Raw genomic sequence first — 144,179 nt, 5'->3', positions numbered from 1 at the left:
TTTGAGATCATTTTAAATTCGCGGAAACTTTTCAGACAAACTGTGTGTAGATCTTTAAAAGAATATATTAAAAATAAAACATAAAAGTGGTACATAACGTTGCAATCAGAGATTAAAATACGCTTTCTTTCGGATGCACCCGTCGGATTTTGAATCCAATCATCTCTTAAAAGACTTGGACATGGTTTTTCTGCGATTTTTTAAGTTTTTGTCAGTGGTTGGCGGCCACTTGGCAGCCACAGGCCCCTTGTTCCCTTTTTAAATGTGTATGAAAGCTCTCCGGGCTATTCGTGCTGCGAGGACTATCCATCGAAGAGAGACGTGTCCATACGCGAGGAGGGAATGAACAGTCTTCCGTGATGTAGTTATCTACCACAAACCACCAAAGTTGCCCGATTATCGCTTCCTCTTTGAATATTGAATATTCGCCCAAACATGTGAGTTCTCAGTACCAGAAAAATTCGCGCAATCCAAAAAGATAAGAAAGGGGGCATTCGCGCAATCCTATCGCAGCCGCATTAAGATTAGATTTACTTAAAATAATTAATATCTCAATTTTTTCAAAAACTGCACTTATGCGCCTTGTCTTTCAAGCCCCTCGTACGTTAATATGGCTTAGGTCAGAAAATGCGCACCTCTTCATTGCGACGTTGCAAACCACTTCTGTCGTTTTATTGTTCCATATTTTTGTTTTGCTTTTAAAGAAAATTAGTTGCGATTTAATGGACCACTAGACATGGTACGAAGGTAAGCATTCTGATACATGTTTCTTAACCAAAATTCAACGTAGAACACGACTCATGCAACAAAAATTACATAAATTGATTCCTAACCAAGATATTGATGTTTCTTGGCGCGTGAATTCAAACCTCCCGCTCATGAAAACACAATGGTCTACGTGCGTCAGATTGCAAACTGAACGTTACCGTGGCAGCCCCTGCAATTCGAAAATATGGCAACCTCAATCTTGACGCTTTGGCTCAGCTACAGCAAATTGTTTATACTTTGAACAATGAAGGGTGGGAAACGAACAATCTTTGATCGAGGAGCCTGCCAAAACCGTTGCAGCGCGCGATTTGACTCAAGTGGAGAATTGTGCTCCTCGTGACTGGGCAATTCAAATTTCCCAAAATCAATGTAAAATTAAAACGTTAATATCTTAGTCAGGAGTAGGTTTCAGCAATTTTTGATGCGAGAATCGTGTTGTACGCGGAAGTCTGGTTTAGAAACATGTATCAGAATGCTTAACTTCGTACCTTGTATAGTGGCCCATTTAAATTTTCTGTGAATCTTTTTGGCGTAGTTGACCAATGACCCATTGTTTTGAAATTGCAGGAGCCTAGCCCAATTCGCAGCTGAACAGCAAGGCGGCGTGCCGGCCGAAGAACCAGCCCAACCCCAGCCACCAACGACAACCCTCTCGCCGGAGACTCAAGAGAATATCCGGGCACAGCAGGAGTACAAGGACCGGCACATCAAGGAGCAAGAGCGGCTGGCCCTCGGGGTGCGCCGCCCGGCGCCGGGCCCCGCGCCCGGAGGCCAGGCCCCGGCGGGGCCCTTCGACGACGGGCCCAACCCGACGATCCAGTTCGTCTCGGCCGGTGGGGCGCCCCTCATCCAGCCCCAGCAGCAGTTCGCCCAATACGACTACGCTCAGGACGCCACCGGGAGCGACGCCCAGTACTACCCGGCCCCCGCCCCCGCTCCGGGCCCTGGAAGGCCGCTTTTCACCAGTGCTGAGAATTCCGGCAAGTCGACTTTTACCAAGAGGTTAGGCTAATTCCAACTGACGATCGACCTTCGACCGCCACCATGCACCGTAATGTCGGCGGCGCCTGTGGGCCAAATTGGGGGAGGCTTTTGATGTGAGTAGACCAGAAGGCAAGGGACGAGCAATCTGATACATGAGTCTCAACCAAAATGTCAACGATAATTCCTGAAATTTACTCTTAACCAAGATAAAGATCTTTTCCTATCCATAAATTCAAACTTCCCGCTCATGGAAAAATGGCTCACTTTTTGGAGCTGAGGAAATCCCTCTTAAAAGCGGAAGATACGTCCTAAAATTCTCTCGAGGATTCTAGTGCGATATCTAGTGCAAGGATTTCATTGGCTGACTGTCATTTTTCAGATGCACGTTCTAGACCAAAACTGCATGAAAAGGTAGATGCCCGCTCTAAAGGCCCCATACATGCGCCGCCTATATGATCGCACTTGCACACCTAGAAATGAGATATTATTCGGTCCGAGAGTATTAAACTTCCATCGCAAAAGCTCTATAGTTTCTACGTATAAAGCAACGAGTAGGTAGGGAAGTAAGGAAAAATAGGGTACTACATCATTATTTATTTATTCTTGTTCACATTTGGATATTCGACAATAAACAATTCACGAACACGACAATTATTAATCCAATTAACCGTAGAGATTGAGAGGCATGCACTTCTTATTCGTAGTTTTTATCCATAGTAAAAATATTTTATTTTGTTAAACTCCAATAGTGCATTAATCAAACCTGCTGGTAGTGATAGTGGACAAATGTATTTAAATTTTCTACTTATTGTTAATCCTCCTGAACTAAACCTAAACAAACGAAGTAGATTTGCATGTAATAGTAGAAACTAACTGATGTGGCGTTGTGGCGAGGAATGTTCATGATACATGATGAAAGTATACAAACTCTGAAGTAACTTTAGGTTAATGCTAAGCAGCAAAAGTATAATCCATCTCATTAATTTTGGAAAAACAGCTCAAATAAGTGTAATCGATTGTAAACTCTGCAAAAAGTGACGCGATTTTTTCCCCAGTTGATGCCGTTTCACTTGTAATAGGCATAAATAGTTTTACTAACATTCTTAGTTGTTTAACTTACCCCCAAAAGTATACACTAAAATTCGCATCATTAACCAAGATTTTACTATACGAATACGGAATAGAACGGTGGTTTATTTTCATTTTTAAAATTTTCAGCAAAAACTTCGAGGAGCATCCTTAAATAATTTAAAAATCCGATTACTTTTTATAAAAATATGAATTAAAATCTGTAACAAATTTATTTGCGCGACCAACTCAATTCGTTTTAGCCTCTGTAAAGCTTTTTTGGTCGTCCATCTGTACAAAAATGAACCACAAAGATCGCTTCAAAACGTCCCAACAGACTTACGTCCTTCTGTAATAGTCGACTTCATTTTAAAAGTATGCGTGCAGTGTGAAACAGATGAAATGTGAAGAAAGGGACACAGAGCACTGCGACGATCATAGTGGCGCCTGGATGCAACTATTCGAACTTCTCGGATGTGCGTGTTGCTTACTGATAATTGAAGGCGTTTTATTTTTTTGAGCCATCAGCGACTAGCATAGCGTTTCAGTGTGCTGTTATTGAGGCGGACGATGAACAAAATCTCTAAGAGTGAGGCATGTCCAATTTTGTATGTTACTATGGGGTAAGCCCCCAGACAGCTTTGCAGTCCAACCCCCGCAAGCGCTTTGCGCATCAGGCATTATGCGTCACGCGTTGCTCTTATGATTTTATATTATAGAATATGATATTCAAAATTTTCACATAATCTAATCTATAATACTCTAATCTAATCTATATAATCTAAAACCTTTGGTCAGGGATGTATCTTAAAAACGCGGTAAAATCAGCGTTCCCTGATGCAATTGCCCCGCAAGAGGAGGAGCTGCAGTGTAGCAAACAATATTTGGCTGAATCGGAAAAAAATAAAGAAACTGAAAATTGACATTTTTGGGAAAGAGCATCGTCATCCAAAATATATTGAGTCTTAATCATGCCCAAAAATTGAAACTGTGGATTTTACATTTATCTTGTTAAATGGACAGAGATGGACTTCTGGCGTAGATCCGCTGGTATTTCCAGAAAGGATCGCGTCAGGAATGAGACGGTACGGGATATCATGGATGCCAAGCAGACCATCGTGCATGATATTATGACAAAACAACTCATCTGGTATGGTCATGTCCAGAGAATGGCAGGAGACAGGTCGCCGAAGAAGGTCCTTGACTGGGTTCCTCCTGGGAGAAGACGCAGAGGGCGCCCAATGAAAGGTTGGAGGGAAGGGATTGAAGCAGAAATGTTAAGGTGCTCAATCCCCGAAGATTTGTGGTTTGAAAGAGAGCAGTGGAGGTTAGGAGTCGTAGAGCGCGAGGGAGTGCTGTAAAGCGACTTGTATGTATGTATTTTAATTTGAGGATGCTTCTCGATGTGAGCGCCGCCGGTCGCATCACAAAAACTATTACTAGCTGTACGGAAAAAAATGGATTACTGATTTAACGATTAAATTGTCAAAAAATATGTCCGAAATTTTTCAGATGTACATTTCACCATAGAGGGAGGCTAATTTAACGACGAGGGTGGTTAAATTAGCATTTTTCTATTGTAAAATCTGCATTGAAATATGCCGGACCCTTTTTTTAACTAAAAAATTGTCGAATCGGCAATTTTATTTTTTTCCGTATGACAAGCTTCCTCCTGTATGCATAGATTTACTAACCCAATGTACGTTAACTCACTCCAGTAGATCATGGGTTATCGGTTTGAAAATTTCATTCTCAGATTCGCTAATCCCATTTTTGTTTTGCCAAAAGGTTAGTGCCGAAGAACTTCCAGCCGGGCAAGTCACTGCTCGACCCGACGCAGAGCTTCTCGTACACGCAGCTCCAGTTCGGCGACAACTCGCCCAACGAGAAATACTACTCGAAACTGCACGACCTCAGGCAGAAACTAGTCCCTCAAGCAGAGCAGCACGTAGCACAGCGCTCCGCTCCCAAACAGCGCCCGAAGTACGAGCCAACCTACGTCTACGACACCGCCGCCTACCAGATCGAATCCTCCACCCCTAACTCGCTCCCGCACTACGTAGCCTCCACCCCGAAGGCCCACTACGTCAGCCAGTACTACCACCCCACGGCGACGGCACGGCCCAGCCTCGTCTACACCCAGTCCTCTGGCGACAGCGGGCTCGTTCACCCTAAAGCCGAATCCTCGACCGCCAAACCCGTCCTCAGACCACAATACATAGCCACCACCCCCGATTACTACTACGAATCCACCCCCGCCCCTCAATACGAGACCCCTAAACACCAGAAAAAGCTCCAGAAACTAATTGCGCCTGATTTTGTAACAGCCGCGGGCGAGCAGCAATTACGGCAGCTGCAGCGGTTACAACAGCTCCAACAAGCCCAACAACAACAGAATTACGAGGCGCAAGGGATCGAATTCGACCAGGACCTCCAGCTCTACTCGCAGCCGACGAAAGGCTTCTACGCCAATATCAAGAAAGCGGCTGTTCATACACCCAGCCCGAGCCCTGCTTACGCGACGGCGAGTCCCGCCTACGCCACCGCTCCCAGCAAGTCAGCCTACTTCGTTTCAACAGCCGCACCCCACACGGTCCGCGAGAGCAACCAGGAGGACTATGGAAACAACGAGTTGAGTGAACTCTCCGTCCAAACACCGGACGGTCGAAAGCCGCTCACCCCGGCTGAAATCAAAGCCCTCGTCAGCGCCGGTTTCCACATCCCCGAACTGAAACACCAAGACCCGAGCGTGGCAGTTCAACCGGTTCGCCGGCCGGTCTACAGCTACCAACCGGTTCAGGGGCACCCTACGCGCGCCCCTGTCACCGAAACCCCCGACTACGTCACGCGGGTGAGCCCCACCTACACGCCGACGTATACACCGGTGTATTCGACGGCCTCACCCTACGACGAGGTGGATTCCAACCAGAGGGCCACCGAACAGAGGTACCGCTCGACGGTGTCCCACCTGACCGGGAGGAAGAGGGTGACCGTGGCGGCGACGCCAGCGCCCCTATCGGCCGAGGAGGAGAAACTCGGGCTGCCACGAGATGGAGTCCGGCACTATTATAGGGTAGACGCCAGTGACAGCGGGACTGCGCCTCAAGCTTACGTCCTCGTAGGGGGACACGTTCGGGCTCCCGTCCAAGGTCCAGCGAGAGGATTGGGTCAGTATTCGAGCCTCCTGGTGTCCAGGAGTGCTGATCAAGGCAAGAAAACAGAGAAAGCGCGCTGAAATATTGTGATTAATCCATTGATGGAATCATCGATTTGATTATTTTGCAAGCCTATGATGTTGCTGAGTAGAGCTCAAACTCGGTGGGTTCCCACGATGACTCACGTACCGCGTCGATAGATCCCTCATTGGGTGGGCACTTCCTACCTTCAGGGATAGTTGGAGTGCATTTTGCAATTTGGAGCTATAAATTCTGGCTCATCTGAAAAAACACTTATGTGCATAGGTAAACAAATGGCACATACGTTGTTTTAAACCGGGCTAGAATTTTTAGTTCCAAATTGCAAAATGCAGTCCAGTTATCGGGTGAGAACAACGAGGCTGCAAATTTGATAAAATACCAAAGTACAAAATTTCATTAAAAATGTTCCTCGGAGAAATACTGATTGCAGAAGTGTATTTTCATACGCTGATGTATATTTTTCTGTTGAATTAGGAAGGAGGAGAAAACCATACCAGTGCGATCAAAATTAGGTTCTTAGAACTACAGAGTAACGTTCGTAATGATCTTCAACTTAAATGCTTTTATGTTAAGAATTGTAAATAATGTATTTAAATTAGTTTCAAGGCATTTGTGATTATTTTTCAGGGGCCAAAGAAGAACAATTTAAAAGGACCACGAGCGTAGGATGGAACTACAGTAATAAAAATTTAAAATTTCGCTCACGTTAATGGTTTAATTTAAGTTAATGATCACGGAAAAAATTAAATTGCCGATTTAACAATTCAATTGCTAAAAAAAGTGACTGCAATATTTCAACGTAGATTTCACAACACAAAAATGCTACTCTGAACCACCCCCGTGGTTGAATTAGCTTACAATAGTGGTTAAAGTAGCATTTTTGTGTTATGAAATCTACCTTGGAATATTGCAGTCACTTTTTTTAGCAATTGAATTGTCAAATCAGCAATTTAATTTTTTCCGTGAGCTCATTATACTTTTCAATAATGTATGCCAAAACAAGATTTAATCACTGAATTGAATTATCAATTTTGGGTTGAGTCCCTCGTCTGGGATTGCCATTTTTCATCTTCATGCGTTAAGAGAATGATACATGCGAGCCTGGTTCGAGTGTCTTGTTATGTTGTTATGGGTGTAGAGGAGGAAAATAAAATATCCTGTCAGGGATGCCGCGCAAATCTGTAAAAATCTGGGTTCATTGTATCTACGATTATGAACAATATATTATGATGAAATAGCAGGGCTTGCAAAGAATGGCCTCTCTGAGAGCACGATTATTTCGTGCCAAGAGAACGTAATATACAATTCGTGTGACGTAGGTGCCTACAATATGAAATACCCACATTGTTTCCAACTTCAAGGGCTTGTTTCATTGTTTCAAAAATGCAATACAAGCCAGTATACGACGTGGAAGATGATGCCGTGAAAATTGGAAGATAAACTGTCCCTTAAAGCCATTTAAGCAGAAAAAACACACTTAGGAGGAAAACTTATAAATTTTGAATGAATTATTTTGACAAGAAGATGCGAATTTTCTCGTTCCAATGTACGTAAAAAGTCTGCCCTCTCTGTCGTGCCTTAAGATTTCCCCAAGATTTGAATTGAAGAAAAAATAAAAAACGCACCGAGTTAAAGTTGAAATCGATTTTTCTAACACTGCTTAAAAAAAGGAGAAGGTCTGGTCTAAGATTTACTTTTAAAGTCTAATAAACACATTTTGGTGACAGAAGAAAAAAATATGTATCTCCGACTGTCGCATTGTAAATCTTCGCTCGTCTTTTATTTTCAAAAAGAAATTTAACCAAAATTAATCTTGACATTTTTCGTAAAATTCCTTTATTTACCGAAAATATTCGGAAAAAAATACAAGGGCATGTTCGGGGTAGTTCTTCCTCTTCCTTAAAAAAATGAAAAAAGAAAGAAAGAGAGAGAAAAATTATTTTAATCTCGCAACTTGAAGAAATCATTACACAGCTCGGCATCATTCGTTCACAACAAGAACCGAGCCAGTTTCGGGAAGTACAATCGTTCGATTCATTAGCCGCAATATCATAATTCGTGTGAATCTATTTGACTGTTGGCCAATTTTTCACGGTACGACAATGGAATTATGAGTTGGTGTGTTTAACCGAGAGTCCATTGACAAAGCTCGATTTGAAACAGGGCCGTAAATTACCTTCACTTTCATTCAAAACAAGGAATAGAGGGGTTTCCTCATGATTTTCGCACGAAAGCATGAGAGTATTGGCCCTCACTCCCACGCCCCCCCTTCACCTGGTGCCCCGCGATCTTATACGCGCTCGGTTGCATAATCCAGCGCACATGCGCGCACTGACAAGCATCCTTGTCAGATCTATCCTAAAAATAATGTGCGCTTCATGCGATATTATTGTAATATTATCAAGATAAAACTGAGAAACTTTGATAATTTGAAGTATCGACCCATGAATGGTTTCGATGGTGAGACAAATAAATTTTCTTTAAAAAAATAAGAACATATCAATTTAAAAATACGATATAAATATTAATTAAAATAAAAAATAAACTACGAATAAATTATTAACTCTAGAAAATGGTCCAAAAATATGTTTTTAAATTAAAACAAAATTCGCTTTGACCTGAGGACTTTTTTTAGTATTTAAAAAAAAGAGTGAGATATTTGTTTTTCCAATTCAAAGAAATGAGACTTCGTCATAGATGACAAAATTTATTTTCTTCAAATTAGAATTTAAAAAAAAAAAATATTTATCCACCAAAACAAAGTCTCTCTCTCTCAAAAAAAAAAAAAAAAATTCTTTACCTCAAACGAATTTTCTTGATATCAAGGAAAATTTTGTTCAAATTTCTTTGACTGTTTTTTTCCAGTAAAAATAAAACGTCCTCAGAGAAGTAAACTGATTTTCATACTGACGAGGACGCGATGTTTATAATAAGCGGAGCATTTTCGGTTGAGATCCGGCATTGTATGTGAGCAACAATCGAGGACCATTACTCATGTGTTTTAAGAGTATAAAGGGAAACACAACAAGAGAGCGGCGACCGTAGGTTTCTGCATGATTTTGTTTTGTCCTCTGACCTAGTAGTCTTAGCCCAGAAAATTATTCAGATGAGACTGTCATCACGGTCTGACGGCTCACGGCTTTATTCGGCGTTGAAAAAATGACGCTTTAAATTCGCTTGGAAAGGAACAGGAACAAACCTTGAGTATAAAACATGTCGCTCTCCTTTCGATTTTAAGAAGAAGTGTTAAGTGTTCCTCAGGTCTGTAGATAGATGATAACAATTAATTTTAAGCCGCTGATCCCGTAAATAACCTCATTTTTTTTTATCGTTTTCCACAATTCCAGAAAATCTATCCTTTTTTGGAATAGCTTCGTGCGCTATTTTTTGAAGATTGTGAAAAGTCACTCTAGAAAAAATTTATTTTTTTGAGGAACTGGAAGCTGATGAAGATAATTTGAGGTTATTGTCGCATTCAGTGCTTTGAATTACGCTGGAATTATCTATCTGAAGACCTGGGAAAGTCTTGACACTTTCCCTTGGAAAGCGGCAAGAGAGTTTTCCCCGACATTTTCCCGGAAAAAATGGATGTTCTAGAGACCTGGGGGATGATGGGAAAAACGGATTTCATTTTTGTGCTCAAGATCACAATGTACCAGTAATACACACAGCCACGATTCAACGATATATTTTACTTGTTTCTTGTTGCATTGTGTTCTCAAAGAGGTATTACATACTTGATACTTGCAGTGGAAACGGCCATAAATTCCTTAAGAATCACATTGCATTATCTGACTGCGAGTTAGGGGGGAAAAATAAATACATAAACAAACTGCCAAAACTTGCCATGATAGGTTAAGGCTGTATCAAGTAATATACTTAATTTTAATTCAGAGGCATGTTCTACGTGTTAAACTACAATTAATTATAAAATTGCACCACACCAGACAAAGTATCACCCATTTGCAATTCTGAATCACTGTTGCCACCGTGTTGCTCTGGAAACATAATATTAGAGGTTAATTTTAGTAAATTCATGTTACCTACTTACTACCAAATTTTAATATAGTTACCATTGTGTAATGTAAATAAATAATTGTAAATAAATAATACTTTTTTAAGCGTAAGCATGTGCGTTCTTATTGCTCTTGAAAATTTATCCTCAGGGTTACTCCCTTGCGAATAGATAAGCATCAATGATTGGTGATGTCATTTTAAAATTGAACGAAACAGTTACAAGGCGACCGTTAACAGTATTGGCTTTCCTCCGTGACACAATTATTATAATGGATCCATCTAAATGTTTATCAAGTTTTATGCAAAACACTATGAATTTATTTAAACATAATTGTTGTTATAGGTATCTAATTTATTGAAGTAAAAGATAGTAATTGTCGCCTTGATACCTTAATATCAGTTTATTTCAACACAGCACTTCGCACAGCATGAATTGTAATACACTCATATTGAGGTATCAAGGCTACAATTACTATCCTTTACTTCTCTTATGAATTTAACTCAACAATTTTACTTAAATCACTCCTTCGAAAAATCGTCGCAGGTTGCTCATTTTGGGGACACGAAGCTTAAATAGACAGACTCTGCCACCTCACGACGAAATATAATTCGTGGGCGGGTCCCGAAGTCAGTGGCGATTCTGCAAGTTGGCAATACTGTTTTCCTCCATTTAAAGCCACTATTAAAATCGATTTTAAGCGAAAAAAGCTGCCTCACCAAGAATAAATTATTTTAAATCCATTTAAATGGAGGAAAAATTGTGTTGCCAATTTTCAAAAATCGCCACTGCCCGAAGTTCAGGCCATATGAATGTCTGAAGTTTTCAGATCGTTAATCCGGAAACGTGAGGAGCAGCTGCCGAAGTTCAGCTCACATATTTGAAGTAATTAGGTACTTCGGTTGACTCTATAGAGGTACGTCACATGCGTCACCGAAACTTCGGCAGCTGGCGCCCTCAAGTTTTCGTATGAACGATCCAAACACTTGACAGATCCATTTAACTTGAACTTTGGGTCTCGCATGCACGAGATTTTTTTCTCCTTGTATGCCACCTCACCTCAGACCTCCAATTAAATTACAAAGAAAAGATGGATACTCATTTTTTAGGTGAATATAAAAACTTTTCTGCCAGGAAATTATGCCAAAAATGCACCTTTTTCTGGCTAAGAGCTTTCCAAGTTCAGAGGGAAAATTGTTGATCTATAATAGGAATTATCATAGGGTAATTTTTTTCCAGTATAAAATTAGAATTCAGAATTTTTATGTATGTCAACAGGTTTTTATAAATAGGAACAAAACTTATTTTCCCAGGAACGAGCCGATTGGAGATTTTTGGAATCCCTCATCAAATCAGAAATCAATTTCAAATGTTGGATATGCAGTATATTTTGACAAATTGGTTCATTGGAAAAAAATTAGTGTTTAATGAGTAACTTTCAGATATAGCCCAGATTATAAACACATATTCAATGAAAGAAAAACAAAAATGGTTTCCTAATTCATGATTTTTTTTTCTTTTTTTCTTTATGGCCACTATGTTTAGTTCTCTATCTTAGTGAGTATTTCGACCAAATATTCTAGAGGCCCTTAAAGGTTCAAATACAGATTTAGAAAAGCCTGGAAAAGGCTGGAATTTTAGGTGCCATGGAGCCCTAAAGTAAATTTTTAGGATTTTTGGCTTCTTATGAATGGTGGAATTTGAGAGCCCGATACTGAAATTTCGCTGGAGAAAAACCGCTTGGGACGGACTGCCATGGGTGGAAATAGGGGTGGTGTGGGGGGGGGGGGGCTCGGCTTTCCATAGAAATCTTTATACACGATATATCTTTTATGCTGAAAATTGGATCAATTTTTGCGTTGGAAGAATAGCTTGAAATTGTTCCTGAGAAGACTCCATTTTTCAAAATTTTCCGGAAACGGTCCACCGGACCCCCCTCTAAAGCTAGAGGAATTCCTCAAACCTTCCTTTGGAGCGAAAAGGGTACTGTAGATCCCCCTTGATACTGAAGACCCTCTTGCCCCTCCCCCGAAAAGTTCCTACTTCCGCCCATGAAAACTGTTCACACAAAGGTACAAAAAATCATGGATCGAGTTGCTGTTTCTTGGGAAAAATTCTAAAGTCTGCCAATCATTCTTTCGGCATGTAGTTAAATTTCATAGTATGACGATTACTATGTGTGACATCCCTAATTTTAGGGCTACTTTAATATTTAACTGCCCTTGAATAAAAAGACCGTGGAGGCTGGAACGGTGGGGAAGTCGTAGCCTTAAATGAACAATGCGTTTTTTGAGAAACGTGAAATGCCTTCAAATTAGAGAGTATGCAATCCGCAAATGTGCGGGCCCCTGAGCCTGAGCGCTGATCCGGCCCTGCGAGTTGATGTCTTTACTGATCTTACAATCAGTTTCATGTAAAGGTACACAATGTCAATGTCACAAGTCACATCCGCGACTGGTCAGTGGGTCAGGAAAAAACCCGCGGCGTGTCCTGATTTTGGACGGCGCATTTCCATCGACAAGTCATAAACAGAGATAAGTTAGAGGAGAATCATCCTTTTTGACATGCGGGGGGAATCAAGCAGTGTGCCATCGCATCAGGACAATATCTTCGTACTCAAAGCAGATGAGGAAGGACGTAGAGTACCGTAGAGACCGTCCGCACGGAGAGGGAAATCACTATATTGATGTAGAGTCACTTTCTATTTAAAAAATTAAGTGTAACAGGATGGAATGATTCCACAAAACGATAATTCACTGTTGATTTTTTTCTCTTCTTCTATTTGCAATAGACACGAAGAGACAGCATTCCGAACAGCCTGTAGTGTAAGATAAGGAGGACAAGTCAACGCTTTTACCTTGAAGCTATCATACCTCAAAGTGCCTTCAATGCGTTGGCACACAATTTAGCTTACACGTCCGTAATTAATTCTGATTCTCGGCAGGAACTAATTTGATATTACAAAATACAAATTCAAACAGCTCTCTTTGTTTTCTCAGCCAAAGCGTATGTGAACTGGGCAGAGAATCCAAATTCGAGTCCATTGTCTGTGATTTTGGAAAGAAAAAAAAAAAAAAAAAAAAAAAAAATGAAATTACCTTCACATGTAATTGTGGCAGCAGGATAAAAACAATTGTATCCTATGTATACCTATCTATACCTCTAATAAGTTGATAAAGTTCCTCCAGAAGATGCACCCAGGGATTGTATACATAGGATAATGTAAGTATATAACTCGCAATTGTAGAGCGACGTTTAATTTATTTTTTTTTTTTTTGGTAATTCTTCCATTTAATCCATATCTAACAAGACAGCTGTGATTGTTATCAGCGGCTCCTTATTTGCAACTACTGGAAAATGGGGCAGTGGCGTTGATGGTCTAAAATTGGTTTTTATTTAATGAATTTGGGATTCATGTTTGAGTGAGCTGATAGCGAATACAGTTTACGTTTGGTCAACGGTGGACATGTATTGAAATATTAGACTTGTAACGTTGCCATGAAATATTACTTTTCAGTAGGATGCTGCGTGTGAGTTAAATCACAAGTAAATTCATCATGTAAAGCAATATTTTTAGACTAACTAACCGCTTTTAACTAACTTTACTTCCTAACCGTTTCACACGTTCATTTGTAATTCTAGGGAGAGTTCGAGGTACTCTTTTTCTCAACAAACGTAGCACTCGAATATTCAACTAAAAACTATGATCTTTAAGAACCTTAAAACTGCCTTACTTAGATAATATTTCAAACGAATGATGACCGGACCTCGTCTCACAAAACAGAATGACCTCTGTTTGCTGAGATGTTCAGCACTTATGTCATTCAACCACAAAAGGCCTTCAAATCTCTTAAACTAGAATGAGGAAATATGAAACGATGATGAGGATGAGCATATGCATCTGGATCCAAAATTATGGGTAGAATGCTTTTAAAAGACACATAATCAAGTCTTGAAGTAATGAAGAGTCTCTCTAAGTCACTGTAACACAACGGAAGATTGCATCCATGCGGAGAAACATCAAATTAGACAGATTAAGTGTGCCAGCTGTTAAACTCAACTTATTCCCGTGATGGCTTACAATCATGAGCTGCATAATCCGCGGCGTATGCGTTCCAAAGAATAATGTAAGCCAATGATCTCGGATGGGCCGTGTTGCATAATCCTGTAGCGGATTCCGTGCATGACATCTCTTTCGCGCCACGGTCGCGTCGTTTCAACTGAACATATTTCTGCCAAACGGAGCTATGTGCATTATAACGTGAGCCCTGTTATGCACATATTCTTATGGGTCTCAGGGCTCATGTTATAATGCACATAGTTCTGTTTGACAGAAATACGTTCAACTCAGTGACCGAATGACTCTCTTCCTTCAGCCGCACGCTGAAAAGCCGGACATGCACTCGTGCGTTATGACGCGTATCTGAGGATGACATGCGTTAAATCGTCGCTCCTCCGGCGTAAGGGCGTATCGAGATTTCTGCATGAGCCCTAGAAAGCATGGATTTATTCGTAAAACAGGGCTCACGTGAAAATTGGGATACCATATGCATATACCATATACCATGCATGAGCCCTAGAGAGCATGGATTTATACGTCAATGCATACCATATACCATGCATGAGCCTTAAAAAGCATGGACTCATACGTAAAACAGGGCTCACGAAGAAATTGAGATACCATATACCATGCATGAACTCCAAAAAGTATGGATTCATACGTAAAACAGGGCTCAAGTGGAAATTAAGATATCACATGCATACCATATACCATGCATGAGCAATAGAAAGCATGGATTTATACGTACAACAGGGCTCACGTGAAAACTGGGAGACCAAATACCATGCATGAGCCCTAGAAAGCATGGATTTATATGTAAATCAGGGCTCACGTGAAAATTGGGATACCATATGCATACCATATACCATGCACGAGCAATAGAAAGCATGGATTCATACGTAAAACAAGGCTCACAAGAAAATTGGGATACCAGATGCATACCATATACCACATGCATGAGCCCCAAAAAACATGGATTCATACGTAAAACAGGGCTCACATGAAAATTGAGATACGCCCTTACATCCGAGGGGCGACGATATGCGAGGGGCATTCAACTTTCATAGAGAATAACGTCGTATGAACATTCGGGCGTTGTCAGGTTTCCTCTGATAAAATATATGAATTTTCTGAGAGAAATTTGTAACTTTATTTCAGAGGCAGCGTATTTTTTCTACCTTGCAATCAGACCTCTGCCATATGAGGCAATATAAACGAAGAGGCAAAAGTCGACTTCGGAGGTCAACGGCTTGATGATGATTAATGAGTGACTTTTTGAGCATAAAATCAGATAAAATTTGCCGAATGATGACTGATGAAAATCTGGGCGAGCATTTTCTTAGGCGAGTTTTTGCAAATTAGGCTAGGGTCGCTGAACCAATCGATTAACTCTTTGGTCTCAGTCATCATTGGGCGAATCTAAGTGTTGACTTCCGAAAGTTACTTTTGAGCTCTCGGCAAACGATCAAATTCCTGGACCAGCCCCCATTCACGTGTCGGGCGTTATCAGTTTTGAAATAGTTACATTTGAGTTTTCAAATGAAAACAAGGCAGATATGATCCGTTCAGTAAAAAATGATGTATGGTGGCACTCCAATTAAAACAAAAAAGAATGTTGCATAGTGACCAACAGTCATTAAATGGTCTATTTTGATCAAAATTGGATCGGAGTTTGATCTCAATCTTCTCAATCGGCCTTTATTCTATAGGAAATATAGCGGAATATATTTTCTCTATTGTGTTTCTTCAAAATTCCAAGGAATTTTATTCGTTTTTTGATCTACAGTTTACTTGAACTACTTCAGAGAAAGCACTAAGAGTTCTCAAAATTCAATATTTTATCATTGGATCTTTGATAAAATTTGAGGTTGATATTTTTCCATTCGAAAGCTGGGGCAAAAAATCAATTACTGAGGTGTTCTTTCCGAAATCCCTAATAATGTTCAAGTAGCAGATAAATCGATTTACCGCACACCACGATGGAGGATGTAGATTCGATCGACATGCACCGATCGAAAAATAAAAACGTTAATCGATTAACACCGATTCCATCGACAAATGATTTAAAACCGGTGTCGATTCGATCGAAGAACCCGCGAATCGATCGACAAAATCTGTGAATTGGTGGAATTTTGTCGATTGAATAACGTTTATGTTTTTCGATCGAACCATACTCTACGCTCGATACACCATCGATCTACTTGAGGATCCGACTGCAGTTATGCGGTCTGAACGAGGCAGTACTTCTGCCGTACCGTAAGGAAGAACGTCGTATGAGCAATTAGGGGTTGCCAAATTTCCTTCGACAAAACTTAAATTTCCACGAGAATTTCTGAAGATTTCTCTTCCGATTTTTCAGAGGATTTACTCCATAATTCGATTTAAAAAGTCTGAAAGTTTCAAGGAAAAAATTCACAACTTTTTCTCAAAATTTTATATTTCCTCAGAGGAAATTTGGCAACATTCGATTGATTCTACGCCTTTTCTACTTAGAACAGCAGACTTCCTGGATGTGCTCAACGTAGCGCGCGCGCGCCACGCCGTACAGTGGATCGAGTCAATAGGAAAGGTACACTGAAAAAAAAGTGGAAGTGGGATTGACCATAATGGTATAGTAAAAAAAAATATGGTGATAAAAAGCCAAATAATGGTCGATTTAAGCATCTAGATGAAAGTGAGAATCATACTCGATATAAAAATTACCATACCCGGATTGTAAATATCAGTTAGGTGTGTCTGTCCATCGTTTAGGTATTTCTCACCATCAGCTGGGTATTTTTTACCATACGATGAGTTAAAAGTATGGAATAACATGGTAACACTTGCGTTTGATATCTGTAGGCATCTGTATGCGACTGGTCATGGTGTTGGTAGGTTAAATTTACCATACTGGTATAGTCAGCGTGGTGAGAGCTCCCGCTTGACTGCGCTGCGGTCTGTGGTCCGCCATTTTTCGTTTGTCTGTTTGTCAGTTATAAATTTATCACGTTGAGGGTCGGAGTCCGTGGCTGTGTTTTATTGATCCATATTAATCCATGTGAATCCACGCGTAATTTGCCCAAATTTGTGTTCGAATTGTCCCTAAAGCTACCGTCTTCTCTTCGAATCTATCTATATTGATCTGCCACATACATTTTCTGAGATTTTTTCGTTATTCGTATCGACCAATTTCTGGAGGTTAGGAGTTGCTACAATGAATCTGGCTTGCAAAGTGAAGGAATCCTGAAAATTTGAAAACCTTCGCAAAGTTGTTCTGCAATCCAGTGAATATCGGTTCTGTGTAAAGTCATTTCGAAAACATAAAAGTGCGGAAGTAATTTGAAAATAATCGACTAGAAGTGATTTTTGAATACTTCGTTCGTAGGTATATCTATATTCTTGTTAAAATTTTCGAAGCTCAACATACTCAGATGAAGAGACAAATGTGCGTGGGATTGATGTTTAACTGTAACTTTAAGCAAAATTTGGCAGCTTCTGCCCCCACCGTGAACCGTGCGATTGGATTTTCATGTAGTGTCTTTTGTGGGTATATTTTGAACTATCTATTTATTATATGCAATTAAATTTTCCGTGGATCTGATTTAGTCTGTAAATGATACCTTAACGCGAATAACAAGTATGGTTTTGGTATCATTTACTTGAAATCAGTGAAGCAATTATCTGCTATTTCTCGTTGAAACTGTCTTTAACTGCCATTGATTGTGTATGTAACGGAATTTCTAAAAGTAAGATGTAAGTAAAATATCCACGACTTTCATCAAAAGCATTTAATATATAAGATGAGTGGATTTTAGAATCTACAAGGTTTGTCGCAGCATCTGGATGCTTGAAATTACCATACTAGTCAGTCGGGAACGCCACACTGGCACTGTGTCGCATAGTGTCAGCCGTATCGTGTTATTTACCATACCGGTATATTGGTAACTATGCTGCAGCTTCACTGTGTAAAAAATCAAGTAGACAGTATGGTAAATAACACCCAAACTCTGGTAAATCCCACCGATTATTTTTTTCAGTGTAGGACAAAATTTGGGGGCTGTAAAAGCTTATAACTCCATTTATACACAATTTTGAGGTTCTAAAAGTGGTTCCATTGGTTTCATCGTAAAATTTTCTACTCAAAACACTCCTTGAAAGATAAAATATGACAAACTAGACATCGAAAATTTGCAGTTTATAAGTCAAACATTGTATTTGTTGATTTTACCTTTGTTTCCCGATCACTTGGCTTCAGATTTTAGGTCTTGCTAGGCGATAGCTATTTCGATGCTACGATCATCATCAGGCCCCTTGGTTTGGTAAACACATGTACGTAAAACACTATAAGTCACACGGTATTATTAAAATTTACTAAAACTTTATTCCTAACGCGTCCTTATCACCGGTTTTCCGGCCGTTTTCCTGCGAGTGTTTTTAATGAGTGTTTTAATAAATTTCTAGTAAAATTTAACAATAGTATACCATGTGACTTACAGTGATTTACGTATATGTGTTTACCAAACCAAGTGGCCTGATGATGATCGTAGCATCGAAATAGCTATCGCCTAGCAAGACCTAAAATCTGAAGCCAAGTGATCGGGAAACAAATGTAAAATCAACAAATACAATTTTTGACTTAAACTGCAAATTTTTGATGTCTAGTTTGTCATATTTTATCTTTCAAGGGGTGTTTTGAGTAGAAAATTTCACGATGAAACCAATGAAACCACTTTTAGAACCTCAAAATTGTGTAAAAATGGAGTTGTAAGCTTTTAAAGTCCCCAAATTGTGTCCTACCTTTCCTATTGGATATTTCCTATATTTAACAAATAAAAATCATCCCGATAAAAAGAATTTCAACTTTAAATCAAAAATTTTAAGTCCGACCTCTCTGATTGACTCGACCCATTGTGCGCCGCCGCACCGGGGGAGCTATCCTGGGACGCGGGAACCCTGGCGCGTCGCGATGCCCGTCGACGTCCAGTGAATCCAGTTACAGCCGATCGCGACTCTAGCGGTGGATCAGTGAAAGTTATTAGCTCGTGCTTGGGTTTGCGGTTGGCGCTGACCACCGTAAGGGGCCCCCGGTGCCCCGCGGTTGCCGCGAAGGGTCAGAGAATCCTAGTCACCTCGGCTTCAAAATCGTAGTTTCTCGTGGTGGGATGGCAAGCCATAGAGCCGGGGCCCACGGAGAAACGGTCCGCGGTAACCTTGAGGTAAAAGTGTAAACGGTCGGCTCCTCTTCAGTTGCGGCTATTGTTTGGCCCTGTGTTCGTGAATTTGTGCCGTTTCATGACGGGTGAGTTCCACCTGCACTAATTACCTACTTGTGTGGATTACATGATACGGTCAGGTCCTTGCTGCGCAGGTTAGTGCTTCTGAGGTATATGGATCACTACGCAGAATTAGACTTCCTCAAGAGGTGTCCTCGTAGAAAAATGTCAAGCAAAAAACGTTAAGCATATCAAAAACACCATTTTTTTTTATATACTTGGAAAAAAATGTATTTGAGTACAACGCAACTACACCACTGGAAAAAAATACATTGGATCTAGAGTCCAGATTCTTGAAAGCATTGATAAGAAAAAATGCTCTTGATTCAATCAGATTTTTGCTTAGATCAAAAGGAAATCCGCTCAAATTAAGAGGCTTGGTTCTTGATTTAAGCTTAAATCTGATTTAATCAAGAGTGTTTTTTCTAGTCCATGTTTTTAAGAGTCTGGACTCTAGATCCAATGTGTTTTTTTCCTATGCACAAGTATTTTATTGTATCTATGCACATGATATAAAACTAAACCAATTGCATTAAATTTACAGAGTAACGTAAAATCTGTTACACATATCTCTCTAAAAGTACAAACATTTTGCTTCTTTTATAATGAAGAACATTTAATTTGACTCCGTGAGAAACATAACAGCAAATGCTATTTTAATTACTCATTAAATGATCAACTAATTATACAAAATGTTGCTCAAAAATGATCTGTGTTACTTCTCAAGGAGTAAAATCAACACATTTCTCATTAATTTTAGTTTTTGAATGATTTTAATGCCACAAAATACATTGCGCCAACATTTGGTGGTGTAATTTCAAAATAGGGCAAGTTGTCTGTTCACGAATTGATATGATATGACAGGCTCCAGGACATTTCGTCGACGATTTTTTGTCCGAGCACCTGTTTTGTCCAGAGGCGGACTGGTAGTCGAAAAGTTAGGAGGCGACCTAAATGTGGGGGCCCTTCCTGTCGTTCGGGGGCCCCTTTAAGAAGGTCCGGGGGCCCTCCCCTTTTTTGGGGAAATTTTTGAAAATTTCACACTTTTAAACGCAATTTTAAGCATTATTGGAGTTAAAGTCTACAGTTCTTGAACTTCAAAATAACCCATTCTCAGGATTCTTCGGGGGCCCCTTTCATCACGTAGCTCTAGGCGACCTCTCATGTCTCTTAGAGACAAATTTTCAAGGATTTTGGGGCCTATTAGTGACCGAAAAGGATAGGAAAATTACAACATTACGGGGGAAAAAAACAATGACTCGAAAAAAATTCGCCGTGGGGGCCCCTTCGGGACCCCCGCGGCAAATTGTTAGGGGGCGATCGCCTCCCCGCCCCCATGGCCAGTCCGCCCCTGGTTTTGTCCAGTAGTTTACGTCCACGCGTAAAATAAGCAACTGTGACTTAGTCCAAGCATTATATTTTAGTCCGTATGAAAATCATATTATTACGAGACTATCGAAATGAGAAAAATTGAGAGAGAAGGAGGTGTTGTTATGGTGACTAATTTTGTAAATGAAATGTTACTTTTTCCTTTTGATTCATCTTTTCAAATTGTCATTGGTGAATATTTGGTTTTATTTCTACCCTTAATATTTTTAATATGAAGTATACCTTGTATACACCTTTTTTAATGAAAATATTACTTCATTTTAAAAACATTCACATTTTTAAAACGTGGCAAGCATCCTTTCTAAGAGATGGGATCGATATTAATATCATTTAGCCGCAGTGATGTTGAAAGAAACTGTTGAGGAAAAAAACCAAGAAGCTCGCAATCATTGGTATTTTTACTTCGTCCTTTTAGAGTCAAATGCGTCCAATTTTAAGCGTTTGGTTACAAGTGCACCACGCTGCAGCACAGTAAAAGCACAAAATATAAAAGAAAAAATTAAAGTCCTTTGTAAGTCATTTGACACGGAACCACCTGAATATTCACAAAACACACATTATATTTTCCTTTACATATATTTTCCATCGATTTAAATGAGAATAATCCACGCAGAGTGTGCAAACATTTCAAAATTACGAGTTGAAAAATGCTGACTCCGCGAGTTTAAATATTAGAGCCGAACACAGAGCGAAGCTGCCTACAAACCTAAGTGGATACTTCACGCATTACGCAATGCTTGAAGTATCCACTTAGGTTTGTAGGCGTCAATGCACGGTGTGCGTTGACCGCCCTCCCGCCGCGCCGAGTCGCAGTTGGCCACGGCGCCTAAAGCAACTATTTCACAACAGAGGTGTTGCACAGTATCATACGAAATTGAAGGCGCTCCGACAAATTAAGGATGACAGGCACCCTTTAAGAGTACGGAGTTTCCCTCGCAAAATAAATCAAGATACTCCGGCACAAAAAGAGGGCGATAGTCCAAAAACTCAATAAGTATTTAATGACGTTTAGCATAATTGTTGAATGTCATTAGAGAAAAAAGTGACTCGATTTAGGCAGAAATATTCTTCAGTATGCAGTCAAGAAGATTTTATTTTAAATCAAGAAGAAAGTAGCTGAATGAAAGCGGGTTTCTGTTTGATGTAAGTGACTTTTCTTTTTCTGTAAGCATCTTTTCTTCTTTAAACAAGCATTGTTTTCTTTATTGATTCATGAGGAAATTCTCTCGGCGGTAAATTCGAGCTTATTTCTGCTTAAATCAAGTCACTTTTTCCTGTAATGAAAATCAAAAATCATGCTAAACGTTATCGAATACAGATACTAGGACTTGCATGTATTATTATATGAACTTATTAACTTTGGGTCTCAATTGGTAAGTGGACCAAAACTCGTAAACTGCTAGAAAAACAGGTGCGTGGACAAAAAATTGTTGCCGAAATGTCCTATAACCTATTCCCTATTCTCCTTTACTTCACATGTAAGAGGCAAGGCAATTATAACGTTTTTTTACCAACAGTTTCTCAACTTTCAGTGGGTATTTAGATCAAGTTATTATAAAATTTCTTTACTGAAATACGCCCTTAAGTTAAAGATCAATTATTGGAAACAACTACATGAAAATGGGACAATAAGTTTTCCGGAGCAGAAAGACTTGTTATAATTCATTCAACTATATTTGATAAAATCACAATTCTTTGAATTAACTGCCTAAAAATGTTCATTTTTCATTGTAAAATTTACCGCGAGATGCTCCGCATGTCATCAAAAATTATCTAGGGATCGGTATCTTGAGGCGCAACTTAAAGCACCTTCGAGAGTTCTTAGTGTGCATTGAAATTCCTCGAGACACTTTAAATGAGCTATCGTTTCTGGGAAGTTCGGAAAGAAATTAAAATGTCGGCCTAAATGTCCGTGTAATATACGGTTTTTAACGAAGCGTCGCGCCGTTTCGTATGCGGCGTGTCTCCATCTCCATCCGTATTCTGCCAAAACGCCTTCAATAATTTATACATGCAACATGGACATCCACAGAGCACGAGTAGTTGTATCCAAACGTCTGCACCACCATCCTCGCGTTCCGTCGTACAGTGGATCGCGTCAATAGAAGAGGTCGGACCAAATCTGGAAACTTTATAAACGCTTATGAACTTAGTTCATAAAAAATTTGGGGGTTCTAAAAGTAGATCTATTGGTTTCCTCGTGCAATTTTTTCATCTTTTCATCTGTCTTCAAAAGACAATTCATTCCAAATATCCGAAGTTCTCCAGGTCATGGAAATTGAACGGTTGATAAATCAAACATTTCGGTTTAACCGATATTTCTGGTGAAGAATATGATACTTAATACCAGAACGGCTCCGTAAATTGTAGTTTACTACAGACAAAGGTGTCCTGTATAAACATGTTCTAAGCCTCTTGTACAATCTCAGCTTTCTTGGAAGGTGGCACAATTTCAAATGACACATAAAACGTTGTGAACCTCTGGTAAAACTTCGATCGTAATGAACGCATATAAACCGATGAAGTTTAAATGTCTCGGCCTTCGGTGCAGAGATCAAATGCTCGAATCTCGTGTCTAATACGCCAAAGCTGCTATTACAGGTGACATTAATAGATCATTACATAAAGTTACCCGAAAGCTCTTTGAAACGTTGAAAAGCTTCGATGAGATAGGGCTGCACCAGAGCAACGGGACCGCGAGAATGTGGTTAGCGGTGCGGTTTGGCCCGACACGCGCAAAAAATGGTTACAATGGCACATGCCGCCGCGCTAAGGAAAAACGCCGTATGAACATTCGAGAGTTGCCAAATTTCTCCGCATAAAACATGTATTTCTTAGGAAGTTATGCATATTTTTCCGTGGAATTTTCAGACGTTTGCAACGTCTGCAAATTGCAAACAAAATAGAGATGTTGCAAGTGTGAGGGATTTGCGATTTGACCATTGATTCTTATGTAAAAATTCGCGAAAAACACGATGGAGCCACTGGTTTTCCCTAAAATCATCTGCCAAGCTCAAAGAAAGCTCTCGAAGTGAGGCCAAAATGGAGGGGATATCCCACCCCACCCTAAGAGTCCACCTCTACATCAAAACAAACTCTCCATGCATAGATAGGGAGCAAATACATTAGCAGGGTTGCCACTTCATTTGGAGACTCCAAAACTGAAAACACGGCAACCCTGCTAATGTATTTGCTCCCTATCTTTGCATGGAGAGTTTGTTTTGATGTAGAGGTGGACTCTCAGGATAGCGTGGGATATCCCCTCCTTTTTGGCCTCACTTTGAGAGCTTTTTTTGAGCTTGGCAGATGATTTCAGAGAAAACCAGTGGCACCATCGTGTTTCTCGAGAACTTTTACATAAGAAACAATGGTCAAATAGCAAATCCCTCACACGCATGCAACATCTCCATTATCTGAAAAAATTGACGAAAAATATTAGCAATTTTTTCAGTAAAGGGTTTTATTGAAGGAAATCTGGCAACGTCTAAAGGCTCATACGACGTTTTTCCTTAGGACGGCAGAATGGCACATGGTAATGAGCAGGCAGCGGATCAAATCTCCGCGACGGACGCGCGCGGCCACGCGTCTCGATCTTGAGGGCGCGCGATTTCAGGCCACGGTTCAAGGAGAAATAAACCACGCTACGGAAAAACGCCGTATCAACTCTCAGCCACTGCCAAATTTGTCGCGATAAAATACGAATTTCCCAGGAAACTTACGAATTTTCCCCTGTGAATTTTTTCAAGAATTTCATTCGGTGTTTTCTCTGTTATAACTGAGAATGCTCAGGATTGATATTTATCGCATCGTCTTGAGGACTTATTTTTCGGCAGGAAATTTGGCAAAATTTTAATGCTATTAAGGTGTTTTCGTTAGCTTTGCAGAAATGTGCCGTGCACCAGACATCTGACACCTGTCTCTGAGGCTTGTTTGGGTCAATAAATGCGGGACGCACTTCAATTATACGTATATTTCTGCCAAATGGAACTATATGCATTATGGCGTGAGCCCTGTTATGCATATAGTCTTATGAGTCTCAGGGCTCATGTCTTAATGCACATATTTCCGTTTGGTAGAAATACGTCCAATTATTCTCATAGACAGTTATACTGTTGACGTAAGCTAGCAGGGAGCCAGAATGACTTAAAACAACGAGACATCACGCTGCAAAAACTTGGTTAAAAATATTTTTTTCTATATAAAAAAAATCCAATTAAAATAAATATTTTTGCTTAATAAAATATTTATCTTATTTTATCAAAGAAACGCTTATTCTACCAGCAGTAAAATAATCCGAGATCCAGAGTGACAAGATCTTCAAGCATTTTGTGTGTGTGTTGTGTAACTTTCAAGCCTTTTCAGTGTTTAAGCAGAATTTCTTTTTGCAAAACTGGGAGATGCGAACATCAAAACTACTCTACGACACGCGCGACTGACCTATCATACGAATGACTTTTATCGCAAAATCTGGGAGTGCTCTATCAGAGCAAGGTTGCCAAATCAGACCAATTAACATAAGTCTCATAAGTAAATAACTTATTTTCGTCCACATATGTTATAACTGATCAATCCAGTGTGATAAAAATCCGGATATACGGCTACTGATGGGTGTATTTATCACATTTTGAACTTGCTATAATATGGAAATGAGTAGAAATTGTCATACTCTAGTGGCCGACATTGCCGTCCCTTCCCTCTCTTTAATCCAAAATCGGAGTGAAGGGATGGTGTAAAGGGAGGAAAGAAAGTAAAAGTAGCATACGTGAATGTTAACGACAACGGTTTTAAGCTCTTACTAAGCTGCTGCAGTCTTCTAGTTTGCTATTTTTGTCTTACGTCCTTCACCCTAACGGCAAATTAGTGTAACTAATAAAGAAAAATCCCGATCAAGAAGATAAAATTCGGGAATATTGAAAACTTGACTATTTTGCAAATATCAAGCTAAAATTGGATTTTTTTTTTACTAGGAAAGGTTTATCTTTAAAGAATTGCAAGAGACATGATACATCATGATTGATGACATCTTTTGAAAGCAAGAAGCTCCCTCGTAAATAATTAAATGGAGTGACGAAGACAAAAAGTGAGCGGTAGTAGAAGAACTTACTAAGTCCTAGTATCTGTATTCAATAACGTTTAGCATGATTTTTGAACTTCATCAGAGGAAAAAGTGACTTGATCAATCAGAAATATGCTCCACTTTACCGCCGAGAAGATTTCCTTATGAATCAATAAAGAAGGTAATGCTTGTTTAAATGAATTATGCCTATATGAAAAGAAAAGCCACTTACTTCAAGCAAAAACCCGCTTTCATTCAGCTATTTTATTCTCAAATTAAAAAAACTTCTTAAGGCATACTCAAGAATGTTTTTTCCTATATCATGTAAATTTTTTCTTTAATGAAATTCGAAAGTTATGCTAAACTTATTAAATACGGTGCTAGGACTTAGTGAGTTTTTGGACTACCGCTCTCTTTTTTGCCGTAGTATCTTGATTTATTTTCCGAGGAAAACTCCGTACTCTTAAAGGATACCTGTCATTTTTGATACGTTGGAGAGCTTTCAATTCCGTGTGGTACTGTGCAACACCTCTGTTGCGATCTAGTTGCTTGAAGCGCTGCGGCGCGGCGCGGCGGGCTAGGGTGACCAGCGCGACACGCGCACTGGCGCCTTCAAACCTAACTGGGATACTTCACGCATTGCGCAATGCGTGAAGTATCCCTGTTAGGTTTGTAGGCGCTACTGCGCGAGTCGCGCTGGCAGCACGCCGCCTCGCGCTGCTTCGCTCTGTGTTTGGCTCTGATATTTGAACTCGCGGAGTCAGCATTTTTCAACTAATAATTTCGAAATGTTTGCACACTCTGCATGGATTATTCTCATTTAAATTGATGGGGAAAACATACATACATACATATGAGTCGCTTTTATAGCGCTCTTTGGCGCTTTACGACGCCTAATCGCCACAAAGCTTGGTCCTCCCCCAGGTCATCAGGGAGTTGACACTCCCTCATCTCACTCAACACCCCCTGTCGCCAACCTCTCACTGGGCGTCCCCTTCGTCTCCTCCCAGGAGGAACCCAATCAAGCATCTTTTTTGGCAGCCTCTCTTCCGTCATCCTATTGACATGACCATACCAAACAAGTTGTTTGGTCATGACGTCGAACACGATTTATTAAATAAAAATATAATGTGTGTTTTGTGAATATTGAGGTGGCTTCGTGTCAAAATTCCCGTCAAGGCTTGAACCAAGTCACTGTTGCTTATTTCACGCGTGGACGTAAGCTACAGGAGAATAGGTGCGCGGACACCGAATCATTGACGGAATGACCTGAAACCTCACTACCACTTAAACTAACTTAACGATGACTTAAATATGGAAAAAAGAACTATTTGGAAAGATACGGCAACCTGGCCGTGTAACATAGTTTGGGTTCTCTTTGAAGATTTGCAGGAGAGGCCTCCGTATACCCCCTATTTTCTAAGGGTGCCCCCTAGATCCCCACCAGTGGCGTGGCGTGAATGATCGATAATTGATATTTTCCCATTTGAATCCGTGGTAAAGAATCGATTATTCAGGTGTTCGCTGCGAACACCCTGTTTATCGATCCTTCTCCACAGGTTTAAATGACAGGTTAATCGATATATCGCAAAGCACGCCACGCCACTGCTACTGCTCCCCACTCCACATCACCAAATTCTCCCTCTTTGAGCTGTCCTTGGATCCGTCGCTACCACACGTTGATTTAAATCTGAAAAAAAGAAACGTTTTGGAGAGATGCGGCAACCTGGCCGCGTAACATGGTTTGGGTTCATGCGTGCTGATTACATCACAGCAAGTGGGTAGCGCATAATAGCGGCGTAACTGGATGCGTCTCGTTTCCGTCGTTTGGAAGTCAGACCACGTCACTGGGGCAGCGCCACGGTCGCCGGGAGACGGAGAAAGCACCGGTAGCTTTCACCACGAGGAGACTCGCCTGGAGTACAATGTAAACAAATGTCCGCAAATTGGCCCCTGCTGCCCTTCAGGGCCACTGGAGAGGCGGCAAGGCGGCACAGGCACTCCAAAGAGCTAAGTGCCATCCTGGAGCAGATCATCCACCCCCTGAGTAAATCTCACCCGACTGACTATTACTACCAGCCCCCTTCCCCTTAAATTATTGACTTGTGCCCCCTTAAATTTACTTCATATCCCATTAAATGGAAAATTTGCATGCACATTTTTTATTGCTTCATCTGAAATTGCTTGAAGAGCTGATTTAAAAAAAAAATCAATATTTTCTGATAAAAATAATTTTTCAAATTTTCCCGTCATTTCCTGAAAAAATTGGAGGGGATGGTAGTCATACATGATTTAATAGGGATGACAAAAGGTTATTGTATGGATGCTGTGCAAGGGAGGAGGGGGTTAACAAGTCGACCGAAATGCATTACGTTACACCTGAACTGCAGGTCTGTAGATGAGCTAATCGCCTTTAAACCAGCACGTTATGGCTAAGATTTTCAACCTCTCATATCGCGCAAGAGCTTGAACTCATGTTTTGTTCCATCAGCGTAAAATTTTCATTTGATTTTTATCAAATTTCAATCAACTTTTATCTGACTTCCATCCGGTTTTAATAATATGTAAAACGTTCCGAACGACAGAGGCGGACCCAGCAATTCGGCATCACCGGATTCCCTCCATTTAAACCTATGTTAAAAAATCGATTCTTGTCGGAGCACCTGGCCTCTCCAAGAATCGATACATTTCCACAGGTTTAAATGCAGAAAAACATTGTTGCCAATTCACTGGATTCGCCGACGCCGAACGACAAGTTCGCCTCCTCTTCAAAAGTTCTTCCTCTCGAAAAAACCCTAGACTTAACATCGATTGAGTTGGCCTGTCGTGATGTTCCGAGGGACAAGGGAAGGTGCAAGCATGGAGGCAGAGAGGTGGGATCTTTTAGGTCGGGGTCGGTGACGTCACTTCGGTGACGTCACTTTGTGTCTTCTTGTCAAGAGCTTACAATACTAGCGTCAACGTGCAAGGTCAACTGAGGTCAGTTTCATATCGTTTGTTTTCATTCCATCATATTTCGTAGTATGAATGTCAGATTATTCGAAGAGGTATTGCTTAGAGTACCTTTATACTGAGAGTCAAAGACAATTTGAATCCATTTCTGTTTGGTTCCCGTATTTTAGGCCTCCACAGTGTCACAAACGGGAATAAAGATTACATTTTCACCAATTGCAAAGATTATAATCTGGAATGGACCAGGGAATTACGGGTTCGGCCAGGAACAAACGGAATGAGAGGAGGAACGGAGAAAGGCATTTGAGAATGGGCCGATCAAAGATTACGAAAAACGTTCAATTTCTGTAATCTTTATTCCCGTTTGTGACATCCATGAGCCGAATTGTCTTGACTCTCAGTATAAAGGGACTCTAGTATTGCTTTGAGGGGCCCTGTGGGCCGATTGTTGGTACCGAATGTATTCCTTCGTATGTCGGCGAGATCAGACAAGATATCTTTATCTATGCATGGAATACAGGGTGTCGCAGGGTTGGTGGACATTACTTAATGGTTCAATTTTTTGGGTTTTAATGATATTTTCTTTTCGCATAATTTTATTTTTCAGAAATACCTCTCCTCGGAGCTACGGCCCACAATGGATCGAGTCGATGGGAGTGGTTGGAAAAAATTTGGAAACTTTAAAAGTTTATAAGTAAAACTCTGAGGTTTTAAAAGTGGTTCTAATGGTTACCTCGTGAAATTATCTTCTAGAGGCGCCCCTTAAAATTTATCATGTGACGGAATTAACAGTAAAATTTGCAGTTTTGGTTAAAAATTGCACGTCCGAACTCTCTGATTGATTCGATTCACTGTGCGGTCCTCCAATTTTTTTATGAAATCGCTTCTTTAATCTTAAACTCTGCAAATATTCTGTATTTTTTTTAAACATAAAAAGTTGATCTGAAATATTTTTTTTTCGTAAAGTATCATTTTTTGGATTAAAATTAAGATCGTTACCCTTGAAAAAGACTTTAGGGCCGTTTTGTCGATATTGTTCACTTTTTTGGACTTTTCCGAAACATTTCATCTAAAAATTCTGTACAAGAATTTAGACTTTCATTGGTAAAGTGATTCATTTTTCCACACATCTTTAAATTTTACCTCTATGTTGAGATTGTATTGACACATCTCAGTCTTATATTTTACACACATGTGAACGTGACTATTGCCGAGGGCTTACTTTTCAACATTGAGGCAATATTGTCATGAAGTTTGCGGCAGCGTTGAGGATAAAAAGACAGATTCGTCCTCTCATTACATTGGTTTGTCAAACTTCATGAGGCGATATCAATATGCGTTTTTCGAATAGATAACTATTCGCGCTCCCCGGTATGTTTCTTGCCTATACGGAAAAATTGAAGACGAACTTCAGACGATGATATGATTGGCATCTATGATCTTTCACATCACTCCATTCCGGACGTGATTTCTTCCTGCAATACCAGATGATCCATGCCAGAAAATTTACATCTGTTTTCTCTAAAACCTCCCGGGTTCGCTGATTCATCGGCCATACTTCGTGCCCTCTTGTAGCCTGCAAATTCTTGGTGAAATGCTTTCTAAATGGGTCAGTTGCGCTGGTCACAGAATCGTGTTTTGATGCTTGATTGTTGTGGATTAGATAAAAATAATAAGATCCGTCCAAACAGCAACTTCCTACGTTCAACATTGACCCAATTATTATGCCCTTTGAAAAGTCGGGTTTTTGACGTCATCCACCGCGGCAGTAACACTATTGGTTTCTTCCACCTTGCTTTCATCCGAGTTTCACGTTGAATAACCAGCGTAAATGTGCGTCACACCGACTGATGAAAGCAAGGTGGACGAAACCAAGGGTGTCACTACCGCGGTGGATAACGTCAAAAACCCGACTTTTCAAAGGGCGATACCTTAGCTAATATTGAACGGAGAAAGTTGTTGTGTGAACAGATCGTATTATTTTAAGCTAATTTAAGCATTGGATTGCATTTTGCAAAAAGGAACTACTAGCATTGCAATGATACTAAGATTCTTAACAACATTCTTAAGAAAACTTCTTTTGTCTTTGAGGAAAAACCCGATTATCCATTAATAGTTTCTATTTTACTCGCTAAAAACTGTGAATTTAAGACAAAAATCACCATCTAAATTTCATAGTTTTTCACGATTTCCGCAATTTCATTGCAAAGGATGAAGTTGCACAATCTTAGCATCATTGCAATGCTAGTGGTTCCTTTTTGCAAAATGCAATCCACGTATCAATCACCAAGACACAATTCTGTGACCATTGCAACTGACCCATTGCACTCTTAGATTTTTAACAGGACGTCGAAGAAAAATTGACAAGGTAAAAAAAAAACCGCTGGCGCCTGGCGTGGGGCGTCGTACGTGACAGTGCTGGGGGGAGGGGGGGGTGACAAGCGCGGTGACGCGTGCGGGCGGGCGGGCGGGCGTGTGAGCGAGTTTCCGCGCGTTTCATTGTCATGATCAGTGTTATAATTGTTACACACGCCGCCCGTGATTCTTGCTCTTCATCCTGATTCCGGTCGGACCAGCGTCGGCGTCGTCGGCGTCGGTATGCTATGTCACCATTGTCACCATCGCGGCGACCCCCAGAGTTCCTTGAGCTTGGATCCGACATGTCGTCGCTTCAACCGTCGCCCCGTTAATCGCTTCATTGTTTCCATCCTCGATCATGGAAGCAGGACATTTGAGCAAGGTGGCGCATGGTAGAGTCCCTTTATACCCAGAGTGAAGACAACTCACTTTTGGTTGGGCTGAAAGTGGCCTAAAAAAAAATCCAATTCTGATTGGTTCTCGCTCATGGAGGCCGAAACGAGTGCACCAAGATGGCGGTACCTCGAATGTGAACAAGAATAATGAAAATATTACCTAATCGTGGTTTATCAAGAGTAAATTGTTATTTCCATCGGTCCAAAATGAAAATAGATTAAGAAATTATTCACAAATCAATCTCATTTTCTTTTTAATTGATCACTTTGTTGATGTTGTTGTTTTTGTGTGACAGACATCGCAGGATTCCTGATCCTTATCCCTCAATATCGTTCGTTTGGGTGCACTCGTTTCGGCTTCCATGGCCAGCCAAGGCCGGCTGCCAGTCAGCTGATAATCGAGTTGTCTTAACTCTGGGTATAAAGGGACTCTAGCGCATGGCTTGGGGTCGGGACAATTGCACGAGGTATGAGGGATCATTCAAGCGGAGAAATAACAAGATTTTTGGAGAAATACTAACATCAACATGTTTGGTGACCCGGAATTCAGATCATCCAACCATTGTGTTCGATTGTGATCCAGTGTTACGACCAGTCGTTCGTAAAGCACGAATTTGCCCTAGTTTTTGCATAAACTTACTCATTTTTGCGGATGAATGCGCTTATTTATGAACATTCTTGGCCATCTTTGTTTGATAGTGGAATCCGAAAATTGGAAATCATGATCCAGACATTTTTTTTGTGTTAGAAGCTAGGTTGGCCCCTCTTTAGGGCCCTAAGAGCTCCATATTTCGACATGTCCGTGCTCTCCCTACATACTGCGTGCTAAGGAAGAACGCCGTATGAACATTCGAGAGTTGCCAAATTGCCCGGATTAAACACGTATTTTTGAGGAAAATTATGCCTTTTTTCCCTTAAAATTTCAGACGTTTTGGATAAAATTTTGGACAACATTTTCTGAAAAAATTGAAGGAGAATATTCAAAATTTTCTCAGTGAATTAGGTATTTATTGAAGGAAATGTGGCAACGTCTGAGAGCTCATACGGCGTTCTTCCTTTAGCTCGGCGGCATAGGTCCTCTAGACAAATCCAACCCTGAATTGAATAGAGTAGTTGTATACGGGAGAGAATTGTCATTTCTATGCCGCTCTCTGATTGGTTCATCAGTTTTAGGTTATCATGGAGCTCCAAAGTTAGACCAATGTAATCAAACCCGACTCAGCGGAATACGTATTATCGGCTAAGAAATGAATGATAATCACACTCAAAGGTTAATTTTCGGCAAAAATATCCATTAAAGGTCGATCCGAACTCAATTCAGGTGTTGATCATAGAAAAAATTCTATCGCATCCAAAATCACGTCTAGCTTTGTAAAACTTTGTCGCCATCTTGTTTGTTTACATTGGGCCAAACTAGGAACGGAGGGGCTGGGGTTTGTTTACATTGGTTAAACTTTGGGGCTCCATGATAGCCGTCCAATCAGAGAGCGGCACACTTATTCTGTAGTGAAAGGGATTGAGATGGCAATACTCTTCAGTATATAGGTACTCAAAATTGAAGAGCTCCATTTTGATGGGATTTTGAGTGGGTATTCGGGTGATTTGGCAACTTGGGGAGCGGGAGCCTTGGCGCGCGGGGATTCCGCGGCCGGGCCGCGTCCGTCGAGGGCAGCGGGTAGCTATTCCCGCCTTCACCGGGCGCCCGGGCGCGGCGCGGGGCCGACGACGCGCGACCCGGAGTCCTCTCACAATCAGTAGTTGCTCAATTTCCATCTCCGACGGATCTTGCCCAGTTAACGTGACGTTCAGCGTGGTGTCCAGTGGACCCGGACCCGACGCCCCACGCCCCAGTGATTCCGTGTCCGACCCGGCGCCCCCCCCCACCCCCGCCCCTCGCGCGCCTCCAGGAAGCTTCATCCCAGGTACGATTAGAGGGAAATTATCCCAAGTTCCCCAAGCACGACCCGATACCGAACGAACCGAAAAATCGTCCACGCCGCACAAAAAAATATTTGGTGCTGATAACAGAACACTATGTGCATAAGGCCCCAAAACTTTTTTTTTACTATGTTTATTGTTTACAGAATGTTTCTGTCGTGAGAATAGAACTTCGGTAGTGAGCATTAAGTACTCTGTCCTTAGCTTACTGTATAGGGTGATCCGTTTGAGGCCTGGCGTCTGGGGGGGGGGTGTTGGGCCGCGAGGTGGTTTGTGAACTTAACTTGAAGTTTCCTGATAACAGAACTTCCTGTAGCCGAAACAAATAAAGTTTAGGAGCCCAGTGAGCAGAGTGCCCTGTGCACAGCACTAACTACGTTTGTACTGTGATCCTAAATAGGTTCCTTGAGGTAGGAGCCTCAAAGCTCTCGGACTAAGTAATCGAGATTTTTAGTGCTGGTGACCAAAGCTTGCTGCCAAACTTCTGTCTAGATATCCAGGACTTTTATAAATTATACAGATCTTACAGTGTGGCATGTGGGTATAACGAGAACTTTGGTTACCTGAGTCGAAGCTCGATTCCTATGACCAAAAACTTCGGTCACTTGGACCGACACATTTAATATCTCTTGTAAACTGAAGCCGTTTCTCCGTGGAAAGTATTATCTTGATGTCAGGGGCGGACTGGCCATGGGGGCGGGGAGGCGATCGCCTCCTAACAATTTGCCACGGAGGTCCCGAAGGGGCCCCCGCGACGAATTTTTTTCGAGTTATGGTTTTACCCCTGTAATGTTGTAATTTTTTTATCCTATTCAGTCACTAAAAGGTCCCAAAATCCTTGAAAATTTTTCTCTAAGTGACACGAGAGGTCGTCTAAAGCTTTTGTGATGAAGGGGCCCCCGAAGAATCCTGAGAATGGGTTATTTTGAAGTTCAAATACTGTAGAATTTGACTCCAATAATGCATAAAATTGCGTTTAAAAAGTGTGTAATTTTCCACATTTTCCGGGGGAGGGCCCCCGGATCTCCTTAGAGGGGCCCCCGAACGACAGGAGGGGCCCCCAAAATCTAGGTCGCCCCCTAACTTTTCGACTTCCAGTCCGCCCCTGTGATGTGTGTGGTTTTGGGACGAGGAAAACAGGATTTAAAAGAGTTCTTGATATGAATTTTTCAAAGAGCAATTTACTGCGTCCGATATTAACTGATACATTGCCCTTTCAAAACCACATTGAATGATGTGCGATCCACTACGGTTGCTCATGTGTCCTGTTTCTCTCTTGGGGGTCTCATCATTAATGTTCGTGTATCGATCCCTTAAGATATATGCACACTTTTCAACGAGACCGAGTTAAAGGAAGTCGAAGTATGCATCCTGCGAAAAAATAAATAGGATTAAATAATTATCGCTTTCCTTCTCTTCGAGATTAACCATGTATAACTTTTTGCAAATCAGCAGGAAGGAACAAATGGGACAATATAGTTGTCATCGTTAAAATAAATTATTAATTATTTAATTCATTTTATTTTACGCAAAGGGCAAAATAGAATTTTAAATCACCGGTATCCTAAAGTTTTAATCATCTTTGAGTTATTTTTCTCCTCTAACGAATGATCCAACCATTTCTCTATTTTCCAGAAGTAATGGCTCCACTCCTGGTGCTACTGCTGAGCATTGCTGGTTGCGTCTCGGCGCAGCTAGGCGTCGGGCAGGGCGGTCTCTCGTTCGCGATCCAGCCGCCGCCACCGGTGCAGCAGCAAGTGCCGGCCGCGGTGTTCCCGCGCAACAACTTCGCAGCGCCTGTTGAGATAGGCAACCGGCGCTACGCCCACCGCGCGGTGCTCGTCAACTCGGAGAACGAGGCGCTCCTGCCCTCGGAGCTCCGCAACCCGTTCTACAAGAACCCTCGCGTGGCCGAGGCCCTCGCCAAGAACAGCTGGTTCACCCCCGGCGAGCAACACGTCGTCGACCGGGAGGCTGAGAAGATCCCCAGGCATAAGATTTACATGCTCCTCAAGGATGCCGGCTTGGTTAATAAGAGGCGGAGGAGGTCCACTTTCCGCTACTGATGTGAAATCGTGTTGGTGAGTTCATGAAATCCGTCCTGTACACGGAAAAAAAGAGGTGGGGGTTAAGTCCCAATTGTTGGATGATATGGCCATTCCCACTTAATGGAGATGTTGCATGTGTGAGGGATTTGCGATTTGACCATTGATTCTTATGTAAAAGTTCGCGAGGAACACGATGGTGCCACTGGTTTTCTCTGAAATCAACTCCCAAGCTCAAAAAAAGCTCTCAAAGTGAGGCCAACATGGAGGGGATATCCCACCCTACCCCGAGAGTCCACCTCTACATCAAGACAAACTCTCCATGCAAAGATAGGGAGCAAATACATTGGCAGGGTTGCCACTTTATTTGGGGACTCCAAAACTGAAAACACGGCATCACTGCTAATGTATTTGCTCCCTGTCTTTGCATGGAGAGTTTGTTTTGATGTAGAGGTGAACTCTCAGGGTAGGGTGGGATATCCCCTCCGTTTTGACCTTAACTTAAGAGCTTTTTTTTAGTTTGGGAGTTGATTTCAGAGAAAACCAGTAGCACCATCGTGTTTCTCGCGAACTTTTACATAAGAATCAGCGGTCAAATCGCAAATCCCTCACACATGCAACATCTCCATTGTGGTAATACCCCGATTAATCGTGGTAGTATCTCGATAAATTAGTAACTAACCCAAATGTTGCGGTACTACCCCAACTTGAGTTGCGGTGCTACCAAAATTAATTGGAAATGTCCATTTCATCCAACTTTGGGTAGTAGAACAATTTTGGGGGATAACCCCTGACACTTTTTCCTCCGTGTATTTTCCTTTAAAACCAGAGACAGATAAACATGTCAATTGCATCAGGACGTGCGAAAACCGCTAAAGTCCATTTTTCCAGTCTTCAGATTTTGTAAGTTGATAATACTTTTAAAGAGTCGATACAACCATTGAAGTGATGAAAGGACTCGTTTTGGGATTGAAGTAACCAGAAGACGAGTATTATAACACCACTTTTGTGATTGCACACAACTCTAAAAAGTATTATCATCTCAAAAAAACTGAAGACTGGGAAAATGGACATTAGCGGTTTTCGCACGTTCCGATCAAATTGCGCTGGTCGAATAATTGTATTTTAATGCCTAGGCTAAAAATAGGAAGATCTGTCCAAACAGCAACTTTCTACGTTTAAAATTAAGCGAGATATCGCGCTTTGAAACATTTGGTTTATGACGTCATCCACCGCGTAGTGACAGCCTTGGTTTCTTCCACCTTGCTTTTATCCAAATCTCACGTGGGCAAGTGTATGTCTCCCGCAGACTGAAGAAACCAAGGGTGTCATTACCGCGGTGGATGATGTCATTAACAGCATTTTTCAAAGCGCGATATCTCGGTTAATATTGAACCTAGAAAGTTTCTGCTTGGACGGATCTCAGTATATTCTTAGCTAATCTACGGGAATCAATGATTAAAACACGATTTTGAGACCAGCGAAACTGACCCATCGAACGGCAAAGCTGAATTCGTTTTGCTTCGAAAGCGGGGTGAAAACCAAATTACGGTAACTTTTGCCTGTATGTGTGAGACAAGGGCAGACAGAGCCACCCCCACCCGACACACACGAGAATGAGGAATACTTGGTTTTGAGCCGGATTTAGGATTTTTGGAAATAAGAGTGGAGGGTGTGTAATGCGGGCTCTCTGGACGTAAGAACTGCTGTTTGCTTGTTTGGTAGGTATGATTTATTTTAGCCAGCTTGAAGAAGAGCCTTTCTTAAGGCACAATTTGCCTGATGCCGTCGCATAATTAATCAGAAGATACTAAAGTCACGGAACAAAATCCTGAGTTTCGATAATTGATCGAATTTTGATAGACTAGCAATACTTCAGTCACTTAATGGGCGTCTAGACAAAATATGAATTAAAGTATTTTGTAGTAAAATGTGTGTTTACTTTTCAAAATTTTACGAGGAAAGCGAGTCACATGACGAGAAGTCTGAAAATCAACTCCTGAGCAGGATACAAGTGTTCAGAATTGACATTGGTCAAATGGCAAAAATACAAATGACGACTTTTGTATAATCCAATTTCCACTTGATCTGTGTCAAAAGCACTTGTTAATACCTCGTTCAGGATTTGATGTACAAACTTCCGTCGTGCAAATCGGTTTTTACAAAATATTTTGAACAGGGAACATGTGACGTTTTCTTCTAGCTTAGACTCAGTCTAGTGGCCCAGTGTGAGGCGTCTTCGCAAAGAGTATATAACACGCAACAATTTTAAGAAAACTACGCTTTCGGCTCTTTCTTTTAAGTTCCTCTCAATTTTTGCAGATGTCACTTTCATGGAACAGTTGTTACCAGCACATCCAAAGATGTTACAATGATACTTGTGGAGAGAATTTGTGACCCCATTTATCCTGTGATGGAAGAAGGAGTCTCAAACGGCACCCCCTCTTGTCAGAGATACTGCCGACATAGCTTTGCGCTACTTAAGGTGTGAATTTACGCGATCTGTTAAGTATGTTTGTTTCGGCTCGCCCTACGGATTTCAAATGTGAAAAAGAACAAATAGATTTCAGGAGGAGTCATCAAAAACTACGAGATGTTTTTTTATTGCAATTTTTCTGTTGCTTTAAAGAATTTAATCAAAATCTAACGATGGATCTCACGTATCAAAAATAAGTGTAAGTGAGTATAAAAGAACCCTCCAAGTTTTGATTGTAATTGTATGGTGTGGAAATTTAGATCGTAAAAGCTCTCATTACGATGAGAGGAAAATACGACCTCCTTTTAGACTTTAGAAAGGTAATGAGAAAAAAATCAATTTTTCAGAGAAAGACTTTCTTGTTGCCATATATTTGAATGTATGTGAAATAAATTATTTTAAGTACGAATTAAATAGAACCAAAATACATTGATATCAATCCAGTTACATTCTTAGTTTGACATCATTTCTTGTTGTAAATCAAAACTAAATGGATAATACTGTACCTTATCTGACCATGGTATTTATTTGCTTTACTGAAATGAATTTCCGATGACCAGTTGGTGATGATTATAAATTTAGAAAATATAATACATCCAAATCATTCGGAAATTAAAAATTAAAAAAAGCAATGTTCGTTCGTAATTGATTTCATCAAAATATTAATATTATACCTCTTATCAATATTATCAAATAATACAATGATTCCACTTGATTTATAATTTTGCATGTAGTACCACTTACCGCTATAAAAAATCAAACCTCAAACTGAATAAATAAAGCTAAAAATCCAGTTCAGGAAGTCCTCCTTTTGTTTTTATACATTTTGTTAACCTCTGTGTCAACAATGAATGAAATGATGACATTCAAGCTTTACAATGAATGAAATGATGGCATTCAAGTCTCTACAGTCAATGAAATGATGACATTCAAGTCTTTACAATGAATGAGTCTCAGGAGAATATCGATGGTGAAACTCTCAGGCCACGTATCTCGATTTTGGACGTTGCAGACTTCCTGACATAATACATATTTTATTTGGAAAACTATTCAACGTCAATTCTTGAAAATTTCCGTGATATTTTTGCTCTATGCGAGGAAAATTCCGTGAAAATTGGATGGAATGACGTTGATTTGTTCCCTTTAAAAAAAATAAATTGGAAGCGGAGATTTTAAAACATGGCAAACGAGATCGTTATTTGGGCGTTTCACCGTAGATTTTACAAGAAGACATTCTGTATCTTCATCCTACATACTTGAAAAAGTGTCCCGCAAACAAATTCTTCACCCTGAAAAAAACCACCGCTTTGAAAGCCATAGTTCCACTCTGTAGAAATACTGTCCGTCCCGGGCTCACTGGTCGAAAGTTTCCGGTGTAGCGGCTGTGAGCAGTAAAAGCTAAGGCTTGAGCAAGCGGAACTTGCGGTGAGCCCGGAGCGTACGGTAAGTCTACGTGGCCCGTAATTACGAGAGTTTTACGGTAGGAGATTTTTTTACAGTAGGTATATGTCAACGGTGAACCTCATAAACTACTTATATCGTTTGTCGTTTTTAAAAATCTCTGCTTCAAGTATATTTTTTTGAAAGAGCAAATTAACACAATTTCTTGAAGTTTTTTCAAAATTTCCCACATAGCACGGAGAAGAAAAATCACGGAGATTTTTAAAAATTAACGTTAAGCAGTTTTTCCATTAAAAAAAAAAGTATTACAGGAAGTCTGCACGTCGCAAGCCAGAATACGTGTTTGTGAGTCTTACGTCGATATGTTTATTCGAACAAGCTAGAGCATTACATATTTGATGCTGTTGAACTCAGAAAATCATTGAAATATGCAAGGAGTCGGTGCCATTGTGAACTTGCGCAAGATGCAATTTTCTTCGATACGGTACGACCTTGCGGATGGATGTCATATTAATCTAAAAAAATAGTATCCAATTATGCGCGTCCATACTTGCCTAATTTGGCTGAATGATTTAGTGACTGTACCATTCAATGTATCAATATTAAAGTGCGCCTTCCTCGCAAAACGTGGCAAAGGCTCGGCATCGAAGCAGTCCATTTCCTCTGGGTGAAAGCATTGATTTTTTCGATTATACACTATTGTGATCAATAAATCAGTCTGGGGTTGTGAGAAAAAATTTCAATGTTCTTTTGAAAGCAGACAATGGTGTTTTAATTCGAATGACATCAATGCTGAATAGTCTATGACTAACGCATGCAGGTCACTCAACTTGAATGAATGCTGGACAGATTGTGATCTTTATAAATCTCCGTATTTTTTGAGCATAATTAGAAAAAAAAACAGAAACTCACTGGAGACTTAAGTTAAGGAGTTCATAAATGAAGCTCATTAATGTTCTTTCCTCAATTCAATAACCCCCTCCTTAACCGTCTACCTTACATGATTTATTCTTCACCTACTTGCCTTCCATGCTCTTTAGGATATTAGATCCATTCTAATAAATAAAGAATTCCACATTGTTGGAAAAATACGTACTAAAATGCCCATGACTTATGAAAAACTCAATGCTCTTGACTTCTTGAGTAGAAGCAGGATGGTTAAACGTTGTTAGTTAACTCTCAGATGCCCAAGCTTGGTCTACCCAAGGCTTGCTAGAAACACATACCCCGTGGGTTTAATGGGACCGGTGCATAAGACGTTGGTCTGTAAATACATCGTAAGAAAAGAATCGGACATCAATTTGAAATAAAGTAAAAATCGAGTGTCACGTAGGGAATTTTTTTTTACAACTACCCCTAGAAATCTCATGCTGGGTCAAATTGACCTGACTATCTCTTCTGAAGGAGTTATGGGACCAGTACATACAAGCTTTAGATATAGGTGTACAAATACATCTTAAAAAACTATTCAGACGACAATTGAAAAAAAGGGGGAAAAAAATCTAGTATCATCACAGTCCAAGATAGGAGAGACTTATTTTGGCCTCTCTTTAAAACTTTTCTCCCGAAATTGAAGCAATGTTTCATTGGCAGCGTGGAGCGGAGCATTGCTAGTTCACACCTCGCGCCTTCAATTTGGAAGATGCAACGCGGACATTCTCTCAGCGCGAATACTCGTATCTTCGCGCTGTCATCAGTGCGAGTTGAGGAGTTTATCATTTTTGAAATTTTAAAAAGTCAAGATTAAGATTACTAATAATGTGTTCCAATTAATAACCATTTTGAAAAAAAAAAAAAAAAAAAAAAAAAAAAAAAAGTTGTTGATTGCAGTTGCGTTAGCGTGACGTTCTTTGCTGAAATTGGTATTTTATTTTATTTTCAAAAATTCAAGATTTTTAGTAAACTATCAGAAGAAAACCACATATTTATACATATAATTAATTATGGAAACACTTGTAAAATAATATTATGATACAGTGCTACTTATGACACCAGTGACAATATAATTGAGAGAGAAAAAATTGGCAGGAAAAGTTACAATAATAAACTTTCAAATCTTTACCGCCTTAACGCTTAGTGGTCTAAAAGCAAAACAAACAAAAAAACAAAACAAAAATGCGACAAAAATGTACCCAAAAACTGTTTGCAGGGGTGAGTCTATGGTACGTGTGGACTTAAAATCGCGGAAAATCAAACTTTTGGCTGATCATACTTTCGAGATACCGCAATTTGAAATTTTCAAAGTAAATGTTGGTTTTCTACGGATTTTGATCAGCAATTTTATATATTTGTCCATTGAATCTATGTGTTGATCGATTCACGTTTTCACTCTTTGTTCGATTCCTTTCGATCGAATACATACCCTTTCGTTACACGCAGACTTCTTATCATACTCTTTTTTTTTTAACTGAACAATTCGCCTTCTGCTGCGTCTGCAGCAATTGTTGTTACGAATATGTTGTGCGTGCTGATTATAGCTGATTACATGCTCTACTCTCTGAAGGCGTTTTTTGTGTTAAAGGAGCGCAGTCTATCGGAGAACAAACGAAGTAGAATAAATTCCTTCAATCTCACTTCTGTTGTTCTCCAACAGGGTGCTCTACTTTCGCACATTAAACGCCTTCGAAGAGTCAAGTATGTAATCAGCCGAGATCAGCACGCACAACATATTCAAAACAACAATTGCTGCGGACGCAGTTGAAGGCGAATTGGAAACAACATCGAAACAACAAATTTATAGAATGACTTTTTAGGACTGAAAATTTGTATCGCGGTATATTTTATTTTGCATTTAAACTTTGTTTCTGTTTTAGTTTATACATTAATAAAAGAAATTACACATCGAGTAACAAGGATAATTGTCACGTAAATAGCACCAAAACGTTTTGGCTGAAAAGTCAGCCTTCCTCCGTTGGATAAAACAGTAACAAATTGTACAAATCTAAAAACGCTGTACTTGGCTGTATCTTTGAAAGCAAAAAGTCCGTTGTTATGCGATCTGAGAGGTAACTATTCTCTCCGAAGTGACTTTTCTCCAGAGAGAATATTTAAACAGAGGCCCGATGATTTTCTAGAAAACTATTCTCTCCGAAGTGACAAGTATTTTCTCCAGAGAAAATATTCTCTCGGGAGGGACAATTATTATTCCCTCCAGAGTGATAACTATCCTGCCCGGAGACTTATCTCTCTTCAGTAAATTCGTTATTAGTTCGAAATTAGTTTTCTCTGAGAGAATAGTTGTCTCTCTAGAGAAAATACTTTTCTCTCTTGAGGAAATAGTTTTCTCTCCCGAGAGGATACTTTTCTCTCCCGAGAGAAAATTGCATAACAGTGTTGTGTTCGCTTTGAAAGGTACAACCAAGTATTACTTTTTTAGATTTTTATAACTTGTTATTGTTTTTCCAACTGAGGAATGCTGACTTTTCAGCCGAAACGTTTTGGTGATATTTACGTGAAAATTAGCCTTGTTATCCGCTGTGTAATTTGTTTAATTATTGTATAACTTGTCACGGTCTGCGGATAATCAATCATAACTCATGTTTTAGTTAATGTTGAAATTGTTTTCCAGAATCCCTCATGAAATAACCATAAAATACAATTCTCTATTGGTATTAATATCAATTAAAGAGATAAATGGTTTTCAACGTGTTTTAAGCGGCTATTTTCAATGCGCCTTCAGCTCCGTCTACAGCAATTGTTGTTACGAATATATTATGCGTGCTAATCTCGGCTGATTACATACTTAACTCTTCGAAGGCGTTTAATGTGCGAAAGTAGAGCACCCTGTTGGAGGACAACAGAAGTGAGATTGAGGGAATTTATTAATCCCTACTTCGTGTGTTCTCCGACAGATCGCGCTCCTTGTGCACAAAAACGCCTTCAGAGAGTCGAGTATGTAATCAGCTATAATCAGCGCGCACAACATATTCGTAACAACAATTGCTGCAGACGCAGCAGAAGGCGAATTGTTCAGTTAAAAAAAAAGAGTATGATAAGAATGTCTGCGTGTAACGAAAGGGTATGTATTCGATCGAAAGGAATCGAACAAAGAGTGAAAACGTGAATCGATCAACACATAGATTCAATGGACAAATATATAAAATTGCTGATCAAAATCCGTAGAAAACCAACATTTACTTTGAAAATTTCAAATTGCGGTATCTCGAAAGTATGACCAGCCAAAAGTTTGATTTTCCGCGATTTTAAGTCCACACGTGCCATAGACTCACCCCCTGCAAACCGTTGTTGGGTACATTTTTGTCGCATTTTTTTTTTTTTTTTTGCTTCAAGACCACTGTGATCGATGCATGTCCGTGAACCGATAGACACTAATTATTGAAAAACCGACGTCGATTCGATAGATTTCCCAGTTTTTCAATCAGTTCACGTTTTTACTTTTTGATCGATATATTTCGATCGAATCCATGACCTCCACTTTGTCTAATCCATTACCTATGGTTCGAAAGGGTTCATTGATCAAATGGTCCTCGTTTTGAAATTAGGAACCACAATGTCTGATTTCGTTTAGGAACAACGAATGTATCGTTATTTTCCTTATGCACACAAGAGTTTCTACGTCTGATCAGAAATTGAAGTTCCGAAAAGCAAAATGTAGTTCCAATAATCACGTCATTACATTGCTGATTAACGAAGGAGCACATGGATTTTTCATCATGACAATACGCAGCCCCCACACGGCCCAGTTCACCCGGGAATTCATGGAAAAACACAACACGTCTCATTCGATCATTTGAAATATTTGAAATAACAGTAATTCCAACAAACTTTACAAAAACATTATTATAAGTTGTAAACCGCTGATGCCGCAAGTTTGAATAATCACTTCAAACACAGTGCGGCCGGCCGCGCAGGGCTGGTGCGCACGGCGCGAAAAACATAGTAGCGCCTTACAAGACCGCAAGATACTTCATGCATTACCCAAACAGCACGGTGCGCGCCACGCATATTACAGCGCCTTACGAGTCTGCAGGATACTTCATGCATTGCGCGTATACCACGGTACATGCTCAAGTCGTTGAAAAAGTCGTATTTTCTTGGTGTCGAACCTACCCCGGTGCACACAATTTCCGAACAGTGCACACCGCGAGCTTGCAATCCTCGGATCACAGGATTGTAGAGATTTTGCAATCTTGTATGTTTTCCGGTCAAAATATAATTTTCCCCGGCCGCTTCGAGGAGCCAGTCCGCCTCTAATCTTAATTGCAAGGATTCAGAAATTCGGACGAAGTTTAATTTTTTGTTGATGAAAATGATACAGACATTAGAATGAACGAAAATATCGGGTCGAAATTGTCTTTGATTATTTTTTTTAAAAAAAAAAAAAATTAGTTAGGCGTTTCTAATCTTTGCCTGGTTTTTACGATTGATTAAAGGGAAAATATGTATCGCTATTGCAACGATTCAGAAATTCGAACACGAAAAATTTATTTAGCTGCATTAATAAAAGAAAGAACGAACGGAAATATCGCGTCGAAATATTTGATGACTTTATTTGAGATCATTCCTAAAAATCCCCGAAAACTCTTCAGAAAAACTGTAAGTATATTCTTGAAAAACCCTGAAATAAAATAAAACATGAAAATAGACGTGTAACAGTGCAATCGAAGATAAATACGCTTTATTTTCTCGTGCACCAGTATGTATTTGAATTCATTCATGTCTAAAATAATTTTTACATTGTTGCTCTACTGTTTTTATGTTATGTGTACTTTTCTTCCAGTGGTTAGCGAGTGTCAGGTAGGGATTTTTTTTTTTTTTTTTTTTTTTTTTTTTTTTTTTTTTTGATGATTACCCCTAGAAATCCCAAGGTAGATGAAACTGACCCGACTTTTTCTTTCGAGAGAGGTACATATGTAATATAAGGAGGGGGATAAGAAAGCGCCAGTAAGTTACAAAAAGGTATTGCAATTTTAAAAAAGGGGAAAACAACTGTGAGTCTACTTGAGTTAAATATATAGCTACAATAATTTCGGTATATTTTGCAATGGAATAATTTCTCTGTGTAATTCCTTGTTTTTTTTTTGATGGATTAAAGGTGTCTCTTATCTGAAAAGGAATGACATTTGTGTGCAACCGATCTCTCGTTATCTGCCGAACATTTATATGTAAGGTCGATTTCAATGCCTAATTACGTGTACATTGATCGTGGTTTTTTCAGGAACGGGAAATTTGAACTTTCCATTTGTAATATAAACTTTGCACGTCAATATTTTAATTATGAGTTAATTTTGCAATTTTTGAATAATAACGGGGTATTTTGCGTTAAAGGTAAAGAAAATAAACATACGCTTTCCTACAGAACTGCTTACCTCTGCGCTGTTATCCACTGTCTTTATTACACATCAGTTTTCACCGAAAATTGAGGATTCATCACAAAGAGGAAGCTACTTGCAAAGGTGCATAGTGCATAAATAGTCTTACGTCATTTTATATCTTAATTATATTTTTAATCAATTTTTTATTGATACTAATTGACGGGCATGAGATTAAATGGGCCTTGACCCCCCGTGAATGGTTTATCTGCAGTTGAATTTGCGCTGACGTTACACACCAAAGCCAAGTTTCTGAATTAAAATTTTTAAAAATATGGTAAATAAATTAATTTATAAATAATATCTTTGATGATACAGTCTGGAAACATGTTCCACTATCATGATGAAGGCGGGTTTTTTTTTTTTAATACAGCCATTTTAACGGTAAACCAATGCGACAATTTCTTAGACCAACACAATGAACATACTCGTTTATAGTTTTGCTTATTACGAAACTTGTTGTTCGAGGGTCATAGTTAAGAGATAAAAGTACGTATAAATGTAATCGGCAAATTATTGATCTTAATGAACGGTCAAAACATTGTCCGCCTCAGAACTGTACATTCTGTATCGCAGGTTTTGTGAATTAGCCACTTATTCGTCAAATTACTATACAAACATGGTTTTCAACCGCAGCTTCTTGCTCCTTCTCATCCTTGCAACCTTTGTAGCAATGGTAAGTCTTTAACCCTTTAATTATTTTCGTGAAAAAAATCTGCTTTACAAGGTGTTCATAATATTTTTATGCCACGTTGATTGCGAAACGATGTAAAAATCATTTCTGTTATTTTTGTACTACACAGTTTCTTATAATAATGGTATAAAAAAGAAAGTTTCATCACATGCATGTTTTGACATATAAGTATTCGAAAGAATATCAATTCTGAGAAAATTTTAAGTACATTATTTTTCTACTCCATGTCCTCTCTTCTTTTCCCCCTACAAAGAACGTCTACTTCTCTCAGTTCCTCTTTTTTTCGTCGTTGAGTTATTTTTTTTTTTTTCGATTTTTGTTTACTTACATTTCAGGTATGTAATTCTTTACTGTATAATAGGTTTGATCCCTCTCTTGACCGTTTTTTGGACTAAATTTATTCCTATTTATCTCATCAAGTGTGATTAAACAAAAAAACGTACATGGCATGACAGACAAATTTTGAATTTTGTTAATATGATTTTGACGGGAAAATTTTAGTGACGGAATATTCCGTGTATAGAACAGTTTATAAAATAGTGGTTCGTGAACAATTCTTCAATTTTGAGCAGTTGATAGAGGAGAGACAAAATAGTTTATGCGGCTGCGAAATTTGTTTTACGATTTGTGAAGTCGTTCACCCGTCGTTTGTGAAGCTCGTATTTGACTTAGTTCTTGCATATAGATTTACCCATTTGCGCGGAGAGACGCTCATTTATGTACGTTCTTGGCCATTTCGGTTTGATTTTGAAATCTAGAGATTTTGGAAGTGGAATTTTTCTGGTGTTTTTCGTGTATGGAGTTTATTTGCCCTTTTTGTGCCCAAAGAGTGCGCTCCATGTCTGAGATGTCCACACTCTCCTTACACACTGATCGGGCCTACTTTGAATAACTTAAACTTCCAGATCATCTCCCCCATACCGTGCGTCAATCCATGATTTTTAGGCAAGGCTCAAGAATTCTTAAGCGTCTTATTTTATCTTTGAGTATTTTAAAATTTTATTTTATTTTTGTTATTTTTTGTTTGCTGATTGCTTGGTTTTAAATAACCAAACATCACTTAGTTAAGACACGGGAAGCGCCCAAGACTTTGGTCTGTGACCCTTTTTGGGTTCCTAGTGCCACACGTAATAGTGTTGGGGAAAAAAATAACTTACTATCTTTATGACTGTTCTAGGTTGTTTGCGAGTGTACTTCGGAAAATATTGAAAGTAAGAGTTTGGAACAAATGGGTGAAACCACCAAGAACGATATGGGCGCATACATCAAGAAACTGCTAACAAGTTACAAAGATCTGGGCCCGGAGGCTAAGGCGAAGGTAGCTGCCATCTCCACGGTGATGCAAGAGCAGATGAAGCAAATAACGGATATCACTAAATTTAACCCTCAAGACCTCAACAAAGTCACGAAATTATTTGGATAAAATGCTTTAAAACTATATAAACCAACTTTATTTTGTAAAGAGGGAATACAACATCTAGCTCATTGAAAAGAAACGACTAATTCCATAGGGAAACTAAAGGCACTTACGTTTTTTTTCAAAATGAGTCAGAAATAGTAGTTTCTCATTGCAAAATGCAATCCACATAAATCGCGTGTACAGAAAGTTTGTATTATTGTCAGGGATAAGATTGAAGAATGAGAAGCGGATGTATATTGAGTGAAATTTTCTTCTTATTCTAGTCAAATGTTCTTCTCTTTCAGATTTTTATTAAAAAATATATTGAAGATAACGTCACCTGCATTTAAAAAAAAAAAAGTTGTGTATATCTTCAAGTAAGTTTATATTTCTTTGACTTATATTTTGTGATAAAAGATTTTTAATTGAAAATTGAAATTATTCATGGACTTTTTATTTAATATTACTAATATGAGTTTCCTTACATTTTCCTAATCGTATTTCTAATGTTGAAATGGATAGAGAACTCATTAAATTAGTGAGCTATAGGTGCACAGGCCGTATAATTTTGTTTTGATCACATTTTTACGATGTTTTGATCACATATTTACGAATGATCACGGGAGAAAAACGGAGAAGCTTGCGTACATAGTTAATGAATTTGACTCTTTTATGTTTGAAAATCCAGGCTTTCGAACGATACGTGTTGCTAGCGATTAATGCCAAAAGATGAAGTTGTGACCTGTGAAGACAGGTCAAAAGAGAGCCTCAGATCCAACTAGTTACGCAGATCACCATCATGTATACAGTTTTGCCGACAGCCCTATTGAAGGCGAATCATACTTGATGATTACCAATTTCTTTAGATGGTGATCGTAATTGACGGATTATATGAGTTGAGATTTCATTGCTGATATGATTATAAACTGAGAGTTTTTTTTATACAGTCATTGCAACTTGAATGGAGAGCTTTGCGGGAAAGTATGGTATAATTCCTTCGTTTTAATATGTTAGTCTTTTCTTTAACATGTACCTACCAAGATAATTTCCAAGATAAGCGATGCTTCCTACTCAAATTTACTCATAAAATTTATCATCTTTATTGGTGACTTTTTTGATCAATCTGAAAGTAATGAAAGAGTTGTATTCTCGTCAGTAATAATAGAACACTTCAATAAAAATTGATAAAGCTATATAAATTAAATTAGAAAATTCATTATAGCCCTCATGCTTTCATGTAGGGTTTTTTTGAGCCGGAATAACTTAAAAGCTAGGAAAAATATAGGCGTCAAAACTTCAAAATAAATTGTCCGGAAAAGCTCGAAAGTATAAATGATGGGATATTATAGTTTCAATTTCTTTCCATTACACCTTAGAAATTTTCCTGTGAAAATCATCAAAATAGTGGGCGAAGGGGTGCGCAATTTACTCTTAGTCACTCCCCCGAAACTTTTCGCTGTTTTGAAAATTTTCGAAAAATAATTCCTCGAGTATGATGAAAAAAAAAATTTAGTTATCACTAATCACATCTGGATTTGACTTGGATCATTTATCATTCCATTGAAAAAAGAAGAAAACGCTAAAATAAATTATTAAAATACATTTTTTTAAATTTAAACGATTTTTTTCCTGTAACACACAGACTTATTTTGGATGGGAAAAATTGAGGGGTTTGGAGAACAAGGCGCGGAAGTGCAGTGTTTGAAAATATTGAAATACTGATGATTTCAAGTAAAACTAGTCTTAATGCAAATTCTGTGAAAAATTCGCTCCAAAATCCAATTATTTAGCATCAAAAAGTCAGTTTAAACATTCTTTTCGCCTTAAGGATCCATGTAACTTCGGAAGTTCAAACACGTATTTCTCGAAATAGCAAAAACTGCACTTATGCGCCTTGTCCTCTTAGCCCCTCAATTGCTGTTCATTCAGGTTTATTTTTTTCAAATTCGAAGAAATACATTTACAACTTTCCCATCGATGACCAATATTTTTTTAATTAAAAGGGAACATTATTTTCCCGAAGAAAAAAATATATCTAAATAAAAAAACAAATGATTCCACATAAAATTATTTTGAGTCGGAGAAAATAATTTTTTAATGGAAAAAAATTGAACGAGGAAAATACTGGAAATTCGCTTACAAAAGAATTCTGGGTTAAATTCTTCTCAAAAGAAAGAGCATGATTATCTTACGTAAATCCGTGAGTTTTCATGCCTCTACCTGCAGACGTCCAAGGTTGAAGTCTTTAAACTTACCAATTACTCCCATTTCGTGTGGAAAATGAGGTGTTAAATGGCTAAACCATCCAGTCCCAGCCACAAAATACTTTTCGGTGAGGGAATGATCGTTTAAACGAACTGGCCTGATTATACTGAGACGCATTGCATCTGATCTAAAAGTCGAGTGCATCAGTCAGTCAGTTTTCCTGACTAAACATTGTTGCCATCTCTTCACTTAAAATCGAAGATATCTATTATTGGCAGAAGAGAATCTTCACTCGAAGCTCAACAGTTAGGGGCCACCGGGTTTACTCTGAAACATTTTCCGACACATGGTGCATGTGGCGTGATATTTGGCATCACTATTAATTTTCAGGCGGCGAATCGCGTGCTCGGTTGTTTACGCCTTTGGCCTGGGGTCCAATTGGACCACGTTTAAAAGAAAGGAACCAAGCCACATAAGCTATTGCCAAATTTAACTGGGAAATTAAATTTTTTTAAAAGAGAACGCTTGTGCGGACTCCTTTGAACATTTTAAAGAATTTTCCTCGTACCATGGAGAAAATTCACTGAAATTTTCACAAAAATCCGCACAACCGTTTTCATGTAAAACATTAAATTTCCCAGTTAAATTTGGCGATAGCTAATGTGGCATGATTCCTTTCTGCTTAACTTGGTCCAATTGCATGTCAGTTAAGGTGCGAAAATACATACCTATTGCCAATTTTGTATTATACAGACTCAATCAACCAACAATTAGAAAAATGAGATTGCGCACTGACACTATTATATGTATATTAGAGCAAGTTGATCGATGATCCCAAGTAGTTTTTAAGTTTCCAAATGGTACATTTTCTGCATGTTGCTGATTTAAGGCGGATATGTAATTACATGAACGATTACTCAGCCAATATTTTTCAGAATAATATCAGCCCTCTTGCGAGAAAAGGATAAGGAATTTTCGCACTTCAGTTTCGGACTAACTCGGTTCTCTCTAGCGAGTCGCATTGAGTATTTACTATGATTACACTTTAATAAGTCAGAACAAGACACGCTATTGAATGTGTAGAAGGCAAATACGAAAATAATGAACAAAGAACGAATACCTCTGACGAAGCTTTCCGCAGACAAAACCATGGTTTGATTTCTCCTGACGTATATTTTGGGAGCCTCAAAGAAAGTGGCCACGCTAAAATTATAGCTTATCGCTGCCTAAAGACGATGCACTTTGTTTAAGAGAACGTATTAATTTTTTTCTCTCACCTTAGCTTAATAAAGCTAGTTCCACTACCCGATTTTAGCATGACGAGCAAATTAAATATAATGCCCCAAGAGTCAAGATTTTTAAGAAACGTGAGATGCTGGATTTTGCGGCACTACTCGAGGGCGGGGAGGGTCTGAGTGTGCGTTACGAGTGCGTTACAGGGGGCAAGAGGGGCGCTCAGGGCTGCGTTAGTGAATATTAAATTGAATTGATAAAGAATATATAAGGGCTTTTTGAATATTGACTTACTTTCTAAAATATTCACAAGCAGAAATTGCGGCACTTTTTGAATAACATTTACATTAATTTTGCTTATCGAGCAGTTTTCATTGCAGCGAAAAGTGCGCTACCATCGAACGCTTCTAGACTTGTGCCTCAACTCTGCCCGCTTTAGGCTGCCTCATTGTCAGTTTGGCTTCTTTCTTGAATCAATTTTCTGTCACGGACGTCGGAAGATTGCAGTAAATGTATATTTCAAAATTTCCTAGCAGACCTAATGATACATTGTTCTTGACCTCTCCATCAAAAATCCAATGTGATATTACGTTCGAGAATTTTAATTCTCTGCCTGAGGGGCTCTGTAATTGTAATCTACTCCCCAGTTTTAATACGAGGAATCTTCGAGTGCAAAAAACTAAATTAACACTCTCCGAATTCGCATACGTGACATTTCTGATCTACGGTTCTCTTCAAACTTGGTCTTTTTTTCATACGAGTGTATTTAATATTTTCCTTGTCTTCAATGCCTACTTTTTCCTTGAGTGTTTTCTTTCATCCAATTCTTCATATTCGTATCCCATGCACACGTGTAGTAAGTTCTTTTTATGTCTTCTTCGAGCGAATGTGGGTACTTTGTGCGGGGCTAATAACCAATAGCTATATCTCTTACGCGCGTATGTATACAAGTTTTCTCTATGCGAAACTGTAGACAGATTTTCAGTGTAGTGAAGCACTCTTAAGTGTAGCATTTAATTAATCTAAATTAATGTATTTATAAAGCTATGAATCATGCGAGCGTAAACTTTTAGTGAATTACATCTCAATTTTGAAAAATAAATAGTAAAATTAAATGGAGTATATGCTTTTGAAAATGACAATTACGTGAAGCTTTTAAGCACAACACAAACAAGTTTTGGAATCAAATTCCAACACTTATATTCAAACCCCATTTTTCACTGTTAAAAATGTTTATTCAATGAATGCAATTATTCTCTGCATGCCTAAAAAAACGATTTTTATTAGTTATCATTTTAGTAGACTTGATCCTATGTACTGGATTCGATCACTTTTAATTTTTTTTTCAGTTATCAATCCCGATTGACCTTAAAGTTCAAAAAGAGCAAAAAAGAAAAGTTAAAACTGAACGGTGATAGCTGATACACACATGAAAGCAAGAATACACCCATACATATGCTCTAATGAAAATTTCTAACAGTATCATCTGTAGCTCCACACAGTCAACAATTGTTCGGAAATTTTAAGTGAATGTTTTTACTTTACATGTCAATGCTATGACGTAGATAAGTACATTAGAGTTTGGTAAACCGTGTCAAGTTGTGTAGCAAGAAGAAAGTATACATACGAGTCCTGAAATAATCATGACGATAAAACTAATTGTACAGTATGGAACCGTCTTCCTGGTGCTTAGTGTTCTATGTGAGCATTTTTTTTGCAAAATTGTTGAAATAAACACGAAAAGTGGAAAAATTCTTGGAACTACTGTGAGGGCAAGAGATGGAAGGTGTATTAGATGCTTTAGAGGCATACCATATGCTCAACCGCCTGTTGGTGATCTACGATTCAAGGTCAGTATGCTATTGAAGAATGAAACAAAATAAAACTTTTCAGGGTAATAGAATAAAAGTGTCATCATACTAAAAACGTTTCTTAAAGGATGGAAATGAAATGAAAACTTAGGTAAAATACTGGTCAACTAAAATACCTAACACACAACGTAATCTCTCCTATTCTACGTATAAAAACTAGAATAAAAATATGCGAAAAGTTTTAAAATATTGACTAAGACTAATTGATGAACTCTAAGTAAACCAAAAATTATGAAAGATCGACAGTCCCCATATTTTCTTGTTGATTAAGGTTTCTTCAGACGTTTGGAGCAAGCAATAATAGAACTCTATAAATTATAAAAAAAAAAATAATTTAAAAAAAATATACCTGTGATAGAAAGAAGTTTACCCCATTATGAATTCGGAAGAAGTTTTGTCTACTTCTCCTAATGAAGGCAATTGTAGTTTCAGCTGCGTTGAACACGCTCCATCTGTATCACCATGTGATGTCAGGTGAAATTTTGCGCAAAAATACTCGAATCAATCAACACGTAAATTTTATTGTTTTATTTTTCCCATAAAAAAGAGGCAGATCAAAATAATGACGACAATATGTGCAACTCAAGGCATTAAAACGAGACGAAGTTATGAAAAATTGGTCAAGGAGTTCGCGAGAAAAAATTTGCCGAAACCACATTCCAACATCATGTGCACGATTGATAATGCTTTTACATCAAAATCGTAAACAATTATCCGAATGTTTTTAAAAGAAGTGGAGGAAGCTGGGAAAAATTGTGTGTGTTTATTTTAATAAAGTTTACATCAGCTGTTAGAGAAAAAAAATCTGTTTTTTGCGAGAATTTTGCAACCTTCAATACGTTTATATATCTTACCGCGATGTCACACTGCATACGTAGCACTGCCTACTTCCACCAATACAATCATGCGCCCAGCTTTCGAGCAATCAACGAGAAATGCGATAATTAGTGAATTGTCAATATTTACCTAAAAATTTGACGCGGTAGGTATTCATGCAGCAGAGCTAACCTCTTATTGTACATAGCGCGCGCGGGTAAGAAAGCGCTGCAGATGGAAATCGTGGGAAAAATCCATTATTTCTTCGCAAAACGGTTGATACAAATGCTGAGTGAATAACTCGAATTCAAGGAGAAAATATGATGATCAAAGTATACTAAAAATATTTCGTCCCAGCAGTCCACATTTGCGGGAAAAACTGCGAAATTTTAGAATGGTCCGTCAGTGCAACGGAAATTACATGGACGCCGTGCACATCGGGACGAACATTGGGAAAGATCGGACCTGACAGTTTTACTAAGACTGCAAAATGTTGATTACCCTGTCACAAAATTATTTTTAAAAATGGCTTCAGAAAGAAAATTTTACGAGGAAATCGATGAAACCAACTTCTACTGCTTTTTGTATATTAGAAAAGTTATTAGCTTTTACAGTTTCAACGTCATGTTCAATCCCCCCCTATTGACTCACAGCCCTATGCGGTGATGGGAAGTGGTCTCAGCGAAATTAGGTTTTCATGAAAATTCTCTCATAACATTTATAACCTTCGTGTTATTTAAAAGTTGCTTTACACGTAATGTTGAGCCGATTCAGTTTATTTCTTTTAGTGCGGCAGACATAACATCGGAAATCATAATGTTGGATGATCCTTACATTCAAAGAAAAAAAATATTTCGGAGTTTTATGTGATATCTTATTCTTCACTATAATATCATAAGAGCAATGCATAATGCACAACGTTTTGAGACGTGAAGCGCTTTGGAAGGCACGCCGCGAAGCGTTAGTTTGTAATATACTTCCGTCTTAATGTATCGTGTATCAGCGAAATTTGATTTTCAAGAAAATTTGCTCGTAAAGTTTATAACCTTCGTCTTATTTCAAAGTTGCCTTATAAGTAACTTTGAATCGATCCAGTTTATTTCTTTTACTAATGTTCCTTGACTAATGTATCGTTACATTGAGTATGTATGACCGGAACATAACGCAATTTAACTACCGTTTTGTGTATTTCGACAATGCAGGGGTATACAGAAAAAATCAAATCCGCTACTTTAGGGACTGTAGGCATATTTTTGGTCGGTTTGTTTAATTTGTATATTTTTTTACAGTTTATTAATTTCTTTATTTTAGAGTGAAATCATCCAGCACACTAAATTCAAAACACCAATGTTAGTTTTCCTCTTTACAGCACTTGTTGTATTTTCTCGGAAAACAAGAGAGATCATTATTTAGTTATTTTAAAGCGGCTGAAATTCATTCACCTAAAAAAATTGCGCAATTTCTATATTTCCGAACTGTGTATGATTTAACTGGTTCTTACCTTTCAGGCTCCAGTCCCTGTTAACAATTCGTATGCGATTTTGAATGCGACAGCGGATGCTCCACCATGCCCGCAGATAAATCCGAGCAATAAAATGGTTATAGGCGAAGAAAATTGCCTGTACTTGAATGTCTACACTCCTCAAGTAGGTTTAGTACATACTACATTGATGGTTAAAACCTAAACCTAGTATCTCCGTTTGCGACGCTATAGACTTCCGATCATTGGTCAAACTTCACTTTTCTTTCGGGAAACTAGTCAATGTAATTTCTTTAAATGAACTTTCTCAATTTTCTTTTCTCTTAGTAGAATATTCTGCATAAATTTCAACCCTGGTAAAAATTGGCGGTAGAATTTGTGTTCCAAAATACCATAGACCTACAGTCGGCTGTAAGGTTTCCAATAGCTTCTATAGCCGGCAACTTAATTTCTTATAGCTTTTTATAGCCGATGGCGAATAAGCAACAGCCTGCCGATAAAGTGTATGCTAAACGTTACTAATTACGGATGCTAGGACTTAGTGAGTTTTTGGACTACCGCTCTCTTTTTGGGCCGCAGTATCTTGATTTAATTTGCTGGGAAAGCTCCGTACTTTTGAAGGATGCCTGCCATTCATAATATGTTGAAGCGCCTTCAATTTCGTATGATACTGTGCAATACCTCTGGTGTGAAATAGTTGCTTCAAGCGCCGCGGTACGCTGCGGCACCGCGGGCAGCCAGCGCTGAACGCGCATTGGCGCCTACAAACCTAACAGGGATACTTCACGCATTGCGCAGTGCGTGAAGTATCCCTGTTAGGTTTGTAGGCGTCAGTGCGCCGCCGATTCGCTTTGTGCTAGGATCTAATATTTAATCTCGCGGGGTCAGAGTTTTTCAACTCATGACTTTGAAATGTTTGCACACTCTGCACGGATTATTCTCATTTTAATTGATGAAAAAAATATGTAGTAAAGGAAAATATAATGTGCGCTTTGTAAATATTAAGGTGATTCCGTACAAACTTAAAGATTTACAAAGCACAAGAATTTCTACACAATTTCTTATTGCCTTTCATAGCCGATGGCGAAAAAGCAACAGCCAGGTGATAAAGTGTAAAGCCCGGCGATAGGAACTATAACGCGGCTGTATAATTTTTTATTGCTTCGTGTAGCCCGGCCGTATGATTTTTTCCACTTTCTGCAGCCACCTATGTGATTTTCTATCGCCCTCTTCAGTCGGCTATAAGAACTCCTACGGTATTTTGAAACACAGCTCCTATCGCCAATTTTTACCCGGGAAGCTATACAGTTGACTGGTTCCTCTTTGAAAAAATAAACTAAAAGAGAGATTTGGAACACTGCAATGGAGATACGCGGTGTTGAACTTAAACCATCAACATACTTATGCATGAAATAAGAACTAGGTAGTGTTAACCTGGTCACGGTGCCACTGGTTATACTTGCAGTATTAATGGTTATATGCGGTGTTTCAACGAAAAGCAGATGGGAATGCCCGCTTCAGAGGTCCCAGTGCTGACGGACCCCTAGGGGTACGGATTCCCATCCTTAGAGCTGCTGGGAGGTTTAAATCCCTCCTGGCGGGGGTTAGGTACTCCGGAGGCATCGGGGTACTCCTATGAGGATGGGGGCCCGGCTGGACATTGTTGCGGGGGGCCCTCTCGCCTGACGAGGTAATGACCGCAGGTTGACCGTTGGGTGGGAATTAAACTCCGACAAAAGGAGATGCGTAGTGCGGATGCATCTCAAGGGGAGTGTTGTTAGTGTTTGGCGGGCCCACCGTCATAGGCCAAACCCACATAACCATTCACACTCCCAGGCCGAGGTCTCCGGGCAGCGGTGCCCGGGACGTTACACTCGGTCTGGGCCGCGATTGGTATCTGGTCTCCCGGGAGCGGGTTTGGAAAACCCCCCCGGGGCCCGCCGGATCTGGGGGCACTGGATCCACGGATCTGGTTCCCCCTCAATCCAGTGCGGGAGAAAGCAGATTTTCACTTCCGTTTAAACAAAAAAAAAAAAAAAAAAAAAAAAAAAAAAAAAAAAAAAAAAAAAAGATGGGAATGCATTATTGTTGGGGAAGCTGAGGAGAAGATGCGCTCTCAGGAGGCAAAAAAGAAGGAATGGTTCGGAAAAGAATCCTCAATAATATTGGTTCCTGCTTCGTGCGAGTGTATTTAACACATAGTCCAATCTTCACAATCCATAATCTCTGAATTAAGAAAGGGTTGAGGTTTTGGTGACTGTTTGATGACTGAATTAAGCGCCAGAAATGAAAAATACGAGAAAAATTAAATAAGTTTGAATTGACCCGTTCCAAATCTCAAAGCTTCAAAATATTTTAGCGTTTAATCGATCAAATGAACGTATTTCTGGCATCTGGCAACTGGCATCAAAATCCAGATTAGATGTCAGGATTTTCTAAAAAAAAAAAAAACCAGCCAATTATCTCAATGAATGCGCTGTGTTTTTACGAGAGCAAAAACATTCGAGTAACATATGCGAATCTCAGACATTGTTAAGACTCTAATTAAAAGGTGATGGATCATAATGTTTTCCCCCCATTTAATTATGAGAGGAGGAAAAGTGTACTGTCTAATCTTTTCACCCGAAAAAAGTGAGACACATCAGCATGCGCATTTTGTGGTGCACAGTAACATCCGATGATGTAAAAAAGAGATGGACAATTATCATAAATGACTTCGAAAACAGTGGATCTGAACAGAAAATTACCAGCAGCGTCTTCAATTCCTCCGCATTCCTACAAAGGAGGTCCATAAGGAAAGACGATGTAGCAGACAACAGACATTTTAGTCTCTCGAAGGAAAAAGTTTTAAGATATGCCGTTATTTTCACCTCCTTCCGATTGACCTGGAGCGTGATGACCCTTTTTGAGCGCCATTTTTAGACAAAAAAGATTGATGCTCGCACTAAATTCACTCCTTTAAACATTTGTCCTCAAATGCATTTGTCACTTTTATTATTGCTTCATAAAGTACCGTGCCATCTTTACATATTTACTCAGTTAAATGACACAGTATTGCAATTTTGCGGGTCTGCATTAAACTGAGTTCGATGTGAGGTATGATTTTGAATGAATTCTCTTGGAGCCTCTACCCTAATAATCACTTTCTTAGATTGCATTGAAGCCTCGTTGATCACGTCAAGATGAAGGTCTGATTAATTATGTCACATAATTCATTAATACAGCTTAATCTTAATCACAATAAGCATAATGATGCCTCAAAAAGTTCAATTTTACTCTACATGTTAAAGGTAAACTATTAATCGTCGTTTCTATAAGACAAAATAACATAACTACTTTTCAATATTGCCAATCTCCGAATCTTAATTTAGGATTTTACCTGGAAATTTCTGCACATTATTTATTGAAAATTCACTCATTCTCATATAAGCTGCAAGCAAAATTCATCGAAATTCTGGATGGATGTTACGCAATCATTTTTGTGATGAAAACATTAATATTGAAACAATTTTGCAAACTTGGAATCGAGTTACGTTTTTTCGTTCGAGATACGACAAAATGAGAATTTCAGGGATAAGGGAAAGGTTAGAAGTTTCATAACATTCTATTTCCTTAATTTTTTCATGTTTCAATTATACATTTCGATATTTCCTCTCAGTATCAAGTTTGCACACGAACAGAAAACTAAGTTACCTACTCACGCGATAGAGTTAGCATATCTTGGTAGTATTATTTTTTGCCACCCGGTTTGCCCTGGTTGGGTGGAGCTTGACCCGGACAGTCGCCGACGGACGAAATTTTGTCGTTATAGTCCGTCGAGTCCTTAAGATTGTCGTTCCTCATCACGTCCTGGCTCGAAGAACAGGAGCCCAACGGCTTCGCGCAGTCTTTGTCGCTGAAGAACTGGACGTTGCCGGCTGTCACCAGGAAAGATGAGGTCTTGTCGTTGAGTTCCTTCATGACATTCTGACAACCAGGTCCGCTCAATGTCTGATTTTTCCCGCCAGCAAGTTTTTTCTCGTAGATGTTCACCGACCACGATTTCGGGGGCGCCCCTCTTTGTTTCGAATTCCCCCAATTCGGCAACCAGGAGGACCCCAGCACCGGAGTCCCGCTGACGTTTGCCAAAAAGGCCAGTTCAGCGACGGTCAAGGCCATCAGAAGGAGCAACTTTCCCATAGTAGTAAAGCACTGATTTAAAGCCGCAAAAAATGTTCGGATGAAAAAGTATTATCATCTGAGAAACTATGATCTGACACTATCCTACGTGGATGCCATGCAAAAAACTGACTTCACCGATGGCGGCCCAATTGATGGCTAAAGAATATTTGGGACTAATGAAGGAGCAGGCACAAGTCAGGGCTGAAAGCAAGGTCATGAGTTACACTCTGAAATAATCATGTGTACGAGGTAAATATTTCTGGCGCGAAGAGCTCTAAGTGGTTCCCAACCCTTAGCACTCATCCCATAAAAAAAGATGATTGATACGATGGTTGCAAGGAAGTTAAACGCACATCGTTATTTCGCCTTCATTTTCGAGGCAGGCAATAAAATAGACCGCGTTTAGCAGAAAGGAACCAAGCCACATCAGCCATTGCCAAATTGAAGTAAGCAATTTAATTGTTTACAAAAGAACGTTTGTACGGATTTTTTTGAAAATTTTAAGGAATTTGTTTTGCACCATGCAAAAAATTCAGTGAAATTTGCTCCAAAATCCGCACAACCGTTTTCACGTAAAACATTGAATTGCCCAATTAAATTTCGCAATAGCTCATGTGGCTTGTTCCTTTCTGCATAACGCGGTCCATATATCCTTTGTGCTCTAATAAATTCCAATCTGTGAATTTATTTACGAACTTTGCGTCCTAGATAATTACATTACACCCCGACTTATATTAACAAATTAAATTATACCATTTTAAATTACGGTTCTAGCTGTGCTTCTCCATTTATGTTTGCGTAATTTTTGATAAATAAATGAGAAATTGATACAAATCATTTTTTCGGAGGACGCAGTATATTCTCAATGTACATGCAGGAAACTAAACACCTCGGTTCTCACTTTTTTTGGTCTTAAGTTATTTTGTAGACAATATTGTGTGTTTTTAGTATTGATAATAACAACTATAAAAGCTACAGAACTTATCTCGAATCAGATAATTCAGGGAAAACGTTATTTACGGATTTTAATTTCGTCTTTGCTACAAACTAAGGATCACTTGTCAGGAAAACAAAATACTCTCAAATAGTGGGAACTTCCATAAAGGGGTAATTAATCGATGAGTAAATTGTGTAATTGCTCTGTGGCATTGTTTTTATTGATATTCATGGCAAATTGTCCATATTTGACCAAGTGTTTCCTCGCAGACGTCAAAGTTCTGTCATTCATACTCAAATAACTAGCTATGATGGAAGGTTTTTAACAAAATATAGACGAAAGAAAAAAAACCCTTATAAGTGCAATGACCTCACTATTATCATTCATAAGCTGAGCCCTTTATGAATAAATAGCTATAATGATTGTTAAAAAACAAAACAAAAAACATTATTTTTGTATTATTTTTACTGCCCAACATTAACATTCAACGCTATGTTAGGATTTTACATGATCTTAATTAGGTGGTTACATATCATTTAACAGGGCTGACTCCAAGATTATTGCGCTAATCAGCATTTTCGTTCCATTCTTGCTATAAAAAGGATGGAATAGATAATTTTCCGCCGATCACTTCAAATTCCTGCTGACCCTTTCAGTAATCCATATTTTCAAGATTTCTCTCAAAATTTTTATTAACCGTAGGTATGAATGAGATAAATTATATCTGTTATATTAATTTCATTTAAAACATGTTTTAAAATTATATTTTGGGTTTCAGTGATTTGAAACTTTTGTATCCGCCAAGATCGCACCCCAGAAAAATAAGAAGATTTTAAGTTTTCATTTCTTTTATTCATCTGCCATTTTTGTGGATTATATACTCTACAAAAAGGTTATTGACATTACGTAAAATTGATAAAAATTCATTAATTTGTTTTTTAGTTCAATTCTGAAGTCGTTACAAATGGTGCGTTTTTTTCTTTTAGATTCCGGTTTTGCGAGGGTGTAAAAAGAAACTTCCCGTTCTATTTTTCGTTCATGGCGGTCGATGGCTAGTAGGATCCAGTAACAGCCACGTTTATGGGCCAGAATTTCTCCTTGAAAAAGATATCGTGTTGGTGACCATCAATTTCCGGCTTGGAGTTTTCGGTAGGTAATATAAATTGTGCAGGTTATCGCCAAAATCAATGAAACTGTGCACAAATAAAAAAAAGAAATAAGAAATTTAGAAAAGCGCATAAAATGGATTTCCAGCATACTTTAGATCGATTCCAGTTTGACCACGCAAGTTACAATAGTTACATAAATGGAGATGACAAATGATCAAATCATTCGTAAAATTTGGAATCCAGTGAGTATATCGAGTAAAATTATTTATGATAAAGACTTTTTAATTTAAATCAACCAAAAGCATTGACAATTTTTAATTACATAATATAACCGCACCAAATTAACAGTTCTTGATCATTGGAAAAAGGTAGCAAGTGAGTGCAGTAAGGACAATATAACTTCAAGTCTATTTGATTTTGAATTCAAATAGCCTTTTATGCATAAAGGTAATTGACTGCAATGGATATGTATGAGTAGAATGAATGCTAACCGGTCTTCTATTACCTGCACTCAAGAATATATCCAAGTCCATTTACCATTCTTTCTTCCTGCCATACTCTTAAAGCATTCGAACGTACTTTGTTGCAGGTTTTCTTTCTTCAGGTGACGATGTTGCGGCGGGGAGCTGGGGTTTGAAAGATCAAGTTTTGGCTCTGAAGTGGGTGCAAGATAATATAGAAATCTTTGGAGGGGATCCAGATAGAGTTACAATTATGGGTGAAAGCAAAGGTGGTGCGGCTGTTAACTCTATGTTTTACGCACCATCTGCTAAAGGTGACAATCATTTAAAATAAATAAGTAAAATTAAAACTAGGTGTTCCGCGAAAGTTGCATTCCGATATTTGGCATTCAGGTGCAATACTTGAACTTGGTCATGAATAACGCAATTTGCCTGGAGGTTTAACTTTTCTCCTTTATGTTATAAGTTCGTGACACAGAGCAAAACCTCTTAATAACTTTCGTGACACAGATCAAGGAATTTCTCACCCCCAGTTATATTTCCATCGATTTTTCTGTAACAAAGTCAGGCCCAATCTAAAAGAAACGAGATTGAAAAATTAAGAACTTCGTATCGTGACAAATATATGATTTTCAGCCCCCCCCCCTCCCAAACACAGTCTCACAGCGAGCTTCTCGCTTATGAGGACTCTAAATTTTTACTCTACCTCTTCCACTGTAAAAATTCCCACACGTAATTAGTATTGATAGGACATGGAGTTTTTGGAACCTACTTATTTAGATTTAAGAAAACCGAATCGGAAAACTGTAAATTTTGTATTATAGAGCGAGACACGCCGGAACACACCTTTTTCTCATGCTCCCGATTCATTAATAAGAAACGCTTATTAGACTTAGAACTTGACACCACTCTTACCCCCTCAAACTTCCAAACAACCATTTTAAAATGTCCCACAAACTGGAACCTAATTCAAAAATACGCAAAAGATATCCTAACAACAAAGTCCCCTCTTTACCAGAATCAACCTTTACTCAACACCCAAACCCCACCCCCAGCCGAAGATATACCAGAAGGTAATTCCGGCATGTCTCGCGAAGTAAACTCTTGACCCTATTTCCTAAACTTATACTATTATCTTATTAACTATCTCCTTACTTTACTTGTCTCTTTGGTTATCACACACATTATGTTATCACTATATATAACTTATATCTATCATCACCTAAGCAAATTAGTAATAAGATACGCACATTACAATTTTTGTAAATATGTACTTACTGAATAAAATTTCGCTTGACAAAAAAAAAAAAAAAAAAAAAAAAAAAAAAAAAAAAAAAAAAAAAAAAAAAAAAAAAAAATTAGTATTGATAAAGCTTTCGACTTATATTATCTTCTCTCTTAAACCATCAACTTTCAATGTTTAAAAAAGTCTATTTGCTGAGGTCATACATGATTAAAAAAAAAAGAACCAATAGATAATCGCATTGATAAGGAAATGGCGTCGGTATGATAATAAAAAAATAGTGCCTTAATCATGGGTTTTTTGCACTGTTTTTAGGTCTATTCAAACGTTGTGTATCTTTAAGCGGTGTCGTGCAGAATCCGTACTCATTTGCACCTTTAGTAAATATATCCACTCCTTCAAAGAAACTTGCTGAGTTGGTTGAGTGTCCGACGGAGCCTTCAGAGTCTTTTGTGGATTGCATGAGAAATGTGGACTTCCGAAGGCTCATTCAACTCGAGTCACAAGTCTATCCGGTAAGTTGTTTGCTCGTGATTTATTTTAGTAGATCCAGTGGATCCTAAAAACTTCAACTGCTCGCCTCCAATGAAACATCAAAATGGAGGAGTGATGGACCTAGAAGTCGGTGTAGGTCTCACCTGCACTGACTCGGTAGGGAGGTTTAGCGGTAGAAAAAAAGGAAAAAGGGTAATCGCTGGAAGAACTGTTACACTGCGCACACAGTGGTCAAACTGAAGAACGATGGTGACCCAATTATACTGCCGCTATTGGTGAAAAGTTTCCCCACAAGTAGAAGATCGAAAGTCTCGAAAAAGAACGTCTGCCAATGAGGAGAGTTTTGCACCAAGTCGGGGGAGGGATCTCACTTGCGCTTGAGGGCGCTAAAATTGCAAAAAAAGCGTAGAAGTGACCAACCAGAACCAGAGTAACCAGAGTAAGTAACTGGTAAGTGAGAACCAGAGCGAATTAAAACTTGATAAGGCCCGAAAAGTTTTGATGAAAAATTCGAGTTACATAGGGTTTGCACGGCAAAATTCATACTATAGGAATACTTCAGGGCTTGCATGGTGCACAAACGGGTCTACGGTTGAAAGACCCCGAGGAAAGGGCAGCCCATGCTTATATAGACTTGCAGACGTCACCGGTGGTGAGGCAATAAGGCTACGCGTGATTGGCTGGCTGCAATCGATATAGCTATCAGCTGCGAGTCTGACCATCGCCATCAGAATAACGGCTGATGCCTGAACGATAAAAGAGATAACTGAGGATGAAGTTGAATCGGAACTGAACAAATCAAGCCATCACTAATGACTTGAGAAATATGAAAGGGACACTGAAGTCTAGACTTATGGAACTACTCAGGACCCGTAAAAAAGACCATCAATGAACTAGCACTTGGTTAATTAATAATGTATAGATATGATGCACTCTCTATATTTTCACGCCACGCTGGAAAAAAAAACACATTGGATCTAGAGTCCAGACTCTTAATAACACCGACAAGAAAAAACACTCTTAATTCAATCAGATTTAAGCTTAAATCAAGAACCAAGCCTCTTAATGTGAGCGGATTTCCTTTTCATTTAAGCTTAAATCCTGATTGAATCAAGAGTCCTTTTTCTTGTCAATGTTTTCAAGAGTCTAGATTCTAGATCCAATGTGTTTTTTTTTTTTCCCAGTGCAATTCATTATGTATTCTTTGACTTACTGTTAACTTATTTTGAATTTATCACCTGCGTCTACTTTAGTACTTAAAATGGATCTTTATGTATTCTTTGACTTACTGTTAACTTATTTTGAATTTATCACCTGCGTCTACTTTAGTACTTAAAATGGATCTATCATCTGACTCAAACAGAAAGTTCGAGACGTAAGCTGCGATGTTAGAAAATTAAACAGTTTTTCTGACGTTTCCATAACTATGTATAACAGACACACTTTATGCACATATGCATCATTTTCTGCGCCATTGGACGTGGTATTTTAATTTTTTCGCCTTGCACATTATACTAAACTTAATAGTTTATTTTTCTTCAATGAATTCTAAGTCATTAATGTTACTATTTCCTGCTCAGAATGACATTGAGAAACCAACGACCGGCACTTTATGGGCACCTACTATTGAGCCGAAATCTTCTCCGAGCCCTTATCTGACAATCGATCCGAAACTTGCAACTTTTAGACCAAATTACCCGTGGCTGAATATTATTAACGCTGCAGACGGTGGGGTGTATGTGGCATGTAAGTATGTCTTCTTCTGATGCTTCTCAAATAAAAATACTCCTTTTTACCACGGCGCACAGTGGAACCAACTATTAGAAGAGGTTGAGCATGAAATTTTTGGTTAATATTTCAAATATTTATGTTTATTCCGTCGAAAATTCGATTTTGAAGGGTGTTTCTGGAAGGAAATTTTACGAAAAGACCAATGGCACCACTCGTAAATTTTTTGTTTCATATTTTTTTTTAAAAAAAAAATTTCAAAGTTTCCAGATCTTGTCCAACTTCTTCTATTGACTCAGTCCAGTGTGCGGCGAAGACTCGAAACCGTCTGAACAATGACAATATGGACCGAGTTTAATAGTAACGCACCTTGCCAAATTTTAAAAAAACGAAATTTAGGAGGAGTTTTGAATTAAACTAGTGGTAAATTTTTCCCCTCAAAAATTTAAAGTCAAGAAAAAAGATTTTGAACGTAAAGATATTCTTCAAACTTCGCCTTAACACTAAGGCTAATATTTTTTATTTCTTTCTTTTCCGTGTGTCTTCGCACATGGTCTTAAAACTTCCGTAGAAAAACACAGATCCGTGGAAACGGTTTGCCGCAGAACTCAACAAGAAACATTTGGGAAAATTAGGCAGAACCTAGAACATTGAAATTTGAAGGAATTTTGGTGGAAACAAGAAGAAATTGGAGGATGAAAAATTGTCTGTGGTGTTCAGAGGAATAAAACTTCAGGTTTTTGTTTGTCTCGGTTCAAAATTGATGTGACTACTTGGTGCTTTTCAATGAAACTCGGTCCTCAAATGTAAAACTATACTTAGAAAAAGCAATATTCGCAAAGTAATATCTAACTAATCGTAAGTCATAAAAAAATTTAATACTCATCGTTTCAAAGTAGATTCGAGTGTCATAAGAGTCTTTATTTTTTTGCAGTGCGATTGAACTAATCTAACAAGAATTAGTCTAAGTATATCAGACGCTTCCTAATTTTCTCGTATGTTTTACTTGGTGTCCGGACTTTTCGGCGCGACCGTTTCGGCGCCGGACTTTTCGGCGCGGGTGATTCGGCACAGGATTATTCGGCGCGGAATTTTTCGGCGCAGGATTTTTCGGCGCACGTGCTATACTTTTAAGAATACAAAAAGGCACTGCTTACTTTATTTTCCAGAACGATTTCCAATCAAAATATTCCGGAAACAGGAGGACAACGAAAGTGGAAGTTGTGGGTGTGGTTGACGAAAAATTCCAAGAATTTGCTACATAAATTGTTTCAGATAGTCAAGTCTTGGAAGTTTTCACCCCCCTTTTGCCAGATAAGTGTACAAACAACGATGAGATAGGAGGGGAACGAGAGAAGGAGGAGAGGAAGGAGAAGGAATGAAACTTCACATAATGGAATAAAAGACCATGGAAGTGTAAAAAGTGTATTTATTCCTTGGCACTAAAAAATTGATAAATTCCTAAAAATTGCTAAAATTACCTAAAAAGTGAAAAAAAGCTAAAAAAATAAAGACGTAATAAAAGCTAAAAACGCCTATGTGTGTGAAACACCTATAAAATTATGAGCGACAGCCCGCCTCTGTCACTAAAAACAAAGGCAAAACACCTAAAAAGTGAAATTATGAGCGATAGCCCGCAAGAAGTCAAGGGTTGGAGTGTCTGCAAATTCCTTACAAATAGCTTCAAGACGATTTGTGAAAAGGACATATTTTTTTCTCTGTGTCTGAATTTCTTTTTTAGAAACAAAGCCCTCAATTTTAACTCGAGTGAGACCCTCTTCTTTTTTAAAAGCGTTTATGAGCTTCCAAATGGTTGGATGAGCAGACATCAAAAGAGAATGAAGAGCATGGTGCCACCCCTCGACACCATTATTGGTCCTAGGGAGGCCCTTCAATGACATTTGTGTAACAATTCCACATGGCCACTGGAAACAGAGGATTACGTCGCTTTCCTCGCCTGTCAACTCGACCTAGCCAAGTGTCTTCAAAGTAGTCAAGAAGGGGGTCTAAATCAGCAGCATTTTCTTCAAAAAATTTACTCATCATTTGTCATATTGATCATTTGTCACAAACCCGTATGTAAACATTCCATCACTCGTCTCTAATCAGAAACGAGTTCCGCTTCAAGATAAGTGATCAGTGCGACGAGTTATGAGGTGCCAGATTTACCGTCTATTGAAATACACCAAAAATTCCGTGCGCCGAAAAGCCCTGCGCCGAGAAGCCCTGCGCCGAAAGCCCCCCGCGCCGAAACACCCGCGCCGAAAAGTCCGGCGCCGAAACGGTCGCGCCGAAAAGTCCGGGAACCGTTTTACTTTTTGAACTGAAAACGAAGCAACACTGAGATTTGAAACTTGGTGAGTGTATTCTTTAAAATACAAAGGAAAATCACAATGATATTTTGTTGTTTGGTTTCATAAAAAAGAGAAAAAAAAACCATATTGAAAAATATTACTCGAGAGGATATTAGGAAATGTGGGATGCAGTTAGGCTGTTTCTGAATAAATCCGTACAATTCACGGAGAGTCTGTGTTGCTTTAGATATATTTGGTGAGCCTGATCTGGAAAATTTACTGGCGGAAAACCCAAAATTGGTTCTACCGGTTCTCCTGTCACTTGATTTCGAGTTCTGTGCCGATGACATCCCAGAAATAGTTAACCGAATTCTAACATTTTATTTTGGGGACCTCCCTGTCGGTAGAAGCACTGAATCGCAACTGGTGAACGTAAGTTAATTTAAGGGACATTTTTGAAACATTTTTTATCAAGGATTAGACGCTTTACTATGTCCATGCGTTTGAAATAATGTCTGCTATTTCATGTGGACTTCATTTTGTAATGAGCAACCATTATTTCGGGCTCATCCACAAAAGCGACTATCTGCTGGAAACTAATGTCACATGAGTTGTTTTTATAATGAAGTAGAAATAGGAGTTCCGTATTTCGATTTGTGGTCCATATCATAAACTCGCATACAATAAAATGATGTTTGCCGATATATCTTACAAAATAAATAATATCAATCTAGGAATCAAATAAAATCATACTTGCAAACATAAATACTGTCAAGTTAGCTATGTTTGTGAGGGTTTTCTGAAGGGTCAACACTACATAAGGGGCTCGGAAGACAAGGGGCATAAGTGCAGTTTTTGCTATTTCGAAAAATACGTGTTTGAAGTCTCGAAATAACATAGATCCTTATGCGCGGAGAGAAAGTCCAAGCAGACTTATTGATGCTTAAAAATCAGAATTTAGGGGCTAAGTTTTCACAGAATACGTATAAAGACTAGTTATACTTGTTCTGTAAATCACCTTTGCGTATTTAAAGATATTTAAAGAAGTCTTGTTGAAAGAAAAAAAAATTGAACATATCTAATTGGTCAATGAGACGCTGCAACGGATGTAGGTATTTTTCGATTTTGGATATCGATGTTCGATGTTTCAATTGTGTGGGTAACGGCAAACGCTACAAGTGCACTGCCTACGGAATAATTGCAAATACACACAACAAACTCGACAGACATTTCTCCCAACAAAATCCGTCTATAATGTTTTGTCCCCTAAACAGAAGCAACCCAAGAGAAGGGTGTGTATAGGCAACTATCTTACAAATACATACAAAGAAGAAGGATGAGGAGCTGCTTCAATGTTTACTCCTCTGAAATGCTTAAAAAATGTTGGTAACCTATCCGGTCCAATGTCTTGAACGTGCAACGATTAACAAATTACCACAACACAACATATTTAATACACTATTAACAATGTGCTATTTATCAATGTAAAGTAATGCATATTTTAAGGCTTGAAAATGACGATGATAGGTACAGATTTTTTTCTCATTATTCTTGCGTTTTGCAGTTATTTTCAGACTATTTTTTCTTCACGGGAGTTGAAAATGCGTCCTTGAATTATGGTGGGGAAGTGAGTGTGTATAGGTACACTTACATCCAGTCTGTAACGTTCAACTCGTTGCGAGGTGATGGAAGTCTCAGAGGTAAGTCGTGTGAACTTGCACATACATTTATTTAATTACCAAAAAATATTAATACATGGCTCAGAACTGACGTTCAAAAATGATATTGGTTTCTCTCTTGTAAGGGATTACTAAGCTTACTTCCAGGAAGACTGATGAGTATCTTCAAAACGGGCTTTCCCCGGAAAATTTCAATTATCCTTTAAAATTGGTGCAGAATAGGAAAAGCTAAGATAGTTTCTAGATTTAGCGCCTAATAAAATATAGATAAAAATTGATGACAGGCGTAAAATAAATTATCGCTGGTTCCGATACCGAGGCTTCCAGATCAACTTCCATGATAAGTGCACTTTATCATCATGAAAAATTGATCCGCTTGTTCTACGTTCGAGAGTTTTGGAGCTGAGTGTCTGATAGAGCTCTAACTGCTTACTGCTAAACCCGAAAATAATCTTGATTTTCTGTATCATGCACCAATTTTCCGTGTTAAAATATGTTTTTCAAGGGAAATCTCAGTTTCGTACCTAATTATTGGGTTTAGGAGATTTGGCTAATTTTCAACTCGCCGATAAAAATTATACGGAAATTAAGTACCTATAAAATTCTCGGCGATACTTGCCCTTTGATCACACTTAAGCAATTTGGAACATAACAAAATTATGACCGTGACCAAATATTGGGGGGGGGGTGATCTTGTTAAACGTGCTTCAAACAGTGTAGCTCAGATTTTGCAAATAAAAAAGGACCCCTTCCGAACTTCAGGTAAATTTCGCATATTTAAATCTCAAAACTTAAATAACCTCAAAAATCGCAGGACTGTAAAAATCCATCATTACCTACAAGAAATTGAAACTCTTTCAATTCCACGCATTTGTTGATATTTTAAGCGTTCAGCCGATAGGTAGCGTATTTCAACCTGCTTATAGAAGTCTATAGTATAATAGTGTCAACGTTATCAAATGGCGCCCAATTTGACTCGCGTAGAGTTATGTTTTTCTTGCGTCCGGGCAATTCAAAGTTCCCGTAAACAATGGACAATAATACGTTAATATTTTAACTAGAAGTTGATTTCAGTTGTTCTCCTTGCGCGAATCGTGTTCTACGTGAATTTGTGGAGAGGAATCATGTATCAGAGTGCTTAAATTCGTACCGTGTTTAATGGTCCATTCAATCTAAAAAAGCGAATATAAAGAATTTCCATAGCTTTTCTCAGAAAAAATATTTTATCGGGAGAAAAGAGGCAACGTTGAAGTGCTCATACGGTGTCGAAACACAACATGGGCCTTTTAAGCCCCAAGGTCCGATGCCACGATTATCCTAACGCGAGTTCGAATAATCGCGCTAAATGCAGTGCTGCCGGCGCGGCATTAAACGCATAATAGCGCCTGCAAGACTGTATGAATACTTCTCGCATTGCGCCAAATGCAGTGTGAGAACCATTTGCGATAACTATTCGACCACAGGTGTAGGCATACTGCCGCTGGCTAGATTGAAGGCGCATCACACTGCATGTGAAGATGACCCGACCCCGACACTCGACCGCGCGCCCCTCTCCGGCTTGCGCGACGCTAAAATCGCCGCAAAACTAGGACGACGCGTCATTTATTTTGATGCTCTTGGCTTGGTCTCTACCACAATCAAAGGGTGTGAAGGGTAATTTAATGTATCTTCATTGCAACGATTCAGAAACTCGGACGATGTTTCAACGATGCAGCGAATCTAAAGCTTGATTTGCGTAAAATTAATTTTGGTTCGATGTAAAGGAAACAAAACGAACAAAAATATTTGGAATTTTGGGAATTTTTTGTGGTTGTTAAACCATTCCGGAATTTCTCGGAAACTTAAAAAAAACTGTGTGTAGCCTTTTTTTTAAAAGAAAATGATTAATAATAAAACATGAGTAGAGATATGCAACGTTGCAATGGGAGATAAGAACACTAGATCTGGGCGTAGGTGTCGATATTTGATTTCATTCACGGCAGGCGTGACGAGATAACTATTCGACCACGGATGTATGCATATTGCCGCTAGCCCGATGGAAGGCGCGCGTGTCGTAGATGACTCCACCGCGTTCCTTTCCCTGGCATGCGTGACGCTGAAGCCTCCGTTAAACTAGGATTACGTGTCATCATTCTTGACTCTGCTCCAGTTTTTACCATAAGTAAAGGGAAAATATGTATTCTCATCGTAACGATTCAGAGACTCGGATGATATTTAATTTTTTTTTTTTTTTTTTTTTTTTTGTTAAATAAAACGGAAATAGAACGAACGAAAAAATCGCGTCGAAATTTTCGATGTCTACATTAGAGATCATTTAAGAGATATCATGGAAGCTGTTCAGGAAAACTGTTTGTAGCTTTTTACAAACGGTCTTCAAAAATAGGACATAAAAGTAGTGCATAACGTTGCAATCAGAGATAAATACACTTTCTTTCGCGGCTTTTGAATCCATTTATCTCTTAAAGAACTTGAAAATGAACGTTCTACGATTTTTTTACAAGCAGGTTATGTTCAGTAATTGGCGGCCGCGTAGCGACCATGGGCTCCTAGTTCAGTGTTTAAAATGCACATTTTACAAACATGAAAATAAAGTATGAACATTGACAAAAAGACACCATTTACGCTTCGTTTTTTACAATGATACAGTAAACTGCATTTATGTGGCACCTGAGCACTCGAACTGTCTCCTAAACTTTTAGAACTTTCTGTTCATCTCTTTTTCTTCCAGCGGCACCGACTCACAGTGATGTGCTCTTGAACTTCTTTCCTGACCTCAAGAATTTTCCAAACAGAACATACACGGAAAAAGACGTGGAGGTCTCAAAGCTGATGGTCGAGGCTTTGGTTTCATTCATAGAAGATGGGTAAATATTCAATTATTTGTACGTTTCTGTTGTTGCTATGACTTTTTAAACAGTACAACAAAAGAAGATCTGAAATAACATACCCATGAGGGAAAATAGTTAGTTAGTTAATTTTATTTAACGACGATAAGCATCTAGGCGATTTACGTCGGGGACTAGTAATATGCTGCACAAGTTTTCGATTTTATATGTAAACATCTCATCAGCTCATTTTGAATCATTTTAAACCAGAGGAGGGATCAGTATTCAGAGGGAACGTAACAGTGGCGTGGCGTGAATTGCGATGTATCGATTGTTATGCCATTTAAACACATGGTAAAGAATCGATTATTAAGGTGTTCGCTGCGAACACCCTGTTTATCGATCCTTTTCTATAGGTTTAAATGGCATAACAATCGATACATCGAAATTCACGCCACGCCACTGGAACGTAAGTCCCTTTCAAAATGTTGCCCTTATTATTACGCCCTAAGATTTCACCATGTTTTGCTTGTGTTCAAGATTCGTCTATTATTTTACATCCATGCTCATTTTTAATTGCAGGAATCCGACAAAATTTTCATCCATTAAATGGAGCCCAAGTGACCTGACGGAAAACGAAATTTACCAGAAGGCTGAACCGTTTTTGCAAGAACAATGCATTTCTGAACGGCTTCAATTTTGGAGCACGATAAGAGCAGAATTTAGAACCAAAACTTTGACAGATTCACAAATTTGCTAATGTCTCGAATGACATCGACTGCATCCCCTCGAGCACCAAGAAACAATAAAAAACCGAAGTTTGAAAAATATAATGGCTACGAAGAATCTTATTTACATGTATGTCGTCAGCTTCCGGCTTGGGTATATCATAAGCGCCATGCGACGCTTAAAAATTTCCGCCGCCATTTAATGTTTTTTATAGAGAAATTTTTCAACGAAGCTGTTCGAAAATTTCACTGAATTTTCTTTGTGCTGCCGATAAAATACATTGAAATTTTTAAACAGATTCAACCAAAAAATTCTCTATGAAAAATAAAATGGCGGCGGAAATTTTTGAACGTCGCATGGCGCATGTGATACGTAGGCCGGAAGATGACGAGATATATATAACTCTTATTGATTAAGACCCAGGAATAGAGAATCTAGACTAGCTTGTTGCATCCGATTACTTTACAGGCGCGTTTAGACTGTTTCGAGTAAAGAATGCTCCTCAGTCAGCAGCGATAACACCGTCATCTCTCAGCACACCAACATCAACCAATGCATTCAACTCACAACAATGAGAAAGATACTCTCTTAAATTGGTTCAATAGCACTTCCTCAAAAAATCCAATATTCGATTGATCAATTGATGATTTCTGGATTTCAGGACAGTGTTTCAGAAGTTCTCAACCGTCTCGTCATGCTACTAAGTACATACGCCAGGTTTTGGTACAAATGCTTCGATCAAAAAATTCCAGATTGCTCGTCCGAGTTCGTCCCACCTAAATATCGGAAATCGGAGGAAAAAAGGTTTGCGATGTACCCTCTGACTTGCCGAGCTTTCGGAGACGTCTCAAGATATTTCTTAGTCAAATCTTGTGTATAAATAACTGGTGCACTACAGCTTAATGAGGCATTTGAGGATTTTGAACAAAAAGGAGAAAGAAAAAAATCTAAAATCCAGATCAATCGAATAACCAAACTGTTCCAAAAAAAGCTGAGGATCCTTTTTCAGGAGATTAGTCCTTGTTCACATTAGACGAAGTCTTATTACTTTCATTCCTAGGACTCTATTCCTACTCATACACTGAAAAAAAAACTGCTAAAATCAACACATGAAATAGTGAAAAAAGGTGACAACTCATCAAAATACATCAAGAACACCGGGTTGATTTTACTAATTTGGTGATTTGAAACCGTATTTTCGCAATTTTTTTTTTCAGTGTATCTTCAGCGTTGCCGGCCGTTTCTGGCTTCCTTGGATGAGGGGATCCTATTAAGATCATTTGCTTCAAAACAACCAAACTCCTCTCCTTCTTCGTATGTGAAGAAATGACCAGCTAATTTTATTTTTCCTTTGGTAGAATTTTGATTTTTTGTGACGTATAAGAATGGCGTACACACCTATGGTTTTTTCCGATAATCTTCTGTTCTTCTGACATACATCAAACAGCACAAAACTGAGGTATTATCTAAGGTTTAATTCAGGGTGATCTACTTTTCCTACGTCGCATTTTCATGATACACCCTCATGATGCAGCTCAGAATTTATACATTCCTCTTTGTAAACTTTAGCGGCTCCTGTTTTCCATTCGTTAATCTCTTTTAAAATAACATTGGGGAAAAAAGCGCACTTCGGAAAGCAGCACGTTTTAAGGCACGGTGATATGAGAATGGTAATAACTCTGCGATAGCAGCCTCACAGCCTCTTCTATGAAATAGCTATGTAGGAAATCTACACTGTATAACTCTAACTGAATCCACCGACTGTATGGAATATGCTACTAGATGTCTAAAGGTCCTCATGCTACAGTATCACTGTGTCAAAAAACAAAAATATGGGTAATGATATGATTTATCGTATCGACGGTGAATCACCAGATCACGTCGTATCTCGGTTTGTGACGCCGTAGACTTCTTGTCATACTTTATTTGTGAATGGAAAACTACTCAACTTCAATTCTTGAAAACTTCCTTGATTTTTCCTCTCTAAGCGAAGAAAACTCTGTGAAGCCTTGAAGGAATGATATTGACATGTTCTCCCTAAAAAAAAAAAAAATAAAATGGGAGTGGATATGTTTAAACGGCACAAACAAGAAACGTGGTCTCGTAGTATCACCGTCGACATACTTTTGGTGAAATTTGCCATATTTTTTCAGTGCGGAACTTTGTAACGCATAAGTTTGAGAATGCCCCCCCCCCCCCCAAAAAAAAAAATGAAGGTGATGATTTATTTTTATTTTTCTCTGCACTCCCGTACACAAACGTCAAGCGACTACTTACGTGAAAGACCCTGTTTACCTACCTACGGATTGCACTCATCTTCTTCTCAGCGCTCATTTCCCGCCTGGCGGCTGCGTAGGTGGGGGGCCGCAATCGCCAACCGATGAGACTTCGTCGTTGTAGCCGCTGTCCTGGAGATTGTCGTTTCTCATTATGTCATTGACCGTGAAAGTCCCCAAAGGTTTTTGGCAGTCGATATCTTTGAAGAGCTGGACGCAGCCCGCAGTTACGTGGAGAGACGACATCTTATCATTGAATCCGTCTGGGACAGGGCGACAACCAGGTCCAGCCAAATTGGCGTTGTCGCCACCGCCCAGTTTGTCCTTGTAGATGGTCACCGCCCATACTGGGGGTGCTTGGGTCGGAAGTCCGAACCGGCGGCGTGGTTGCTGAGGTTGTTGAGGTTGTTGAGGTTGTTGAGGTTGTTGTTGGCCGCTGACCTGCACCAAAGAGGTCAGACCCACGAGGGTCAAAGCGGTCAAAAGGAATAAGTTAACCATAATAACAAATCACACCTGCTTATCGAGTGTAAAAAGTTGGTCCAAGTGAAAACCTACGGGAATTCACTAGTTGACATCATCAAAGAGGAGTGCGATGGGAACTGATCGCATGGGTCATGGTAATGAGTAAGAGAATAGCGCCAGACTTTAGAAAAAGGATGAGCGCCCGTTATGGCTGCAAGATAGGGTTATTAAGTGCACGTTGGAGTAAACATGTATGCACGTCAAGTACATTTGACGTTATGCACTTTAGTGAGTGATTCTCAACCTGTCAGTTCTTAAATTGCTTTTGAAGGGTGCTACAAAGTATCCACCTATTAGACAGTAGGTATGAACCAAAATCAGCTTAACTACATATCACGTTGCTTAAATTTCTCTCAGAGTTTATTTTTTTTACAAGACCTTCCGAAAAATCTGTAAATTTCCTCTGAGTTACAGCAAATACACTAGCAACATTTCAAATCAGAATGTTGTTTAGATCTCGGGGGAATCGAGCGTATGTGAGGTACAGATGCTTTTCAAGACGCGTGATCTGAATCGAAATGTTTTTCCAGTAGAGAATTTTTTTGACTGTAACATTCAAGTGCTGGAAATACTTTCTACGCGGTAAATTTTACTTTTAATATGAATACTCTGAGCCTCTGGCTCAGGTTTGAAGTTGTGTCGCATAGTTTTGGTGCTCACAATAGGGTATTTCCGATAAAAATAGCTAATTTTTTTCTTTAACTATGTGCAAAAAATGGCCAGTTTTGTCATTTAAATATTATATTGAGTGAATCACAAGAAATGAAATATTCAAATAAAAAAAAAAAAACAGGGCAAATTTTCGCTCGTGGCTGAATCGCAGCAAAAGCTACAAATTTTATATTTCTTATCTATTTTTAGGGGTAAAACGCCAAGAGACCAAAACTCGCTCACTGATCACCACCCTTATCATACAATACAACTTGAAGACGGAGCCAGAGTATCAAAGTAATGTTATAAAAAGTAAAATTAGCCAGCTATGTAGACAATTTTTTTGCGTTTTTAAAGTTTGAGACAAATTTTAAGGCAAAAAAAAGGCCTTTACGGACACTTATCCTTTATTCCTAAAACAGAGAAGTTCTTCTTCGAAACGCTTTATTCAGATCGACCAATGCTGCTACATCAAAATCCAATTAGTGATATTGATTGTATGTTCATTTGAATTGCACAAGTGTCCAGCTAAATATACAGAGAAAACCATACATTATACGGCTTTCATAAAATCGTTGCCTACCGCAACACTGAGAATCACTTGCCATGAAATTGATAAAAAATCTGTGAACAAAGGGAGCTTCCATCAGAGGGTAATTAGTTGGCTTATGAATTAGAGTGACATTTGCCTCTACTGAGATGCATTTGTCCTTATTTGACCAGGTGTCTCTTTGCAGTCGTCCAAGTTCGGTATTTTGCCTACTTTCAATGCAATGGCTCTATTGAAGAGCTCAGAAGTCAGGATGGTTTTATAGAGTTGAAACCATGAATTTTATTCTAAATATTAGTTTTAAGAAGGAAGAGCTTAAATTAATAGTTTATTCATAAATATATTATCATCTGATGAACATTTTCGTCTGGAATTTCTGGGCAAAAAGAGGCAACTGGAACGTCCCGTAAAGGGATGGCGGCAGGGCGTTGATGAAGAGATGTTGCGGTGTCAGTTGCCCGATAACCTCTGAAAGGATACACATGTGTGGCGTTTGAGTGTCGCAGCACGCCAGAGTGCATTACAGGAGCAATTTTACGTTTGCATGAAAATTTTAACTTATGGAAAAGGATCGATAAACAAGGTGTTTGCAGCGAACACCTTAATAATCGATTCTTTACCATAGGTTTAAACGGCATAACAATCGATCCATCGAAATTCACGCCACACCATTGAGGGACGACGGAATGGATGGTCAAGCGGTGCGGTGGTGGTTTATCAGACACGTTGGCGCGGCGCGTCGAGTGAGGATCGGAGAGAAAAGAAAAAGCGTATGAATAAGGATCCGCGTTTCCTCACGCTGATCGAATGGCATTTAACCCGCTCGGCAAAACGCAGGGTTTTATGGCCGAATCATGAGCGAAAAGAGTTACAGGTGTAATAAAACGCCCGTGATGAGACAAGAGGCGTATCGCACACCGATGTTCTGCTTGATTCGTCACCATAACAATTTTACGATTTGCGTGATGACGGTTTGGCGCTACGCTTGACAAACGAGAGCAGAGGCCGATCCAGCAATTTGGCAACACCGGTTTCCCTTCATTTACACCTATGATATTTACACCTATGATATTTAGATAGATGTATAGATAGATATAGGTAACAATTTAATCAGCCCAAAATATGTAAATGAAATGAGAGGAACACGGGGTACAGGCTGTAAATAGATATCACCACCACCGCTTGACCATCCATTCCGTCGTCCCTCAGTGGCGTGGCGTGAATTTCGATATATCGATTGTTATGCCATTTAAACCTATGGTAAAGAATCGATTATTAAGGTGTTCGCTGCAAACACCCAGTTTATCGATCCTTTTCCATTGGTTTAAATGCCATGACAATCAATATATCGCAAAGCACGCCACGCGCCACTATCGTCCCTCTGACGCACAGTGGATCAAGTCAATAGAAGAAGTTGGAAATTTGGAAACTTAAAACGTTCATAACTCAGTTTATACAAAAGTTTAAGGTTCTAAAAGTGGTTTCACTGGTTTCCTCGGGAAATTTTCGTTTTTGAAGCACTCTTTAATGTTTAAAATGTGACGAAATGAACATAAAAATTTGTAATTTTTTTTTACCTTGTCTGACCTCTCTAATTGATTCGATCTACTGTGTGACGTAAGGAAATATCTCAATTTCCGGTGAGCCCTGTTTTACGTATGAAACCATGCTTTCTGGGGCTCATCCAGGAATTGAGATACGCCCTTACGTTGGAGGAGCGACGATTTAACCAATATTTCTCGCAAGCATCATCATTGAAGACGATGGATAGTGGGAACATTTCACGCCCAGACACAAATACATTACACAGACCCTGTATTCAAGTAGCACAATGCAACAAAAATATTGAGATAATTTTGCTATTTATTGCGCTAAAATTGCATTTTTATTTACTATAGGTGCAATATTTTTTACATCATTTAATGAACGCCGATTTTTAACAATCGACAAACTGAGTTCCATGTGCGAGAAAGGTGAGGCAACGCAAAAAATCGGATCTTATTTCAATTTTATTACGATAAATCTCAATAAGAGGAGCCCCTTCAATTTTAAATAGGCAAATTACACAACAATGCCGTGCAATTGCAATAGTTTAACTTTGTAATCACAATTTGTTGCAATCGGTGCCCCTTCAGTATATTTCCTATAATGTAAAAGTTACAAGTTACTAGTAAATGGAAATCCATGCTCATAGTTCCACCTATTTGTGACTGATGACCAAAGCGATGAAACATTAAAAGGTCTCTTGCACGTAAAAATAACGCCAATCGATAAACTTTCTTTCCCTCGTTCAATAGAAAAAGCCGGCCTGAGTTTTGTAAGTTCTGAAATGGAAGTATTTCTGCCACGAGCCCTGAGACCCATAAGAATATGTGCATAACAGGTATCAGGGATCACGTCATAATTCACATAGTTCCGTTTGATAGAAATACGTTCACAAAAGTTTCTAATTAAACTTTCCCAAAAACACTAAGGTATTTTAGAACTTTCAAGGCATTTACAAAACCATGTAACGCAACTCTGTTGTAATTGTCATGCCTGCTGATTCTCAACGTAAAGAGACCAATTGCTTCTGACGCACGGAAACTTTATTGACGAGTTCTCTAGAATTGTTTCTTGATTTTAGAGAAAGGGATGACATTCTTACAGGGTCAGACTGGCTCGCATCTAAGGGCATAGACCCTTGGCTGGTTAAAGGGGCGTAATGTGACATTTCTGCAGGTAGGGCATCCCCCATGTGGAGAGGGGTTCAGAAAATTTTGTCAAAGCAGCACAAGTTTACGCTGTTTTCAGGTTCAAAGTTTATTAATTGTACAGAGTGAAAATTGCAAAATTGAACGTATCGAAGTAACCGACAGACTTCTGAAATTAAAGAAAACATAACAAATTAAAGCCACAAGACGCATCCAAGCACCATTATTTCCAAAAGAACCGAGCCAGTACTGCGATTTACACGAGATTAAGACGTGGGTTTGCAAATCCATCCTAAAAGAGAATCACACAACAACCTGAAAAAAGAAGAAAAAACGAGTATCAACACAGCCGAAGGTAGGATAGACGTGTTCGGGCCTCTTTTTTAACTTTCCTTCCGAATCAGAGCGACACCTCATTGACAGCATAAAGCAGAGCATTGAGAGCTCACGCTTCGCGTCATCGCGCCTTCAATTTTTCAGATGCAGCACGGAGGTTCATCAAGTACGAATAGTTGTATCTCCGCGCCGTCATAAACGCGCATCCTTTCCCTAGCTTTATTTCCATATTGTGTTCATTTGCGTTTTTCTTATTCATTATGGTGCTTCAAACTAGTAGCACAGAGCAGAGCATTGCGAGTTGACGACTCACGCCATCGCGTCTTGCATTTTTCTATGCAATGTGGACATCCGTCTTGCGCGAATCGTCGTATCGCGTTTACACTTTAGATGTCTCTTATTTTTTAATTTCGAGATAAATGAAGGTTAAGTTCGCCCGAGGTATGCTATGGTATGTTCAAATCAACAGTCATTTTGAAAAGGAAGAAATGTGTTTAAAGGTCTCTCAAAAGGTCTATAAAGGGTTCGTATGTCTAAAAATCGAACCGACCATCCCCTCTAAGGGAGTTACACATAGCGATCAATGAAGGAGGGGGATGATAAAGCGCCTGTATGTCGACAAAAAGGTGAAAATTTCACAGAAAAGTATTTACGCCTCAAAAAGTAGTTCTTGGACCTCTGTTCACCTTTATCATGCGTGAGAGCACCTTTATTTACTCCTAACTCTCTCTTCTTCCGTTCATTTCAGAAATTTTCCGCATATATTCTCGGTCGTAATTGTTGTTCTCTTCTTCTTTTAGAAGAGCGCGTTTTTGGCGCGCCAAGGGGGCGTATCTGCCAATGGCAGATTAGCCTTATGGCCAGTCCAAGCCTGAATTCTTAGGCCGGATTCGTTATCTCATAACAGTGGTATGAAAGTTAGTGAAAAATGGAGAATATTTTTGGACTCAGGAGATCAAGGTACGCCAGAAAAACTTCATCCCATGCCTAAGATTTTTTGCATTTTTTTCCATTTGTTGTTATTCTATTTATTTCTTTGATTTTTTTATAAAAAAACATTTTGTTGCTCCTTGTTATCGGAAGCATGACGACAAGTTCTTAGGAGTACGAAGGAAGCCACTTCCTCTACTAACGGCTAGGGCACAGGCCCACGTTCGTAAATGCTCTTAACGAGCACTTATAAATAAATCACCCATAAATATTACGGATTGTCAAACCAATGAAAATAAAATCAGCACTAAAAACATGCCATCATCTACAGAAAAAGGCTGGTTTTGTGCCCATCTCTTGGGCAGTCGTCCAGGTGATCTTTTGTCCGTTCATAAAAATTGAGTAAAAATAATCAATACGGACTAAGTCGCAAATGCAGTGCTGTTTATGACCAGGTGATAGGGTTTTGCTCCTTAATGACATTTAAACGATGCTATGTTTGAAGACAAACGCTACTAGCAAAAACGGATCGCGCCCTTGACCCACAGAGCCAAGCTGGGCATCATCCGAGAGCCGTTAAAAACCGTTGAGGGATGACGTCATATTTTTACCGATCACAGAGGATCTTCAGGGTACTTGGAGCTTGACGGCTGCGGCTGGCCGATGGAAAAGTTGACGTCAACGAAGTGTGCGAGGAACGAGCCCCTTATGCCGCGACCTTGCGCATCCTTTCTTTGAGTCCGGACTAATTAGTGCACGTCACTCTCGAAACATGGACTCTGTCCTATCTAAATGAATAGACCCGTGAGGAGCCAATTCATTCACGAGCAACGGTTCTCAACAGCAGTTTTTTCGGGGTTTTTCACGGAAAAATACGAACAAAGAATCCAGTGCCCCCATTACCCGGAATTAGTGCCGGGTTTCGGAACTTTTGAGATTCTCCTGAATTTTTCCCGGAACTTTTGAAATTTCCGAAATGTTCCGGATCTTTTGCATTTTCCGGAAATTTTGGAAAAATCAAAAAAGAATCCTGGAACTTTCGACGGTCATGGAATGGGAGAAATCGGAACAAAAAAGTTCCGAATCCGAGAACTTTTGGCGGCCACGGAATGGGAGCACTGGAAGAATCTGAGGAGAGTTTTTGGAATTTGACACAAATCGCACGGAAAAAGGACACTGCAGGTTACTAGATTCCTCATTACACATGAAAACCCTAAGAAATCTAGTAGCACGTAGTAGATTTCCGGTAGTGCCAATCATGCATCTAATTAGGTTTACCTATCAACCGCACGAACAGAACTGTCCAAACTCCAGTGCTGCTGGATTTCTTGCGGATCAAATAACATCAAATCCAGAATTTAGTAACCTCTGAGACTCTTTTTTCGTGTCGATGTTAGCAAGAGTAACTTTTAATCCAACATTTCGTACTTCTTAGACTTGGTAGGTATTTCTTTGGTACTCTCTTCTCCCTCGTTTTCTACTTCTTCTTCTTCATCATCATCCTCTTCCACATGTACTTCTCCTTTTTCTTCTCCTCCTTTTTCCTTTCTCTCTTCTTCATACTTTTATTCTCCTCCCTCTCCTTTGTCTCCTCCGTCTTCTCTTCTTAATACTTCCCCCCTCCTTCCTTTTCAGTTAAGATCCTAAGACTAGGGTTAACATTGTTACAAGCAATGCTTACACCAAGACGAGAAAATAACAAGAATATGTTCAAGAAATAATTTCAAATTAGTTTACAATTTTGACTAAATTTTGCGACCAGGAACTACCATTTCTGGCTCATTCATAAAATCACCTATATATTTCTAGAGGGAAATCAAAAACACATGAGCTGATCTGTAAATGAGTCAGATTCTACAAAATGTAGTCGAAAACATAATTTAGGGTAGGAAATTTGCATAGGTATTCATGGACTTGGATACGTTGCTTTATATTTCGTCGCTCCTTTTACGTAAAGGCGTACAACTTCATTTCGAAATGAGGTTCATCGTCCACATGCACGCTTTTACATCAGAGAACCGACGATTTCAGCTCTGATCTGTAAATAAAGTTTCGCACCTACAATTAACTTGGGTAACGACAGACAGCCGCGAGACGAAGATGACCAATGGCCGTGAGTTGAGAGCAAAGTGCTCAAGAATTGAGCCGTTTGACTGTGTTTGTTTTAATCATGACCCGATATAAATGAGATTTGGTGCCGAGAGCTGTGCTCACCTATATATTTAAAACACGGTTGCCACTTTAGCATCTCGTGAAATTTTGTCGTAACTTTAGAATAATTGAACCGTATGGTTTAGGAACAACGTCACATCAATTTTTCCGATTATTTTATCCAATAAAAAGTGTTGCCAAGATATTTCCTTGAAATAATTGTCCGTGAAGATTTTCGTATGAGTTAAAAAAAAATCTTTGCTTTCAAGCAAACATGTTTGTGGGTTTTCTGAAACAGGGTATGACATGGGCAAGAATTAAGACCGAAATGCAATCGAAGATACATATTTTTTTACTTTAGCTGTAGGTGTCAGTCGTGATGTAATGTTCTCTTGAATATCGAGCAATTGAATTGCATTTTGCAATAATAAGGAACCACTAACTCTGGCTCTTCTGGAAGAACACCTTTTTGCAAAGGGAAACCAATGGCATATATGTTGTTTCTAAATGAGCCTTAAATAGTGGTTATTGCAAAATGGACCGAGCTCATCAATAAGGAACCAACCCACATTAAGTTGAAACTGAGAAAAATAGGTTTGAAGTTGTATTCATGCATAAGGCTCAATGTAAAAAATAAAATGTAATCCCTCTTTTCACAAACTAATTCCTGGTTTTCGCCTTTTAGTTTGTGGCAGGAGAGAGTATATGGTCAGTGGAACTCAAAAACAGTCTAATCTCAATTTTTTTCGGAAATGTGGGTTGGTTCCTTTCTGATAAACTCGGTTCAAATGTAATCTCAGTTAAGATGTATTATGTTCAAGGTTTTAAAACTCGTGGGTAAATTTCTGAGGGATTGCACCTGAATTTGCGATCACAAAAAGGACGCTAATACATATTAATTTAACAAAAAACAAGCGGGAAAGTTCTAATACTGTCGTATTAGAAAAGCGCTCAGGTGTTAGTAAATGTATTTAGTGAAGAATGGACCTATGAACTCCGTCGACTTGGCTGGGAAATGGGAAAAAAAACATCAGCTGATAGCAAACAAAGGTTACCAAGGAAACCGTAAACGCGTATTTTTGTTTCCCGAAAATGAGCTCACCGTTGAGCTCATCAGGCGCGTTTTTTTTAGGCTTCATTTGAGTTCAACGATCAATTTCGATAAGAATTACTCTACCGCTAAGAAATTCTCTTGCAGACAAACGATCGAAACTACCTGCGCATTACGTTAAAAGCATGAAATACAGTTTTCACAGCTTTATTTATTTTAAAAATGGACCCCCCCCCCCAAAAAAAAAGCCTACACAACGATGAGCTGGTGAGAATTTAAACGCATTTGCACTAGTATACTAGTACTCAGAGGCAAGTCGAAATCAAAAAGCGCTGCCTATCGGCTGAGCGCTTAAAATTACAAACTAACTACGCCTTCCCAGAGGAGCATGAACTTTTGCTTGATACTGCAAGAATGTTCCAAGTGTTTTTAATAATCGACTGCCACCCGGCAAGACTGCTTCGTGCAGTTCAGCTGGGTCCGCTGCTTCTGAGCCCTCCTCCGATCCAAGTCCACGACCGCGACGCGAGTGCCCCGTCGGACGCACCAAGACCTTCTTCGGTGTCCTCTAAAATTCGGCCCCAAGTCGTTATGGAAATTAGCACCAATTTTCTGGACTAGAACGAGATTAGATCCAAGACCTAAGTTTGGGCGCCTCTGCAGCGACGTCGGTAAAATCATGTCATTCGTAAATACGTGACACTGAACATCGACTTTTTAACCTCCCTCCCCCTCTCGTAACGGACATATTACACAAATCTGCACAAAAAAATAAAATATTGCGCACTGAAATTGGCATTTCGTGTGATGAATTTCGGATGCTAACTTGCTACCGAGCGTTCATTTTTCATTCCGTTTTATTGGAAAATCGCTCATTTTCACGATACGTAACGCAGCGTTGAAGCCTACTAAGCACTTGTAAAGCAGGCCTGTACCCTCCTCCCAATAGATACATGATGCATTTTATGAACGGCCCCTTTCAACATTCGCGATTTGAGGATGAAAACTAAGGGTTAAATTGGTTCACTGGCACGCTCAGTAAAAGCACGCAATTTTAGGATTTCCAGCGGTGAATTGTTAAAGTGTGCGCCATGAATCACCTTAAAATACTTTTTTGCACCTACTTTTTTCAGAATTTTTCCGCTTCATCACCCGCTTTTACACGCTATTGCTTTTAATCGAAATTCGGTCACATTGCGTTTAATAAATCAATTCCGTGCGTGTTTCCAATCTACACGAGATTCCCTAAAAAAACCTCTCAACGATACTATTTTAGGGATACCCATTTACCTTTCTCAATCATAATATTAACCTTCACAAGTGGGGCCGACAAACTTAGAATTTACTGACTTTTATCATTACAAAATTATGAAAAGTAGAATAATTTCATTTATCTCCTTGCTTTTTTTTTTTATTTATTGATATCTTCGGTTTAATTCTTTATGTATTTTCTTGCTCTGCTCATTTTGTTTCTTCCATCAGATTATCACAGGGACCTCCTAAGAGATATGAAACTACTTTAAGGGAGGACTATGAGTACGGCGTTTTAGACACAACACGATACAAATGAATTCCTGATTTAATAATTAAATTGTTGAAAAATATTTCCGACATACTCCAAATGTACATTTTACGATAAGGTACAATTTTTACATTTTTTACTAAAAATGAAATACCCTGTGGATTCCACTAACGATGGAATACCCTGTAGATCCCACTAAAAATGGAATACCCCGTAGATCCTTTCTTACCTCTGAAATTTTTGCTGTTTTATATTTGTTTTTAACGTTCATTTCTGGCAGTCTGAGTTTTTTTTTCGCAAGTTTTTCCCAGCTCCTATATTCTTATAAAAAGTTAGGTTTACTTGTTTCGGTTTTTTCCTAACCAGTAGAACCTGTACAGCAAACTGTTCAACCATTGTTACTCTTATTTTTTAATGTCAAAACCGTTGATGTAACAAATCTTTTTTCTTCTCTACAGATTGATACCTTAATCATAAGGTAGTTGCTAGTTACCAATCGTTTATTCTGCAATCTCATGTTCAATGTACATCGTCTTGAAAAATAAAGTATATTATATTAAATTTTTTACCGTAAAATCTACATTGAAACATGTCGGATACTTAATTAACTACAAAATTTTTAAATCAGCAATTTCATTTTTTTCCCGTGAAATTGCAAAGTTGTATTTGAAAAATTAGTTCCTTTTCAGCTTCATTTGAGAAAACTGGCAACGCGGCAAGATGCATGAACGATGAGTCCACGACGATCGACGGCCAGGACCCGACACCTCCTCTAAACAGCGCGCAACATCACGAAAAGATGCGCCGCCGGGCTCCGCTGCATTATAGAAACACATAAAAAACGCGATCACACACGCACGCGCCGTGACCCACCGCGCGACATTGGCACCCGCACAAATCAAAGGGGTCAGAGGTCGCGGGGGGCGGTCCTCAGCCCCCTCCCTTCACCCGTGAAATAGGTTGCTTAGGCTACTAATTAAACTAATTTTCATGCTCATCGCAGCCTTGTTCTGCATCCGATGCGTGCGTCGGGCGTCTAATTTGGTCGTTTTTCGGATGGAGGAACGTAACTTTCCTCCAACGTTGCGAAATTTCAATTTGTAAATTTTATTTTTACTAGAAAATTATTGCGCTCCTTACTGAAACTTACAGTGATTATTCTTCACTTGTTGAAGTGCAAAAAGCAGTAAAATTTTGGACGCAATTCACAAAGTCAAATTCTTATAAAAAATTAAATTATTTAAAGCGATCTTGCAACCTTGGAATGGAATTACGTTTCTTCGTCTGGATACGAAGATCTGTGGCTCTATGTTTTGTAGCCTCGACTCAATATTTATAAATTACTCAATTAGAATTTGTCAGTCGAAACGGTTATCCACTGCGCTGAATCAGCTATAAATGGGCCTGTTGACTGTTGCACACGAGAGGTATACGTAAAAAGAAACATAAATCTGGAGGGAAAATCGCGCGAAAGTCACAACGTGCACACCAAAAAAGTATGAATTTCTTAACGCTCAACTCCAACACACAATAGAGGACACCGCACCAAGAACAGCCTATAGGCGTATAGGTCGTTATTACACCCATCTGCTTTTCGGATTCTACGTACCCTGGACTATGCTGTGGTAGCGATAGAATATAGATACGTAACGGCTCGAGGTCGAAAAACCTTTTTTTTCCGAGTTAAGTCAGGCCTCTGGGTCGATGGGTGCCAGAACGACCTATAAACGGGCCTATAAGGTGCTAGTTACCCCTTCCCTCACTCACTATCGATATTCTTTCATTTTGCGTTAATCAAAGGTGATTAAAATGATTTATACTTCATATTGCCACCAAAATGACTGTTGGGAGTAATAATGGCCTATAAACCGCTTTTTTAAATTAAATATTTGAGAGTATAAACCCAAAATGTATCGCAAAATCCACGCGGCATCCTTCAATAGAAGGGTTAGGTCACCCAAGAACACCGAAACAGGGTACCTGCATAGAAAAGTCTGCGCAGTACATCAAAAACAAAACTTTAAATGCGTTTTTCTCAAAACGCGGTTTCCATACACGCTGGGCTTGTCGATTTCCTTTGACATTCTTGCAGTGGTGAATGCATTACTGAAGTGCGCTCCAGCTAGAATTGTATTTAGAAAATGGAAGGTTTTTATAGGAGGATGAAAAAAAAAAAGTAGTACGGAACAAAACAAAAGAATATGAACTATGTAATGGAACGTAGGTTGATTTAAATTTCTGATAAAAACTTCTTTCAAATAAAACACAAATTAATGGAGTTGCATTAGCTCGTAAAATCAGTCATTCTATTGATTTTGTGCTCCAAGTTCTTGCGAAACTACAAACCTGATATTGAAACTTGGCTGTTGTGAAAACGCCTTCAAATGCGGCGTGATACCTCACGCATTCCGGAGAGTTCAAATAGTTGTATCATTGCGCCTTAGAAATGTGACGGCAGATTACAATTGAAACAGCCTTCATACACGCTAGTCTTGTCGATTTCCTTTGACATTTTAGTAGTCGTGAATGCATAGCTAAAATGCGCTCCAGCCGGAAGTGTATTCAACAAATGAGTAGTTTTTATGGGAGGATTGAAAACAAACAAATGGTAGGAAATAAAACATAATAATAATAAGAGTTTTGCAAAACGATAGTCCGGGTATCGGAACTTGGCTGTTTTGAAAACGCCTTCAAATGCGGCGTGATACCTCACGCATTCGGAAGAGTTCAAATAGTTGTATCATTGCGCCGTAAGAATGTGACGGAAGATTACAATTGAGGACACCGCATCAAGAACAGCCTAAAGGCGTATAGGTCGTTATTACACTCATCTGCTTTTCGGAATCTAGTACCCTCGGCTATGCTGTGGTAGCGATAGAATATAGATAGGTAACGGCTCGAGGTTTTCGTTTTTCTCTACGGGGCATTTTTAAGTGTATCCGATGTTGAAAAAAAAAGGGCCTGCTTAGAAGGGGAAAGTTAACGTGTGTGATTTGGACTACCCGAATTGAGGGGCTTGGAGAGCAAGCGTGATATGATCAGTTTTTGCAGTTTCGAGAAATTTGGAAAACAAGTTTAAACTGACTTTTTAATGCTTAAAAATTGGCTTTCAGCTGTGAATTTTTCACATGATATATTTTAAGACTAGTTTAAGTTGAAATTTGTAATACCTCAATTTTTTCAAAAATTGAACTTATCCCATTTGTCTATAGTAAGCCCTTCAATGCGTCACTAAACCGTGTGTTCTTTACTTCGCTATCTCGTTTCATTTTTCACCAATGTTTGTTAAAATTAAACGTATTTCAATGTGAAATTGTTGCTTGTTAACTATACAGATAACACAAATCAGATTTAATTATTTAATTCTGAATGTAAATAATTCCGACTTTCCAATCATTTTTACAAAGGAGAAGTAGAAAAACATTTGACGAATATCGTAGAAAGCCGAGATCTCTTCTAATTCGCGCCAGATGACGTCATTCTGTTCGACGCGAAACCTGGGAGTTTTAAATTCGTGGAATAGTTGGGCTTTCTGAACTGCGTATTCCTTAGTTTCCGAGTTACTTTTTCTCGTTTCAATGTGCGCATCATGTTCAACTTGTCATTTACCTCCAGAAAAATGAATTCGCAAGTCAAAATTCGTCTCATAGTCTAGAGACCTATTGTGATTACGGTGTGGATTTCAGGCGTTCTTGACGTACTCGTCGTAAGAGGGGGGGGGGGGTGATGTACTTTACCAGTTGACGGTCGAATCATCTAATTCTGTCCTCTGCGTATCAACAGAGCCATTCCGAGGAAGAGGCTCCTAAAAAACTGATGTTTTTTCCCGGAAAGAGCGAAATTGACGAAATGTGCGGTTAAAATTAAAGCCCGTGATGAGAATTCCTCTGTTTTAATTTTTTTAGACCGGATTCGAGGAAGGGTTTAACAATACTAGATATGAAGGTTTATTACCTTTTTCATTTACGCACGGGCGAATAGATGATGAAACTAGTCTGCGATGTTTCCGAAGTTCTTCTTCTTTTTTTAATTTTTTTAAAGTATAACCTCAAAGAATATTTCGTACTCACAGACGAAAAGTAAAAGAAAATTTCAATAAATTCCGTTGAATTTTTGACTACTTTGAAATAAATTTTGATATACAAAGACGCATTTTTACGGTTTCATCGTCGATATTATGGCAGTGCGGGACAATGTAAAATTTGCAATTCTGCATCATCAAAATTTATCTTTGATGAAGCAAAAAATTTATCAATCAGCATAAGTTTTTATTCAAGCCACGTGTTAATAAATAACTCAGGATCTCTGAAAAGTGGGATTTGCAGTAATATTTTGCAAGACTTCTCCCGTTTGGATTTGAAAGATCGTCTGATGATTATTTCTCGTGCTGACATGCTCATTGCTTGCTTTCAATGAATGTAATGAGTTCTTAGACATGGTGTGAAGTAAATCACAACCAGTGTTCACAGAACTCACAGGCGCCAACTCGCCAATTGCGCCTAAAAAATCGGTCATGGCGCCTAAAAACTGAAGGCTCTGCGCCAACGTGGCCCCCTCCCCTCCAAAAAAAATCCGAATTTTTCTGATTGATGATTTTTCGAAAGTCACAAGTTACAGCTACTAGTTCTGTAACTAAAACATTCCGCGTCTAACTTTTTACAAAATGCGCCGTGATATATAGGCAAAAAGTCAATTTGGCCCCTAAAAAATCTCCAATGGCCCCTAAAAATTGAGCTTGATGGGTCACATGGCTCCTGAACCTTTAAAGTGAGTTTCGAACACTGATCACAACGTAACATGATTTCTCTTAAACATTTCACGAGGAAAATGAATCACACGACAGGAAGTCTGCAAATCAGCACCAAAAATATATGTTTACAATTAATATAAGTTAAAACACAATTGATGTTATTTAAGTAAACTAACTTCACTTGTCCTGCTTTGAAAATACTTGCTAAATATGTGCTTGTTGATATTGCGTCCAAGAGTTGAGTTTCCGAACATTTCTAGTTGCGTCATGTGCTTCTAACTTAACGTTTTAAACGCGTGTAAAGAAAACATTCGAATTTTTTTTTCTAGTTCAGAATTTGTCTAGTGGCCCATTCTAGTGGCATTCTAGTGTGGATGGGTATTTTAGTATGGCACATCCCATTTTTGGACTTTGCCTTGGGTGAAGGTTCTCATTTTTAGACACCATTTTCATTGAAGACACTAATTTTTAGAGACCACCTTGGATGAAGGCACAACCACCCCCCCCCCCCCCAAAAAAAGGCGAAATACAACATCAATAGATGTTTTCTGAACGAAAAACTGTTTTCGCACAATGGAATACTGTAGCCGCAATGATGCCAAAATCAAAGGTCTGGAATGGATAGTGATATGTTGCACACTCAAGATACAGCCGATTTAATTGAAAATACTTTCTGTTGGTAAAATTACTCGAAAATGACGATGAATACATCAAAACAGTCTAAAATAGTCTAAAATCCACTCTTGGGCGTGAAATAGCGTAGTTTGCATCGCCTCTTATCAAATTTCCCCCTGTCTGCGCGCAATTTTTCTTCATCGTTGGCGTTCTTCCTGTGTAATCTACAGAAATATCCAAGAGTCACTTACCCATGTAACTCATTTCCAATTGACATGGAAAGGAGGAGTATCGTTAAGGGCATTTTCCGGCCCCACCTGGATTTTGCCGAATGTTTCATATTTTTAAAGTACTAGTCCTAGGTAGACTCTATGCCGAATATTTCACCGAACAGAGCCCATGCGCAAAGGTGCAGCAACGCCTCAAACCTAAAATCCTGGCATCGAATATATAGTTATATATAGTTATTATATTATATAGTATATATAGTTATTTTCGTCGACTTTTTCGACTAATATCACTCTTCCAGCAGATTTTCTCTACGAATTTGTCTGCGTACTTTCCATTTCTTGCGTTTAAAAGAAGCCTCCGATGAATATTAAAAGGTCGTACGGTCCATAGGGGTTTTTACAATCTTGCTCACGTAGAACTCAATTTAAACCAAAACCGCGTACGATTTTGAAAGGAACGCAAAAAATGAATAAAAAATGTTCAGTGAAACTTCTTTCTACGTTGCCAAATTTTAGAGAAAAATCGTTCCAAAGGGCCAAAATGGCCAAAATTTGATAAACTGCCACGCCTAAGGTTCAAGAAAGTGGAGTACGACTCTTATATTGACGTACGGAACAGCTCTTACCAATATATACAACATACCAAAAAAGTATAGTTGTGCCTGGATTCCCATGATGTGAAAATTGACCGGGATGTCGTGTTTAGAGGCCTTTTTGGACTGTAAGGCCCCTTAAATTCATCGGAGACCTTTTTAAAGGCCCAAATTGAAAAGTACGCAAACAAATACGTAGGAAACATCTGCTGAAAGAGTGATATCTGTCGAAAAAATCGACGAAAATATTTATCGATGCAGGATTTTGATTTAAGGCGCTGCTGCACCTTTGCATCGGCTTCGGCTAATAAAAAAAAAAAAAAAAAAAAAAAAAAAAAAAAAAAAAAAAAAAAAAAAAAAAAAAAAAATTGCGCAAACCGCAGGTCAAAACGTTGATTTTTCACAAAATGGTGACCGGTCAAAGTTCAAAATAACGGGATTTGGCATCTCCATTTTGATCGCCGGATTGGGATACAATTCGCTATCCGACGGTTTTTTGGGACGAGAAAAACGATTCCGAGTTTTCCGGGAAATTTAGTCATTTTTAAAAGGGCGACCTAGTGCGGGAAAGTGGATATTTCGGCTGCTCCTCGGTGTAGCGTTAATTTATTACGCGTGAACAAACTCCTGCTGATTGTTTCTAAGTTTTTTTAGTGAAAAGAAGACACGTATAACATGCAAACGCCCTTACGAAAAATTGACTGGAATGACAACCTTGGCTGACGTGCATGGGCTAGAAATGTAGAGGTAGCCATTTTTCAATTCATTTTTTCTTCTCATATTTTATTGCTCCCTCTCTTTCTAGCTCTCCGTAATGCTCTCACTTGACGCACGTGAAGACTAGAGCACACTTTCAGATTCCGCGATATTCAGAAACCGATGGAAAAAAAGACTCTCATTTGTGTCACATTCAAAGGTCGACTTATATTTCACCTTAAAATCATTAAATCTCCGGCATCTAGAGTGAGCATACAGCCCGAGTTATCCTACAGTTTCTATGTTGGAGTGTCATGGAGCGATGTGCAGGACAGTGCTACTGTTATTCCTCGTATACCAATTTTCAAAAGGTAAATTTAAATCGTACATTTCAACCTAAGTCCAGCAATTGCGGCGTTGGGTGCAGAAAGAGCATTCCATGGTTGCAGTGATTTAGAATCACCGCACTGTTAATACATATTTTAGAGAGGAAACTATCGAGTGAATTTTCTGGAATTTTTAGTTTTTAGCATTTTTTGTTGGAAAATTCAGTAGAAGTTTTAACGAATTCTGTGCATTTGCTTTAGTTATAGTGGATGAAACGCTAACGGAGGTTCTAAGACTCCGCAACCAAGAAATGCCCTTTTCACACTCAGCCATTCAATTATGCACGACTAGACAATGCAAGGAATTTAGTATCGTAATAAGTTATATGCAAGCGTCACGTGAAAAATATACTACCCACCCTGAACATTTAAAAATTCAATTTATACGCGAGAAAGTTGCTTGTTTCATTCTTGGAAATTTAATCGTTTAAATTTCCCGCGCGCTCCTCAGGAAAATCGAAGTCCAAAGTGAAATCGTATCTCCGAAGTAATTTTGTGTCGTTATCTTTGGTGTTTAACGATAAATAATTTCCACTGAGAACAAGATTTTCCTTAACAGCTTAGGATATTGCGTGCGGTGCCTAAAAGAGGAGGAACGTTTTTCCATATTAAACGTCAGTAGTTTGAAGGATGGAAAGTGTAATTTTGTTATCATCATCAGGTGTTTCTAAGATCAAGCAAGTGTTTCTCTCGTTTAAACGGAATCCAGCGTCACAAGAATAACAGTTTAGTGTTGATTATTTGCCTAACTATAAGCCAGAATTTAGAGAAACTCCCCATATTTTCGAGAACGTTTCTGAAAATTTTCAAACAGTCGATTTGAGCTACGAATGATTTTCCTTGAAGGCGAGACGTTCAAGCTGACTAATTTTATAATGTTGACTATATAAGCTAATTTCTTTTCTAGTTTTTGTGCATTTCAACGTTTTCTGCGAAATACATACATTAAAGAATATTACATTTTAGCAATTTAGGTGTATAGCTCGTATTGCCTCTGCTTCCAGGTCTTTAGACAATATGAATTTACAGGATGAGAGCCAGATGGGCATTAGCATGAAACGTAGCAAATTTTCATTTAACATTTTTTTTAATAAATTAAAGAATGGTTATGCTTTTCTTGTTTAATTTTTTAATGGATTTTATATGTACGCATTTTTGTTATTTGGCAAAAACTTCTCTCAATTTTTTATTCATAACATAAACCCGTGAATGAATAAAGATAAAAAAGTTGTCAGGATAAACTTTCAAGCCGTATACGTAGTTAAAGCCCTTCTGACTCTCACCCCTTCAGTTACTATATCGATCGGTCGGCACGAGAGGTGAACATGGATAATATTTGCAGTACTTACATAAATAGTTATGCTAACGATTAGCGGGCAAACCTAAATCACGGTGATTGAGAAAAACGTGCCGGCACGCAATGGAGCGAGTCAATAGAAGAGTTTGCTTTTTTGATCTAAAACTGCAAGTTTCGATATTAATCTCGTCGCATTTTAAGTTATAAGGGGTGTTTCTAGTACAGAATTTGACGAGAAAACCAATGGAACCACTCTTAAAACAAGAATATTTCATATTGGTGTAGCCATACGATTTTAATGTTTTTAAATCATACCGACCTTTTTCTATGACTCGATCCACTGTGCGGCGCGCGGTGGCCGCAGTGAAATTGAAAGTGCTTGACACAAGCCACGCAACTGATTTTTTGAGTGGCTTCCAAACATTATTCGTTTGATGAATATATGGTTTCCATTAAATTTTACGCATTCAAAATCGTTGATGAAAATGCAAACATGCGTATATGTGTTGCGGAATTTCAAAATCTCTGCTTCTATTTCATTTTTTGAAACGAGACGGAACATAAATCATGGCTTGAAATTTTCATAGAGTATTCTTCACAAAGAGAAGAAAAATCAATGGAGTTTTCGAGAAATGACATAGGATAGTGGATGACAGTGGATATCTACCATGCCGATTTTCGCGAATTTTTTTTCAAGCACAGCGATGCCGTCTGATGATTTGCCAAATTCAATCAGATTCAAGCCTTTGATATTTCTAGATTTTTTTCAAAAAGTAAGGAAGGTTTCGTTTTTTGAAATGAAATGCGACAGGAAATCTATAACATCAAAAGCCTTAATAAACGTATACAATTCCCTTGGTGCAATGCGTGAAGTATTCCTACAGTCTTGTAGGCGCCAATATGCGTCTCGAGGCGACCAAGCCGACCGCACTGTGTTTGATGCAATGCGTGAAGTATTCACACGGACTTGTAGGCGCTAGTATGTGTCTCGAGGTGACCAAGTCGACCGCACTGTGTTTGATGCAATGCGTGAAGTATTCACACGGACTTGTAGGCGCTAGTATGCGTCTCGAGGCAACCAAGCCGACCGCACTGTGTTTGACGCAATGCGTGAAGTATTCACGCGGTCTTGTAGTCGCTAATATGCGTCACGTCGACCGTCGGACCGAAAACCACTCAACGGCAATACTTCATAACTGCCGTGATTTTTCTTCTCTGTGTGAAGGAAATTCTGCATAAACTTCAAGGAATGATGTCGATTTGTTCTCATTTTTAAAAATTACATAGAGGCGGAGCTTTTCAGACACAGCAAACGAGATATGTGATTTCGGACAAACGCTGTAGATTTGTATGTTTTTAGGTGCAGTGGGTAAAGATTCATTACCTCATTTTATCCAAATTGTTGATTTGTGTTCATCAGGAATGGAACAACCTCAGGTTCCGCAAGGACCGGAGCAGCAATTTAATCAGCTCCTCCAGAATCAAGGGTTGGGCTACCTTGTGGCCGCGAACGCAGATCCTGATCAACTAGAAGCGAGAGACTGCATCAAAGAATGTCATCAGTCGTTCGGATTCGTATACGCGCGTCAAAGAAACAATTGGATTCCCGTCGCAACAGGAACAATCTTGATCGGGGATCCGTTTTCGAGAACGAATGCATCTGCGAGCTGACCGGCAATTTCAAGGGCCTCCTGGGAACGAAATCTAGAAAAGCTTATTATAATACTATTTTCAGAACCTCTGCGTGGACCTTCAAAAGACTTGTAAGGTTGAATTTCGAATGGAGACCGTTTGATGATGGGCTGTTGTTCTGTCTCGCCCGCTCAGCACCCCGCCGCGGCCAGTCGCAAATGGGTGGTTAACAGAGAAAACTAGCATCATCCCGTTTTTTACTCTGAAATTTCAATCCAAGTATTGTGTTTAACACTGTGTGCTTACATATCTTTAAGCCTAAATTAAGGGGAAGAAGAAAAGAACTAGAAGTTTGTTTACCATAATCAATAATTAAGGAGAATCCTTGGTGCATGGGAAGCAACGTTTACAATAGATCGTATTCGATAGTGGTTCGATGTATCGTTTGGTTCAAAACAATAGAACAGAACCTCAAACAAAAAGTTTAGGATTTAAGTTGGAGAAACTTAAAAGGAGAAAATTCCTAGTAATTTTACTCTTCATAGCCATTTTGTACTCGTAGGTATCAAAAATCAATGACAAAAAACCGCTCCCTTGGATTACTCAATTGGCTTTTGAGGCTATGCTAACATATTGAACCAATCGATATCGATACAATCTTACCTCTTTGCTGTGACGATTACGATCCATGAGCAGTTAAGACCTTTCAGACATGAATTAGTTCGGGGAATTTTTTGTGATTTGGAGAAAATCGAGATCAGGGAGAGACCATTGTACATTTTTTCAAGGTACGATATTTTTCTTCTTAAAAAACCAAAAAAGCTCCATTCAAAAAACTTGCAGCTTAACACTTATAGTATGGCTTGTATCCACAAATAGCTAGAACCAGTTTCAAATTACTTTTCTTTTTTTGCTACATGCGCGGGATAGGGAATTACACACAACAAAAGTGGAAAAGTAATCTAGAACTGGCTCTACTTGATGTCATTTTGCAGGCTAAAACACGAGGATAACTAAATAACACTAGTTAATTTATGTTTCCAGTAATATCGTAAGATAATTTGTATCCAGAATGGGGAAGGGAAGTTTTATGTTTGACAAGTGGTTTTTGGCAGTAATAATCCTTATACATGTTTTTAATCAAATAAGGTAACGCTTACTACTGTGGTAATAAACTTTCAATTGACGCTACCACGTGTTACTAATGAATAGCATCAAAAAACCTCTCCTATGTATTAAGGCTAATGCGGCTATAGTTGAAACGAATAATTATCACTAAAGAACGTTGACGCGTGCGACTGGGGTCTGTTGCGTCAAAAGTTAAAACGAAAATCGCTAAAAATACTGAATGGTGTAAAGAGTGTATAGAGTCGGCTGCGACGAACTGGAGAGGAAAATTTGCATAAGGTATCCCGAAAGTACCGAATGCTTCCCGTTTTTGAGTTAACGGTAAAATCTAATTACTAACGGTTTTTGCGCATACAAGGCTCTCGATTGAATCCTCAGGTTTAAAAGGGTTTTCGAGCTCCCCGCTTCCAGATTCTAAAAACGTGCTGGAAAAATGCCAAAATTTCGCTTTAGACGTTATTTCTATAATATTATATCTTTGGAAATTTTCAAGTTTGGGACCTACACACAAGACCTTGTAGCAAACCTGCTAGGATTTAATCTAGAGCCCTGCGAAAACCGCAAGTCGATAGCTTTTACCGATTGCTGAAAAACTGGAAGCATGCTTTCAGCAGTGCTTTCGGGACACCTACTGTAGTCTGTATATTGTCAAGGGCAACGCATAGTCTGACTAATTAGTGGAATTTTTAGATGTACCCACACACAATACTCATCACAGCAACGGAAGCATCAGAGAAATCGCACGCAAGAACACATTGTTTTAATCAACGCTCTTATAGTGATGCTGCGTCTGTTCTGGTTGTAAGAAATTAAAAGTTTTTGTCGATGAGCCTGTGCCAATTGTGAACTAGATATGAAATGAGCATCGCGTAATGCATTTGAAGCAAATTAGTTTAAAAGGGTAGAAAAGCACTTCTTGACGAGGCGAAAAAAATACCTAAACTGTGGTGGTCCAAATAATTGAAAATAAATTGGCAGACATTAAATTTTGGGAGTAGGTATACTGGGGAAAACCCGTAAAAATTGTGTAAATATATAAAGGTTGGACAAAATTTGACAGAAATGAATTATTTCAAACGCCTTTTTTAAAAAAATTCTAACCTGTACTCTCACACAAAAGATTTACATTTGTAGGATGAATCTCACTCGTCTTAAGCGCATACATGCTTTGGTAGGAAAAAATGAACTTATTGGCTGAAGCAGACGTTTGGTTTATACGGTGGAGAACACTAACTCGACCTTTATTCGGTTTTGAATACTCTTTCTCAGTATGTATTTTGAATAATTTCAAACCGAAAGGTCAGATAAGCTACTACTCAAAAATTTGATAACAGTTTGGATCTGATTTTTCGATTTTGGGCGATCTCCGGCGGTCCGATCCTTTATTTTTTGTAATTATAAACTTTCGGTTAATGGTGAGTAAGGATGAGGTCATCCCACTTGAAATCCTGCTTCAATTGGACTGCATTTGAATGAGGAGCAACAGAGTGTCTTCAAAGTGGGCATTTATTTCAAAGTTGCAAAATCATGCGGGAAAATCGAGACTTGCCATTATCCTTACGTGCAATTGCAGGATTAGCTGCCAGATCTGACATGCCCAATGCACGTTGCACTTATTTGCACTCCTGGCGGTTGAGGGCCGCGTGCGCGTCCCATATTCCGTCATGAACTATTTTTCAATTCTCTCGTTTATCACGAAAACTTATTTACTTCCAGCACGACCTTCATCATCCTGGGAGTACCTTTCCATCGCTCAAGTTCAAGAATCTGAAAACGCATGCACTTGCATTGGCAGGTGCAGGATAATGTTCCTCTTTATGCAAATGGAAACACCATTTGCACGGAAAAAAATTAAATGTTGATTTAGCATTTATACTGTTAAAAAGATGTCCGACAAGTTTCTAATGCTGATTTTACAATACAAAAATGCTAACATAACATTTTAATTTGTACGTTTTGCAGTGGGCGTAGTTACTTTAGCATTTTTTAAAATGTAAAATCAGCATTTGAAACTTGACGGACATCTTTTTAACAGTACAAATGCTAAATCAACATTTAATTCCTTTCCGTGTGGACGTATTTCTGCCAAACGGAGTTATATGCATTTTGATGTGCGCCCTGTTATGCATATATTATTATGGGTCTCAGGACTCATGTCTTAATGCACGTAGTTCTGTTTGGCAGAAATACGTCCATTTGCTACGTGTTATTTTGACACACTTTTTTGGCTGAAGGCGGATCTTTAGGGTTAAAAAATAACGTGGAGTTTATCTGTAATGAGGAGGAAAAGAAACGTGATTAAGAACATTAGAAAAATCGAGTAATAATCATCATTGAAAAACTTACGATTAGCGGCGGATCTATACATTGAAAAAAAGAGGCATTAATTTGCAACACCAGTTCCAGGCTTTATGATTTTTAAGTTTGCAAAAGTCCTTGCGGGCACTGGCATTTTTACACGTTTGCCCCAGAGTTCTTGGATCGGTGAGGCTGTAGGTACGGTTTCTTTGGCCTTTAATTATTTATATAAATCAATTTTGACTTACTCTGGCAAGAAACTTGTTCGCGTCTCAAATTGTAATCTTCCCTCTGAAAATTGATCAAAAAATAAGTTATGTTCCGGCATGACCTTGGTAGATTAATTTATAATAAAGTGTTTGATATTAGGATATTACATTAATATTAGTTAATATATCAGAAAGAGATATGGGACATCAATTGACTATCCATATTTGAATATCAGTTATCTGATCATTAGTAGCCTGATAATTTAAGTTCAAATCCATTTGAACAATATATTCAGTCAGAGGGTATGAGGTTATCCACAATGCTGTTAAACAAAGTTTTGAGATAATCACGATCCTCAAAATTCCTCCTGGGGATAAATTGTAAAATAACCAAAGATAGGAAGAAAAACAAACAAAATGCCATCAAGTTTTGTAGCATAGTTTTGTTGCCGCAGAATCTAACTCTAAAACTTTACCCCTTCAAAAATCCAACACGCAAACCGCAAAACGAGGGATCGATCGACGCGTTCACTGGATGCCTGACGCGTGATTTAGTGTCTTCGAACAATGTCAGTTCAGAGTCACGTTTTATAGAAAGGTGACTCACAAATCGGAGGTTTTCACTCCTATTTTGAGTGAAACTTTGTCTTGATCAACCGCTAAGCTATCGGAGTGTATCATTGTCTGCATTTTAATTTTTGCATCAATTTTCCCAAAAGTTACAAAAATAACACAGGAATTGCAATTAATTAACTATACCCGTCCTCTTGAGATACCGGTCCAAGATTCAAGCATTCATGTTTTATTGGACCTATTCCTCCCATTCCTAAAAGTACAAAATCATTTCTTCATGAGTCAAGTTTATAATCGGTATATCAACTGAAATAGCATCCAGAATCAATTGCTGAGCCAATTGTAGTACACTAGCGAGCTCTATAGAGGTGAGTAAGTGATTCCTCCAAAAATAAGAAAAAAAAATTAAAGTCTGTTTTGGTGCTATCGTCGGTTCAAGAGAAACCAATCGATGCCACAGAACTGAGTTCACTTGTTGAACTGTAGTAACTGCAAAACAAACATTCCTCAATTCTGCACAATCTTCGCAGCTGTTCAAAGGGTTTGGTTTATTTTACGAGAGAGTCTCTAATTCAACTGACGTCAACGATAGCGACATTTTGCAGCTGACTAAATATTTTAATACATGAGGAAAACTTTGAGCTAGATAAGGAATAAACTAAATCCGAGAACGCAGTATATGTGCTTGAACTTGAATGTTCAATGCACTCTCATTGAGTTTCACAGATTTTGCCCTGAGCTCAAAAAGATGAACTCCCGTGGTTGCTGCTTCACTTTGGTATGCTATTGATTCTATAAGGGACTAAACAACCGCAGGAAACTCTTTGTATACATTACCGCTGATTTTTCTAATAAAATGCGAATTGACCCAAGAGTCGCTTCGACAGGAGAGCCGGTGATTTCACTGAAGTTACCTGGTGTTACTTTTTACCAGGGGTTGTATACTAAATTTTGGCGCAGATCACCAACCCTCCTGGGTAAATCATTTAAGGTTAAGAAAATATTTCGTCTGTTTTAAATTAAAGGAGAGAGGGGGAGGATCCCACTTTTTCAATAAAAAAAAAACCATGTGACATATATTTAAAAAAAAAAAAAAATGAAAAAAACCTCTTTTATTTCCTCACAACGAAAATACTCATTCTTCACGAGAAAAAAACACTAGGATATGTGAACTTATTTTTTACAAGAGCAGAATCATCTTGGTCTGAGACTTTGAAGCAATATAACTACGGACAATGGGAGGTAGACAGATATGCAAGGATCGAAACATATAAAATTAAAATATAAAAGTAACATATAAAAGTAAATGTAATCATCTGTTGTTCTAGTTGTCATACGTAGCTTTTCTGTTTCTGATGGTCAAAATAATTAAGTCGAGGCATTTTGATTCAGTACGCAGCTCCGCATGTGATTTCTTTCGAACAAAATTTTCAAGATTCTTCTCTTTCTTCTTTGTATTTTAGGTTCTTGTGTGTGCCTGTCTAACTTTTGTTGCTGGTCTTGAACTCGGGAAAATGAAATTGTCGAGAAGGGATAGCAATGCGGTAATCAAATTATGATTTTATTGTTGAGTTCTTTCTTTACCTCATAATTTCAACATCATAATCACGTTTTTTCACATCAACAATAAAGTCAACATCGAACACCTTTTGCTTCTAGAATTAATGGTACCCGGACTTTATGTCCACTTTTTTTACGTCCACAGACTTTTTGTCCACAATTTTTACGTCCACAGTTCTAAAGCTCACACTATTGTTAAGTGCATTACTTAAATGTCCACTAAATTGAGTCCACAAATGTAAAGTCCACTAAAATCAAATTCAAGCGTCATATTTTAGTCCGTGTGTAAAATTATATTGACAATATCGAAATGAAAAAATTAAGAGAGAATGAGGTGTTGTAAGCTAAACTCATATTTTAAATGAAATGTTAATTTCTCCTTTTGATTCATCTTTCCAAATTGTCTTTGGTAAATACTTGGTTTCATTTCTATCCTTGAAATTTCCGATATAAAATATGCCTTAAATGTACATTCTTTTTTTTAATGAAATTGATGCCCAAAATGAAAGCCCAAAACATTAAAGAATAAATTTGAATGCTTTGGAAATAATTAAATTTGATACGGAACCACTAATATATTTACAAAAAACACATTATATTTTCCAGTATTACAAATTTCCTTTTCATCAGTTTAAAGGGGAATAATCAATGCAGAGAGTACAAACATTTCAAAATCATGAGTTGAAAAACGCTGACTCCACGAGTTTAAATATTAGAGCCTAACACAGAGCGGAGCGGCGCGGAACGCGCACTGGCGCCTACAAACCTAACGGGATACTTCTAGCATTGCGCAACGCGTGAAGTATCCCGTTAGGTTTGTAGGCGCCTATGCGCGGCGCGTGTTACGTTGGTTGCCTGCCGCGCCGCAACGCTTTAAGCAACTTACGCTTTTCGCGTCAGAGGCGTTGCACAGTATCCTACAAGATTGAAGGCGCACGAAATAACTAGTTAAAGAAGACTTTCAATTTTGACTGCATCTGTCACTGAAAAATGTTTAATTTGGCATTGGAGGGTTTCCTAGGCTCCCGCTTTGGTTTTCATCTTATCATATCCATACAGTGTACACATGAGCATATGTTTTATCTGCTCTTAGAGTCTGTTCTTTTTCATGACTTGATTCATGAATGAAATATTTTTAAGAATGAAGGTAATAGTAGTATGCATTTATTTTTGAGGTGGTTCCAGTCATTTAAATGAGAAGAAAAAAATGTGGAAATAACATGTCCACAATGGACCACTAGACAAGGTACGAATTTAAGCATTCTGATACATGTTTCTTAACCAAAATTTCACGTAAAACACGATGCGCACAACAAAAATTACCGAAATTAACTCCTTACAATGATATTAAATGATTCCTGATGCGTGAATTCAAACCACCGATTATGTAGCATCGCGTCCATGATATTGGACTCCATGCTCATCCTTGATATACTTACCTGCTCATCTCGTCCAAGATCTTGGACTCCATGCTCATCGCTAAACGTCTCACTTCTTTGCTTGAGCATGGAGTCCAAAAGCAAGTAGACCTCCCTTAGTTTTAAAGTTCATCATGATAGAAAATCGTATACTTCGCTTATCTAATCTAACCTGAACTAACCTAACCTAACCTAACCTAACCTAACCTAACCTAACCTTACCTAACTCAACCTAAGCAATGCACAATTTTTTTCGAGAACACATTTTTTGTCTTTATTTCACAAAAATTTCTTAATAAATTTTTTGGACCCCATGCTCCTATATTGTCGGAGAATACCTGCGTCCCACAATTTTGGACGCTATGCTCACTTCGATTTTTCGAAAAAATTATCCCTAATTAAAGTGAGCATGGAGTCCAAGATCTTGGACGTGATGAGCAACCGAATATCATATAGCTGAGCATGGAGTCCAATATCATGGACGCGATGCTACATTACCAAACCACCCGCTCATTAAAACTCAATGCTCTACGTGATTCACATCGCGCGCTGAACATTATCATGACAGTCTTTGCGATATAAAAATCTGGCAACCTCAATTTTGACGCTTGCGGGCTCAGCTGTAGCAAATTGCTTATAATTTGAACAACACATGGTGGGTTATGAACAGTGATCGATTGAGAGGCTAGCTGAAACCGTTGTGGTGCGCGATTTGACTCACGTAGAGCTTTGAGTTTCTTGTGAGCGGGCAGTTCAAAATCCGCGTAACCAATGTGAAATAAAAAGGTTAATATCTTCATCAGGAGCTGGTTTCAGTAATTTTCGTTGCGCGAATCGTGTTCTACGTGAAATTCTGGTTAAGAAACATGTATCAGATTGCTTGAATTCGTACTTTGTCTAGTGGTCCATTTGGACAATTTTGGACATATTCATGGTTGGATATTAAATCATGTGGACTTAAAAAAGACTGGACTTAACGTTTAGTGGACATAAAGAGCGGTGGACGTTTATTTAATGGACGAAAGGTAGGTGGACATGAAGTCCTGGAAGCGAATTAATTCGCGTATTTTCGGCTATTTCCGGCCGTTTCAGTGAAAATGAATGATTGATTAACTATTTCATTTTAATGCCACTAAAAAAGAGTAGCGTGCCTGTCAAAAGGTAGTTGAAGAAAATGAAAGCGGAATAATAATTTTTACACGTAAAAAAAGTAAATTTATGAGTACTGCATGCATTTAAGCTGTAATCACACGAGCAGCCCCGTCTGTGCAGTCTGCAGTCTGACGATGTGTCCATGATCATTGACTGTGGCAGTGTGTCGGCTGTGTCCGAATTGGCAGTCAGCTGCCGCGATAGCGAAGGGAGCAGTAAGTGTCAAATTTTCGAAATCGCGATTCCTCCAAGATTCGTCTAATCTCTTTGATGAAATCACTGAAATAGCTACAATAGCAAAATTAAACTCAATTGTATCAAAACGAGACGTAAATGAATGGAAGCCGTAAGTACGCAAAATGTGACGTAGTTTCAGGCAAGACATTCAGTATGACATTATTCCTCCGGAGAGCCCGTGAAAACAGTGCTTTCAGGTAAAGTGCCGCCTTTTTCTACTAATTTCTAACTTGAGAATGTGTTTGTTCTGTGTCCAAAACGCAACCACGAAATCTTGCAGAAGATAGCACTTACGGCTGTCTCGCCTAACAGTAGCCTAGTATGAAAATGAAAATGAAAAATACCCTTTTTATGTAATTGAAATAAAATCAGTCGATTTTTAATCATCCAAACAGGAGTCTTCCGGACGATTAGTGGCAATGTGAAAGAGAGCGGAGACTCCTTTCAATTACATTTTCCGGTACGACGTTTCTGAGCCCGATTTCTGAGAACTTCATATTTGCACTTACTGCTCTCTTCGCCATTAAGGCGAAGTGGACCATTTTTCCTCCATTTAAATCCATTATATTTCCACGAGGCGACGGAGACGTCCCGCAAAGGGGTGGCGGCAGGGAATTGGCGAAGATATGTTGAGGTGTCAGTTGCCTGATAACCTTTGGGAGGATAGGCATATGGTGTGGCATTTGGGTGTCGCAGAACGCCAGAGTGCGTTGTAGGAGCGACTTTGTTTATACATAAATATATCGATTCCAAAAGAAATGAAAATGCCAAGAGGTATAACAGTGTTACCAACTTACAAAAATTGCCGCTGCGCTGCTCGTGAAAGTACTTACGTCTTTATCTATCTCGATAGAGGTTGCTGGTTTTTCAACAATAATATTGTCCACGGAAAAGAAAAGTACGTGAAACATTTTTTTCATTTTTTTTAAATTGCTAATTTGCTGATTACAGGGTGCTGATAACCCTTCGACCTGCCCTGATGAGGACTTCGACGTGGCAACCCTGACATGCAGGGGTGCAGCACCAGCGCCGGATCGCCAAGTTCTCACTCCAACAGACCCATCACCACATCATAAGAACAAAGATCATCACGGTAAAAAGAAGAAGAATTCACGCTAAATAGGAAGAAAAGAAGGGAAACATGACCTGAGAATCTTTTTCTAACAAGTGACAACATTGCTCAGCCATGAGACTCAATGCACATGATTATTAAACCATAAATTTTTTTCTCTCGAAATCTTAGAAATTATACCCTCATCCCCTTTGTCTATAAAGGCTGCAATACTACCGTGCAAAGGAAGACCGCCGCACAGTTGATCGAGTCGATTAGAGAGGTTGGACATGAAATTTTTGACTAAAACTGCAAATTCAGAGGTTTATTTTGCCACATTTTAAATTACAAGGGATGCTTGTGAGAGAAAATTGTACGAGGAAACCAATGATACCACTCTTAGAACCTCAAAGGTTCGTATAAAAGTAGTTATAAGCGTTTAAAGTTTCCAAATTTTGTCCGACCTCTCCTATTGCAGACTTGATCCTCAGTGCGCCGTGTAAACATTCGAGCATTGCCAAATTTCCCCGATAAAACACGTATTTTTAACAAAACTTAAGCGCGTTTTTCCTTATTTTTAAATATTTTAGATTCAATTGCAAACAAGACAATCTGAAAAATATAAAGAAAAATATTTACAACTCCCCAATCAATTGTTATTTCATCAGAGGAATACGGCAACGCCTAAAAGCTCATATGGCGTTTTCCCTGAGCACGGCAAAACAAGCGTAGCTTTCAGTGGCGTGGCACGCTTTGCGATCTACCGATTGTTATGCTATTTAAACCCATGGAAAAGGATCGATAAACAGGGTGCTCGCTGCGAACACCTTAACAATCGATTCTTTACCATAGGTTTAAATGGCATAACAATCGATACATCGCAATTCACGCCACGCCACTGGTAGCTTGTTTACGTGAGTACGTATACACTGAGAAAAAAAGTTCAGTTATATGAGCCGGAAAACGATGTTTTATATATCAACCGTGCCATTCGGTTCACATAACTCCACTCTCGGTGATGGTAACTGTATCCCCAGATTTCAAGGAGTCTGGACACCCCAAGAACGTCATTTTTCGTGACTTTTAAGAGTTTTTACCGAAGGGCCCGCTTCTCCCCAAGCGTGAGTCATCCTCCCCCCCCCCCCAGAAATTTTTCTTGCACCGCTACTAATAACGTTGCGAAGCTATCAGTTCTCAGAACATATTTTTTAGATTCTCTCCAATAGCGTTTCTTTATACATTTTCTGATTTATTATAAAAATAAATTCAAATCTTTCATACAACAAAAAAGCATGGGGGTGGTAGAACTGAGCTTTTTAACACTACAATCAGCACCGCTCTCAATCTCACACACCACGCCTCATCGTTTTTCTAAGGAAGAATGTAACTTCACAATTGAAGGTTGCAAAATCTCCACTCATAGATGGAACTTCGTCTGTCCATTTATTGGAGTTTTCCTGAAAATTTCGCTGATTTTTCTCCAAATTACACGCCAAAATCCGTGAAGGTTTGGACGGATATTGCAAAGTAATACTCCTGTGAGAAATTGAAATTTTAAGACAATTTTTTGAGCTTGGAGTGGTGTTATGTCCTTTTTCCTGGGGAACGAAGACTACTTATCGGCAGTCGAATCGAGGAAGTGGATCTATGCAGTGTTACGGAGCGCGTTCCTAATCCTCACATCAGGAACACTATCATCAGCTCAGAGATTATAAACGCTTCGATTGAGCAAGCTGTACCTCCAATGGGTGTCCTCATCGTATCACCTTCGTCGATTCAAAAATTGTTTAAGGAAAAAAGTCGTACATTCCGTACACGTACATGTTAGCATGTTGTATTTTATCAAATTCTATTATTAAAATCGGACAGTGGAGGCTTTAGGATGGTTCCTCAACACTTCGGAGAAAAATTCAGTGAACTATTTATCCATTGAAAATGTCTAGCTTTGACGGATAATTGGACTGCATTTTGCAATGTGGAACTATAAATTCTGGCTCTTCTGGAAAAACTCTTATGTGCATAGGGAAACTAATGGCACATACGTTGTTTTTAAACCGGGTAGAATTTATAGTTCCAAATTGCAAAATGTAGTCCAATTTTCCATTATACCTACCGAAATATCTGTGACCAAAACGTGAAACCACATATCTCCGTATGTGACGTTGCAGACATCCTGTCATACTTTAATTTTGCTTTAGAAAACCAATCAATGTAATTCATAGAAAATTTCACGGACTTTTCTTCTCTGTTAGCTGAATATTCTGCGTAAAGTCCAAGCCAAAATTCCAAAAATTTCAATGCTAAGTGATATAGTTGACTTGGTTCTCTTCAAAAGAATAAACTGTGAGCGGCAATTTTTAGACACACAATTCAGGCACGTGCTTTCACACTTTAGCCACCAATGCATCGTTGCTTTCCTCTTGAAAGAACGTAACTGCATTTCAATGTTGCCAAATTTCCCTCAGCAAATTGCATTTCTACTCGAAGAATCTTTCTAACTGAAAGCTGAAGGCTGAAGGCTTTTCTGAAGGCTTTTCTAACTGAAAATATCACTGATTTTGCTTCTGATCCCATGCGAAATGCAGAACGATTTTTGACGGACATTACACAGGTACCTTGTGTAAAAAAAAAAAAAAAAAAAAAAAAAAAAAAAAAAAAAAAAAAAAATTGTTTTGGTCAATTTTGCAGCTTCGGAATAGAATTACGTCCTTTCGTCTGGTAATCGACAATATGATCCCTCTGATCACTCTGCCAATCAAATACGTCGTAAAAAATCATCTATAAGGTGAACATGGTACAAAAAAATAACTAATTCTCAGATGAGACATGAGAACAGTTTGCGAGAAAACTATGGCCCATTATCATTTGCGCAATTTACTTTGAGTATTTCTTGTTTTCACGCGCAAATTGTCGGCGGTAGCGTCGAACAGAAGTTATCTTTGCACCCTCTCTGAGACTCCCACGGTTGTAGAACGGCAGCGTAAATATGTAACTTGATGTAACTGTCTAGATTAATTGTTCGCATCTCCTTCGAGTCCCCAACTACGCAGACCCTAGGTAAGAACACTTAAATTGTCGCTCATAATCCTGTGGAGATTGCGGATTGCTGGTTGACCTGCCCTCACCGCAAAGATAAGAACTAAAGCATCCGAATGCAACCTGCAATACATTTGCATTATCCAGACTGCAATCTTTACCCCTGAAGATGCTAAAACACACTGACACAGTTCCTTCAAACACTGCAAGTATCTGCTTCATTATACGTGATTGTTCACCTCATTGCGCTAAGTTCACATTGCGATAACATATGTCTTGGTGCGCACTGAGGCAGTCTCCTAATTAAATTGAATTTTGCATTCTTAGATTAAAAGTGATTAAATTATCTATCGTGTAGACTAACTGTAATATCAGGCATTAAATGAAATGCCTAGACGTATAATCAAATTTTGATGGTTTACGAATTTCTAAAATTTTTGACGAAGAGCTTTCGATTTTCCATAGTTCTGAAAGTAAAAATTCATCAAAAGGGACTTCTCTGGTTAGGTGGGAAGAAGAACGCTTCCTTTCCTCCTTCTCCCTCTTCTCCAAGAGCGCTCATGTTTTTTCATGAACGGCCCCTAAGTAATCAGTGAGTGTTCTTTTAATACAGCACCCACTAGAGATGAAATATGAATTTCCATACGGCATACTCTCAATGAAGCACTGGAAAAAACACATTGTATCTAGAGTCCAGACTCTTAAAAACATCGACAAGAAAAAATACTTTTGATTCAGTCAGATTTAAGCTTAAATCAAGAGCCAAGCCTCTTAATTTGAGCGGATTCCCTTTTGATTTAAGCTTAAATCTGATTGAATCAAGAGTCCTTTTTCTTGTCAATATTTTCAAGAGTCTGGACTCTAGATCCAATTTGTTTTTTTTTTCGGTGAGCTTAAAATAAAATCGTAAAAAAATAAATAAGTAAACGCGAACAAAGTGAATAAATAGTAACTCTCTGAGGAAATACGAGGACTAGTTTGCGAAACACTAGATGATCAGGGCACCATGGAGCTGTGCGTTAGGAGGCCATATGCAGGATGCATGTTTGAAAGAGGAAAAGAAATGAAAGATGCTTTGCAGATGAAGGTGTGGATATGAGGGAAGAATAGTGCTCGGTCTCTAAACCACACAGAGCGACATTAAATTAGTTCAGGTAATTAATTTCACGCCTCAACGGAGAGACCAGCTAGATCTGCCTCGTTTCTTCTACACCTGATAAAAATTGCATTAGAAATTTATGCACAGAATATTTTAACATAATAAATATTGACAGCTTCAGCACGTTCTTCGATCAAAATTCAAAAGACGAACTTATTGGTTACATCACGTGCGGATAGTTGCCGCATCACCGACTTTACGTAAGGTACTAAATGAACCGAAAAAATTCCGCGGGGTAAGCCTCCCCAGTTTAACCCTAGTTCCGCACCGGGCCCCCACTTTGCTTTTATGAGGCTCTATATTAGACTGATTTAGTGACTATATCATTCGATATTCAATACATTCGATGGTTCCATCAAGCACCCAGTGGACTAGTTATTGAAATTGCTAGACAAAGCATATACAAAGAAGACAAAAAGTATATAGAGGGAAACTACTGGAGGAAGCGGGTGGTTGCAATGGACAAAGGACGTAGGTAATAGACTAACTAACGGCAACCCACGAGAGAACCGATAGTTAGCCCAACATTTACCCCATTTGTCTATGAGAACCACCCATTTCAACCAATAGGATCGCTCTATGCTCCTTATGTCTTTTTTGTCTATGGTTTTGTCTATAAATTTCAATAATCGGTCAGCAGATTTTGATATCGATAGTTTTGTCGCATTTTTTGAGGGCGGAACAATATAATGGCAATACATCGAACGACATGGTCACTAAACTGCCGTGCTAAGGAAAAACGCCGTTTCAGCCTTCAGACGTTGCCGTATTTTCTTCGATAGAAACAAAATTTATTGGAGAAATTGTGCATAATTTTCTTCCAAGTTTTCGGACAATTTTGTTCGCAATTTGGTCTAGATTATCTGAAAATTTCATAAGGAAAGATCATGACTTTCCTCCAAAATAATTGTTTTATTCGGGAAAATCCGTCAACATTCGAATACTCATACGACCTTCTTCCTTAGCACGGCAGTAAATCAATCTACTGATTCACATCAAACTCCTCGGCGCTAATCTTCCGTGCTAAGGAAGAACGCCGTATGAGCCTTCAGCCGTTGCCAAATTTCCTTCGATAAAAACCGAATTTACAGGGGAAATTGTGAATATTTTTTTTTCAAAATGCTCAGACATTTTCGTCCGCAATTTAACCTAAAATATCTGAAAATTTCAAAGAAAAATGTGCATGAATCTCGTTAAAAATACGTGTTTTATCAAGGGAAATTTGGCAACTCTCGTATGTTCATACGGCGTTCTTCCCTAGCAAAGTAGTAATACCGTATTGACCAACAACAATGACTGGCGGCGGCATCACTTCGGATGGCGAGGGAGATGGGTGCCCGCGGCGGCGGCGGGGGGGGGGGGGGGGGGGAGTTTGCGATCAAATGACGCAAGATGCACTTCTGATCCCATCTCCCAAATTTTAATCGTTCCAAGCTCCATCTATCTGCCTGGCTGTCGATTGGGTTCTCAAAACCTAGTTCCCACCGCGGTTTCACGCAAAAAATGGCTTTTCCAGTCATTCGGCAACTGTTCCGCTAGATTTCGATCCAGTGCCGACCGCTTTACTTCAGTAATCGTCCCTAGAGGACTTGTTGTCGAATATACTTCGGTTTCTCGCTCGACGCACAGTGAAACGAGACGTTGAGACGGATCGAGCATACAATATTTGACTAATATTGGAAATTTTAATGATTGATCCGTCACGTGTTAAATTTAAAAGAGTAATTATATAAGGAAATTTCTCTAGAAAATCAAATGGAGCCACTTGAACATCTCTACTCATTGTAATAAGGGAGATATGAACCACGTTTAGTAGAACGGAACCAAGCCATACCGGCTATTGCTAAATTTAATTGGGCAATTTACATTTTTACAAGAGAGCGTTTGTGTGAATCCCTTCTAAAATGTTGAGAAATTTGCTTCGTACTATGCAGAACATTCACTGAAATTTGCGCAAAATTCCGCACAACCGTTTCGGAGTAAAAAATTAAATTGTCCAATTGGATTGCATTATGCAGAAAGGAACCAAAAGCATTCAAATGACACCAATAATGTGCGATTTCTTTACCTTGTAAATATAAACTGATCATTAAAACCAGTTTTATCTTTACTCCTTATAGACTATAAGTTCAATACAAAAAGTATCTTAGGAAATTTAATTGTTTGCATGAGTTCCGAAATTTTATTTCAAATATTGTAAGTTGCACAATCCTAGCAACATTAGTGTGCTCTCGGTTCCTTTTTGCAAAATGCCATCTAAATAAATTTGGCAATAGGCGATGCGCTTGGTTCCTCTCTACTTAACGCGGTCCATATATTTTGAATACTTTTGATACCATAAAAGATAATTAAATACAAAAAAAGAAAATAAAATAACCTTCTCTATGGTTCTCAATGGTTTTAATTATCTTTGTCTAACCTCTCTTGTTGACTCGCTCTACTGTGCGACGGAGGTTTTCAGACGAGCCATCTGACAGCGTGTCTTGTGGGTGCACAGCACGGCTGCCGGATTTCCGGATCATCCGATGGAGTTCATCCTGGTGACGAAGAACCGCGTAACGCCTGTGGAAATCGCACGGGGATTACGTCGTTTACGCTCAACGAACATCACCTAAAGTGAATTCGTTTTGTTGCTGATTCATCGGAATGCTTTCTGAACGTGTCGCGGTAAACCCTTAAGATGCAAAGCATCGTTATTGATTTGTAAGCTTGTTTTTCTTTAACTTTTCATCTATATTTTTTGGGATGCTTATTCGTTTCTTCTACGCATGGTCTGAGGATTAAGAGAGTGATAAAATGAGAGGTGGGGTGTTTGGCTTAGAACTAGTCGCACCGCGATTTCAATCGAGAAGAGACAATTTTGCTGCTGTGTTTAGGTACCACATCCCTTGGGTAAATGTTGATAGACAAATAAAATATGACAGGGAACCTGTACAATATCGTCAGAAATCGAGGTACGAGTTTTTCTCATTTCACAATACATGTAGTGTGTTTTAGATGCTTTACTCATTCATTTCTGAGTAACTTGCATTTGTTTAGATTTCAGTGATGGCTGCGTGTGGATAAATATGTAAAAGGCAAGGGACAAAAGTGAAAAGCTGAACACGGAATCAGGAATAGAGCTATTAGTTCATTTTCTATAAAATTGCCTCGATACACACGATGGCACATTCGTTGTTTTACATGCGTCAGAAATAGTACATGTAGTTCCTTGATACAGAATTTAGCTCAACTGAAAAATCATCCAGGGACGTACTTATTTATAGCCTATCTAAAACAGCTCTGTTCTCGAAGGAAAAGCCTCACATACCTAATTTATATTTTAGAAAGCCTTTAAAATAGCATGTAAAGGTCCATTTATACAGACATCTGGTAAAATGAAATAGTATTATTTTGGAAATAGATAGTTGAGAGGGATCACAATGATTTTTAACTACAAAAAATGTAAAATACAAAGTATAATGTGTAGTAAATTTTAAAAATTTTAAGGCAGGATTATTGAGATTTTTTTATCCTAAGGTTTGTCAGAATCATGGAATTTTTTGTGTCATGTTTTGCCTTTTTTGAAGTTTCAAATCATGAAAATCCCTTGCACAGATATAATTTTAAAGTTTCTCTTTTAAATTGAACTCAAGATTCGTAAAAACTGTTCTTTCACTGATGCGATCTTAAAAGCCTTACAAATCACGATGTGGGCTACATGAGGACTTCCTAAGGATTAATTTAAGGTTATAGTTTATAAGTTAAATGCATACACGGAGGAATTGATGATTATGCCCAGGCGACATAACACTGCAATGTTAGCCGCACCACAGGATCAGTGTAGATCACGTTAAATTGTACCGGCATGCAGATATTTTAATCAGAGAGGAATCGTAATCATGCACCGCACTAAAATGCGGTCGGTACATAGTACACTACCATCGTTGCCAGATCTTCGAATTTCTAGTCTAGGTCAAGGGTCGAGTCCTGCACTCAGATAACATGATTTATGATAAAAACAAAAAATCATGAAAAATATGTGATGTGAAGTCTCCTCTTCCTCCTAACTGAGAGATATGCTCAAATATGCTGAATAATATTAGGTCTGTCTCTTGAACCCGTTCTTGAAAAGATTGCGATAAAATGGGCAACATTTTGCAATGAGGAACTACACTAACTATGGTTAATATTAGAGACAAAAAGTGTACAAATAGATTCCCTTTCCACACGTATGCTTTTATGAATGAGCCAGGAACGGTGGTTCCCTAAATGGAAAATGTAGTCCAAATTAGGTAAGGTAACACCTTTATAAAATGGACTACATTTTGAATAGGGAACTTATATTACTGGTTCTTTTTAGAAACAACGCATATGCCATAAGTGTCTTTAAGCAAATAGGTAAAACTACTTACCTCAATTTGGGACGTTGCAGTTTTCTTATGACTATTGCTGGCACACTCTATACTTTTTTAAAATATGATTGGTCATAATTTTAGGACATTTCGCGAAATTTGTAAACGGCTTATCAAGAGTATTCTCTGAAAACTTTGCAGACGAATGTCTCTTAATAGCCTGTGGTAAAGTGCAGAGGGGCCAAAAATGTTGATACAACTTAATTTATAGATACAGGTTACTGTGTTTTCAGGGGCTGATCAGACAAGAGATTAGAGAGACTTTCAAGGTAGAGAAAAGACTCAAACGCCAGGGTAGAAAAATAAACGACAGTTTTGAAGAGCGGAAAGAGTGATGAAGAAGCCAACAAAGCAAACCCGCTGATGAAAACGTCAGTCTGTACATTGGTCTGAATAAATGTAGAATTATTCGATGTCAAAATTGTACCAAACCCTCCCCCCTCCCTCATTCCTCCCCCCACCCAGACTTGAGACTGAAATCTTTCTGGAAATTTTTTTAAATCGGGATTTAAAAAAAAAAATATCACAAAAAATATATATTAATAAAAATGAATTTGAAAAATATAATTAATTAAAAATTATATTGAAACATATCATCATAATCCCAACTATACTCTTGGTTAATTTTGGCGCCATATATAAGAGTAGTTGCTCCAGTCAGAGGTATAGTTGAGCTCGCCAAACGTGTGGGTGGATACCGCTCACTGGAAAAAAAAAACACATTGGATCTGGAGTCCAGACTCTTAAAAACATCGACAAGAAAAAATACTCTTGATTCGATCAGATTTAAACTTAAATCAAGAACCAAGCCTCTTAATTTGAGCGGATTTCCTTTTGATTTAAGCTTAAATCTGATTGAATCAAGAGTATTTTTTCTTGTCGATGTTTTTAAGAGTCTGGACTCTAGATCCAATGTTTTTTTTTTTTTTTTTTTTTTCCCCAGTGCTGGCTAGTGCAACTACTCTTATATCTGGAATCTCGCACCAAAATCAGCAAGAAGTATAATCGGGATTGTGATACTTTTTTCAGTCCATCGGATCTATTAGTTATTTTCATTTATCTCAATCAGAGGCAACTAAGTTGTTTAACGAGTGAATAAAACAATGTGTGAAATTTACAACGGTTGCTCGAGTCCGGGCTTATGACGCTTACTGTCAATATCCTGCTCTCACGATTTGCGGACGACGAATTTCACTTCCTTAAATTGTGTCATCTTCCTTCATTCAAATTACGAGTTTGTAACGTGACTATTTTGACATTTGTGGAACAGAGAACGTAGCGTATAGCATACAACAGCGAGGATCGGATGTTCATGAGATATGTCTGTAAAATCTGTGACAAAATAATCCAACGGATTTTTTTTTTATTAGTGAAAAATACGATGATGTTTTTTACTTTTAACTATTATACGGGACCCCTTAGGGTCAAAATAATTTTTCTTAAACTATAGTAAAAACTAAATGGGTAGAATGAGGAATTCATTCGATTCTCATCGGTCTAATCGTTACCGGCCGGAGGGAGATTGGACAAATAAGGGTCAGGTATGAAAATATTTTCATTTTTTTTTTTGGTCGTTTTTTTGTCGACGTGGGCCTGAGAGAGCGCAAAGCACCCTCTTGGGGGTTGGGCCGCGTAGCGGCCAGGGGGCCGCTAATAATTATACATAACCTTCAAGAGTTATGATATTTTTATAAGAACTTACGTCACATGATGGTGTGTCGGTCAGAGCTCTCCAGTTTACAGCCCTCCGTTTTATCTTCAATCTTCACTCACGAAGTCTGATTCAGTTTTTGGAAACTGTAGCGTCGATCGACAGGTTTCCATAGTTTCCAGGGGGGACACGAAGTTAGACTATCGTGGGAGAAAGAGGTCACTCCATCCAAGTGTCCTGTTGCATCGTGGCTGAAATTCGCCGGCGCATCCTTGAGAGATACCGTCCTCAGAGTATGCGTGACAATAGCAAAAATTTCTTTTCTTGTGGGCACTCATCTCGTGATTGATCGAGGCTAGCTGCTCTTGAGGATCTGAATGAAAGATCTGGTGTTTTAAACTCGGTTTCTAAAGATGCTAGAGCACCGTTCGAATACAATCGGCACTCAGCGCACATATCGTCGTCTCCATCACGAAAGAACGTAACTCCATTACATTGATGCCAAACTCCCCCTCGAAAATTGTATTTTTACTGGGAGAATCTTGAGCATTATTAACAGAATATTTCACTGATTTTTCTTTAGATTTCATGCAAAAATCAGACAAATTTTGGATAAAAATTGCACGGGTACACTGTGTAAAATAAATTAATTGTTTGAGTCAATTTGGCAACATTGGAATGGAGTTACGTTCCTTCGTCCGGGAGATGATATTCCTGAAGGCTTAATTAATAATTTGACTATTTATGCAAAATGGAACTTTGTTCAAGAAGGAAAATAGGGTGTGCTCGTTAGTTGAGGGCCTTGGAAATGAATGGGATTTTTAAAGCGCCAGTGACGTCAGCAGCGAAGAAGCCGCCGTCGTCGAGCATTAACTCATGAGCCCTGTCCACAAGGCTCTTGTCACATGTCCACGGCTCACGAGTTAGCGCTCAGTTCCTTTTGATGTAATGTCAAATCTCACTTTTCCACTTTCTCAAAAGGAACTATATTCACTTTTACATTGTTTCTTATCCAGCTCACCACGTGCACCCCCATCTTTCCAGCTGCACATAGTTCCTTTTAGCATAAATAAGTCCAATGGACCACTAGACAAGGTACGAATTTAAGCAATCTGATACATGTTACTTTACCAGAATTTCACGTAGAACACGATTCGTGCAACGAAAATTACTGAAACCAACTCCTTACAAAGATATTAACGTTTTTATTTCACATTGGTTACGAGGAATTTGAACTGTCCGCTCACAAGAAACTCAAAGCTCTACTTGAGTCAAATCGCGCCTTACAACGGTTTCAGCAAGCTTCTCAATCGAGCATTGTTCATTTCCCACCATGTGTTGTTCAAACTATTAGCAATTTGCTATAACTGAACCAAAGCGTCAAGATTGAGGTTGCCAGATTTTTAGATCGCAGAGACTGTCATGATAACGTTCAGCGCGTGACGTGAATCACGTAGAGCATTGAGTTTTCATGAGCGGGTGGTTTGAATTCTCGCATCAAGAATCATTAAATATCTTCGTAAGGAGTTAATTTCAGTAATTTTCGTTGTGTGCGTCGTGTTTTACGTAAAATTTTGGTTAAGAAACATGTATCAGAATGCTGAAATTCGTACCTTATCTAGTGGTCCATTATATGTATGGACCAACTTTAACGGGAAAGCATGGATACGTATCAACTTTAATCCGAGATAAAGGGGCCCCAAGTCTCATTTCTCCATAAGACTCAATGTTAAGCACATTAATTTTTCACGACTATTTACGAGTTCAACATTTTTTTTTCTCAACTTTGAAATGGTGACAAGAGAATATACACAACTGTCTCGGGAGAGACAACTATTCTCTTGGGAGGGACAACTATTCTCTTGGGAGAGACAAGTATTCTCTCATTAGAGACAATTATTCTCCTTGGAGAGAAAACAATTGTCTCCGGTTAGAAAACTATTCTCTCCGAAGGGAAAACTATTCTCTCCAAAGGGAAAACTATTTCCTCCGAAGAGACCTGTTTCCTCTCCGGAGAGAACAGTTTTTTCTTCGAAGAAAATAGTTTTTTCTAGTCGATATATGCTTTGTATTTGTGATAACTGCCGTGCGAGCTCAGACTTAAAATAAATAGAATAAACGTCTTGAAGAGTAGAAGGCTCGTGCTTTATTTGATCCTCCAAAATTTTAGCTAGGATATCACCGATTTTAAACATTCTTTTATGACTCTAACCGTTGATATTGATTCATAACCCATGTGTATTGTCAAGCTGATATTGAATAATTATGATTTAGGGTTTTTACATTCTAAAATTTGTATTTGTGTGTTAGTCCCCTGCCTTTTAAAATCTTGCAAAAGTTAAATCAAAGGAAGGCAGGTAATCAACTAAAGTTGACTGTATTCAGCGTAAAAGACTATTCTGCATAATCTGTTGCTGTTTTTTTTTTATCATAATCATAATATGTTCTTAAACAAAAAACTATAATTTTTTTGATTATAAACTTTAGGCGACTTTTCCTTGCTTGACCGTCGAAGATCCCACGTGGCAAGAGGCGGTAACTTTTATGCATTCGCGAAGCTTCACAGCATGACGCGGCATCAAACTGATATACCTTTCTTTCCACATAACACTGAACTGAAATGAGATCATAGGACATTCAATAATTACTTTTTGTTACCATCACGGTTTTTGCAACAAGACTCCAACCTCAAAGCTCATTAGCGCTATACATGAAGAGGCTTAATGCCTCATAACAATAATTGATTTATGTCACTGGTGTAAACGTCAAACGAACAGTTAAGCTCCTTAGGATTTAAATTTACTCTATTTTATTCCCTTCATATACTCATTTTTTAATTTTAACCTACTTAGCTGTACATTGCAAAAAGAACCTTTGTTTTCTACGAAGTTTTTTCTTTCTCAGTGCTAAGTAGTCTCTAAAAATAAGGAAAGAAAAAGAAAAAAAAAGGAGAATTAATAAAAGAAACAGAAAAAGTTTGAAAAAATTGAAAAAATTAAGGGTAAAAAAGGAAAACAGAAATAAAGAAAAGAAATCCAGGAATTGAAAATGATTAAAAGAAAAGATAAAAGCTTAACATGAGAAAATACTCCTAAACACGTGGGAAAATGCTCGCAGACAAATATTATTTGAATCACATTTAGCGAAAAGGAACCAGCGCGATTACAAGTGTTGTAAAAATGTTGCTCTTCATAATTATCTAAAAACTCTCTCAGAATAGCAAATAGTTTTTACCTCCCGCCGATAAAATTCGTAATTTTAAAGGGAAAAAAGGGTGTAAATGTTAATATTTCATTAAATTTAATTGTATTTTTTAATTTAATTTTTGTACTTCACTTTGCTATTTTAAATCTTTTCAAGAGGATAAAGGAATTCGCACAATTTTAAAAACACTTGAATCGCGTTGGTTCCGTTTTGCTGAATGCGATCAATTTCTGATGTTCTCTGTTGCTTTCCGTCACGATCTTTTACTGAAATGTTTAACTAGCCGTGATCTCAGGGGCTGAAAAAAAGCTCCGAGCCCAATTCAGAAGTTCCCCGCACAAACAAAACCAAAAGCCCTCCTATCATTCCTCCGAAATGGAACCATCCACCACGCTTTTTCTCGGAAGCTCTGCAGTGACTCCCACCCGCCGAGCGAACGCATCCTCGGCAGAGTTCGAAGTGATTCATCAAGGATGACCGAGGAGGACCTCTGCACTCGGTACAATTCCCTCTCAGCCTCCCACACGTCCAAGACCCCCCGAGAGAGGGGGGGCCTTCTTCCCCCGAAAGAGGGGGGCCTCTCTCTCCCCAAGTTCGCGCCGTTTGCACCACAACCCCCACTACGTGACCGACGCCACCAATCACCGATTTTAACGCCGATTCACCCAGCTTTTCAGCGAGGGCAGCGCACTACCCCCCTCCTTTTGTCGAAGAAGAAAACGCAAATATATAAAAAGTAATTTCGTGAGTGTGGGTCAGTAAAGCCCCGCGTCGTTTTGATTTATTTGCGATGCATCTCGAAGCGGTTGAGTGATGTCGGGCACATGATCTCCACGCCGCGACTCCTGAAGTTACCTTTATCGTTACCTTAACGTGAGTTTTACCTTTTCCAACTGAAGTGCGGGTTCCTTCCAGTTTCACCGTGTTTTGCCGGGAAATCTCCTTACTGGTATCTACAGTTTTTACTAATAATTCATAAGGTAAGCAGTATTTCTTTTTACTTATTTATTTTATTTTATTTTTTTTAAAGCCAAACATTCTGTTTTTCATACTTCCTCAGAGAAGAGAGGCAGGGGTCAAGTCCCAACCTGGACATTTCCAATTAACTGTGGCAGTACACAGATTGATTGGATCGCATTTGGCAAAAAGGAATCGGCGCAATTGCAGTGTTTTCAAAATCGTGCAACTTCTTCTTTTCTTTTAAAAATACTTAACATCTGTACAGTATTCAAATGTACACAATTATTTTTCTTTAAAATTAACAATTTTTCAATGGGAAGAAAACACTTTTCGCTATTTTGGGAGATTTTTCGATAATTATGAAGAAACAAAATTTTTGCAACACTGTAATCACGCTGGTTTTTTTTGCTAATACGATCCAATTATGGTAGTACCTTATTTAATTGTGGTAGTCTCCCAATAAATTATGTTAATATCCGAAATGTTGTGGAACTATACCCCAATTTGAGCTACGGTACTACCAAAATTGATTGGAAATGTCCATATCATCCAAAAAATTGGGATTGTACCACAGTTTTAGGAGATAGCGCCAAAAAAAATTTTTCGTGTCAAAGTATAGCATAGTGAGACGGAAGTATTAAAATAGTGTGACGATAAAATTATCACTTTTTCTGACATGAAATTTAACAATCAACAAAATGAGTTCCATCCGTGAGTAGGGGACGAGAAAAAGCTTGCATCTCATTTTAACTACTGATTGCATTAAATTTCCATTAGAGGAGCCCTATCAATTGGTGAATATAAAATTTTTTTTATACGCTCTCATACAATGGCAATTGGTACGACGTTATTTCAGCGTGTGCTACTTGGGTGTTTCCGTGTCGATGTTTTGTTCATTTCCAAAACTTTTTCGACTTAGTAAAAAATGTTCACGTTTTTGTTTGCCTCTGGATAAGTTTTGCTCGTACTATTAGAACGACTCACAATTGTACGTATTTCTGCCAAACGGTACTATGTGCATTCGGACATGAGCTTTGAGGCCCATAAGAATATACGCATAATAGGGCTCACGTCATTATGCACATAGTTCCATTTGGCAAAAATACGTCCAATTAATTTATCAATAAAAAAGCTTAAATCAACCGGAACGTTGGTCAGAACGACTAGAACCAAGGTTACTCTGAGATATCTTAGGATCAAGAAAAGGTTTGCTGACCTAATGCGATGCTAATGAAAAACGTCGAATGAACATTTGGATGTTCCCAAATTTATTTTTCTTGAAACATTTATTTTTGAGAAAATTTTATGAATATTTTCCCCTGAAATCTTCAGATCCCGTAGATTAAATTGCAAATTAAATGCTTTGAAAAATCGGAAGAAAAGTATCCGCAAGTTTTCTTGAAAATTTGTTTTCTATCAGAAGAAATTTGGCGACGTCTGAAGGCTGATACGGCGTTTTTCCTCGAAAGAACTTTTCCTTGAAGAAGAATGAACTTAAGTTTCCCTTACTATCTTTCAATTTTGGATACTTACGAGTGGCTGACGCGTTGGAGTATCAACTAGCTGAGGTCGATCTCAGTAGTTTGTGCCAAATTTTTAACGGATATCTAGATTTTTAATTAAAATTTTGATTGATGTAACCACAGGTTTTGATTTGACTGGACCCGAAACGTTTTGAATCATTTTTAAAACCCTTGTAAAGAGGTGGTGCTAGCCGCGTAAACCTCCCACCAAAAAAAAAGTAACTATAAACTATCGACTCGAGAACCGTTCTTGTGAGTGATGTAGTTCCGCCTTAAAAGAAAAGAACGAGTTTGTAGTCAAAAGTACGTCCAGGAATAGAGGTTGGAAATTATAAGATTAATCCTCTTATGGTATGGTTACTCCTCCTGCACAATTTCCCGGAACGTTATTCCTACACCATAGAGAATCATACATTTTGACGTACATTCCTTTCATTAGCTGATTCATTAACTTGAAATGCTTGCCTTCGAGCACTGGAGAATTTAAACGAATCCGTGAGCTCTAATTTTAATTAATAACTAGGAAAATTAACTAACAATTCTAATGGTAAACTTAAAACGCAGAAAATCCGGTCCATCATTATTCGCACTATTTCCGGGTCGAGTTAATAAAATCACGAACTCCAACAACTTCTTATCAATAGACTGACCTCCAAAAATTCGTGCAAATGGATGAGTTGACTCAGGCATGCGTGCAATGCGGTTATATCGTCTTTTCTTTGACGTAAGGACGTATATTAATTTCCACGTGAGTCCAGGTCTCCGTATGACTCTATTCTTTTCGGGACTCATGTGGGAATATAGATACGCCCTCACATCAGAGAAGCGACGATTTATGAAGTCCTCGAAAAATTATTTTATGATTCTTGTGCATGCTCTCAATCTAAAATCAGTGCAAATTTCTAGTTGTTTGATCCATATAGACTGATTTAGTGTAACGTCATTCAATAAATCGCCATTGACTTGAGCTGCCCTTTGAAAACGCGACAAAGCAATCGATATCCAAAAATTTCAGTTTTTCTGGAAGGGCCATCGAATGTAGCGAAAATTGAATGACGTGGTCATTAAATCAGTATTTGCCCCAGAAAGGCCAAACGATTGGCCAAGACCCACCGTGCTAGGCGTTTTTCTCGCTTATTTTATGCCGGACCATCTCCGAGAACGCGGGGGCGAACAGGGAATTGACCCCATGAAATCTGAATTTCATGGTCCCCGAGTCTTTCTCCCTGGCACCCCTTGGGAGATAAAAGGAGGGTCGCACTCACCTCAAAAGTCGGAGCTCATGTCAAAATTTGGAAACCATTTCAACTTCTTAAAATACTGACCCATATTGACACCAGGAAATTCAAAATCGGTCCATTCGTGTCCAAAGTACTGACCTTTAAAGGTGGGGGACAGCGCCCCCTTCAAAAAACGCAAATTCGCTAAATTGACGTGGGGGCTTGGAAAAAAGACCCCAAAGAATCTGACTTTGAGGGTTTAGTTTCAACTATACATTCTGCTGCAATATTTTGTCGCTATGTCAGACAAATTTTCTCGTTTTAGATAACACAAAAACACCGAAGACCAAGTGAGCAACATTCAGCAAAGGCATTGAACTTGGTGACAACGGCGGACCTCACACGTTGACAAGCGTGGACAGAATTTTCAATTGATTTTTATGTAATGTCTACTTGTTTCCGGAGTTTTAATTTCATAAACAGAGCTCTCACCACTCTTCCTGAGTTAGTTTGATCAAATTTCTCTATTTAATTCTCTAATTTGGAAGAACGCTCAAAAAATAAAAAATGATAATAATCAAATATAAGTAGATAGAAGAACAAGGCAACTCTGAACAGCCTTTATCCTACTAATTTTTCTCGATTACCAGAAGATTGTGCTCTCCTCAAAACTCGAGTTTGACAATTTCGACAATAGCAGTTTCATAATAAATGCGAAATCTTGGATGAAAGTTAAAGTAACGAAGATCGGTCTCAATTGATAATCCAACAAGGCTATCTGTTTTATAAGATAGACCAATGCTCCAGAAATGTTCAGCAAGTTTTATTATTTAACAGCGCATTTGATTAGAAAGAATCTTTTGGTACAGCAATCCGAGACATATTGCGATGATACTGCGGTTAAGCATATCTGTGATCACACTCCATTTATCATAAAATAACTGTCTTTACTGTGAAATGTTTGGGCTGTTTTCCAGTTATCGATGGACAATTTAAACTAATTGTTATCAATCCATGGTTCTAGTATTATGACAGGAGGATGGAGACCTCCTCTTTCCGTTGTAACGCTTTAGTGACATAGATCCCTATACCATGACACGTAAAAAAAAAAAAATGGCGTAACGCTCTCCTAGACCCCACTTCCCCTAAGCTTTACGTATTTCATAAGCGGTCCCTTACACCATTATTTTCAGGGGTCAATTTTAACCAAATTTAAGGCATTTTGAATATTTAGTTTTGCCTCCCTTTTCTGAGAAATTTTCCCCTCCTCCTAGAGCCTTATCCTTTAGCGCGACTCGAGGAACTGTGGGCTAACTTGTTCCAAGTGCATGTTATAACTTACCTATAACTTGTTCCAGAAGCATGTTATAACTTACTTACAACTTGTTCCTTGAGCCCCCTCCCCAACGGGCTAATTATTAAAATTGATAGACAAAGCGACAAACAAAGAAGACATATGGAGTGTGGAGCATACCTATTGGTTGGAACGGGTGGTTCTTACGGACTAAAGGTGGAAATGGTAGACTAACTGTAGAGACTTTTGTCGGTTGCTATTCGTTATGTATTTTCTCTGTCCTTGGCAAATAGAGTCGCCCCATTTTCCCTCTGTCTTTAGTTTCTATTGCTTTGTCTGTCAATTCCAATAATCAACCCGCAGTTCGTGGAACAAAATCGCCTAAAATGCGCTAATGTGGACAAGGCCGAGGATACGGCTGGAATGAATACCCCTGTTTATTTTTTGTGTCGTGCTCTGAAAAAAATTGATTTCTTACTATGATTGGAATGACCGTCGAGCTTCGATAATACTAAAACCTCAATAACTCGAAGAAAACAGTCATTCGGGATCATATCCGATAATGGTTCGATGTATCGTTTGGTTCAAAACAATGGATCAGAACCTCAAACAAAAATTTTAATATTTAACTTGCAAAATCTGAAAATGAGAAAATCCTCAACAATTTTACTCTTCATTGCCATTTTGTACTCATAAGTATCAAAATCTATCACAAAAACCCGTTCCCTTAGATTACTCAATTGACCTTAAAGGCTATGTTTTACACGATGAACCAATCAGTGGCGTGGAGTGCTTTACGATATATCGATTGATCTGCCATTAATTTAAGCATATGGAAAAAGATCGATGAACAGGGTGTTCGCAACGAACGCTTTGATCATCGATTCTTTATCCGCCTAGCTTCAAATTAGGAAAAATCGAAGGTCGATATTCGGTCGATATCCACGGTCCGCCACTGGAACCAATTGGTCTCGATACAATCTGACCTATTTGATGTATCGAATAAGATCCATAACTTGGAGAAATCGCTCACTATTTCATATCGCTGCCCCTCTCAGCTTCGAGTTATCGAAGTTCGACAGTCGATATCACAGACTTGATGCGCGATGTCCCCTCGAGCGCATTTCTGAAGACCGTAGTCGTTATCGTGAAGTCAACGAAACAAACTAGAATCCCTCCCCATGCCCGGAGAGGAGGTGGAGGGGGAGGGGCTAGCTTTTCCACTAGCCAAGAGTAGTGAGGTGGGTGGCGGTGAGCTAAGTGCTCATCGATCACTTCGACTTTTGACCCGAATATGTTTAGTGAATCGATTTTAATTGCAATCTTATTACAAAACGCCGCGTCGGCCGCGTTGCACAACGGATATTAAGAACTCGTGCTCGTCGAGGAGGCTTTTGCACCGTTTCCATCGTTTGCACCGTTTTTTTTTTTTTCTTTCTACCCTCGTTTTGGAATGTTGGGAGCCGAAGTCGGAGGATCTGCCTCAGTCGATGGAGGAGGGAGGGAGGGGGAGGAGGGGGGCGGCAATTTGGGATGCTGAAAGGAGTATTTATAACAGCGCCCGGTTAACCGGGTCATCCGAACCGAACCGGCCTGGCGCCGCGCCGGCTTTGACCCCAGAAACAGTAATGCGCTCTGCCGCCAATTTTATCCGGCTCCCACTACCGGAAAATTGATTCTAATCATCTGGATCGAACCAGAGGCGTGGCGTGCTTTGCGATATATCGATTGTTATGCCATTTAAACCTATGGAAAAGGATCTATAGACAGGGTGTTCGCAGCGATCACCTTAATAATCGATTCTTTACCATAGGTTTAAATGGCACAATAATCGATACATCGCAATTCACGCCACACCATTGGATCGAACTTAACTGAAAAGAGGCAAGTTTCTATGAGATCTTTTTAGTAGTCACTTAGAGAATTCACTTGATTCCTTCCTTTGAAATGATTTGGCGCTCTCTTTATAGGGGTTTGATTGAAAATAGGGGGGCTATGTCATTAAAAACTAAACCAAATAATTATTTTTACAGCAAGCATAACTTTTTGTAACCAGCCCTAGGTCAAAGAACCTTAAGTTTCCAAAAATTCAAATTTAGATTGTTGGCACCTTGGCACATGGAGTGAGAAAATTTTGAGTTTGGCACAATTTGACTCCGAAAGCTTGAGTAAGATAGGACGTTATGAAGTTCTGAGAGAAATAATGTTAAATTTAGTTTAAATTTAAAATTACATGGGAGAGTCAAGGTTTTTTTTAGAAAAATTAAGATACACATGAAACTGTAGCAGCTGGCACCCTCTGGGGTGAGAAAATTAAACTGAAACATTGTTTCAAATGGCTCTAAAGAGCGTTGAGAACTCGAAATCACCACTTTCAAAAATTTCCCCGAAATTTGGAAAGAAAAGTTTTCTCCCGGAGAAAAAAGTCCCTTTTCTCTTATCTGGTCACATTTCATCGTTTTCCTTGCGGGAGGCCGTAACCGTATGTCGTATGTTCCGATGTTCCCGAATACTTCCTTACAAAATTGAATTTTTACCAGCAGGATCCTGAAAACTTGAGACTGAAAATTTCACTGATTTTTCTTCTGATCTCGATCAAAAACCAGAAAAATTTCAGGCGAAAATAGACAGGCACATGCTCGTAAAAAATTAAATTGTTCGAGTCGATTTTGCAACCTTGGAATGAAGCTCCGTCCCTTCGTCCGGGATCGACGATACAGGGTCAGCAGTGGCGTGGCGTGCTTTGCGATACATCGATTGATCGGCATTTAAACCTATGGAAAAGTGTCGATAAACAGGGTGCTCGCAGCGAACACCTTAATAATCGATTATTTACCACTGCTTCAAATGGGGAAATACCGATGGGTCGCAAAGCACGCCACGCCACTGAGGGTCAGGGTGAAGATACAAAGTTACACCGCAGTTATTTATACTTAAAATTTCAAACGGAAGTAGTTCAACGGAACATATACATCAGATTAAAATCTATATCTGACTGAAGAGTGACCTTTCATCTAAGGAAAATAGTGACGTCAACGTTTGGCAACCGAGGTGAGGACCTCTAAAATCGGCTAAAGACAACGAAACGCCGCGCCGCTGCGGCCGCCAATCGAAAAAGTCGTGAGAGGATCGCCCTCACAATCACAACCACAGTTGCACATACACACACATTCATAATTCCTTGCCCCCCCCCTCTCACCCTCTTCAAGATGCGACTGACTCGATTGCTTTTACAGCTCGTAAATTGTGATCAGAGGAGGCAATATTTGCCAATGCTCCATTGAGCACCCCGCGATTGGATATTTACCACCGCCCGGAACATCTTCATCTGGCCGGCAGTGGCGTGGCGTGAATAATCGATTATCGATATCTCGCCATTTGAAGCTACGGTAAAGAATCGATTACTAAGGTGTTCGCTGCGAACACCCTGATAATCGATCTTTTTTCATAGGTTTAAATGGCATAACAATCGATATATCGCAATTCGGGCCCACTCGTGAGACCGGTCGCGGGTATAAACTCCCGGTTTTATTGGACATTAAAAACGAGCTAACCTTCCTTGCACCTGATATAGGGACTTACTCTCGACTCCTCTCACTCCCGTGTGAAAGGATGGATTTTGACGGATTCGAGGAGTGAATTTTCGCAATGCCGTGTAAAGTTTTTGCGGCGGACTGGCCGATTGGATTTTGTGGTGCTTTTGGGTCAGCGATTACTTTTTCTTCGACATTCCAAATCGGGGTTTTGAGGTGGGATATTGGAATTATTTGTGCCACTGTGACCCAAGAGCGCTGCGGGCTGATTGTTGGAATTGGTAGACAATGTGACAGACAAAGATGACAAACAGGATATGGATGAATCCTACTGGTGGAAGTACATAGGTGGTTGCAATGGACAGATGAGGTAGGTAATATACTAATTTACAGCAGCTCATGATAGACCCTTTATTAGTCCATCATTTTCTCCTGTAGTCCATAGAAATCACAGATGACAACCAATAGGATCGCTCCATACTCCTTATGCCTTCTTTGTCTACAGCTTTATCTATCAATTTCAAGAATCAGCCCATAGAACTTTCAACACAGTGAATACTTGCAGGGTTTTGCTAGAAAATTAAACCAGAAATTGGTGAATTGAGCTTTTTATAATTGAAGGGAGATTTGATCAAACTTTAATTATGCTTATTTGTATATAAAAAAATAAAAAAAAACAATTTTAACTATATAAAGTCAGAACTTTTCCGCAGTTGTGGGACACAAATTACGACACTGCATGGTTTTATTGAGTGCATCCAGGACTAAAGAGGCGCTTGCTTATCTGAGCAACAGGTTGCCTCAAATTTGTGGTGTATGAATGAGCGAGGGCGAATAGTCAAAACGCCTTCAATTTTTCGTGCATGCAACCTGGGCATCCGTAGAACACGAATAGTTGCATTCTGGTTTTGACCCAAACGTCGCAGCCGTTGACTGAAGGCTGTACGTGTAGATTTGTTGACAGTACAGTACTTATAAAACACTCTATTCTGAACTATTCGGTTCTCTATTCTGAAGTGAGCAGTTTTCGACAAAAGTCTTTGCGAATACCTTACCTGAGTGACTGCAGTTCTCTCAATACTATGCTGAGTTCAACATAAAAAACAGGTGGAGGTGGGGGGGGGGGGGTTACAGGGTGATCCAGGGTTACGCGGCCAGACCGCAGGAGCCGAAACACCTTCAATCCCCCTCTTTAAATTGAGATTTCAATTTTTTAGATCATTTTATAAATTCAGGGCATAAAAGTACAAGGGTTTACAAATTTTCATCAGATTTGGTTCACAACCGTGGTCCACAACGTGTCACCGTTGTCTGTAGTTATTGTAAAACTATCAGATGTGATAGTTTTACAATAACTACGTGTAGTCACCATCAATTTTGGACACAGAACTGACCTTTAACTATAGATCTTATTCTTACCGATTTCCAAAGTTCAACTTTGAAAAAAAGGTTTTTTTTTTTACGTAAAAGAATCATTGGTGGCAATGCTCCAGTGGCGGCGTGGCGCTACGCTAGGCTGCTATTCAGATGAGGCTCCTTACGGACGCGAATACTTAAGCTGCCCCAGCGGTGCCGCACACTGGACCGCGTCAATACGAGAATTCGGACAAAATCTTAAAACTTTGAAAGCCTATATTTTTTAAAGTATGCAAAAAAAAAAATTAATTTGGTTCCATTGGTTTTTTCTTAAAATTTCCTTTCAGAAACACCCCTTTTAATTGAATTTGTGACGAAATAAACATCAAAATTTCAAATTTTAGCCAAACATTCAAGTAAAACATCTTCTACTAGCTCGTCCCACCGTGCGGTGGTGGCGAGGCGGATGGCCACATTTATCCTCTCGAGTGCCAGTGTTGTTACTGTTTTGTTGCGGGTGGCCGGCACAATCAACAGATCAAACGATTGACGGATGCTGGATGCCGGTCAAAACGCCGACCACCGCATCGAGACTTATTATCTAAAACTTTACTCTAGGCTGCCACATTGAGAAGCTTCATATTTTGCGTTGAGAAATTTTAACTGGATATACGGTGGCAACGAGGTTTGCTTTGCGATTTATCGATCGATCGACCCTTTAAGCTTATGGAAAAGGATTAAGGAACACCATAAGAATCGATTCTTCACCATAGTGTTAAATCGGGAAATATCGATAATCGATCATTCACGCCTCGCCACTGGGATTACAGTGTTCATAACCCTCTATAGCATGAATTAATTTTGGATCTCGGATTCTTAGGGGAATGGGCTGAGGAGGGGAGAGGGACAAATCTACGCTGTAAAACTTTCGTAAAATCAGAGGGTCACAAATTTTTTCTTTAAAATTTCGAAATTCGGGTGATTTTTTTTTTTTCAAAAAAGAGAATGATACGAATTTGCTACATCATGCGAGAGAAGTAGATACTTTTTTGAAAAACCAAAAAATGTGTTATCATGGACAAGTAACACTCTACCATTATGGGTTAAGGCGGATGCTTATCGGACTGATTGTTGAAATTGATAGACAAATGAGACAAAGAGAAAATAGAGAGATCCTATTGGTAGACAAAACGATCGGTAGCAACGGACAACAAGACAAGACAAGTAAGTAATAGACTATCTATAACGGCAATCCAAGAAAGACCCTTTGGTTGGTCCATAATTTTCTACCATAGCCTGTAGCCACCGCCCGTTTCAACCAACGTAGGTTCCCTATCATCGATTTGTCTTTTTTCTCGATAGCTTTGTCTATCAATTTCAATAATCAGTCCCTAGAGCTCACAAGTCTTTTTGATAGTCAATTGATAATTATTGTATTTGAGGAAATGTGTCAAAAAATCCTGGGATTATTATCGTACATGGTGATGTGCGTACTCGAGGAGACTTTAACGCAGACGTAGAAAAGTAGAGCAACGCGATTTGCTCTGATAAGTTGAATTTAGTAGGATTTGGTGCTTGATTTTCTTAATTTTGTATTTATTAAATTTTTTTTAACCGAAAGCAAAACTAAATCCCAACTTAAAATTGTCTATGTGCACCCTGCATAATCTGGGAAAATACACAGAAAATTTTGATGCTGTGAGTAAGTTGTTCAGTTTTCTGTCGAAAACATATAAAATGAGTGGAAATTAAGGAAAGAGAATTTTAATTCGGCATAAAAAAAACAGCTCACTTCGATGACATACTTTTTGAAGAAAAAAAGGACATTCTGGTTTTCAATGAAATAATTTGAGGCCATGACTATGTAAAAGGACCATAAGAACTATCATACTTGAGTTACGAGAGCCTTCCTTAAGTCCGCAATCAGAATTTATGAAAGATTTTGAGCCCATCACTAAAGCAAATTTCCAGATGCCTACTTTTACTTTGAGCTTACTAATAAATTGTTGTTTACAGTTGTCATCATTTTAAAGATAAACTGCTTCCATAGGCTCATGGCAGAAGCAACGTAAACTCAATAACGACTCGGTAAACGTAACGCATGAAACTTTTTTCTGTATGAAAAGGAAGATTCAACAGTTAAAGTTGGTAATTATTTTACCGTAAATTGAGCAAAGCATAGAAATTAAGAAACACTTTTAGTCCTCAATACCATGAACATCCATGACACCATTTGAAGCTACGTGCCCCCGCGAGCCCGCACACAACGATAGTAATTACGAGGAGTTTGGTATAAGTGTTGTCTGTTGTCACTGCGGCCGGCTTGCGAGCACAAAGGACCTGAAATTTCGAAAATGGCGCCCAACGGCCGGGGTCGTCTGTGCAAATAGTTTCGCATGCTTAAAACTACACGTCTCAATTGGGCGATTAGCGGTCTGTGGTGCAGTGCGCGGCACCCGGGGTCAGGAAGTCACCGATGCAACCATTTGCACCTACTTACGTCTCAACGGCTGAAACTCTATACCTCTGTTCTGAGACTATTCACAATCGTATGTCCAAAGTGTGGCCTGGTGTTGCCAAATTTGGTCACCTGATGCCTCGGTCTCGTGTTTTCTTCTTTTTTTGTCGTCGGTCTGGTGGGGACCGACGCTAGTTGACTTGCTCAGGATTTTACGAGTAAGCCGGCTAATGTTCACACATTAAGTGCGCAACTAGATTTTTCAGCGTTGCGAAATCTCATTTTGAGCTACATTTAATGACATTATTAAAGCTGAACTCAATGAGGCTCTCTACTTTACTGAGCCGAGAACCAGGTTATATTCGTAGCATTTCTTTGAACGACCATTGCAGTAAAGTTCTTGTGGACAAATAACTTCGCTTTGTGTACATCTCGGCTGATAATCTTCTCAATACCTAAAAAATTGAAAAAAAAAAATTTAAACACTTACTCTGACAGCGGCGCTGTTGAACTATAATGTCATCGGTTATTTTTTAAACGAAAGAAAACTTAACTTCATGACTGGAAGACTCTGATTTTCCCTTTCTGTATAAGAAACATTTTGTGAAAATTTTAGAAAATAGTGTTGGTTTTCTCTTCTTTGGCGAGAAACACCTCAAACGCGTTACGCGATTTTGCAATTTCGCTGGTCGATACGCACGTAGCCGCTTTATTTCAACTCATGCCTCATTTGCTAAAATTTACCGTTGCAAAATTTCCATTTGTAAATTGAATTTTTACTCGTTTTTACACATTTTACGCATTTCTGACTTAAAATTTCGCTGCTCAATTTTCAGATTCCACGCGTGAGCATCGCAGAGATTTTAGACAAAACTTCAACCAGTGGCGTAGCGTGAATGATCGAGTATCAATATCTCGCCATTTGAAGCTACGGTAAAGAATTGATTACTGAGGTGCTTGCTGCGAACACCCTGATAATCTATTTTTTTCATAGGTTTGAGTGGTGTATCGTTCGATATATCGCAAAGCACGCGCACGTCTCTGACTTCCACACTCATACTCACGTAAAAGAATGAAATATGAGTCAATTTACAACCTCGGAACGGAGATGGGTCCTTTGGACTGGGAAACGACTAATTATAGCCGCGCATAGTTGAAAGAAGTGGCAACGGGTGAATTAGTGGCTCACCTAAAAGTGCAGAGACGATGCGGTTTTAACACTGACCCAGAACTTGCACAATCGATTCCCAACGGACGCTCTTTTTCGAGCACGCGCGGATTTTCACACAGGGCGCCAACCCCGACCACCGTGATATTTATGCGAGAAATGATCTTCAAATGTATCGAATGGCAAGACAGCGAAACTTGGCCGTGGAGAAATGACCAATGAACGCTTGCCAATTGCATGAAGGGAGAGAAAGTCCAATTCTTACATCAGTTTTTATCAATTAAAAGTATCTGTAAATAATTGTAAATGCATTAAAAGTTAAACACAATTGTATGTAGACCTATCTGAGTCTGCATATGTTATTGTATAATACGCGATAAATAGAAAAAAAGTAGAGAAAAAAACGTAATTAAAAACGGATTAAAATTTCTAAGAAAAATATTTCCGATATACCTGTGCACATGTTATAAAAATGTATAGAATTATCTCTTTTATTATAGTGAAACTGTGAAGGAAATACGACACCTTTCTCATAATCTTCCTATGGATGCGTATATAGTAAAATGCTGAAGTCCAGTTCCTAGTTCCTCATCACAAAACTGACGCAAGGAAATCTTTCCGTCAATTCTGTAGAGTTTTGATATGTTTAATTTTGCCACCAAGTTCTCATTTATGCGTTTAAGTTTTAACAGCATTTTCTCTGTTTCTTATTTTTCAGATCTCAAACCTCAGAAAATGAAGAGGATTATAGCAACTTTACGTAAGTATTAAAAATTTACAGTACTCGTTTATAAGGAAACTGAGCATTTGATAATATTGAACTAATGGTAATAGGTATACCTACAGAAAAAAGCAGGCAGAAAATCAGAAGAAAGCACTGAAAAGTATGAGGAAAACGATTGTGTGATTTACAAGTATTAAAAATTGTAATTGTGTTTGGTCAAAATTGCATAGAGAATGAATAAAGCAGGCGCTATATTTTTGGATTAAAATTTTCTGAAAATAAGACATCTCTTTCTTGATTCCTCGACTCAAAATACACCTAGAATTTCTTATCAGATCCCGCTCCATTAAGTTTTAAATGGCTGTCAAAACTTGAGGTGATTCGTACGGGGCTCTAGGCGCAATTGAATTGCATGCTGATTCTTGATATTGAAAGTCAAGCTATAGACAATGAAGACAAAGAGAAAATAAGTCATCCTATTGGTTGAAAAGTCTAGTTGCTGTAGACTAAGGGGTGATATGATGGACTAACTATAGGGTTCCTCGTATGTTACCGTTGTTTGTTAGTCTATTAATTACCTTGTCCGTTGTATAAACCTTCAGCTGTCATCAAAGGATCGTTTTTCTTCCCTGTTTTTTTTTGTTTATAGCTTTGTCTATCAGTTTCAATAATCAGCCAATTTTTGTATGATATAACTGTATCATTTAAGTCAGTAATCTTGATAGATTCAGACTTTTTAGTATGAAAAAAAGGAGCATACCCCAAGCGTGTGAGTCCACCTATCCATCCTGAACAAAAAAAGTGCAACATTTTGCGGAATGAAAACATAATTCAGCTACCGCGTACGATTTTTGTAACGAATGCAACGCGTTTTTGTCATATTGTCAAATTCTGCTTTAATTTTTCCCAATTTTGCAATTTCTTTGTCAAAAAGTATTCGGGAGACTCTTGCGTTGGGGTCATCGGCCCTTCTTTGGCTTAAAAATTATAGTCTGCCTAGATTTTTACTTACCCGATGCGATATATCGCACGCTACTTCGACCGCACCAGACATAACACCTTAAGCGGCATAAATTCAAACCTGCCTCAAGATTGCTGCCCTCTCGAAGAGCTTAGCACGAGTGCCCTTGCCTCGAGAGGACCCCAACAAAAGACGGAGTTTCTTCAATGAGTTATAAGGAGCGTCGCTCACCGTTTCCCGATATGGCGTCGTTCCTTCGCAGACCAAACACCAGATCGTGGGTGAATCTCCAAATTAGTTGCACCTTTTCCTAAAATCTTGAGCGCGATCTGGCGGCGAGGGCGCGAAACGCACTCACAATTATTAGTGCGGCTGGTGCATCTGCTTGCCGAAAGACAAAGCCCAGGTTTCAGACACCAAATGTGTGTCACTGGTTTCTCACGACTCGACGCGGCGATCTTGCCACTCACGCGCTGGGGCTGTTTACAAGTCGTCGCCCACCTGACATAAGGGCATAACTGCACTCTGCAGTGAACCCTGTCCTCCATTCAATTCGATGCCTCTCCGGGCTCATCTAAATATGTAGTTACGCCCTTTTGTCAACCAAGCGACGAAGTGTGCCTCTCGTTTACAAATCCGGCTCAATTTTACAAATTACCTGCCCTTCCAAGTGACCCTACTTACCAACTGCGAGAAAATGGTGCTGTTTCCTGCACGCAGCGCAGAATGTCTCGTGCGGACGCTGGAGTGCCTTTATGCACAGAGTAGGGCACTTACATAGCGAGAGTGTAGACAGGTGTGAAACTCCGAAATTCCATCAGCCCTTTACCGATGCCTCCCGCATATAGAGTTAAGGTCTCGATAGACTATCAAATTACCATCAAAAAGCCGGGAGTCATCAGTCTTAAAATCGTTACTTTGCTTAGTTATAAAATGAAAACTCAGCAGAAATGTTTCGTCCGGCAGTCCAATTTTGATCAAAGAGGATTGTCACAATGTAACCATTGTGACCATCAGTCATCAACAGGTCTACTTTGAGTAGAATTGGTTCGGAATTCGATCCATGTAGCGAGATCTGTAGGGCCAAAAAGAGCAGCCAACCTAAGAATTCAAATCATTCAGAGCGATTTATCATTACAATCGGTACGCCAATAATTTTTTAAACCAATTTTGTGCATTACCGTTGAAAGAAATTGCTTCTTTGAGTGACACGCATAGTTGCTAAGAGAAATTTCAATTAATGAATTTTCGTGAAATTTCACAAGAAATTTCATGAAATTTCTTTTTTCCCCATGAAATTTCTTGAAATTTCCTCATGAAATTTCTTCTCATAATCTTTCACGAAATTTCTTAACTCTGGTGACACAGTTGTAAACAGGTGCAGCAGGTGATTATCGTCAAAGGCTGGCAACAACCCTGTACTTTTTGGATCCTAAAGGATCTCCAAAACACTCAACTCACTCAGTGTCCACGCAATACTCTCCCAATAAAGATATTCTTGGGCAGACCCTACCTTCGTAGCACTTGCCTTGCCTCCTTAAACCTCACCTGATAAATACGTAAACCATAAGGGACTCCCTCAGGAAAAATGTATTTCCAAAAAAACCATGAATTGACGTAAAACAAGAAGGAAATTCGATACAGTAACTCATGGGTCCATCGTCGAGTTTCTTTCAATTGAAACGCTGCTATACGAGATTCGCCGTGATAAAAATTCCAATCATGTACTGTACAAAAACAAACACTGCTTATGGTTGATCAAGAAAAGCTTATTTCGACTTGAGTGTCTCTACATATCCACTGTTTTTGCCTATAGGGAGAGGAGCACTTCGCACTCAAGCGGGGGGGGGGGGGGGGAGTCCCAAGGGGAAAAGTGCCCAGAGCCCGTGATGCCAAATTGCAGAGAATGCTATTGGCAAACAACGCGGGAAATTCTATGCGTAGAGTTTGCGGGCCATTCTGCGGATATTTGAGGATATTCTTTGGAGGGTTCAGTAAAATGGAAATATCTGGTTCATTTTATGTTTATAACAACATGTTTTTTGATGCGGCCGATTCTATACATATCACCGCCACCCCACAAATACAGTCACGTTAAACTAACGCTGCACTGTAGTATAAAATGCACAAAAATCCGTTACCGATAAGTGCTGAAAAGTGACCGTTCATGGAAAAGGAAAGGCCTCAGTCAGTTAGTCCACAAAAACTCCCGAATTGATTTCGCTTCCCAATATCTCGGTGCGTAAGAGAGAACTAGCAGGCGAGAACGCCTTCAATATTGTACATATGCAATACGGACGTCCTGAGAGTGCGAATAGTTGCATCTATGTGTCATTTTGTATGTCTTGGTGTCTACGATAGCTCAGCAATCAAAAATACAGGCAAGGAAGATGATGCCACCTTTAAATTTGTTCATATGGAACATGAACGTCCCAGGAGTACAAATAGTTGCATCTAGGCGTAATTTTAAGTCTCCATTTGGCCGTTAGCTCCGTAAAATCTCGTGCAATCAATTTTGCAGATAATTTTACACAATTAAAGTATTGCTTCGCAGCCCCTTATTTTTCCTGTACACTTTTCACTTTCACATGTTTTTTTTTTTTTTATTTATTTTCATTTAATTTTCTGTTTTGTCTTTGAATCGGGTCTAATTATTTCTTTGAGAGAATAAATATAACAAATGTTTTCAAAAATTGTAATTTTATTTAGTAAACTTTAAACTAAAATTTTGTTTTAATCTTCATACAAAATTATTTTTCAAATATTTTAAAAAATATTTCAATATTTTCAATATTTTTCAATATTTTTATTTATCAATATTTTATTTTCAATATTTTCAATATTTCAATATTTTACAAAATCTTACACCATTAACTAATCCACCACCCAAATTCATATAATTAAAATTAGTAAAAATTATTATTATTTTAACAAAATCATAACTGAAAAGTTCAATTTTTAAATTAAAAAAAATAAATCAGAAGAAAAAGGATGAAATGAAAATGGAAATTAATAATAAACATATTTATACACATTGAAAAGAAACAGCGTGAAAAGTTCTGATCGAAAATGAGAAAAAAAAAACTTGGAGGTTATTGCCTTAATGAGGAAAAATTGGCAATAGGAAAAAGATGGAACCAATCATGAAAAACCGTAAAAAAAAAAAAAAAAAAAAACGCGGGAAAAGAAAAATGTAAGTTGATGGCAGTTGAGTGTTGGAAGTAACCTCACTTAATGATGATTGTTGAATGAAAACAGCTGATAAAAAGACAGCAAACAGTAAAGTAAGATGCGTAGCAACAAAACTTTTCCGAAAAACAAAAAACAAAAAACCCCCACTTCCCCTCATCCAATTTATGAGTTTTTAGGGATTTAAAAATCGGGGACGAACCCCAGAAAATAATTTATAGTTTTCCCGAAGCATTGAGAACAACACCTTTCAAATGAACCAACGCCCCTATATTTAGGATTGTAGACAATTTGCAAATCTTTTTAAAATGCACGCTAAGTGCGAATATTTCTGAGAAACGCGGATTTTTAGTGTATTTGTGGTATTCAATGCGGATAATTTTGAGATTATTGGTCAGTTTTTCAAAATCAAAAATTTTCTTCGGTTTTTCAGCGGATTTTTTGGTGATTTTTCAAATTTCAAACAGCAGCACTGGGTGAAAAGATCGCCATCCAGGGTTCTTGGTTTGAATTATGCCGACTCCCAGCACCCTTACCTACACGAAAATCCAATATTCCTTGCTGAGTCCAAACCGCACTGACGGCCAATCAAAGGCGCTAAGATGGACCCAAGGCAGTCAGAATTCTTATTTAGACACCAGTGGAAGGACAGAAAGTATTTGACCCCCAGAGTGTCGACCCAAATGGCTGATATAATAATATGGCGTTGTCTCAATCGAGTAAATTTCATTTAACGCCAGTATGGCAACAGTGTTTCCTATGCGGGAGCTCGTAATTATTGCCTCATTACCGACTACAAATTGAAACATTGCGAAGTGTTATTAAAAGGTCCAAGCGGTAGACCCGGGTCCGCGCTAACACATGCATCTCAAGATAAACGCTCGGGCGTTCGGTGTTTGCCTATGATTCTAATCTGTGACTTCGGCAAAATTGACAGAGCATTTCGTCACTGCCGTGCATGATTTGGCGTGTTTTGATTGATGATATTAAATAATTACAAGGGGGCCTCCTTCAGGCCTCCTCGTGGCCCAGCCCCCAATGGACACTTCGCGCTCTTAAAAGACTTCTCCGCGGTTTGGAAAACCTGGAAATATGTTGCACCATACACTGGAAAAAAACACATTGGATCTGGAGTCCAGACTCTTAAAAACATCGACAAGAAAAAGTACTCTTAATTCAATCAGAATCTAGCTTAAATCAAGAACCAAGCCTCTTAATTTAAGCGGATTTCGTTTTGGTTCAAGCAAAAATCCGATTGAGTCAATTAAGAGTATTTTTTCTCGTCAATGTTTTCAAGAGTCTGGACTCGAGATCCAATGTGTTTTTTTTTCCAGTGTAGGTAAAATAATCCACTGCTTGGCTATGAAGTTTTGCCGTTCACTCACAATCGTTCGGCACTGTCTGTAAAAGCTCCCACTAATCTCTAAATAGTATACAGGACGTGAATCACTAACACTTTAATGTGTGTTACTTAAAAATAAATGTTCTTTTTCAAAATAAGTCTGAGCTCTTTACAGCTTTAAAATATCTCGACGGCGCACTGAAAAAAAATTCTCGGCGTTTTTACCAAGGTCCGTTGGTACCTTTACCATCCCACTTTTTTACCAATTATTGGTAATTTTACCAAGACAGACGGGTAATCTTACCTAAAAACCGGTATTTTTACTGTTTTTTTCAGGTAAGAATACCACTTTTATTGCTAATCAATTCCCGGTAACTTTGCCATTTTATCTCGGTGATTCTACCACAGTCGATAAAAAATATTGGCGTTTTTACCGGGGTCCAGTAAAATTACCGAGAAGTCGATAATTTTACCGAGATTTCTCGGTAAAATTACCAATTCCATGAATGGTAATTTTACCAAGAAAAAACTGGGATCAAATAGAACCCTGAATTCTTGGTAATTTTACCCTTTTCTTAGTAAATACACAGAGATTTTTTTTTCAGTGCGTAAGTCCGCAACCGCGTGTCTCGTTTGCTGTGTTTGAAAGTCTTCACCTCTTTATTATTTTTTTAAAGAAAAACAAGTTGACATCATTCGTTGAAGTTTTTGCAGAATTTTCTTCGCACAGAGAAGAAAAATCACGGCAGTTTCGAAGAATTGCCGTTGAGTAGTTATCCGTTTAAAAAATAAAGTATGACAGGAAGTCTGCGACGTTGCCTCTACCCTCGCAAAATTTTTCCTGCCTCTTTCTGAACCTGAAATTGCGAGAGAAGAACAAAAATCCGAAAACAAGAGAGAAAAAACTGCCGATTTATGTCGTGCAGTTTTCCTGTCTCAGATTTGTAATTTTTTGTCTGCAAGCGTTTAAGTCTCTTTGTTAAGTCGCGTGTTTGAACGGAACGTTGCATGCATATTTTAGGGGGGTGCAAATCTGTGCTACGGATGCATTGTGAGGGGGAGATGGGGGAGCCAAACAATTCGATTTTCATCGTCGCACATATTATGAACACTGAACAGCCACGAAGGATAAATTCTGAGAGCAGTGAAAATTTTCTTATCAGTAAAAGGCTGATCTCTGTGAGAGCTTTTACCAGATGTGCCAGATATTAGCGTAATGATAATAGGTGACTTTGATAAAGTGGATTATGTTCGATGAAGAAAACTGCCGTGCTATGGAAAAACGCAGTATGAACATTCGAGAGTTGCCAAATTCCCCCGATAAAACATGTATTTTCGACGATATTTATGCATATTTTTCTTTCAAATTTTCAGATATTTTAGATTAAATTGCGTACAAAATAGTCTGAAAATTTTGGGGGGAAAATATTCACAATTTTCCCAGTAAATCCGGTCTTTATTGAAGGAAACTTGGCAACGTCTGAACGCTCATACGGCGTTCTTCCTTAGTATGGCAGAATATGAGTCATTCGGGATGGATTAACGGGCGAGTTTCAACAAAAGTGACCTGACCTCATTTTCCACGGTTGAGCATCATGTGACGTCCGATTATAGGTTATTTATCGATGGACGTTGGATTCGCGCAACAATGGAAAAATTGCGGAAGACCGCATACGACAAGATCCGCAAAATACCTGCCATAAAAGCGCTCCATTTTCGTGCCTCAACACGAAACTCTTGATGATCATCGTGTAATTGGAGGTTTTTCTATCCTCCGAATAGCGTCATTTCTTCCGTTGCCAATACCGCGATGGAATCCCATTGTTTCATACTCAGTTGCATGATACACTCTTTCGGTACTTCGCAATTTAGCAACCACGTAAAAGCGATACAGGTACTTTTGTTTGTTCAGTGGGTCAACAGCGTCATTTTGAAAGTAAGCGCAGTAGCTAATACTCCATAGTCTGCATTTATTACGGATGATTCGCGTTTAAAATGAAGACGGGTTGCAAGGGGATCATAAAAAATGAAGAAAATCTGCACTTGCAATGTTGGATTTAGGATCAGAGTCCGTTAAAGTAATGTTTTACAGTCCTCAGTATTTGCTCAAAAATGAGTTACCAATGACTGAGAGAAACTTAGAGCAGGAAGAAGGCTCTTTTCGTAACAAATCTGCAAAAGTGGCTTAAAAATGTAATATCTTAGAACCATTATTTAACGCTTTATACTTCTCGGTATGACTATACTGACGGACGTGTTCATCTTGAATTTAACTTCAAATTTTAATGAAACATGAGAATATAACTTATTCTCCAAAACTAATTTTTAAGGAACAGATTATAATGAAACTGGCGTAGTTTTAAGCACATAGTCGGCACCATTGTGTAGATTATTGCGGAGGAATTAATAAATTGCTTGTGGAAAAATCAACATGAAATTTTGTACAAAAAAGCATAGACAGTCACCCTTCTCTCAAATCAAGACGCGAAATTGGAGCGACTTAGGTTCAAACTCTTGCAAATAAATCAAGTGAGAATAAAGGAGCATCAAAGTCAACTATCGTCGACTTAATTGGCCAATAAATTTTTCGTTGATGATCCGTAGTGGTCTACTCATTCACTCGTATCAAGAATGACTTAGGTACACAATAACTCATGTTAGGTGAACATGTACATCTGCCCGCAAATCGGGCAGATCATGGTCAAACAATCGGCCTTTGAGCTGCGGCACACCACTGATGCCAAAAGTCAAACCAAGACTTTAAAACCAGCAAGTTCACTATACTTTGACTAGTTTCTCCAACAATCGGCGTCGCTGTCTATGTCGAGGCAGCGATGAAATCGGTGTTTCTCACAACCACAAAAGTTCAAAGTTGACCAATCAGAGCGTCGCAGTGATGAATCTCGGAGGCGGCCGAAACTCAGCACGACTTATTGTATTGATATTAGTATCGGGGGAAGGGGACGCTTGAAGGGGGGGGGGGGGGTTCAAGGGATGCGCCTGTCCGAGGTGAGTGGCATTTGAAGATTGGCCCGATATAATGCTCCCTGGTCAATCGGAAAGGTTGATTCTTGCCCACACCGCAACACCACACAACCACAAATTCAGTCTTGATCTTTTTCTCACACATTGGCCGTTGTGGGACTTGGCCAATGTAGCAAGCTCGGGCAGAATAGAGTGACATCAACGTTCCTAGGGGGCCGTTCGGGTATTACGTAAGACCCTTAGAGAAGAGGGGTTTACGCTTGGCTTACATGGTCTTACGGGGGAGGGGGGGGGCTTCAAAACGAAAAACATCGAATCTATATATTTCCTCTTTTCATTGGATAAAGCGACACAAAAACTGAAAATAGCTCAAGATGTTTTTCAAGAATTATCACAAGAGTTGAATCTCAAGCTCGCTATATTTTGTGCGAAAATTGCCTCAAAATGCATCAAAAAGAGGTCAAGTATCCAATATTTTTCAAGGGAAACTCCCTGTATCCCCATTGGTTTTAGGAAGACTTAGACCCGTCCCGAAAAAAGGGAGCCGAGCCACCCCTAGACAGTAGAAGATCCATCAAATTGGGAACATTGTTTTTCCTCCATTTAAACCTACGGAAATATATCGATTCTTATAGGGCCCAGGTGCTCCGACAAGAGTCGATTATTTAACATAAGTTTAAATGGAGGGAATCCGGATTTGCCGCATTGCTGGATCCTCCTCTGCCCTCAGAAAGTTACTCTTTCTACGCATCTATCTCCACATCGACTACCCTTCCTTCCTCTTCAAGTAGATTTGGGTTTTCTTTTGTTTTGCTCACGAGTCACCGCGTGAATTCAAAACGATCATTACGAAGCGTCCTCCTCCTGTGGAAGCAGCTGCATGGTGGTCGATTGCCGTCCTTTACAGACGTGCTTAATGTGCACACCAGAAAATTATAGGTTAGGAGTGAAGCGCGGTACTGCACCGCGCTGTAGCGGCCGTAAAGGACCGTCGTTGCCTCAACGGGTAAACCCTTGACCCGACGAACGAATATTGACATTCATCGCCTATTAGCCGAGTGCAAATCAAAGATAGGACGGTGAGCAAACAAATTAAAAAAAAGAATTAATGAAGTTTTAAATATTCGAACGACAAAACGAATAAAAATATAATTTAATCGTTGTGAAATAAACCTCGGGTCTTTTATCGTGAGCCGTAAAGTAATTTGAGCGGAGTTTATCATTGAGTCGGCGATCGTAGAATAATTATTATTCTAAGAGATGAAGAATCACAGTTGGTAGTGAAAGGTAGGGTTGTAAAAATCTATTTCTCCGGCTACTAGTGGACGGATGGGACAGTGAGTCCTCTTGTAAGAACAAACAAGGCTTGAAGTAGGCCATAAAACAAAAAATTTCAATTGAGCTCATGAACTCCCATAACCGAGCGATGCCAACTGCTTTCACGATCCACCGCGATTTGTGCTTCGAATAAGGCCACCCTACCGTTTGAAAAGCTGTAATTATCCGTTACGTTGGTAACACTTGGCAAACATTTTACACGATAAGACTTAACATGATTTTTACTTTCTCGCTCCCATAGGGTAGAGAGGAAGTATTGTCATCCTCCAAAAAAAAAAAAAAAAAAAAGTTGAAATTTCATCATTTCTAGACGTTTTAAGGTCCCAGGAGTAAAAATAACCATACTTGGAAAAATGTGTGTCCGTCCGTCCGGCGTCCCCCAAATCTGTCTACAGCGCTATCTCAGAATCTATCTGTTCGATTTCATTCAAAATTGGCACAGGACACCATATCTATGGTCTCCTTATGCACGTCCAACGATTTTGAGGTACGCTAAAATTTGGGGGGGCTACGCTCAATTGTCCATTTTTAGCAAAATCACACGGAAAGCTCATTTTGAAAGACTGTAAATTTTGAAAAATGTCTTTAATTCTTTAACAATGGGCATCAAGCACATCACCTGGGTCATTAATTTAAGTTCCAAAAAGATCTTTGGACTAAACTCAAAATTCAAGAGATTACGAGGCCCAAAAGTAGGCACTTTGCTCCGCGAAACAGCTCATTTTCAAGGACTGTAAATTTTAAAAAAAATAAAAAAAATAAAAAAAATTCCTTCAATTCTTCGAAAGTTGGCATAAGAGCACCACCTGGTTCATTAATTTAAGTTCCTACGAGGTCTTTGGACTAAACTAAAAATTGAAGGGTTACGCGTCATATAGCGAGGAGAGCACTTCGGTCACACGGAGAGCTCATGGACTGTAGATTTTGAAAAAATGCCTTTAATTCTTTGAAAGTTGGCTCAAAAGCACCATCTGAGTCATTAATTTAAGTTCCTAAAGGATTCATGGACTAATCTCATAATTGCAGAGGGGCCGATAGGAAACGCTCAATTCTCTGATAAATGAGTCGGAGCGCTTCTAGATAATAGCAGCAAACGCTTTGAGTCAGGTGAAACCTAGGAATTCAAATG

At 38.8% G+C, this 144,179-nt stretch overlaps 8 protein-coding genes across 11 annotated transcripts in view; 6 read left to right on the top strand and 2 right to left on the bottom strand.

The window, feature by feature from the left end:
• Positions 1-1,780, top strand: part of LOC109039533 (uncharacterized) — a 6,730-nt gene extending 4,950 nt beyond the window's left edge. Inside the window, exon 4 of the mRNA XM_072296445.1 lies at positions 1,336-1,780. Coding sequence (XP_072152546.1) covers positions 1,336-1,780 — 445 coding nt within the window. The remainder of the gene's footprint in view (positions 1-1,335) is intronic.
• Positions 1,781-4,597: 2,817 nt separating this feature from the next.
• Positions 4,598-6,917, top strand: LOC140223924 (uncharacterized; the record flags this gene model as incomplete). Its single annotated transcript, XM_072296444.1, has 1 exon — positions 4,598-6,917. A coding segment is annotated over one exon (1,458 nt), but the record flags the coding sequence as incomplete, so codon positions are not given.
• Positions 6,918-33,187: 26,270 nt separating this feature from the next.
• Positions 33,188-38,746, top strand: LOC109039529 (uncharacterized). Its single transcript, XM_019055025.2, has 3 exons — positions 33,188-33,416; positions 35,068-35,513; positions 37,800-38,746. The coding sequence occupies exon 2, from the start codon at positions 35,073-35,075 to the stop codon at positions 35,496-35,498; it is 426 nt and encodes a 141-aa protein (XP_018910570.2). The 5' UTR covers positions 33,188-33,416; positions 35,068-35,072; the 3' UTR covers positions 35,499-35,513; positions 37,800-38,746.
• A 7,355-nt stretch (positions 38,747-46,101) lies between these two features.
• On the top strand, positions 46,102-48,217 carry LOC109039648 (uncharacterized). Its single transcript, XM_019055235.2, has 2 exons — positions 46,102-46,362; positions 47,558-48,217. The coding sequence occupies exons 1-2, from the start codon at positions 46,306-46,308 to the stop codon at positions 47,801-47,803; spliced, it is 303 nt and encodes a 100-aa protein (XP_018910780.1). The 5' UTR covers positions 46,102-46,305; the 3' UTR covers positions 47,804-48,217.
• A 3,461-nt stretch (positions 48,218-51,678) lies between these two features.
• On the top strand, positions 51,679-73,149 carry LOC109039635 (juvenile hormone esterase). 3 transcript variants are annotated; one of them, XM_072296046.1, is made up of 11 exons: positions 51,679-52,073; positions 52,567-53,067; positions 55,413-55,550; positions 61,469-61,631; positions 62,181-62,366; positions 63,611-63,810; positions 65,371-65,536; positions 68,060-68,244; positions 69,377-69,512; positions 72,220-72,355; positions 72,899-73,149. In XM_072296046.1, the coding sequence occupies exons 2-11, from the start codon at positions 52,861-52,863 to the stop codon at positions 73,074-73,076; spliced, it is 1,695 nt and encodes a 564-aa protein (XP_072152147.1). In that variant the 5' UTR covers positions 51,679-52,073; positions 52,567-52,860; the 3' UTR covers positions 73,077-73,149. The 3 variants fall into 3 exon arrangements, with proteins under 3 accessions (XP_072152147.1, XP_072152146.1, XP_072152148.1); XM_072296045.1 differs by having other exon boundaries at positions 51,679-52,155; XM_072296047.1 differs by having other exon boundaries at positions 51,682-52,155; positions 52,885-53,067.
• Positions 57,788-61,475, bottom strand: LOC140223849 (uncharacterized). The gene has a single exon (XM_072296048.1). The coding sequence runs from the start codon at positions 59,561-59,563 to the stop codon at positions 59,114-59,116; it is 450 nt and encodes a 149-aa protein (XP_072152149.1). The 5' UTR covers positions 59,564-61,475; the 3' UTR covers positions 57,788-59,113.
• Positions 61,313-75,956, bottom strand: LOC109039634 (uncharacterized). The gene is made up of 2 exons (XM_019055211.2): positions 75,345-75,956; positions 61,313-61,675 (listed from the first exon to the last, which is right to left on the bottom strand). Exon 1 carries the CDS (start codon positions 75,820-75,822, stop codon positions 75,376-75,378), a length of 447 nt encoding a protein of 148 aa, XP_018910756.2. The 5' UTR covers positions 75,823-75,956; the 3' UTR covers positions 61,313-61,675; positions 75,345-75,375.
• Positions 75,957-100,770: 24,814 nt separating this feature from the next.
• LOC109039662 (uncharacterized) lies at positions 100,771-105,741 on the top strand. 2 transcript variants are annotated; one of them, XM_019055256.2, is made up of 3 exons: positions 100,771-100,915; positions 101,601-101,681; positions 105,456-105,741. In XM_019055256.2, the coding sequence occupies exons 1-3, from the start codon at positions 100,817-100,819 to the stop codon at positions 105,621-105,623; spliced, it is 348 nt and encodes a 115-aa protein (XP_018910801.2). In that variant the 5' UTR covers positions 100,771-100,816; the 3' UTR covers positions 105,624-105,741. The 2 variants fall into 2 exon arrangements, with proteins under 2 accessions (XP_018910801.2, XP_018910800.2); XM_019055255.2 differs by lacking the exon at positions 100,771-100,915 and adding an exon at positions 100,960-101,128.
• Positions 105,742-144,179: the final 38,438 nt, after the last annotated feature.

Source organism: Bemisia tabaci, chromosome 2 (genome assembly GCF_918797505.1).
Source record: "Bemisia tabaci chromosome 2, PGI_BMITA_v3".
Classification (NCBI taxonomy): domain Eukaryota; kingdom Metazoa; phylum Arthropoda; class Insecta; order Hemiptera; family Aleyrodidae; genus Bemisia; species Bemisia tabaci.
The sequence above is the reverse complement of the archived record's forward strand: the minus strand, read 5'-3'. Positions and strand labels throughout refer to the sequence as shown.

Excerpts from the sequence above, each read along its gene's own strand:
- LOC140223849 (XM_072296048.1), bottom strand. The coding sequence starts at position 59,563 with ATGGGAAAGTTGCTCCTTCTGATGGCCTTGACCGTCGCTGAACTGGCC.
- LOC109039635 (XM_072296046.1), top strand. The coding sequence starts at position 52,861 with ATGACGATAAAACTAATTGTACAGTATGGAACCGTCTTCCTGGTGCTT. Across the intron at positions 63,811-65,370 it reads TCGAGTCACAAGTCTATCCG|AATGACATTGAGAAACCAAC; the intron begins GTAAGTTGTTTG and ends TTTCCTGCTCAG. Across the intron at positions 68,245-69,376 it reads CTGAATCGCAACTGGTGAAC|TTATTTTCAGACTATTTTTT; the intron begins GTAAGTTAATTT and ends TGCGTTTTGCAG.
- LOC109039662 (XM_019055255.2), top strand. The coding sequence starts at position 100,994 with ATGCGAATTGACCCAAGAGTCGCTTCGACAGGAGAGCCGGTGATTTCA. Across the intron at positions 101,129-101,600 it reads TCCTGGGTAAATCATTTAAG|GTTCTTGTGTGTGCCTGTCT; the intron begins GTTAAGAAAATA and ends TTTGTATTTTAG. Across the intron at positions 101,682-105,455 it reads CGAGAAGGGATAGCAATGCG|GGTGCTGATAACCCTTCGAC; the intron begins GTAATCAAATTA and ends TGCTGATTACAG.
- LOC109039529 (XM_019055025.2), top strand. The coding sequence starts at position 35,073 with ATGGCTCCACTCCTGGTGCTACTGCTGAGCATTGCTGGTTGCGTCTCG.
- LOC109039648 (XM_019055235.2), top strand. The coding sequence starts at position 46,306 with ATGGTTTTCAACCGCAGCTTCTTGCTCCTTCTCATCCTTGCAACCTTT. Across the intron at positions 46,363-47,557 it reads TTGCAACCTTTGTAGCAATG|GTTGTTTGCGAGTGTACTTC; the intron begins GTAAGTCTTTAA and ends TGACTGTTCTAG.
- LOC109039634 (XM_019055211.2), bottom strand. The coding sequence starts at position 75,822 with ATGGTTAACTTATTCCTTTTGACCGCTTTGACCCTCGTGGGTCTGACC.